Raw genomic sequence first — 121,896 nt, forward strand, 5'->3', positions numbered from 1 at the left:
ACCCTCCCTTCCGCGCCTTGGCGGATGCGTTGTATTCGTGTTTTTCGTCGCGTTTCACCGCGCTTTCTTGCTTTACTTCGGAAGCGGTAGTCCGATACATCTACTCGACGACTAAGACATCACGAGGGTTCGAAGGTCCTCATGACAACTGAGATTTGTTTACTAATAGTCGCGGAACATTCTCAGTAAGTAGCGCGTATATTTATATCGCGCATGTAGGATCGGAAGGCTTCAACAATAGTCAGCGCAAGGAGACTATCCGTATTTCCTGAAAATATCGTTCTTTGGATTCATAATATATCGAAAACAGTTTCCTATGATTATGTGAGAAAACGCGTGGAGAACATAGACAACGAACGTTTCGCTTGTATTTTATCTGAGGCTAGAAGTACGTAAACATCAGGTGATTTGTTTGTTCATAATATCACGCCTACATGTGTTTGAGGTTGTTACCCTTTTTTAGAGCGCAGCTCTTAGGCGCCCGTTTCCGACTTGAGCGGCGTCGCCGTCGCCGTCGGCGTAACCGCGCGGTGCATTATGGGTCAATTTTTCCGAAGGGACCAGAGGTCCTCCCGAAGGAACCCGAGGTCGTCCCGAAGGAACCCGAGGTCCTTCGGGAGTACCTCAGGTCCCTTCGGGAGGACCTCGGGAAGACCTCGGGTTTCTTCGATAGGACCTCGGGAGGACCTCGGGTTCCTTCGGGAGGACCTCGGGTTCCTTCCGGAGTTGCAAGCAGCTGTCATGCACCCTGGGTTGCATGCGACCTGCTGCATACAACTGGCATGTAACGAGCTGTATGCCACCTGTTGCATGCAATCCAGGTTGCATGCAACCCGGTGACGTCATCGGCATCCGCATCGTCATCGTCATCCTTACTGATGACGTCGTCAGTGACGCCACTGATGACGTCATCAAATCGTCATCGTCAAGGTCACGTGACCCCCGAGGTCACCATGACCCCCCCTTTAGTTCCCTTCCCTCCTCCTCAAGAGCTGCGCTCTAATTCGGCGTTACAGGGAGTTGTAAATGGCTTTCATTTTTTTTCGCATTTAGGGAATGGCTTTCATTTTTTTTTCGCATTCAAGTTTAGGGAATTGCATAAATTGCTTGCTCTCATTTCGACAGCCACTTAAGTTATTTATTGATTATATTTAGATAACCATTGCCATCCACTTCCTTTATTTTAAGACAATGGTTGAGTCTTCCCGCGTAAGAAACTGCCACAAACACTTAACAGTACTGAGTTTTAGAGTAGCCTGCTCAAAGAAATAACGTTTTTTTTTTCATTTGCAAATCCGAAACGCAGTTCGGGGTTCGGCGCATGCGCAATAACAACAACACTTTTTTTTGCGTACGATGTTTTAACTTTTGCTGCAGTATCTGAAGTCCGCAATATTTGACGCCCCCTCCCCCCACCCCCCAAAAAAAAGAGCCGTCTGCATGACAATTGGATTGTCATGGGCAATTGGAATGTCCAGGATTGTCGATGGCGAATAGAGGTTTACATTTGGTGGCTGGCGACGCCGAAATTTACAAAGTAAATTTCTTCAAAGTCCTAAATATTGTTTTTTCACAGGTAAGTGAAAGAGTGTCTAGCGCTAGTATTCAGCCAAACGTTCTGAGGTATTTCTCCTCCTGCGCTTTTCAATTTTATTTTTCCAATTTTACGGAAGACAAATGTCAGATTTAATTTGACGCCCCTGTCACTTTAATTATTTCTTAAGTAAGCGAACGTTCATATAGAAATAATTTACTTCCTAGGGCCAATATCGCTGAATGCTGCTTACGAGTACTTTAGCAGGGTTGATTATTTCGGAAATTTCCTAGTCGGCCTGTCAAAATATGCTCGTGTACTGAAATAAAAAAAATGAGGCCGATACAATACTACTTGTTTATATCACTTATCTACATCCTTACAGGATACGTTTTTAGTCTGCGAAGTTCACTAAAGTTTGGGTGCCCACGAAAACCAAGCAGTGAGTAGTTAACTCGCGAGGTTATCTGTTCTAGCCGATTCAGTACACTCCTAATCAAGCTAGCGATATGCTTCTTTACATTTACGTCTTAGTCTCTTCAACAGTTTGTTTTCCTGGAGATTGGTGTCTTCGGGTTCGGCCGTAGACCATGGTAATCTGCCCAGTATTTTAGCCAGGCTTTTTGAGCCTGACCGTAATCAGATGCATCGAAGGAGCTGGTAAAAAAAGCCCGCAATTTAGGGTTACACCTCGTAACCCTCAATGTGGCTTAATACCACTGTTTCATTGGTTGTGTACAACAAGCAAAATATCGTAGCACAAAGTTAAGCAAAAGCAACGTAATACAGCAACATATCAGCGTTCACGTTGAAACCGAAACCAACCAAATTGAAGCAACCTAATGGCGCCGAGTGCGTCAGCGCCGCCAATCCGCCGGTGAGGCGACTACTAAAATGAATAGGTCTATAGGCCTCCCTGCGGGAGTCAGAGTTGCGCGTTCATTCCCGGAGCGCCGTGTTTTATGCACGGCCTGTTGATGCTGCTCCTCTCGTGACTGAATTCGGCGAATAGAGGGGCCGCGAGCTCGGGGCACGCGCACGCCCAAAAGCAGGGGAACATACGCCGAGGCGTGTGCAACGTCTACTTTCCTGCACGGCCTTTGATCCGGCTCCTCACGTGATCGGATCTCGGCGAATAGCGGCGCGGTGACACGTGGAAAGCAGAGGCGCAACTCTGACTCCCGCAGGAAGCCGATACAAGAAATCCAATTCGGTCCAAATCGGCCTAACCGACCCCATAAGTGATGGCGTCACAACATAACGCTCCGCTCCAAACAAACCGTTGCTAGCGCCGTTGTTACGAACAGATACGGAGGGGCTCGACGTGCGGTTAGGAATTGTCCGACAAAAAAGTAGATTTTTTTTTCAAAGCATTGATTTTGTCAATATCTTTTCACGAAGTCATTTTCTATCGTCTCTGTGCCATAAAGCGATGACAAAATCCCGCAATAAAGATTCACAAAATATTTCGCCTTGCTAACAGACAACTGAATGGATTCGCGGGTTCAGTGGCTCTCTCTGAGGGAGTCCACGGAGTGTGCAGCAAAGACGGGGACGAAGGAGGACCGGACGCAAACGAGGCACAACTTCCAACTGATTTTTATTGAAACGCGTTGCGGTATTTGCGGTCAAACCTCGTCACAAAACAAAACAAACAACCATCGCAGAGCATGTTCAGGGTACAGCAATATCTAGCTCCCAGGTAAGCAAGTTCCTTTTCAGATAGAGATGTCGAAGGCTTAGCAATACACGTGTCGCCTAAGTAATTATTAGGGAGTTTTCGTAGATCGTTTTCACCGTCCCGCGAGGTCCTCCGCAACCCTCTACGATAGCGGGAACTCTACAGTCAAGGCTATCGGCGCGCAGGTGCAGTAGCAACTTCTTCGTTGCGGAACGCTTAGCGGAGGGGGCAGCGCGGTCTACGAAAACTGCCTATTAGCTTCTACAATTTCACGTGTTATCGTAGCCTCGCCTTTTTTAATTCAAATGAGCCGTTTCGGTGGCTCCGAGGCGAGAGTGCCGGCCTACGGATCCCCTGGTGGCGGGTTCGAATCCCGACCGAGGTGCCCGCAATATGACGGAGGCTTATTGCGGAGAAGGCGCCGTGTAACCGAGCTTTAGGTTGCAGGTCAAAAGATCCCCAGATGGTCGAAATTAATCCTCCCAAGCAGCACATAAACGTGAAGAAAACGTCGAAAGAACGTCGAAGACGTCTGTAACGTGACGTCGTAAAACGTCGAAGGTCCGGACGTTACCCTCCTTCGACGTCGATGAAACCTTTAAATGTTCGCGAGAAAAGGTGCACAGAAGGTCGAGGGGACGTTCCAAATGACGTTTGTTGCACGTCACATGCACGTCTCAGTGGGCCGTTGCGTCCTCCCTCGACGTTTATGATACGTGTGTTTACGACGGTACGAACTGTTTATTTTAGCATTTTCAGACACGAGATGCAATACGGAGCCCTGGATGTGTCAGCCTCAAAGATATAAAAGAACAAACAAATTCACGTAAATAAATGAACAAGAGACGATATCACGCGGCGCGGAATGTTCCACCGCTTACCTCGTTCTGCTTCTGATTAATGCGCTGACGCGCGTGCTTTAGCCGTCCCATTGCGCGTAGCTGGTACTCGCTGCGTGCACGGGAATGGTTTCAGAAGGGGAATCCCGTCCGCTGGGCGTTCTTGATTGGGATCGGCGGATTCGTCTGAAGGGTCTTGATCGGAGACTGGACTTGACGCGCCGTTATGTGCACTGCCACTTGTTTTCTGGGGGGGCGTCATTCATATCCTCACAGGCACCTTGATCCGAGCAGTAGGACGATTCAACGTGTGAAGCGTTATGGCCTTGAAAAAGGTCCTCGAGCCGTGACTGAATACGACGGCGGTTTTGGCGATCACCGACTTCTTCATGGGGGCGACTTGAACGACTCATCCAATCGCAGCACTTATACTGTATGCAGACTCAAAAAAAAAAAAAAAAAATAATGCGACATAGCAGCCTGCCTGGTAGACCCGTAGACGTGACTGACGGCCGGTGCTAGTGACTGGCTTTCGGAAAAAGCTGGACCGGGTCCCAGAGCTGTTCTCTTTGGGCCAATTCGAAGAACAGAACATTCAGTGAAATATTTTGGGAACGACTGGGAAAATACGTACGCCCGGGACTTAGCCTTGTCAATTGTTCGTCGTCGCTATCTTCCCCCACTTTTCTCTCTCGCCCTCTTCTTGCCAAGTTTCCCGACGCATCGCATGGGGCTCTATGGAGATGCCACTGGCACCTCCTCTGCCTACCTTTCCCCCTCTCTCTCGCGCCGTGCCGGCTGCTTTTTTTCTTCTTTTTGTCTTTCTTTTTTTTGTGTTTTTTTTTTTACGGCACGTAAGTGCGGACTGGGCTTCTTTTTGGACCGTCATCTGGGCCATTCAGGGGTCGGCATTATGGATGTCAATTTCCACAAAGCGTTGACAGTATCTACTGGATTTCGTCATTGCCGGGCATTTTTTTTTTTTGAGTCAACTTCAAAAATGCGCAAGTGTGCAGTGAAGTTGTTGTGTGCTGGCATGCGATTTTCGATTGGGTACGTCACCAGTGGCAATGAAAGTTAGATCTGTACTGACAGTCACGTGACAAGACTTTGCGCCCCGATCTACCGAAAGCGCTAAGGCGCTGGAAGTTGGTGTTATGAATGAACTGTGATGTTGATGCGAATTTTTCGGTTGTGCGCAGGTGAGCATGGGTTACAAAATACGAAGAGAAATTGACAAACCTTAAAACAATCTCGGGTGGTCGCGGAGCAGTATGGATGCTCCTAGGAAAGGATGCAGGCCTGAAATCACCGGGAGAGGGGATAGTCTGGCGGCGCCCCTCAGGCGCGTGCCAGGGCCCAGGACCCATGGAAGACGACAGCGCGCGTGAAAAATGCAAGAATGGTACAATTCGATCCGTTCTAGACGCCATGGGCTTCGCAAATTAAACCCGTAACAATATTTTAAGCAAACCAAAATTATAACAAGCACATCTAAAAGGAATGATATTCCCAACATGCTTTCGTATCATTTTTTTTTTCTTCCGTGTACATTGAGTTTTGTAAATGCCCTCTTTAGCGTCATCGATGTGCGATTAATAGAATTTTGAAATAGCAAATTAATGTATAAATAATTAAACTTCTCAACCTCTCAAAAATTAAGTTTTGTTAGCGACTCTTGAGCACGGTCACCTTGAGCACAGTTATTCTGCGGCTGGAGATTAAGCGGGAAAATCTAAAAACGTCGAACAAAACGTGAGTGGTCGACGATACCAGCACGTCTTGTATGACGTTTACGACATTTGGGTGTGAATGCGAAGTCGCTGAAACGTCACTGACGGGACAATAATGTAACGTCACCCTGTACTTTATTTCAACTTTGAAGACACGTGAGTGTTCGACGTTGCTAAAACGTCTTGTCTTGACGTCGTGGCGACGATGACGACGTTAAAGTTGAAACGTGACGTCGCCAGCACGTCACGCACAGGACGATAATGGGACGTCATTTATGAACTTCAGTTCAACGTCAAAGAAACGTGAGCGTTGGACGTTGTGAGAACGTCGTGCATCGACGTCGTGGGAACGTTGACGACGTTTGAGTTGAAATACAACGTCGTCACAACGTCACCGATTGGACTCTAATGGAACGTTATATAAGGACGTCACCTCGACATCGAAAAAACGTGATCGAAGTCATGCGGGACGTCACGGACGTCCGGGACCTTTTCTCGACGTTTCCACGACGTTTTGTGCTGCCTGGGCTCAGTCCTCCGCTGGCGCGTGCCAGATGTCGTAGGTTTGGCACGTAAAACCCCCAAATTTGATTGATTTTAATTCTAACGCATCCATCAAATAGTGGAGCATGACCGCATGCCCAGCAGTGCATGTCAAGGAACCCATAGTTGTGTTTTAGCACACTGTCACAGTGCTCGCGAAGCCCATCATTTAGGCATCCCCCCGTCTGCCCGACGTACCGCACGCCACAAGACAGCTGATTGCGATATACCATGAAATGTGTGGCAATTGAGAAATTTTATTCAGTGCTTCCTTTCGCATCCGTGTTTGGCAGGCACGTCAAGCTTTGTTAGTTTGCTCGATTTCATGAGCGCATTGGGCGCGGAAAACACTACCTTTACACTTGACTGTAAAGCGATTTTCTTCGAATTGTGCGACACTTGGTGAATATACGATATAACAGCAACTTTTTCTTTCTCTATCGCCAGCTGGCTTCCACTGTTTTTCTTTGAGACAGTGATTTCCTAGAAGGCCTGCAGCAATCATAACAAGGATGTGTTTGGAGTACCCAGCTGCGGCGAACCGCATTGCGTGCTGCTCAAAACCAGCAGAGGTTAAATGCTCAGTGGAATGTTTGAATGCATTGTTAAGACAGAGGCTAACAATACTTATTTTGATAAGCTTGCAGTTGGCTGAATGAAGAGGAAGCAGCGGCTTATGCGCACGCGGATGTGATCGTCGAGAAATAAAAACATGAAGTAAAGAAAACGCATAGTCATTTCTACGGGCATCTCATGCCTGGCCTCGAGCGTGCAGAAGCATTACTTAAAAGTGGTCCTGGTTTTCGCAGTCTCTGCTTCAAAAGCGTTGGTATCGGAAGCAGTAACAGCTATGAAATCATCTACGTATCTAAAACTTCATTTACTTTGGACCCTTGAACCCGGCTGCTAAGAGTGCTATCAAGTTGTGATAAAATATATCGCTGAGGACTGGCGCGATTCACTACCCGATAGGTATGCCCTGTTTTTAGAAGTAATGCTTGCCATCATAGTGGATAAAAGTTTCCAAAAATAACAAACTGAGGAATTCTAAAGAGCCACTTCTAGAAATCCCCGATTTATTTTGAAAGGCTACGACTCAGTGCATTGACAAGTTTGGTGTGGTAGCCTTTCAGAATATGTCGGGGATTTTTAGCAGTGGTTTTTTCAGAACTACTCAAATACATGAGTTTTTACGACTCCTTGCTCTTTTAAGCAACCGAAAAATGGTGACCCAGACGCACGGTGTAAGATACATTTAGGTGATGTCTCCCTGCCCTACACGGTGACCGCATTATGCTCGGCGCACAAAGCGTTTCACTCGCACTGGCGCCCAAGTATGGAATACCTCCCAAGCCGACCGCTCCGGTTGTTGGTTCCAGCGGTGCCCCCCCCCCCCCCCCCCCAATCCTTCGCTTACCACTTCTTGCTGCACTTGACCGCCGCCACGCCGCCACGCCGCCACCAAGTTGCCAGAGTACGTAAATCTGTGTTCTCCTTCCTCCTTCTTCTTCTTCTTCTTCGGGTTAAGGCTTACCTTTGTGCGCGATAGTGGCACCTGTATCGACACAGCACCAAAGCAAAACGCAAGTCCAGCCACTGGCAGCACACCACCACCACACAATGAAAAAGGTGAGCACTCTACGCCGCCAACACCCTGGCCCCCGAGGAGGGACTTCACACCCATGATGCTCATACCCCAGCGCCCTCCGCGGCGGCGCGGAACTAACTACTCCTGGTTCGATGCTAGCACCAAACACGGTCGGGTCACTCCCTCTTCGCGGGAAGAGCGGCGAGAGTCATCGCTTAAATGTATTTCTTCCACCGTGCCGGGACATGATTTGAACACGCCAGCTTCTTGAGATGGAACATTGTTACGTACGCTCTGGAGAATCTCTCGCAAGATTCAAGCGCAAAAACGAACTAACTTGGACGGAAACAGCCATTGCAGACTTTTCGTCCGTCAAAAAGGCACTCTCAACAGCGACGCTGTTTACTCACTCTGACATTTATCATGGCTGACGCATCCCAGACCGCGGCAGGTGAAGTTCTGCTAGAGTTAGAAGACGACCAGGGCGTCCAGTGTCGTTTTTCTAAAAACTATTTTCGCCAGCAGAAACAAGATAGAGTACATTCGGTAGAGAGCTACTTGGACTGTTTCCTGCTGTAAAACACTTCAGCCATTTCCTGGCAGGTAGACAATTTTGTTTTTGGACGAATTACAAGCTTTTTGAGATATGCGTTTCAATCTAGCAACTTCAATCATACCTCATGAGAGTTACGTCATTTTTCCTTCCTGTCCGACGTTACAACAAACATCTAATTCGTATCGGGCAAAGACAACCCCGTCGCCGATGCGTTAGCTCGAATGCACATAAACGAGATCTCTTCAACTCGACAAGTAGTAGACTTTTCAGTTGTCGCTCGAGCCAAAGAGGCGAACTGCGCATATCTAAAACGTCCCTCACCCTTTAAGACGTCAACGTTCCTGACAGCAACAGAACCATCGTTTGCGACGTTTCTACGTGCACACGGCGACCATACATCTCTACGGAAATCCCACAGCCTATGTTTAACGCTCTGCATACGCTGCCACATGCTTGTACACGCGCTACCCAGCGTTTAGTCACATTACGCTGTGTGGGGCCGGGCATCAACGCAAGTGTGAGGCGTCGATCGGAATCGTGCCCTAAGTGTAAAAAATATAAAGTTCATCAAAACACGATCACACCTCGTGGCATTTTTCATCAACCTGGCACTCTCTTGAACTATGCACATGAGGACATCGTGGGACCATAGCCATCATCGCAGGGTTTCCAGCAGTGGCGTAGCCAGGAATTTTTTAGTGGGGGAGCGTCCAGTGAGCGAAAAAGACGCCGGAGACGCCGTGCCTGTGCCCCTGCTTTTTCAACGGCGGTGGATGTTCACTCCGCCCGTTCGTGGTTTTCGCCAAGCGTGCTACTGACAGTGTGTATGTGTCCGCGGGGTGCACCCGCGGCGACGGCATCAGTGACGATATCGCGACTGTGCCCATGATTTATTCTCGACGGCGGCGGATGTTGGTGCGCGTTCGTGGTTTTCGCTAAACGTGCTACTGACAGTGTGTGTGTGTCTGTCCTTCTGGTGCACCTGCTCGGTTTTATTTGTTGAACTATACCGTATATCCAGGAATTCAAGCAGCGACATTGTGAGTACTTTGAGAGAACTTTTTTGCGGCATAGAACTCAGTTGTTCCTATTTGGTCTGATAGCTTTTGTCTGCAGCTGTGCAAATTGTTGCACTGATATCGACCCTGTGAAATAAAGACATGGATCTTTCAGGCCTTTATGAACTAGCCGCGGTTTATTTTGTTACCGAATCGTCCAGCATTTGTTAAACACACACCACCCGCAGTTCACAGGTTTCTTCCTGTATGCCTCCTGTTGACGTACGAAAAAAAAAAAAAACACTGTAAGTTCCGGTTAACTGCGGCAAATCTAGAGATTTCTGGTAAATTCTGGCTTTACTGAAAGGGAAGAAAACCCCATAATTCAGTAAAATATTTTTTTACTGGAAATAAAATTCCAGTAAAAAATCTTTTTCAATAAGGAGTTATGACACTATACAATATTTCTCAGCCAGAAAAATGCACCACTCGTAAATCATGACGAATATGAACTCGGGCCTATTCGCACAAAGCAGAAGACTAACGAGATGATAACACTGGTATTGGTAATACGGAATACGTGTCACACAAAGAGTTAAGCAAGATACACATGAGAAAGCAAGATACTTTTAACGCCGTGCTGAATCAACGTGAGACTGGGGTTGAGAAGACACATCGAAACGTAGACGAGACAGAACATTTGATACGTCGTCCTGGCTATTTTCTGTATCGTCTCCGTTTTTCTGTTTGTCCTCAACCCTGCACCTGCACCGCCTGCACCCTTACCATATTTTATCTTTTAACGCAGTTACGCAGATATGAAAGAGTGATGCCGTTGGTGACAATGTGAAATAAATATTGGTCTCAATTTTCACCGGGAATTGACCCGGATTCAAAGTGTTCGGTGAGCGTCGCGACGCCAGCCGTGGGCAGGTGAAAAAGCCTCCGTCAGCCGGATGTGGCCAGCGGACCGTGTTTTGAAAACCCTTGAATTAAACCGTTATACCAAAGAAGTCGTGAGTATATGTCAACTTTGCGTTCAAAGCAATGGTAATATATTTTCGAAACCCCTCTCACATCTCAATGCCGAAACGTTTAATTTGTGGATTAAAATAACAGAATACATTTCCAAAGGTGACTTTCGGTTGTTTAGAAGTGGGTAGTAATATCAAGATCTGAAAACAGAGTTGCGCTGCATCAAAACAACTTCATAGTTCAAATGTCATCATGCGAGCGCTTTGTATCTGAGGATGAACGGAGGAAAATCTTGCATCAGCATAAGAGTCACATTTAAGCGCATTTAACACGGACACGTAGCACTTGTGTTTTTTCCCAGTTTGGAATCAATAAACAGCCTAGGAGGTCGTTGCCGATATTGAGAGCAATGAATTCACTCTTTCTCGTCTTCGTATATACTATTGCCTTGCTATGCGGTAAGTGAGCAAAACGCCATTAATTAGTGAAGTTATATATGTTTACTAATCAAGCAGAAAGCATTGGCGACAAGACATGTATTTCTGACTCTAGACTTACCTTTGCGCCAAGTCTCTCTCAGCATGTGCGTAGAGATCACGCATGTCTTTTATTTCTTGATTACATGACCTAATGCGCAGTCACTCAGTTACAACTAAGCTTAGTATTTTTCACGTTGGTGCCTTCATTGCTTTTCGCGGGGCGTCTATTGACTTTAACTTGTTCAAACATTAAGTCGCGATTAAAGTTGTATCAAATATATATCATTGTTTCTATTCATTGTCCCTTTCCAAAAGTTGTCTTGCAACTTAGCTGAGTGATATTGATCTCTACAAGAATATATTTTGAGAAATGATCGTAAAAAAATAAAGGAATACAAGTTCATAAGCATGTGTGAGAAAACTCCTGCAAGACAACTGCATTTCGAAAAGGAGGGTCCGTGATTAAAAAGGATCATTAACTTCCCTGTCATTTTACCAATAAAAGAATCCCCCTCAGAGGCTTCGATACAAATTGACTTGACTAGGTGTATCTAGTTGCCTTTTGCCACCCTCTGGAATTACGTAGACTTGAAATAAACATATATTTTAATAGAACGTTGAACGCGCTGTAAATATCCCAGTGTTTTAAATTAAGCCTCATCAGCATATATCTTCGCTGAAGAGCGTCGGCATTTTGTACACCAAGTTAAAAACATCAGTTTTACAGTTAGCCTGGAATAATTTTTTGCACGAAACAGCAGACTATTAGTTTATGCATAAAAATATAGGCTTGATACTCTTTGTACACGTGATAACTAGTAACGGACATTTATTTAACAGAAAAGATTCTTCGTTGTTTCGCTCTTTCGTGTTCAAGTCTAGAATTCACTTTCGTGGTGTTAGGACTAAAACTTTCCTCACTCCCGTGGAGAATATGGTTTGCTAGTCAGTAAGGCTCATAGCTTTCCGTTGCTTTATCTCTGTTCGTACACATCTGCAGTGAGCATATTAAATGTATACTGAAGGTGACGCGATAATCATTCGATTCAACTGTAGGCAACATTTGAACCGTTATATTTGCTCTTAACTGTCTGCCGTTTACACTTGATAATAGTCCTTTTTACCCACATCAGTATATTCGAACCTCACCCCTTGTACCTGACGAATCAATAAAACGCGGCACGCCAGAAATTACTTCATCTTTATTTCTCGTACAGCCGTATTGTACTCATCAGAAATTCATAAATATGTGTTTGGGGAATCTGTACCTTCCGGGTACCGCCTTGACGAGTATTGCGTACTACCCAACGTCCGCAAAATACTCTGCTGCTTTTTATTATAGATTTGGCCAGATTAATTAGAGGATACTCTTAGAAAAAAGGTCATATTTTTTTACTAACTTTTAGTTAGTTACTCTTGTCGCATATTTTACTAACTTCTTACCAACTACAGCGTGTAACAATTGTGTTCTTAACAGTTAATACTTAAAAGTGTAATAAAAGTAACTAGTCTCATCAGCAAGACCATGTAGAAACCACTACATTAGTTTAGAGGTGAATGCTAACTGGTGTAAAAGATATAGTTCCCACTTAGCAGAAGAAGGTAGGAGGTGCTAGCTATAGCCCAATTCAAAGGCCACAAAATTATTTACATTGCTTGCGCGGATATAATTGCACGGTCTACACTTTATATTGCACAAACATTATGCACGCCATAAATCGGCTGAACGCACCACATACAGGGATCACGTAAACAAACGCAGCACGCAACAACATGTAGATGAACCCAAGCTACACCGATCAAGAACAAAACGAGCGTGTTGGTACCGGTAATTAGACATGAGGAAGGTACATAGAAAGGGGGGACGGACAACGAAGACTTCCAACTAGCAACAACATTTATTGACCCGAAGTTTGCATATATAGGTGAAGGAGGGGAGGGTGAAAGACGCTACACTGGAAAGTGGGAAAGCGATGGGAGAGGGTGTAGAGCCAGGGAAATGAGGGACGATCCCGTGGGGTAGACATCTAATCGCTTGGAACCGCGGAAACGAGGGACGTCAGCTCTGGCCCCAGGAAGTTTATCTCCCTCCTGGATAAGCCTATGGACGGGGATCCGAAGTTGCTGCGACTGTGGTGCATGGCGAAGGCCTCCATGATCTCTCGTCCGTATCTTGAGGCGTGACCTCCAATCCTGGTGGTCGAGGGAAGGTCGGCCGAACAGGGTTCGCTGCACTCAGAGGTGTGTTTGGCAAGCGGGTTGTAACAAATCTCCGAAGTGTCGGAGGCGGCTTTCTTGATCTCGTGTGCATGTTCCCTCACCCGATCGTTTAGGCATCGGCCCGTCTGTCCGATGTATTTAGCACCGCAGGACATGGGAATCGAATACACGCACTCTTTGCAGCAGGTTTCATAATTGGTCTGGTGCTTTTTCTGGCACGGGGGCGCTGGACCGGGGTTGTTGACCTTTCTACAAATAGAAGCTAATTTGAACTTGCAGGAAAATACAACGTTGGTGTTGAAGCCGAGCGCAATAGATTTCAGGCGATGTGAGGTGTTGTGTATGTAGGGGATGCATGCGAAGCGTGACTTAGGAGGGAGGGGTCCCCCTTTCTATGTATCTTCCTCATGTCTAATTACACCGATCACTTGCTGCGTCGTTTTCTATTCTTGCTTTTATACCCGCCTTTCTCAAAGCACGCCTTTTCTCGGTGACAACCTTACAAATAAATAATTTACAAATAACCTGTCTTTTTGTCGCTAATATCGTTTCTCGACATTGAATATTAATGGTATAAAGGATTAATCTTTTAATAAACATACCATTCACGCTGTAGATATCTGCTCCAGTTGATATTACTACCTGCTCCTCTAAGGTTCACAGCCCATGTTTCCGCCTCTATGTATATTTGTGACTACAGCGACCTATAGGGGATCCAAGTATCGGCCAAATATGGCGGTTTAAAACAGGTCGCGGAGTACCATGCGATATGCTCAACGCGCAAGGCTGCAGCATCATCAAGCAATCATTTGACTCAAAATGGCTAGCCGCGATTGTTATCTTCGACATTACGAACCTGCGGCAATGTGCTGGCGTAACCGAGTTTACAGAGGCTTGACTTTCTTCGGAAAAGCAAAGAAAGGATAAGAGATGGCCAAATTACTTAAAAAAAAATTAAAATACATTAGTAAATACGTTTCTGAAACTGCGAAATGTAAATACATTAAATCACAAATTACCCCAGACTAAAAGTAATTACATTACAATTACGTCTAAAAAGTAATGAAATTACTTTGACATTTATTTTCGATGCATCGAGTTAGTCATTTGTCATCATTTTATTTACAGTATATGTACCAAAACTCAGGTCTTCCTGTTAACACCACAAAAGCCCGATGCACCACGAACCGAACGATACTGAACAATATGAATAGCTTCTTCTTTAGACGTGACTAAAAAAGAGTCGACTGACCTGTTTCCCGGTTCATTCAGCAGGGAACGTTATTAGTTAAAAGGTGCTGTTTCGCTCTTACTCATTGAGAATGACCAAAAACCCGTGTCAGTATGTTAAGTAGGGCCATGGGAGCTCGATCTTACAGTAAATCGTTACCTGAAACATTTACCTTATGTAATCGAATCCTATTCTCACAAAAGCACCAGTTGACGTATTCCCGGTCATACCTCTCAAGGCGTATCCTTTCCAAAAACCCGAAAAGCGTAAAGCGCGAAACACATGTACGACGAAACCGTCCGATCCGACGTGCGGACTGCCGGAATGACCTTGGGGGGAGAGGGTTTTCGTAGCATCGGAGAGCGTTGGAACCCCTCGCCTCCGACCGTCGTATTGCGCGGTCGGACGTCGGATCGGACGGTTTCGTCGTACTTGTGTTTCGCGCTTAAAGCGCGAGACACATTCGCGTCCAACTGTCCGATCCGAGGTGCGAACTGCCAGAACGACGTTCGGAGGCGAGGGTTTTCGTCGCAACGGAGCGCCGGCGTCCGAGCAACTTGCCAGATATCGCCGCACCGTTGTCCGATTTTCCGAGGGCCGCAGCCAATGAGCACGGATGGCGCGAAGGTCTTGTTGTTCGGACCGATATGGCGAGGAGGCGCTACGTGCTCGGGGAAGCTGATGTGGCGGCTCGCGGTGCGTCACGCGACGCGAGTCGTGGCTGTGAAGGAAACGGACGCCATCGAGTTTTCCCGCGCGCACAAAACGAGCTACTGATTTCGCGCGTCAAAGCAAGCCGGCCTTCTGAAACCGATCGAGACCGCCGAAACCCGAATATACTCGGTTTCACCTTAGGATGGACAGCAGCGGACACTACGAGCCATTCCAATGTCATGTGTGTGTCACGTGAACTTCGGGAGAGACGCAGCAATGCGAGCGATACGTAGCCACGTGATTCATTCGCAGTGCTCGCTTCGCTGGGATGGCTCCTAAGCTCCGCTGCGGTCCATCGCGATTAAGTGATGTTGAGCTGAAAAGTAGCCTCAAAGAAAATCTTCACACACGCACACTTTAATAGGATGTAATAAAAATATTATGTTTGTTTTAAAGTCAGAAAAACCAAGAAGTGTGAGGGAAGTATTTCAGTTTGCTAGGCTAGGTGGCGCGAGCTACCACCCGTTATAAATATAGCCATTAGCATCCATCCATTCATTCGATAGAGGGATACCCGAAACTGGGCGTAGCTGAACGGAGCGACGCAACGATGCCTCGGAAACGATGTGTTGTGAACCGTCCTGTGCGGCGATTTGGAGCAGCCATCTTCCCGACCGTTCGCACGCCGGATCGGACAGTTTTGATGCTCATGTGTTTCGCGCTTAAGTTGTTGCGCGTTATCACACAAAGGGGTTGAATATTCGCTGGGCGGAAGCGTTGCTACCTAAAACAATGGATGCTGCGAGCTTACTAAAAATGTGTACTTTCCCATCAAACGGGTAGCGATATCTGCTCGTAGACTTATTTGCGTATAAAGTTCTCAAATGAAGGCAGTGAGGCATACGGCGAGTGGTAGCTGTTTCGCTCGATTCCCGTTTTTTCAGACTGATAAAATCGCCTTTACTTAACAAGGCCAGGAATACGCATGAAACGTCTGGGGCCTTGACAAGGCGTTTGTTGTTAACTATTCTTTCCGGTCGTTACTTCTTCACAATGATCGAAGCTTACGGTTTGACCTTGCTTGACACTCTAGCAAGAAGGCTGGAGATCTATTTGTCCGGTTGTCTCAGATTTTAAAATGTGTTGACCTCACTAGTGATGTGCCCTCGGAACAGTCAAGCGTCTTTTTCGCCACATAACCGAGCTCCCGTTCATACCTGCGTGCAGAGAAAGGGACGGGTCAGGCGATCAAGGGAAAATGGTTGATTGGTTCTTGTGACCTGGTACAGCTCCCACCGCAATGTCAGATTACGTATGAAGGAAGTAAAATGTCGTCGTGATGACGTAACCGGAGTGAATCTGCTTGCAGGGTTCGTGAGCCGTGGTCTTCCAGCGATGTCTTTGCACATAAGGTTTTATTATTCGCCTTTCCAGCCGCGCTTGTGCGCCTGTCGAGTTCTTCGTACCAGGTTTCGCGCTCAGATGGCCGTCGTTTATTTGCTCCGATGTCTTTTTTTACAAAATTTAGCCATAAAAAAATATTTGCTATCTTTTTTTTTTAAGCTGGCAAGCGAGCTTTCTCATTTGAGATAAAAGTGATTATAGAAGTTATGAGTAATTGTTTTTTTAAATTACTGACTAAAAGTAATTCATCGCGTTACTGAATTGACAGTCTAGAAAAGTCATTCATTACATTACTGATTAGCACAAAAATTTAATTTATTTACTGTAATTTCATTAAAATAACTTAATTACTGATATCTATGGAAAGGACAACCTAATGTCCTTCCATGATGCTGATAAACGATGATAAACGCGGAATGTCTGGTTCACGCGGTTGCGTAGGTTATGTTATGATGCTACAGTTACGATAGAGTCACCGGGACAACGGTTTCATCGTGCACACCACCGACATGTAATAACCGAAGCCGCAAGAGACAAGCAGAAATCGAGAAAAGATCTGTCCTGTCTAGTTCAGCGTGTTCCTGCTAGTGACGTACGTTTTACTGAAGTCGCGAATACGCAAGCACAACCATATGTAGCAGCATAACCAAAGCTATAGCGACGCAGTACCCGTTTCAATGCGCAGCTTAATATAGTCCAACCAAAATAACGTGTTAAACTTAACTCAGACAATTAAAGATATATATATATATATATTTTAGTCTTATTTTTACAACGTAATCATTAAATTAGTCAAAATGAGCCGAACTTATTGCACTTCTTTTCTTTAGATCTTTCGCTTTTTCTTGGTTTAAATTCGCTGCAGGTCCTCTAGTGCCCTGCAAAACAATGAGGACTCTTTTTTGTGCGCGTCATTGGGCACCACCGGTATGGTTTATCATCTGTACCTTTTTTGTGTCTGGCCCTTTGTTCGCCCCGTAGGATTTTCCGAAGTTCGGCAACACAAAGTTGTTTAAACAAACCCAGTAAGTGATGCGCAACGTGTACGCACAAGTGGGAGAGAGGGAACCGTGACTCTCCTTTGTTCCTGTACACCGGCGTAAGTTAGCAGGGGTTGGTATTGAGCTCATGATCCTTGGGTTCTGCAGCTCGAGCTTTTGCTATACGTTTTCCGAGCTGAGGCGAGCCACCGTCTCCCTCGTATCGCCGGGGGTAACTGAGCGGGATACAAACAGAACTTGACTTCACGCCGTAGCGTGTGCGTGCTCTCATTTCGGTATATCGCGCCTGCGCTATGATTTTTCAGCAACAAAAGAGTTTACGCATCAATGACCTCAGAGCACCGCAGCGCTGATAAAATTCACAGCATTGCTTAAATCGTTGTCGCATATCTGCGTCCGTCGCAAGAAAACAAAAATTGAGGCGACCTAACACGGTTTAATTTAACTTGTGATACTGTCCGTGTGCTTCAGTGAAAGCGTCGGCTGGTGTTAAAAAACTAATAAAACATTGCAAAAAGAGACGCCAATATGTATGCATGCAAAAAGAGACGCCAATATGCATGCGATCACCGACCATGCATGCATGGTCGGTGATCGCAACTCAGCACCATCCACCACGATCCTCATACGAAAAGATTAACCGTAGCATAGGCGTGTGTGTCACGCCAAAGCCCACAGTGAAACCGAAACAATGAAAGTCCAGACCTATTTGGCGCGATAACAAAAGAGGCAGTTCGCTCGCGAACCGCGTCTGTCGCCGCTTCGCAAGCGCAGCTCAACCTAAAGTGTGAATGTGCCATCAGGGCAGAGAACGTCACACTTTCTACTTCGGGTATGAACAAAGAGTTTCTCTTTTCACCCACACCTCCAGGTGAAGTAGAGCAGGCAAGAAGATGTCCAGGCATTGTGGACGGAGATGGTCGGGATCAAGCTGTTATATAAATAGTAGCTTGAAAAATATCGTCGTTCACAATCACGAGAGCCGGATTACACTGAATTGCTGTTTAAATTATGCAAATAACTTGTTTTTATAAGAACGATGTTTTTTTAAAATTATGACGGGTAATCTCTGTAATGTAGAATTAACGTAGACATGGAAACGTCGAAACCCCAGTAAAGTTGTTCAACAACTCAGGACAAGTCTTTCGGATTATACCAGAGGTCTCCCAAGTGTATAGCCAAGGGACCGGGCTGGGTGTTTGTCGCAGCCTCGAGAGCCAGAACATAAGCGAGTAAAAAATACGAAGCATTGGGTGAACGTCGCGTTGCGATTTCTTTACACACGCTTATTTTTGCGACAGTAGAAGCGGGCCTGCTAGAAACGGAACGGTGGCCCCAGGGTCAGTGAAAGGACCCCGGCAGGTCGCCGCCACGTGGGACGCCCTCCGCGAGTCGGATCCGGCCCGCGTACTGTGTTTTGGAGAACTCCGACTCAAACAGTTATCCCATAGAAGTCATGAGTTTACCTCAGCTTTACGCTCAATAGAATAATAGTAGAATTACTAAAACCTTCTGACATCTCAATGCCGAAACCTTTAATGTAAGGTAAAATTATCACGAGACGTTTTCAAAGAGTATCTTCCAGTCTTCCATTAGCACTAGACTTTTTCTCCACAACCTGAAATAGTAGAGCAGCCGGGAAGGTACATGCCGATATCGAGGAAATTAATTTACCCCTTGTAATTTTGTATATGACTTCGTATATACCACTTGTTAAGTGAGAAAACCGTAATTAATGAGCGAAGGGATAAGAATTTACAAATTTAGCCAGAAACATTAACGAACACATGAATTTTCAACTCGATGCTTACTTACCTTTGCGCTAAGTCTCACGCAACATGAGCGTAGAAATATCGAACATGTCTCTTATCATTTAATTATATAATCTAATGCGAAGTTACTCAGTCACAACTAACGTTAGTATTTCTCACGATGGTGCATTCGTTGCTTGTCGAGACATGTGTACCGAGTTTAACTGGTTTAAAAAGCGAGTCGCGACTCAAGTCCAATCAAATATATATTTCTGCTTTTATCGACTGCTCTTTTAAAACTTGTCTTGCTCACTAGTGAGTTATATTGATCTTGACAACATTGTATGTGCACAAAACGATCGTATAAAAATAAAGCACTACAGGGTAATAAGCGTGTGAGAGACAACTTCTGCACGACAACTGCATTTTGAAGAGGATAGTCAGTGATTAAAAATGATTGTAAACTTCCCTCTGTGTTTACTAATGAAAAAATCCCCCAGAGGATCCAATACAAAATTAACGTTCTTATAAATATCCAGTTGCGTTTTGCCACCTTAAGAAATTAGTTAGACTTGAAAGAATAATTTGTTTGAACAGAACTTCGAAAACATTGTCAGTATCTGTTTTCAATTAAATCTAATTAGGATAAACATTTACTTCGGTTTGACAGAATTGTTTCGCTCTTTTCATAGTATGTAGACCCCAGGAAGTTTTATTACCAATTTAAAAATGTAATATTTCTGTTAAGCCTGAAGTCAGGTTTCGCTCAAAGTAGCAGACTCATCATGGTGAATAAACATCGAGACAAGTAACAAAAAAAGGGGACAAACACAGCACCGTCTCTATTTTGGCGACGTTGTGTGGTGGTTGTCCCTTTTTTTTTTTTTTTTTTTTTTGTTTCTGGTCTTGAAGTTTTTTTCTCTATGAACTTTCAACAGCTCGCCTGCTCAGTAACACTCATTTTAGTAGACTCTTAGTTTATGCTTCAAATTCTGGCTTTATAAGCTTGACACATGTGATAACTAGGGACGGACATTTCATTAATCTTTAAGATTGTTGGTTCCTCCTTACGTTCACGTTCAGGTCTAAAAGGCCGTTTTGTAGTTTTAGGAGTACCACTTTCCGCGCTCCCGTTTAGAATGTGGTTTGCTAATCAATAAAGTGCATGGTTTTACGTTGCCTCATCTCTGTCCGTACACATCTGCAGCGAGTATGGCGAAGGTACATTGAAGGAAACGTGATAATCATTAGATTCGACTGTCGGCGCAGTTTGTACCGTTAAGCCGGAGTCACGCTTCTTATACATGATAGAAAACGCAGTCTACATTCATATTCTAGCGCAAGTCACCGAGAAATGTGTGCTTTGAATGCCGCATGGAAATGCGTTCAAGGAAAAACTTGTCACGCGGCATTCGCAGGCTTACTTTTATAAGATATATGGGCAGTCTGACTCCGGCGTTACAGTTGTTTTTAACTTTCTGCCATTGAACCTTATGAAAACCCTTTATACCAGTGTCAGTATATTAAGAACTCATCCCTTGCATGTGTAAAGCGTATAAAACACGTAACGGCACTAACTATTTTCTTTCTGTTTATCGTAAAACTGGGATGTTCTCATCAGAAATATTTACTTGGTCAATGGTTTTACCCGGGGTAAAAAGTTGACGGTTAGATATTCGTGCTGCTTAATGCGCTGCGTCAGAGAAAACGCTGGTTATGTTTGCGTTGTCCTTTTGGCCAGCGTAATTAAAATATATTTTGAGAAATAAGGATGTAGTACTTAAAGACTTTAGATTCGTAACTGGTTGTTAGATATATTACCAACCTCTTACAAACTGCATCTAGTAATAGGTGTGCTCTTAACAGTCACTAACCAAGGAAGTTAGTAAATGGAAATAGTGTAATCCGCGAGACCAAGTAGAAACCACTACATTGGCTTAAAATCGAATAGAAACTGCAGTAAATGTATAGTTGCCACTTAGCTCAAGACGCTAGGTCGTGCAAGGTATTACCTAATTCAAAGGACACAAAAATATTTGCCTTGCTCGCGCAGTTAGCATCGTATCTCCTTCACTTTATATTGCTCAACAATTGCACACGTCATCAATCGGCCGAACGCATCACACGCATGCAGGCTTGTACACGTCAGTAAAAAATACAAGGAACTACATATACAATTACCCAACGCAAATTTGTAACTATTCGCTCCAACACCTACTCTTCCATTGTCCCAAGTGACCGTCACTTCTAAGAGGAATCTATTTGTCTCGTAGAGTTACCTTAACTTTACATCCTAGGGTAAGCAAAAAATAGAATATCAATGCGATGTTCAAAACGAATGTAGCACGCGTCGGCCGTGCTACATTTGGCCGTGCTACAGCAGGAGTGGGTATTGAGCCCGAGATCCCTGGGTTCTGCTGGGCTAGCTTTCGCTATACGTGTTCCGAGCTGAGGTGCGCCGAGGCCTCCCTCGTGGGCCTAGAAATAACTGAACGCGATCCAAATAGAGTTCGCGCCGTAGCGTGTGCATGTTCATATATTTGTATACCGCTTCCACGCTATGATTTTTCAGCAATAGACGAGTTTGCCCATTCATGACCTCAAAGCAGTGCAGGGCTGATGAAATTCACGGCATTTCTTAAATTGTTGTCGCATATCTGTGTCAGTCACAAGATAAATAAAATTCGATTTGATTTTTCACGGTGTAAATTACCTTGTTTTGCTGCCCTTGCACTTCAGTCAGAGCTTTGGTTTTTATTTAGAAACAAAAGAAACGTTGGATAAGATTCGCCAATATGCTTGCATACTCGGCGATCGCGACTCAGCAACCTCAAACGCATACTCATAGGAAAAAGGAACAGTAGCAAATGCGTGTCAGTCACGCCAAAACCCGAATTGAAACCAAAACCAAGAAAGCCTGCACTATTTGGCGAATTACACAAACGTCAGTTCTTCCCACGTCCCCCTGATATCTTTCTCGTCATTACCACAGAGAGACGCTTATGAGTATAGCCCATCACATTTGTGACGTTTTAGAAGTGAAGAATTCTCGTGCGCGGCTTCGATCGGCGTTCAAGTTGCTCGAGCAACCGCGTGCTTTAAAGAAAAACAGCTTTGCAGATGCCCCATTTTCCGACCCGGACGACCCCTATCAGCCACAAATTTCTGTATCCCTTCTAAGCTGTTCAAACCTGGTGAGCGCGACTCCCAACCTGTAATGTGCATTGGGTGTTTGCCGGACTTTCTTGAAAGTTTTGATCTATTTGTCTCTTAAGGATTCTTTCCCGTTTGGTATCATCTTCCGCTTTGAGAACCATGAAATACAAGGTCTCGTAGCCCGCTCGGATTTGGCGGCAAACCAATGAAGAAAGCATGCGTCAAGCAGCTCGCTACGCGGGTCGTTCGACGTTCTTAATTATTCCCGTAGAGGCAAGTTTGAAAGTATTCCTGGCTATGTTCCCGGTCTTCTCGGAAAATAGCTGTTTGGTCCTGCGTAAAGGACGGAACACTTTAATTCCCGTTTTTTTCTTGCTTTAATACCGAAAAAAAAAAACATCTGTCTTCAAAACAATCTCTAAATAAGCCGGATTCCGTCCGATCGTCGTGAAGTGCGTGCTTTCGACAATGTATATTGTATATAGTCACGAAGGAACAGGCGACGAAACAAAGAGTATGGTGGCGCGATCTACCGCCTATTAGATAGGGTAGAGCTGGTACAGCCACTATCATCTATCTATGGCAGACAGCATTGTGGCAGTTCTGATGGCAGGCTGCCATAAAAATAGCCGTGTGTGATATTTCGTGTTCATTGAAATCGCTCAACGAAACATATTGTTGAAACCCGGTGTGAACGGTAGCCTGATCTTTGAGGACTTGAAGAAAGCTTCACGAATTCACTGCACCGGGGAAAAGCAGCACAGATCGCAACGAAAGCGGCTTTGAGCGATGGTGGGGCGCACACACGCTTTTGCGTATCTCCGGCCCCTCTTATGTCTTATGAAAATAGTGCTCCTTCAGCAAAGGGGCCCCCCTTCATCAATAGGCCGTGAACAATTCACTTCGTTTAAAGGAATTTTGCTTAGAATGTCGAAGGCGAATATATGGTATAAAAATATATAATTCACTCGCGGGCACATCGGCACACAAGTTTGTGGAGAGACCCCGGGGAATATATCAACTCGCGAATGTCCCCAAATGATGGCGAGCACATCCACGGCGTCTCTTGGTCCGTATCCAAGGGTTCAGAAGCATAAGACTTCACCACCAACGAAATCACACCACCATTTGTCAACAATGTCAAACCGCGGACGGGCCCATTCCCGGTAAGGCGTCTGCTTTCGATGCTAGCTCCGCTGCTTTCCCCCGGTGCTGCGCTTTCGTAAAACTTTCGCCGGGTCCTCAAAGATGAGGCTACCGTTGACGCTGGGTTTCAATAATCTGCTTCGTCGAATAACTTTAATCAATCACGAAATATCAACCACGGTATAGTGTACTAGACCCACGGCTATTTCTGTGGCACCCTGCTGCCAGAACGCTGTCCGCCAAATTACTATAATGTCTAGACAGAATATAACTCTATCCAAAAGATGAACGACCGTGGTCGCATTCACGTCCCTAGGCAGAGCTGGTTAAACGCCATCTAGCAAATAGACATAGAAATCAGTGGGTCGCGGCAGAGCCGTGCATAGAGAGAGTTTGGTCAATAGGAGGCGTGGGCAGAGCCAGGGCATGCTCAAGACTCGGAAGAGGGCTTGGCATGATCTCTTGACCAACCCAAAGCCGAAAAGAATTCTCTAGCGGTGGTAGCGAGAAAGAGTTCTGATCCATAGGTATATGTTCGCAAAGTGTATTATTAAGCGCGTAAGAGTGAAGTATAGTAACGCTTTGTGGTTTAAAATAGGGTGCACGTGATGTTTCGATCATGATCATGCAGAAAAATGTGAGAACCGAATGCGCCGCTCCACTCTGTTTTGCTCGGACAGAGTGTGACCGCTCGGACGGCAGATTCCCGGCCCTCGCCGCTTGGCGTAAGGATTATGTCGATCGTTCCGCTAGTCGCACTGTTCCACCATCATTTTGGATGAGCGTGATTGAAACATCACGTGTTCCACATTTTCGGTCACCGAGAATTGCTCCGATGCACTTATCAGGTTTGTTTCTTTCGACCACCGCCAGGGTATTATTTCCGGCTTCTTTTTGGTCAGATTCGAATTTCTGAAGACGCCCTTGGAACACGCCCATTTCGCTTTTGGCCAATGGCGCCTCCTCATTTGTCTCCTATACTTCCCAACGAATGGCCAAACTCTCCACATATACGGCTCTGGGTCGCGGTGACCCAGGTACAGATGATAGTGGTAGTTTGCGTTGATTGGCTCCCTGGCATCTGCTCGGGATGGGCGAATCCTGACGTCAGCGCTAGTTCGGACGTATGCCAGACGTCAAGAGCTTATAAAAAAACAGAGGCCCACTCGCGAGAGGCTTTTTAGTATATGTATAACTGAACGTAGCTCTAGCCAGAGGCTTCTCTCATTCATCGACAGCTTAGATATAATAAATTACCTGGTTTAAACGCTCGAAAACGAAAGCGGCGTGTCTTGTATGTAGGAAATATGAGCTCACGCCAACTCGGTTTCATGCGTCTTGTCAGCACATTTTTCGGTAAGTAAACATTTCCTCTCACGATCAATGACCAAAACACTCTAATTCCTCAAAAATATATCCGGAATCTGGGACTGAGAAAAAATAAAAAGATTACCCGGGGGCCTTAGTGGGTACAATTTGAGCAAAATGTAACCTTGAATAACTTTTTGACTGGTTAAACTTCCCCCAAAAGTCTGAAAGATTGAGAATGTTCCGCCAATAATTCAAGGGTATCTTTCAATAGGTCACTTGCTAATATCTACAAAATGCAAAGTACAATCGCTATCCGCTAATCCCTACGTCGCAAGACTGGTAATATTTCCTTCTGCTAAATTTTACATTTAGCCCCAACCCAGCCAACGTTACGACCCGATGGAGCCAGGCGTGCACCGCCAAATGTGCATGGTCATGGCTCTCATCGTTTTTGTGTGTTTGAAATCACCGGCTCAACCAAATCACACAAAAAAGTAAGCGCAGGACGGGTCCCATTTATCGTGCGTGATTTATTTAGACGGCGAAGATGGAAGCACTGCGTTACGGAATGAGAAATCGGCTTCGAGCAGAACGGATGTTCTGGAAGACAAGATTCCCGGTAAATGTGCCGTATTGAAAAGAAAAGAAAAACAAACAAACGTTACGCGTAGTTTTAGCACAAAGCTAACATTAAAACGAAATTGTCTAAGGTTTTGTCCTTTCATACATGTGCATGCTCTTCGACATTTGCAGTTCTCAAGAAACTTCCGTGTTGTTCAATAAATTGTTTACGCTCAAACCAGAAGTTGGCTACCTAGCAAATGCTTAGCTGCGAAATAACAGGATCCACAATGGGACCGTTGTGTATCCTGTTATGAAATGATGAAAAAAATGCTTTCGAGATTCATATACAAACGCAGAAAAACATAATTCTGAACGTATCGTTGTTATGAGTTTCCCCTTCACTTTAATTGGTATATTCTGCACGTTGCTCATTACGTGGATCTGCACTTTAAGTATTAGATGCCAAGCGTAAAAAATTCAGTGTTGAAAATCTGCGATAACGTTTTTCGATAACCATTAGCGTTAATTTTAATGCAACGTTCCTTGTCGTATACAGATACTGCGTTGAACGAAACGACTGAATTGCTACATACATGGAACATTAGTAAGGAATGTCAGATATAAAAAAAAATATATTTGTAATGTTTCCCTCATCAATACAGTTAGGCACTCAAATCCTGGACTGGTATGCAGTGTTGTTATTTCAATCATTAAATGATCTTAAATTCAAAGACCTTGCTCAAACCTGTTTTATGTTTTAAGAGGGACCAGGAATGTATTGAAATTCTAACCCGATTAATCGTTATAATTTTATCGCTAATTATATGATTACGCTGTTGCATTAACGTCCATGCATACATCTAAAAAGTATAAAAAATAATTTCTACGAAATTACTGTGAGAGGGCAGGCGAGCTTGTGTATGTTCACCATTGCCCTAGACTTCCTAAAAAACATCCGTCGCTCGGGAGGGTCACACTGCACTCTTGGGTTGTAGCCAGGCTGCCAGGAAAGTATCCCTATTGAAAAAGATTTCTTTAGCGAAATTTCACTGCCAGTAAAAAATTATTCTACTGAATTATGGGACTTTTTTCACTACCGGTGAAGCCGGAATTTACCGGAAGTCACCGAATGTTTTGCGGCATTTCATTTCCAGGAAAGACAAATATTTTACTGAATTAAGTGTCTTTTTATTCCCGGTAAAACCGGAACTTACCGGAAGTCACCGAATTTTCCTGAATTCACCAGAATTTATCAGATATCACCGGATTTTCCGGAATTGAGCGAAACGTACTTGGTTTTGTTTGGACGTCAACAGAAGGCACTTAGAAAGAAGCCTGTGAATTGTGGCTGGTACAAGTTTACCAGATACTGGACGATTCGGTAATAATAAAAACGGTTGGTTCATATAGACATGACAGTTCCCCTTCATTTCACAGGGTCGATACCAGTGAAATAATTTGAAAAGCTGTAGACAAAAGAAATCAGAACAAATAGGAAACCGAGTTAATTGTCGCAAAAAATATATTTAAATGTACTCACAATGCCGCTGGGTAAACTCCTAGATGTACGGTAGTTCAACTAATAAAGCTGAGCAGGCGAACCACACCGACACACACGCAGACACACGCTGTCAGTAGCACGTTTAGCGAAAACCAATAACGCGCAACCAACATCCGCCACTGTTGAGAAATCATCGGCACAGTCACACGTCGTCCCTGATGCTGACACAATGGCATCTCGGGCGTTTTTTTTCCTCGCTGGATGCTTCTGAAGTCGAAGGGGCGAAGAGGCGGAAATAAGGGTCACTGGAAGATTTTGTTTATCTGGACAGTCAGCTGCTCTGCACGATACAGGTCGCGCGCATGGTACCGAAGGCCGACATTGAGCGTCCGTTCGTTGCCGTTTCTCGTTGACAGACAAACAAACCGGTTCTCTTCAAAAGAGACAGCAAAAAGTCCCCCTCACATTTTTTGCACGCACCCAATGGAAGGGAGAGAGGGTGCATGGGGATACGAAGAACAGCCGGTGAAACTTCCAGCAAAGCCGGGTTGTCTGGCAAACGAAAGTGGCTGCCGGTTTAATTGCAGCAAAATGTGGTAACCGATAGCAGCTGCCGGCAATTCTTATATTAAATACTGGTAAACTGAGCTGGATTCAGGTGAAATTGGGTGACACTTCGCCAGTTTTCACCGGAAGTCACTGGAAGTTCTCGCTGAATTTTTCAATAGGGATGGGACGCGGCCCGCCGTACTCCTACTCCTCGCTAACTCTAGGCATGTCGATACTGCCCCAGTAGCTTTGTGTTTCAACAAAGCCTGTCACGAAGGTGAATGGGTGCAATAAGCGAGCGTTGAATTAATTTTCCTGCAGTGCTGAGAAGACGCGGCGATCAAAACCGAAACCACTTCATTCCTTTCCATGGCTAGGGTGTGGTACATCCTACCATGTCCTAAGGTGCCCCATAATGCCACATACGCAGTGTTGTATGCAGGAAATTTCGGAAGTAGCCTATTCATTTTACAAAATATCGCTACTGTTTTTCGTTTCTTCTTAAACCGAAACTAAACAGGAACTCACTCGGTGCACAAATAAATTCTCCTAATATCATGAAAACCTTTTTAAATGGAGATGCGCCTCGTCCACAACTGGAAGATGTGAAAGGGAACAATATGCCGGATGCGAATAGCATGATGATGATAGTTGGGAAGAATTTTGCATGTGGCCTATAGACGCAAGGCTAGGTGACTTTGTATCTACTACGGTAGTTTGTACTAACCGTTCCTACGCGAGCACAGGCTTTGGGCAGTATTTCGTCCACATTCGAAAAGTTCACTGAAATTTCCAATAATCGGCAGTTTACTTGAAAAACAAAAGCTAGAATAAAATTACATGAAATAACCAAGGAAATGAGAAGCTGCAATGTCCATCACAAACGCCAAAGTATTGCGCGTAAACACATTTTGCTTTTATGACTTTATCCGTAGTATCAAGATAAATCAAGCTTTTTTTCTTACAATAACACGCAGCTCGACTGAGCACGTAGATAATTAAAAGCCGGGGCGACCCTGGGAATAATTTGCGCGTTTCTCGGGTTATGGAAGCCACACCTCTGTGCTGTCATATCCGAACGGTTTATGAAGCGGGCCTGCCGACAGACAATAGAACAGCAGGTGCCATGCATAAATCAAGCTGAATCCCCTCTACGCCATAATTATTCTACGATCTCTTCGCCTACATTCTCCAATTCTGTTTTATAATCAAGATCCGTGTGAAGTAGATTAAACTAATGGCAACTAGGTTTCCCAGGGGAAGTCGTTTCTGATGGTGGTGAAGGGCCCCTAGAGGGATCACCGCAGTATTAGATTTTTACTGAGAAAGATATAAGTGAGGAGACTATATTTTCTTTAATATTTAAAAAAAATATAACTTCATCACTTGCTTCTCAGCTTGTCAAATATTTGCAAAAATAGCTAGTTTACATCTCGAAATTTGTTTGTGTTCTATTCAAGACCTTGCATATTCAAAGTAATTTGAGTGCTGCACAAAATGCGTTGCGAGTTTGTATCCTGTCCAACTGCGTTTTGTGACGCTCGAGTTCCACTAAGCAACAAACAGAAACAAACAGCGACAGGCCTCAATCCAGTGTCCTTCGCGATTTGACAGGCTTTGTAGAATAAAGGTGGCTATGCTCAAACACGAGCACCATACACGCGAGGGTGTATTTGGCAGGCTTGCAACCACTCGTGCTTCCTTCGCGAGCACCGAACCTAACGCCTGCCGAAAGTACCATCGTGAGCATGCTACCTGTGTTTGAGGCTTGTCGCTCTCTTTTGTTTCTGTCTGTCGCTCTAGTGGGACTGGGGCATAAGTGACATATACAACGCTCTTATGTTCATTTGAGCACAATCTCAGCTCTGAAATGGAGTGCTCATTTGTGCCACATTTATTTATTGTGGCCTTTGTTATGGGGCTTCTAAATACAAAAAGCTGAAATTAAAAAAAAAAAATGTTGACAGTGCTTAGATGGGCACGTATTACAAAAAATGTTACCACGAAGAAAATAGGGTACTTAGAAAGGTCTCAGGAATAGAATGTGGAGCCTACAACACAGTGTGACCAACCTCCTTTTGTTCATATCTACACTTCCTTAAAGGGCCTTTGAAAACAAAAAAAAATGTTTAACAGTCTGGTTGGGACACGCGTGTCGACAAATAAATTTTATGCAAAAAAATATATTTTAGAGCCATATTGACCGCGAGAGATTTATTTGAAATTCTGTGCGCAAAGTCCATGACGTCACGGGTAATTCCGGAATGACCATTTCGGTCGTGAAGGCGAAGTCGATTGATCCACCTCTCCTTCACGCGCCCGAAATGCCGAGAGAAAGAAACAAGTGGAAAGGAGGGGACCGCCGAATAAACCGCGCCTGGCGCCATCAATATTGCTCTAAGATACTTTGTTCTTTTTTTTTTTTTTTCGCGCAAAGTAATTTTTTGACCCGCGTGTCCCATCCAAACTATTAATTTTTTTCTTTCTTTTTAGGGGCTTTTTTTTAAATAATATGCTATGAGATATTCATCAATGGTGACACCACGACAGAAATATTTATCTACTGTGATGTGTTCTTCGTTTAATTCAGAAAGCTGTAGCTTGCTTAAGATTTTGCTGAAGAAAATAATCTCATTCATGGTTTATTGCTTTTATCGTTGTTTATCTGTTGTATCTCTGCAAACCTCACCAAGATACGTAAATTTTATATTATAAATAAATGTAAGAGGAAGGATTTAATCAAAATGTGACTGTAGTTCTCAAGAAAGCGATGTCAACCTTCTTAGTGAGTCACGTAATATTGTTCGGAATTATTTACTTTAGTCGATTTGGAATCATTTGATTATTCCTGCACAGCTGAATTTCTATGAAAGCAGTGTAAGTGAACTGATCCATCTCAGCCCAACAAACTTTCCCTAACTATTTTTAGGTTGTTATTAATAATAATTAAAACCTCCTAGATCTCCTCATAGAAACACGGTTATCTCCTATTTGCCATTTACAGCAGGGGTCTGCTCAAGATACGCAAACAAGGAGAAAGATGATTTAATTGACATATGTGGACGACGAGGAGTGCAGGATACCGTTTCTGAGCGAATTATTAATGGTACCGAGGCGACTCCTGGCCACTGGCCGTGGATGGTGGGGCTGTATAATGCAGAAGACCAATTCAAATGTGGTGGCGTTTTAATAAGCCGCCAGTTTGTTTTGACTGCTGCTCATTGCTATTGGTATGTATACATTTGCTCCATCTTATTTTTCTCCAAAACAAGGATTAAGTTTGGAGAGCCCCCGTTGAGTTCCGGGATTTGACATTAGTTTACGTGTATTTATAAAAGTTCAACTGTTCACGAAGCATACTATCTCAATAAAGGTTACCGGGAACATAAGTGCGCGTGTTCTCGGGTACTACCAGAACAGCCTACCAGCCCAGCTACAACTGCAGACCGTCCGAATCACTTTACTGCAGCCTTGCCATGCCGAATGCTCTGATAGCGTCTGATGCCAAGCGTTCCCCTGTTCCCGGTAAGTGCGATTACGACCGTACACAGACGAGGCAGACAAGTTTCGGGGCTGCGATTACGTAATTTTTTACGGAACACTTCTCAATTTTAATGTCTGTAAAAACTAAAAAAAAAGTAAAAAAATCACCAGTTTTCGTAACTGCACTCTTAAGCCAATACATAATTGGAGAAGTGGTCACTCTCTTTTTTTAACATTCAATTGGTAAAAATTATGCAAAGTATTAATGTCTTGTTTTCGTTTTTGCGATGTTTGCCGTTATAAATGTTTCCGTGTATGAGTCGCAACTTTATCGAAGAAGCACCCCCTTCAAACGGTCGTTTTCAGAGACTCACGTGCGAAAACAGCCTCAGTGTGGTTTTCACTAGTTGCTTTAAGCCAAACTCCGAATACTAAAAACAATAACAGTTTAAATATGTGATGTGACCGCGACTTTTATCAGTGGCAATGATTGCCGTTTTGTCGGAAGTTGCTGTATTAATCTCTATTGATTAATTATTCCTCCGAGAGTAACTGGCCCCAAAAAATGCATTATCTACGTGTGAGGATTTTAGTTGCTATCAACGTACTGCCGCAGTTTTTTCCTCTGTCTTAGAAGGAACGCTCGGTATATTGCTATAGTACATGTTTCTTCTATTCTGTCGTTACCAGAACTGAAATATATGTCGTCGTGAAGTCACTACCAATTTTTTTTATACATCATTTGAAATGGTGGAGTCATTTTGTGTTTTGACATTGACTTCAGCATTGCAACATCCAATACATATTCTTGCAATTCTTCTTTCATTCCCCTAATGCTTCAAGGACCAAAAACACTACAGGTTATCTTTCAGTTCGCCTGGGAAGTACGAAAAAAACCTATTATACCGTACATTGTCAACGAAATAAAGGCAAAAATGTCCATCTAGAAAGGAGTGACACAACAGTCATCCATGAGGATCTGGAAGATCAAATCATTTGCCTGGAAGTGGATTACGCCTGTGTACCCCTTCAGGACAACTGTACCCTTAATGTGGTATGTATTCTTGTTAAAAAAAAACTGATTTGTATTTGTTAGAATTAACCTTTTTATTTTACAGAAAAACCTTGCACTATTGAAATTAAAAGAACCGGTCAATTTTACAACGTATATTCGCCCAATCTGCCTTCCTGAACATTGCGAAGAACCGCCTTCAAATGCCAGCATCTACGGTTTGGGCTGGGGCATAGCTTATGGTAAATGGTATTCTCGCCTGATTTTGTTCTACATGTCAATTATCGTAAACAAATCAGAAAGAAAAACACGTATTTATGAAAATATAAAAGCAAAGCCTCTCAATAAAACTGTTTCCCGCAGTACGCGTGAGATTCCTGTCATTGAGAGGCCTCGGATTCTTAAATGCTAACACAATCAAACCAAATGTGGGCGCTTCTATATGTTTCCTTAATCTATTTCTTTGGAACGGCGTGCAGGCACACGCTAGTTTTTGAAATATCTGATACAAGGCCGATGTTTTTTACATGTTAGCGTTTATTGATCGGGGATGTGGATAGATCCACTTTGAAAAATAGGAAGTAGCAATAAAACAAAGAATGTCCTTATTGACACAGTCACTATATTAGTTCTTTCATGGATGTATGTAATATAGAGAGAATATTTTTTATTGTGTATATTCCGAACCAATATTATGAAATGGCTCTATACTCACACAATATTTCAAGAGACACGGCAGCACACTGGTACATATCATAGTAAAGGCTATGAATGTCGTCGACTAACATAACTTTTAACACAAACGTCGCCGACAAAGTTTTTAAACTGATAATTGACCAAAATTTAGCCCCTTTGTATGCAATTTACATGCATGGTCATATAGTCAGCACGAAAATCACCATCAAGAACGTTAACATTGACCCAACATTGCCATAGTAGAAATTGAAGATAATTGAACGGAACGACGATTGTTTTATGTATTCGTGCTTCCCTGGAACAATATTTTAGATGGGAAATCTCTGCATCCAGAAATAGTGAACAATGTCAACACAGGCGTGTTTGAAAAGTGATTGAGTCAATCGTAGATTGAAAGTTAACTATACCTCCCATTGTGATTTATTCATTTGTGTGTACTGGCAATCGCCCTGTAGACGATATTTTACGCTTAGAGTTCAAGTTTCGTACGTCATCCATATATAGCACGTGTTTCTTAATTATTTTTGTGTAAATTTACTACAGTTGTTTTTATACTGACGTGTGCTTTGAGTGCAGTTTGTCGTTTTTATTATTGTGCGACGCGTAAGAATTTTTTTTTTCATGTGTACATCTAAACTCCTCCAACAGCCCCGAAAAGCTAACACTATCAATAAACAAATAGATAAATGATAAATAGAGCTTACCTAGTTCCAGTCCAAGTGCGACAAGCAGGAGTTCAAAGAAAAAAATGCAGGACAGAGGTTTCTTAATCATAACCTGAATCTATTGTCAGCACGTGAGCAGTTTGTTTACCGCCGTGCAGATGTTTTTATGTGGGAACCTTACACGCCTGCGATTATAGATAAAACTGCCCTGCGACTAGTGATATGGTGTCCTTTATATGAAGCAATCGCTAGAGCGTCATAAGTCGTTTTATCGTGCGACATTGCGTGTGTCGCTATCAGACAGAAATCGGGTGTTTTATCTGCCCTTGTAGCTTTTATAGCAATGTGTGTGAAGAATGAATCCCGCCGATAAGTTTATGCAGTTAGATCTGTTTATTTTATTTTCTTTTGTTCGTGGCACTTGTTGAGAGAAGTGTCACTTTGAGACGTTATTTATTAAAAGATATAGCTCAAGTTGCAAGCTAAGCGCCTTTTCACACGAGCCCATTTCGTTGCTGATTGAACAAGTATGAATTGTCTGACAAACATGGGTTGATAACTTTCTGGAATCGGCGCTTCTTTTCCAACAAAAAAACGTAGGACCTTTATTACTTTTATAGTTGGCGATAAGGTTCTGCAATAAATTTCGGACATGCTCACCTCATTCAGTACCAGTGCGACGCGCATGTTATAAAAAAATAGCCTCAAGGCAGAATCACTGCCACACAACGACTTCTAACATACTGATGTACATTAGCAATAATTAAGTTGTGCTTGTTCTGAAATGCGCTAACTTTTTATTTATTTAGAAATATGGTTTTCCAGTACGCAAATTTACTAATCTTTTGCAGAAAAGTTAGTAACGAAATTACGTAGCCACGGCATGTGCCCATGACATAGACTGGTACTCCATAGACACTAACACTGGATCACAGTTATTAAAGTATTTTTCCTACAGAAGCGACAAAAGTACAAAAATACATTTAAATACCTTCGTTAATTAATATTAGATCAGCTAAAACAATTAAAAGGATTCACTTCAGCCCAATAAAGTGAGGCTTTAATGAATCAACTATGTTGCCACGAGAAAAGAATGGTGCGTTGATAGCTACGACGTAAAGCAATGGGATAGCCGTTTTTAACATTGACATGAAGTAACCTAGTGCCATAATCCTCGGCCTCCAGTATGCAGATATACTGAAACAGAGCAAGGCTTTTCACTGTGTTGACGTAGGTTAATACGAGGTGAAATCGGCAAAATGTACGTGATGTAGTGTATTAGTACTTAGATCTATCCTACTTGCGTGGAAGCCGAGTTCCTAACCCTAGAGGGCTCCGAAAACGTATTTATGGATACAGAATCTAAGGAGGACATAGACACGTGCCGGAAGATCAGGGCAAGACCGACGACCTTCAAATCCAGAGGAATCAGAGTAACCATTTTTTGGGGTTTTGGGTCATACCTGAATTGAGAGGAACGAGAGAGCGCAGCACACTGCTCGGAAGCTCATTTCTTGTCCCTACACCTCCAACAGGCCAAAGAGCAAATCGCGACCACACTCCGTAAGAAAAAACCCTAGAGCACTACAATTACGAGGGGTCCTGTGTGATCTTGTGCAGAAATACGTTAACCCACTACGGAACGGATACGGTTGGAGAGCTACTGTGCATCTCCGGAGATTCCGAACCGTAACGGCCGCCTTCCCAGCAGTCCGAGTCGAATTTGAGAACCAGGTACTGAAGAACGCTGACGAAAAAAAAGTCGACGTTGGCGGGTCCTGCAGTCGATGCGCAATTGGGAAACAGTACACAAGCGCAAATATTTTATTGTATTGCACGGAACAGAACCGGATTTTAGAAGTGATCAGAAGACTGCCGTCAAAGCTACGTCCAAGTTCCCTTGGTGAGTGTACATGCCCGAGGTGCCCGTCGCAGCACCGCCTTCGACGCGAATCTTTATGAAGAAGGAAGTTTTCAATCTCTTTCTAATATAAGTAGAACATAGATTAGAAAGAAACTTGTAAATAAAGACATTTTTCAAAATAATAATAATACAGCATCAGCACTTCAGCATTTCAATGCCGGTCGATTTGCGCAATGTCGTATGTGCGGCGATTCTCTCCCCTTGTGAAGTTATATGGCATTGGTTACTTCGATGAACCGCACACTGCATGATGACGCTTGTTGGAGACTCAGTGGATGAGGCAGTTTGGCAACAGAGACAAAGCTATATTTGTATGGCCGCTATTTCTGGGTGACTTTAAGCTTGACTTACGAGCTACATGCGTCATCCGATACACCTGTTGTTGTGCACTTCAATCCCGGTTGGCACGTGCGGATCATCACCGACAATCTTTTCTTATAAGAACTCTGCAGCTATTGCGTTCACCACAAAACACGCAAACGACCATCGTCCTGGCAGGGGAGACAAACCCCAAGGAATATAGTAGGGACGCTAGACACTTCCTTCGCATTCTCTGAACCGCTCCCTCATCACCTTTCATACTCCACCCTTCTAAGCGCGTGTGCCTACTATTCTTTCTTGTGTGTGTGTATGTGTGTGTGTGCATCTCCCATTGCCACAGGTTTTATTGTTAGGTGTATTAGGACTTTTGGTATGGGCCTCGGGCCTTGCTATTAGACGCCAATTATCCTGGGTTTATTAAAGAAATCAAGATCAATAGAGGAAGGAAGCAGGTAATAATACAGCAACACGCATCTGCGACGTCACGCAGCTGCCGTGGCGCTGCTGTTAAGGCGGCCCATGCGTAGACGTATCACTTGACGCGGGTCTTGTTTCTGCGCACGCGCATTGCCGACACGTGGTGTGGGCAAATGCGGACTCGTTTGTCGACACTGTGTCAGTCTACACAGCACCTTCGAAGAAAAACCCTCAATCGTGCTCGAAAGTATCACAATTCAATCTAACAATGTATTATTATTTTGACCCGAAACCTCGGTGACCACACTCTGAGTGTAATCACAGTTTGTGGTTGGCCGCAATGGCCGCATCGGAGCCAATTACGAGGAAAACGAACGACCATATAAAGTGTATGATGTATGTATGTACAAGTGTCCTATTTATTTCGACATTTATTGCCATTCAGTCGAGCAACATATAATATTAGAAAGGTCCCCTTTCCGTCACCAATTCACACTCATCGCATCGCCTCGTCATAAAAGTGAACATAGAAGTGCCTTTTCTTTCCGCGTTTCTGCTGTCATTAACGGATAGATGAACTCCTCCAGAAAACTTGACACTTCGGTGAAGAGCATGGGGTACTTCTTGTCGCCGCAGACATGGGGACCTCCCGACAGCACACCTTGCAGAAGCCAACGATCGTCCTTTTTCTGCACCACAGGTCCACCGCTGTCACCCTGTCGGGTGCAATTGAGCGCTGCTTTACATTTGAGAATCATCGCGCTCCCCAAGAAATCAAGGGTGTCTACGTACTTGCAATGCACATGAGGGAACCAGTCGCTACATTCTACGGCAAATGACAAAGGTCAACACGCGCTAAGACCTCAAGACCCGGTCTGCGCTGTAATTGTAATAGTTATTAACATTCTAACTGTAATTGAGCATGAAATTTCTTATCCAATGTCATTGCCCAGACTATGTTGCTTTGCTTAAACTGATTTGCAACATCGTCATTCGTTGAGCTGCTTCCGTAGATATCAGAAATCAGCTCTTCAAAGTGCTTTGCGGAAAAGCAGACGCTTCAAATTTCTTAGAGTGTGTGAAATCCATTTTGAATGCACATCCCTCCTGTATTTCACACACAAAAAAGAGATTGCTTTGCATAAGGGAGTCAAGCGGATGGTAAACTGATCGACAACACAACGTGTTGCACACGTGTGAGTGTCTGCATATTTAACGTAAAAAATTGACACGGGAAACTCGGCTAATATTAATGTGGCCACTGGGATTCACGACGTGAGGCACTTACAATAAAATGTGTCTGTATTGACACCAGAACATTTTAGGCATTTATAATATAAACATACACGCACACACAAGAGAGTGCTGTAAGACGTTCTAGAGCACGTCATTTAAATAACGTGATGGAAACACTCGAGTACAAAATTGTGTGTAAAAAATAATAGCTATGAACGTGCGTATTAGGGAAGAGAAAAATAGAGTCTAAACTTCAGCGATTTGGTGAGCGCATGTTAGAAGCGGTTATGACACGCTGGCAACAGAAGTTTACTCGGGCCCAGGCTCCGCCCAAGGAACTTGGGTTTTTTGAGAGTTGACAAAGCAATCTCGAATGTATCAGTTGCCCAGTGCATAGTATGGTTTAAAACAACAACGGACGACCCGTTGAGCTTTCCACTAACACATTTGCTTTATCTAGGACTTTCTGCGCGCTGGTAGATCTACAATACTAAATTTCACGCCGAAAAGGGTTCAGAATGAAATGGAGTTCACTTAAAAAGTCGCTTGTTCATCTCTCTACACAATACGCGTTGGACCGATAAAGTTGGGCCTTGTCCAGCGACCGACAAGGCGTCGAAACGGGTTGACTCAAAATCGCAATCTGCAGTGTGACGAGGCGCAAATATGATTTGTTGTACTCATTCCTAAAGCACTAAATAATCAGATTTACCAAAGTACCAACATCCTTTTATCATGAAATTGGTGCTACTACCGTATGTGAGCAAAGCCTGGCCATTCTTTGGCTTATTTTGCCTTTCACGTGGGAACACGAGCACCCCGATTTGTCTATCACATTCGTAGGGGCCACACTCACTGCGCGACACTCAAAGACGACATCGGCACTTTTCTGCGTTTTACTTGGACAGAGTATTGGCGAGAATAAAAGTTTGTCAACGAGGTTACCGCCCTGAACGAGGACTTTTAACTCCTCTAATAGTGTTTATAGCATCTGTTCAATTTTAAGAGGAAGAAGGAAAAAAAACTAGCAGTTTGTCTGCTTTAAGAGTGCCGCGCTGTGTACCAACTTGACAGTACTTGTATGGTCAACAAAATTAATCCGGCGCTTTAGTATTCTCAGGCCAAATTGCCTTTTTGGGCTCGATGTTTGTTTCATAGGCGATTTTTCTAAATCGCAGTAATTGACCTAACGTGTGTTTTGCTGAGAGGTTAGTGTGCGCGCATATTTAGATCCTTTACCTCACAGGTGGAACCGTACTCGTGCGTGCCGCAGATTGTGGTGCCTGGAATGGTCAGGTTGAAGTCGACGGAACACTTTTGTGGCTTCAGGAACCGCGTCTTTACTTGCTTCAATGTCGGTGAGGCGTGCACCCCTTTAGCTGGAACAGAAAACGATGAAATTGGAAAACACGTTAGCAGGTCACGTCATAACGCCTGCAGAACTAACCTTGTGACATCTATAAGCCGCAGCTCAAATAACCTAAGCACAATCTTCCAAAATGAAAAACCCTAAAATTATTTTACAACCATATGCTTTCCGTGATAAGCCGACGTTTACTAGGAAAAAATAAGGAACAATTAACGTGTTGCATTAGAAAGTGATATAACACTGCCCTGATATGCGCCACATGTTCAGCAGCGTAGGATGTTTCAAGACCATGCATTTAGCTGTCAGATGTATTAAAGCACTTACGATCATTAATTCCCCATCCGGTGATATAGCCCACTGTGCCGCTTTCTACTGCTTCGCCGCTCGTCGGCAAGCACGCTGGTAGGATGTGGTCCGTAAAGTTAACGGGCCGTTTAAGCGTGATGATGGCAATGTCGTTCTGCATGGAAAAAATACGTTTTTCAGTGGTATATTAGGACTGCCTATAAAGGCATCGCTTAGAACCGTAAACAAAAAATGTAGTCTTTACAAATAAAAGCGGGGAGGGGGTATTAGCTTTATTTTAAATGCATATGCTTCTGTTGTAACGCTGGCTCGAATTATAGGTCATCCTATACGTCATCCTTTACGCCAAGAAATTGCTGAGACCCTGGTTGGAATGTATTCAGTGTGGTTGTATCGGTATCAAAATTGAAACCCCATAAAAAGTGTGCTTGTATCAATAATAGAGAGTAATTAAGCCCTAGGGCGTATAATTGGTTTTCTTTATATCATTAGCTCCATGCGTACAAGGACGAGCTCAGCCCTTGAACTGGCTGCACCAGAGCCTTGCATGGCAAGACAAGGTAGTCGCGAGATCTATGTTACGTTGACCTCCACATTCCAAAACACAGGTGTCTGAAACTCCAAGGCCTTGGCTAATTACAAGATCCAAGTATCGTTCTAAGGTGATCTGCGTTTCCTCTCTTGCCATGACGTTTTATTTGCGCGTGTACATTTACACAACGCAAGCCAGTTTTAATTTAAGAATCGTATCTGTCTTGCATGTGGCGGAATGATTACTGACACATTTTATGAACAACCATCTCTTCTTGGTATCAAGCATGCCTTGTTTTGGGAGTTTCCAGATCGCGACAACCGCAACTTGATTGTTAGTGGTATAGTACCTGTACTACTTTCAGAACATTCTCATATTTCCTAATGAACGGAACAAATTGAAAAACGAGCGTAGTGAATGAAATATCGTATTCTAAAACAAACATCAATTGATTTAACGGTGGGTTTGCTCCGGCCAAAATAAGATGACAATTTTTTTAGTTAAAGTACGAGCAAATAAGTTAATCTTGCCTTGCGAGAAATTTCCTGATGTAGTAATCTTGAAGGAAAAACAACTTTATTCTGTATCTTGTTTCGAGGTAACACGATTTCACGGAGTGTTAAACATGCAATCTCCAGAAGAGGGAAATGCATTTGCGCCGAATTATTTCAAATAAAAAGTATTCGAGCAGAACTGTTTTAATTGTGATATGTTAAATTTTGAATTGGTATTCTACAATATTGAGACAGTTAGGTTACAAAGGTGTAATACATTAGGCTCTGCGATAAACTAGTTTTGATAAAATGTTGCGCTCTATATTACATTTTACCATTAAAAAAAGACTCACCCTTGATACTCAAATACAAGTTAACAGATACGGTTTCCTGGAGATGCTTTGTGGCCGCTAGGGCAAAACGCTTTGAGTATGCATCAGGCATGTCACCACAATTAGCTTTAGACAGTTATCTGCACCCTGAAGAGTGTTTTTTTTTAACAAACTTTGCTGCTTCTAGTATTATTAACCCCATTTTAAAGAACAGTGTAATATTGAATTCCGTGGCACTTCTTTTGTAGACTATAGTTTTAGAAAAAAATTGAAGTAGAAGGGCACGTTTCGCAAATGAGATATGTGGCGTATATGAACTAAAACTAGGTGATTGCTCCCTGAACACCAAAATCAGGAGGCAGTAACGTCACATTACTTAGTAGTATTCATCTGGATATACTCAATAATGTTATTGTAGGAACCTTGAAGGACTTTAAAAAAAAAGAGCGCATTACTTCCAAAACCTTCCAATGTCTTGCCCACTCGTGAAAACCGAGAACAGTTGATGTATCGTGCGGCCTTCAACACTGTAACATTGTTTGTGTACATCACTTGCACTTGTGTTTTTCATATGCGCACACATTTTTTTACTCAAGAACGGTCTGGCAAAAGTGTGACTTACGTGGCCCGTGTAATTTTTGTGAAGGCAGACTTCTTGAACGTCAGCAGCTACTTCTCGGCTGTCGAGGAAGGTCCTCTTGTAGGAACCGAGGTGAACTCGGATTGTCTGTGAGGGTCGTGCCCTGTAAAAAAGGCAATGAAAGAAATATTTTTGGTCAGACTTTGGTTGTTAAGTTTTGTCTATTTTTTTTAATATCACACACAAAGAAACTGTCATAAAAATGTTCGATATAAATCCTGCAGTATATCACATAACACTTTCGAGCTTGTCGGATGTAGGTTATTGCAAGGAATCCACTACTATTTTCTGGCTTATTTTCTTTGTTTAATATTCAGTATAGCTCAAACCCGGTTAACTTGTTCACTCTAAATGGTACATTAAAGCAACTCGACTCTCGGGTTCGTTAAGCACTGTGGTTGATCACACGATATTTTTGTATATTAAAGCTTTTCGCACTGAGAAACAACTATTAATATTTGGGCAGTTACATTTCTTAATTAATTTTTGCTTACTATCCAAAAGATCAAACGCAACAACCGACTGCTGTAGGTCGTACAAAAATGGCTTCAATCTTAGTAAATAATGGTTTGCCGTAGTTAAGGACTAGATGGTTTATATTAGTCGACAATTCATGTTTGCATATTGAGTACTTGAATACAGCATTACGAATGGTTGCGATCATTTAAATAACTAGAAAATCCACTTCTGTTAAGTGTTGTTTTCTTTTTATTAAGACGCATCGGGAATTATATACTACACCCATAGGACGTAGGTCTTAATATGTTTACAAAAAAGTTGTTTGCACTCTTACTATATACATCAAGTAATCTAAAAAAACAAGACACCCAATATAGTATACTTCGCATACCAATGAATTGCGTGGTGCTATGCAGTAGTTGAAGTTCCTCAAAATATTACGCGGAATTAACGATAGAGTGTAGCGTGTGAGTGAGTCAAATCTAGAACAATTATTGACAGGTGTCATCTACTCTACATATGTATCAGTTATTTTCTAAAGAAACATGCACTTAAACCCTAAATGCATATTTCTCCATGATACACTCGAAGCACATAGAATCGTTAGTGTATTATTCAGTTCAACTAATGAGTAGGAATATCGAAATCATTCTCCACTAGCAATGCACTATAGTCAATTGCAGCGTACTGAGGAGCCTAAGAGTCCGTACCACTTCGACTACGGTAACTGGGACACGGCTTGGATTGATGTTTTTATCGCCTTTTATTCCCATCCATCGAAATCGGTTCTGAAGTGGGAAGAAATTACGTCCCAGGAGCCTGCATGTCGTGCTGTCGATCGTAGGGATCTGAACCCTGCCGAAGGACCTGCCCGGTACATATAAGCCCAACGCCTCCGCGTGCTTGTCAGTCGGTCCGGTTTTTCGGCAGAGGTCAGAGAATTATCAAAAGTTGTGGAAATACTGTCGGAAAAGAAGGGTGGACGCAAGGGTCGCTGTTTTTTGCGATGGCCAGTCTCGTGTCTGCTCTGCTTCGGTCGACTGTCGGGCGTAAATGGCGGCAGCTGAGGAGCTGTGCGTCTGCTGCCTGCACCTAAGCTGCCGTGCCACCGCTAGGATTGCGGCAGGCCACAGCGTGGGGCTTCTATGACGCCATCAGGCAGAAAACGAGGCACCAAGAAATAAGGACTTGGTAAAAGACGCCCATCAGAGACTCGATTCAAGCACCATAGTTTAGCTAATGGTTTATAGTCGATCTCTCTGCTCGCAACCGAGTAAGGTGACAATAAGCTCGGCCTTGTAAGACATACCTGACGCAGTGCGCGGCTGTGATGATGTGTCGATCCGAGACCAAAGCTCCGCCGCAAAACTGCTCAGGCCTGAAGTTGGACTTGGTGTGGATGGCCGCGTTCCAGGGCCAGCTGCCTGGGACGGCTGTGTCTCCTCCTAAGATGCGGTCCTCGTACTCGAGTTGAGGCTCCACTTTGGGAACACCGCAGGAAGGAACTAGAAGGGTAGCCGGAAAAAAAATTGAATATCGTTAAAAAAGATTTAAAAAAAATTTGACTTCTAAGAAATAGAAAAAATAATTTTTTCTTGGACGTTCTGATTAACTCTAAAAATGCTCGTTCGTTTACTTTCTCGACATACTATCAAAGAATCAATATCTTCAATGCTCAAAGTTAGTTTACGAATTAGTAGCACAAAATGTGTTTTATGAACTGAATCTTACGAGAAGACCGTCGCTAAGAACCGCCTTGGCAAACCATCACGAGGAACCACCAAGAGCCGTCACAAACGACGATGACGTGACGTGGCACCGTGACGTCAACATGACGTCATAACGTCTTTAAAAGATGATGACGACATTATCATAACGTCATTATGATGTAAACGTGACGTCAGGACGTAATTAAGACGTCACCGTAACGTCGGGAGTTCATATGAGGTATTTTGGACGTGACAGTGTCGTCACTATAACGCCTCAGTGACGTCCTAGTGACGTTGTGACATTACGTTGCACCATGACGTCATGTCGTGTCACAATCATATGACCTCATGAGGTCACAAAGCGTCACACGTACATAGCCGTCTCTAGCTCATTCACAACACAATCCGTGTTTCCACGTTTTTTTTTCAGCATCATCAAGCTAATGTAAATTATTATTGATTTATTTGCAAATACTGATGATGTCATCTCAGGTATTCTTGCAGGTAAGAAAGTATATAAATAAAAAGCATAAAAATGTTAAAGGGTTATTTGTATTCGGAACACATCGCGTAAATTAATGCATTTACAGAATCTTGATTCGAAATATTCCAAGTAAACTCGTTTCCGTACTCTACAATTGTCCGAAGGAAAAAGGATAATTTGAAACAATTGATGGGCGGTTGGAAATATAAAATGGTAAAAGAATGTGCTCCTCGGGTAGCAGAAACAGTAAAATTGTATGTACTTACCGGCGTTTGTTTTAGACTGCCCAAATATGGTGTCGAAATAAAACTCGTAGCCGGGAAATTCGGTTTCTATTTGACACTGAGGCAACTTAAGCCCATTGACAAACCTGTAACTATCTTTAGACATAATCATAAAGTTTTAGATCTGAAACGGAGCCTTACTTTAGCATTTTAAAACGTCAAGTTCACTGTTACATTGCAAACTGAATTTTATTTTTATGTATATAAACATTTCCTTGACTCCGTCATTCACTGAGCCGACTTCGCAGAGCGCAGCAATCGACTCTCCAAAATGTATTGCCCGAAATATACCAACTTGATTTGTTACAGGCATTTTTTTTAACTGCTCAAAATAGTCTAAACTGACTTCACTTTAATATTAAAATAGGACGACCAACCAGTCCCTAAATCAGGGGCCACCCATTTTAAAACCTGTTCGGCTTCTTCGTCAGGCGCGACTATGGATTAAAGGATAACTTCACTTTGTCTAAATAATTCAGGGCGTTTTCTTACACTGATTTGGTGTAACGTTGTTCTTTGTACTTTCAAATATCGGATAAGTTATTTAAAATTGTAGGTCAACGATTTTACAATATACAGCACGTGTAAGGGGAGAGTAGTTTTCCGAGGAGTGCAGAACAAGGCCAATGATTGGCCTATCCGTAGCAAGTCATACGATTGACAAGGCATCGCTGGCCATCAAAAATGTAATCCGCGCTGAAATTCTAAATATGTGAAAGACGTCCTGAGAGTATTATTATATTTTGTGAACCGAAACGCAATCATTAGATCGTCATGTGATGACCCTCATTTCCCCTTCTTGAAGGACTACCCAAACAGTAGGACACTTGAATGTTTATTGGCTCATTCAAATATGCCGAGAAACCTAACATTACAACCCGGAAAGTTTCTAAACTAACTAAATATTTACACATTGAGGTCCAATCTAAACGTTGATTGCTATCCCGTTTTACCGATGCGGAACTTTAGTTTGCCTTTCAATGGCCGCAATAATAAATGCCGTCCGAGAGGCAAGCCGGGCTGTACGCGGATGCGACGGTGAGGAAAACTTGCCAGGCGACGTTTCCATGTAGTTGGCTGGTTTCAACGCACTGTTATGTGCACTATTTCTACTTCACGCCGTCCGGCGCGGAATTCATGTTTTCAGTGTTAATTTAAGGTCAACAGAAATACTGAGCTTTCACGTTGTAGTTATTTTCATTAATTTGATTTATTCAACCATCAAAGGCCCAGTGGGCAATGAGGGGCTGTTACTTAGTGCCTACCCTTTTCTTAGGTTTCGATAGTGACCATTAATATTGATATCCGTCGTCGACGCTGGTACTACAAGGTAATATACACAAGGCGACACAAAATAATACGGAAATTATGGAAAAAAAGAGCCACATACATGTATCTTAACACTCTGGTGACTACTTTCGCCACCTTCGTGCGCATCCGGCATTCTTCCATCTTATGGAATAACAAACTAAGCTAAAGCTATCTTCAAAATAGATCCTCAGTTGGTTTACAAAGTCAATCATTTAAAGCGTAAAATTACCTGAGAATGAAAAGTGATCTCGCTGGTGTTCACGTCCAAACAGCGAGAATCCGAATGTTCATGTTTATCTTACAGACCTAAAACCTTCAATATGAAATTTCACAGGCTACACGAATTGTCTATTGTGTAGAAAACTCACTCACCATTTTGAGTCAGTGCGCAAGACGTGGATAACATCAGGAACAGCAGCGCTGAGGGGATTGCCATCTCGCGGATTACGATCTCTTCAGTTCATTACCAGCGGAGCCGTATTTAAGGCGTCCAGTTTCTGAGACACTTGAGAACGCTTTGGGAGACCTCGCACATGGTGCGGTCCCCAGGGCCAGCTACCATATCTTTCCTTCTCTTTTTTTTCTTGGCTGTAGGCCTCATCTCGCAGAATCAGTGATCTTTTTTTATATCTGTTAAAGACTTCGCCCACTCTTTCCTTTTTGTTCTCTATCGCGCTCCTGAAAAGCCTGGTCGCCGAACGGGTTTCACCACAACCATGTGTTTGTGCGTTAGAGCTGGGCTCAGGTGGACGCTCACAAACAAGAAGTAATTTGCTATATGTTTGTTTGCTGTTTTTGAGCTTGAACAGCACTTGCTTGACCTGGCGCAACGCAGGAAAACGCGCGTGTACAAGAACACGTGGGGCGCCCAAGTAATTAATCAGGGCTAGGAAGAGGAGGGGCTCCTTAAGTACCTAAAGCAGCGGCAATGAGTCCTCGATTCTGGCCGTTCCTTCGCGATCGGATGTTGCGAAACACGTTTTTGCAAGCATATTGAGAATCATTTTGAAGCCTTGTGTGTAGGACGCTTTTTTTACAAGTACTGTCTGTAATGGTTACAGGTGGTTACCAACACCACACCTCGCAATTCCGCATCCCGCTTTGACGTCTGCCCATTGCTGAAGTTGGTTAATTGCGTACGCAATCTAGTAAGCGTGTTTCGGTCGCTTTAGTCGCTGACAGCCTAAGAAATACAGGGCGTCCCCATTCACAATATTTTTATTATCATTCCGCCAGCAAATATGATGCGGCATTAGCAGCTCAATAGAGGGCGTGCAAAAAAAAAAATGTACATGGTTTTATTCAGCGAGAAAATTAACTAGACATCGGCGAACCCCCATTTTTAGCTCAACTGAGCGCGAGCAGTCCAAACCAGATCCAAATTTTCAGCGCTTACTGTTATTTTATTCACACGTTATACGAGATTTTCTTAAATTTGCAATGGGAAAGTGGCGGCCGACAGTGCACACGAATACACGGAGCTCTATGGCGCCAGTCACTGAAAATCGGGCAAAAACGAACACCATTTTCCAAATGGACTTATTAAAAGATGAGTTTTAACGGTTTAATAATATAACGGTTGGTGTTGAAAGTTTGTCACCTGGTTCGGACTGATAGCGTTACATTTGGGGGGAAACTGAGCGTTCGGCGAAGCGTAATTTGTATTTGCGATGAAACGAACTGTGAAGTTTTTGGGGGCACGTTAGAGCCCAAGGATCACTACAAAGTAAAAATTGCGAACATAAAAAGCTACGTCTTGCGTTTCTATTTATCTATCTGTGATTATACCAAATCAGTCTTGACTGAGGCAATCATCACAATTATTGACAAGATGTTGATTTGTTAATCCGTAAACATATAACTAATCATCATTTATTTTGTTGTTTTACGTTTTAGAGAAGAAGATTGTGAGAGAGAAAAAAGATTACCTCGTATTTTAGGAAGATTAAAATAATCATACTTGTTTACTGAATGGAAGTACCTTCGCCTTCAAAGGTCACCGAAAACTTCAGAAACGCGGAACATTGCCTAATATGTTGACAATTTTTCGCTGGGCGGTTCGTTCTTCGGCGTTCTCATCGGCTATGCCCCAATCTCATTTGGACTTGAAGCGATCATAACAAAAAAAAAAAAAAAGAGCTTTCTCGTAGGTACAAGAAACTAGCGTAGGTCTTTTGAGTTGTCCTGAGTGCGGTTCTGGAGTCTCCTCACTTCGTACGCATTAAAAAATCTGGCGCTCCTATTTTTTCCCGCAAAGCACTCGAGTGATCCAATTGAAGAGTCCAGTGCGTGAAGAGGCTGAACACATGTCTTGAACTAAACAAAAAACGTCTTGGCAGTAACGCCGAGCGTGGCATAAAAGCAGCTCAAATATCAAGCTCAGTGTCGCAGCGCAGAGTGTTTGTTCAGTTCAAAACACATTTTCAGCCATGCCACTCAACGCGAGCTTCATTTCTTATATTGCAAGGATTGCCTCGCCCAAGAGCTTGGCGAGAAAAAGTCAGCGACAGTTTTAGGACCCGCATGATGTGGCTTATGATGGTCACGCTCCTTTCTAAGAACTCGAATCTTTCATGTTCATTCTGAAAATTTTGTCTGCCATTGCGTAATACTCCACCTTTGCTTATTTCCATGATTAAACTTTTTTTGACGTGGGAAGTGAGAATTTGGCAAGCTAAAGAACACATGTTAACATTAAGGTGCATATTGATGCTACTTGTTGTGAAACTTGCTGCAGTTTTGTAAGTTGGACATTTTTGTGTTTAACATATACCGAGGCCAGAGTCTTGATTCACTGATTTTCCGCGTTAGTCACTGCCTCGAAGGTGACTATATCTCCCTGGGGTATTTTTCTTAGCAAGGCTGGCCTCGGACTTAGCGTCATTAAGTGTCTTAGAAACCTTGACCACGTAACATCTGCAGGGAAAGTTGCTCACTTCCTGAGGCTTCGGTTCTCTACGCAGGCATACACAGAAAGCGAACTAGGATGGTCCATTAATGGAATTCACATGCTTTAGAAAGATTTTAAAAGAGATAATGTAATAATATATCGTAAAAATTATTGTTTATATTGTTTCGTTCGCCAGTGTGCCTCACTGGGACAGCTGCTCTAATCGCAGAAGCGAAATTTCAGTCGTTCACTTTCTCTTGCAGTGTTTACGCAAAAAAAAAAGAGGTGAGCTCACCCATCTGTTTATTATATTTTATTTAACGTGAGAAAGGGGGACGTCGATGACTAGCATGAGGGGCTTTGGTGCCTCACTGCTATTGTGTGGGTGTTTATTTTGTGTTCACACAATTGCTTCCCATAATACTACTACTGAGGTGAGGTGGCGTTAGTACCGCAACGGTTCTGACCGTTGCGGTATGAGCCCCACTTCAGGTCTAGGCCGAAAGGATCTGGGCCTTACCCCCATACAGCCTCTAATGACCATCCTTCAGCATCTCTCGCCGCTCCGCATCACCTGCTGTGGGAGTGCTCTACAAGGCAGCAGGAATGGGAGGCTACACTAGTCAAGCTCAGCCCTGCGAGCCGACCCAAGACGCTAGAGGCTTTTGGAGGGCACCAACAGGCCCAACGAAGCAAGGAAGCTTGTCTTCGACTCGCTATTGGCTGACATCAGAACGGCTTGTGTAGCCGGCCTCATATAGTTCTCCCTCCCCCCTCCCCTCCCTCATATTCCTCTCCTCTTCCCCTTCGCGGCAAGGCCTGCAACCAGCCGCGACGTACCCTCCTATACCTAATTTAAACGTTTTGAACAACAAAAACTCTTCTAGAATGTCTATCAAGTAGCCATTAAACACCACTGAACATTATGATGAGTTGAATTTAGAATGGGGGGGGGGGGGCGGGGGGACCGTATTAGTGTTCCTCAAACATGGGCTACAATCTCTTGAAATCATCGCCCACATTTAGTGCACACTTCACTAGTATTGAGGCGTGATTACTTCAATTTGAGTTTTACAGCCTCATAGACGCCTCAGGAACCAGCTCAAACCTTCAGACATGTAGTGTATCACCTGAACGTGAACATTCGACTGAAATCAGGCTAGTTGCATAAAATAATATATAAAAAAAAGAAGAAAAAAAAACAAATTGGCGACGTCAATCAGAATTGAGAACCCTATATTTTCATGCCTACTCAGCTTTTCTTCAGAGGTTACTCTGGCGATAGCCGTTGAGGGGCAGTGTTTTTGTTTTCGGCTTCTTTTACGGTGGTACCATTATTTTTTATGTTAACGCTGCTCCTCAAGTGCTATCACCACAGTCACCCCTCAAGAAGAGCCGAGTAGGCATCGAAACGTAGGGTTCCCAAATAGGGCTTGGCTGGAAAAGGGTGGCGATGTGGGTTAGTTGGTTCACACTGACGAAAAGGCAAACAGCGCACAGTAAACGGGGACTAAAGAAAGTGCAAACAGTAAGTCACTCATTTTGTTTTTAATTAACTGCATCACCTGCCGTGAGATTCGGCATGATATGAAGTAGGCCTGGATGTACCCAGAAACATATGAAGGCCTATCCACCGGAAAGAACGTTGAACTCAGCTTACATTCGTTCGGAATATAACACGTTACCAGAGGTCCAGCGACGAGGTGCAAAGTTGTCTTTCAGGCACAAGAAAAATTATTACACGCTCATAATTTCTGAATTCGGCTCGGCCTGTCTAACACAGACACTCGACATCATAACATCAACTATTCAATCAGGAACAGTGGTGCGCCGCAGCAAGTTCTAAGCCTCTTATTATCACTCAATGGACAACGAGATTTCGGTGTTAGCTGGTGAGAAAGCCACAAGATCAAACCGCGTAGAAAGAAACGTAAACATTGTAAGTCTCCCGCGGGATTTGTTTTTTTTAAAGTTTGTACAACATATCCATTTACGCAAGAGGACGCAGGTGCATCCGCCATTTTCAGCGATAGTCGCTCTCAGCTTAAGAAACACAGGACACGGCATATATTATCGCTTCCTGCTTCGCGACTCAATGTTTCGCGCTCTCATTGTCTGATACTACAATCTCACCGGCTAGACATCAATATTATTAAGCACGGAACTCGACACGCCGGGTGTTTCTTAAACTGTCAGCGACAATAAAAGAAGCGTAGTGCTGATAATAACAAAATGCTGGAACTGAACAAGTTGCTTTCTCATACATTGACCTAAAACACACAGCTTTTGTTACCCTCGGGTATTTCTCTTATGCTACGCACTGTGCCCCAAAATACCGTCACTCGCCGATTACTCTTTTGCTCAAGTCCAAATACACAATACAGAAATTACAGCACGCCATTATGTTTATTGCAAAATCACAGCTTGCAAAAATAAACACCTTAGGTGAGCCTGCAGATCTTCCTAATATCCCTCCGAGGCGTACGCGGGTCCATGTACGGCTGGATGAAGTGGTCCACGTAGTAAGATGTCTTGGCGAAGAACAGCGGGTCCGCGTTTGAACCGCAGACGATAGGACCGCCAGTAACGATGCCGTGCAGGGTCCAGGTACCGTTGGCTTTGTGGACCACGGGTCCTCCGCTGTCACCCTACGTGGACATCGGTTACGGATGGGGTAAGATTGATGAATCAGGTAACGGGCTTAAAGGTACAGTCGACGAAGTATTTATGCTTGCCGAGGTTTTTATGTGAATAGGACCTATCAGAGCCCAACTCCGCTTAACACAATTTGCCGCTCGAAATTCTTTTTTTTTCCGCCCAAAAAAACAGCCGGTCGAGAAGTGGCCGGTTTCAGACGCTATAGCTCTTTTTTATGGACACGTGGTGTTCAAACCATGTGTAGCAACTATATTCAATGTCCTGGGTTGCCTAAGGAACACATCTAATATTAAGGATGGAAAAGAATATTAACTTTATTTTTGTGGCCTCCAAAAACTGCACATAAGTTAATAAAAAAAATGTTGCACAGATCCCAGGTGGTACGTGTACACGCCATTATGAATATGGCGACGTGCAGCGGGCTGGACGACGCGATGGCGGTGCACGACGGACGAACGTTACGACGGACGTAGGACCGCTACTTAGGAACTGGCGTTCCTGGCACCGTCCAATCGATCTTCGAGCACAGAACATCGAGCGGAAGGGACACTAGAGCGAAACAATCGCACGATAAACGGTACACGCAAATGCGTCGTCGTCGTGCTCGCCGTCGTCTGCTTCCCAAACCGGAGAAGCGGAGGAATAAAAGAACGCGGTCGGGTTCAGCCACGTGATTTCCGGCCATGAGCTTCCGTGCTCGTGTTTCGGTTTCGGTTTCGAGCAGGCGAGTTTTTTGGCTTTATTAAAAGATGTACGTGACTCTGTATCAAGATATTTATTGGGTAGTCTCCTAACAGTATAATAAATCTCCTAGCAAAAAAAAAATATCATTTTCGAGGTTTCTAGTGTCCCCTTAAGAAGAGATCTTCGTCACGCGGGTCTTTACGCCGTTTCGCATTAGGTCGTACCGCAGCCTACGCAACGATTTGATGGAGCCAATCAAGCAAGACCAAATGTGTATCTTCACAGCGCTCGCCGTTTCTGGGTGTTCGCAATCATCGACTAAACTAATTATCACGCATAAAAAATCACGGCGCATTCACTGCGCGTGATTGGCTTCGTCGGTGATAGCAAAAACACAAAGAGGACGAGCACCATGACGATGCACATTTGATGCTGCTTGATCTGGGTTCATCTGATCTCAGCGTCGGCTCCGGTCGGACTTGGAGCAAAACGGAGCAGAGATACAGTAAAAATTGGTAGATATAGAAACGGTTTTAGGAAACAACAGTTTTCACAAAGATTTTTAAACCTGTGATTGACCACGCCTCCTGGACGATGCATTTAACAAAAAAAAGTGGAAAGTAAAAGAATAAAAGGCTTTAATTAAGTTATTTATATACTTACTTAATCCACGCATTTTTGTTTATATAGGGTGCACATAATAGCTCGATGCAATGGTTCTCCGCGCAATCAAAAAAAAATATATATAATATCTTTTAATTTGCAGTTGCGGTTGGCGGTCGCCATGTCACGTATTCTGGGACAGAAGTTTCTGGTACGCCATCTACCCGAACTCAACGAAACCATTTTATTTCCCCTGGCTACCCTACCCATTGACCCGGGTCATTTTCTCTTTTGTCTGGACTATGGCCTTCCGCCGCGACCTTTGGCGGTGTTAGGCGCGGTGCTTTGTGCATGAAGCATGCCTCGATATGTCGACACCCGTAGATTAGGGGTTCTGAAGACGAGTTTGGAGAATCCATTTTCATCTCAATGAAGCATTCCTTCCTCAGTTTTCATTCCATCGGAAAATAATAAAATTACAGGCTGTTCGCCGTGGTAGGTGTTGTATTCGGGTGAAGCGCTAGATATGCTATTTCATTTTCCAGTGCTTTAGTGCTAAGGTAGAGAATAGTCAACCACCATCCCGGCACTTCGTCGCCCCAGCAAAGTAAGCGTTTGATCAGCCCGACCACGCGCCGCGTACTCATGCCGGAATAAAATGCAATATACCAGAAATATCACTCCTCAAATAAAAATAGCTCGTGAAGTAGATTTTCCCCCTTTACCAAACGACGGCTGAATCAAACTGGAGAGCTTAGGTATCTGTACAGCCTGCTCGGTCTCTCCTACCCCTACGCCGCATGAGATGATGATGACAGCTGCTGAAGAGTCCTCTGTAGTTCGCGCCCCTCACAAAGTGTTGACATTGACTGATTTTCCCAATTAATTGCCCAAATTTCAAAAACGCTGCGCTACACCTTCAAGCGGTCTTTTTTTTTTTTTTTTATGCGAAAGCATTACATGTCCCATTACGCGAAAATCAGGCGTCCTAGGCGGCGTGCACGAGCGTTGGCACCAAAAATGGCCGACATGGTCAAAAGTAAAAACACGTAAAAAAATGCTCAGATTGACGTCTAATTTCTAAGGGAGGTTCCTGTAAACAAAGCAGATTATTGCCTTTGAAAAGAAAATTGTATACATTCCGGTCTAAGTGGGAATCGAACCCGGGCCTCCGGGGTGCGCGACGAGCACTCTCCCCCGACGCCTCGGCGGCTCCACGCTATTGGCTGACTAAAGCTGTGTCTAGTGCGTGAGTCATGTCCTTTATGCCCGTGTCGCACTAGAACGACAGACAGAAACAAAAGACAACGACAAGCCTCAAACCCATGCAGCACGCTCGGTGCTCATAAAGTATGCACGAGCGTTTGCAAGCCTGCTAAAGATAACCTCGCGTGCATAATGCTCGTGTTTGAGTATTGCCTTCTTTATTTCAGAAAGTCTCTCAAATCGCGAAAGACTTTAGTTTGAGGCTTGTCGCTGTCGTTTGTTTCTGTCTGTCGCTCTAGTGGCACACGGGCATTAGCATTTCCACACGTAAAAAGTCTTAAATGTCTCTGCCGATTTTGTTTTTACTTCCAGATGTAGTTACTTGAATTTACTATTTTGATCGTTTGGTGGACCCAGGAGACTTCAGTACTATAATACAGAGTGTGCACGCACTCAAAGCGTGACAGTGAGTGACTTGCTGATATAATCACTAGGTCGAAGGTAAGCCCTGGATTCAAACAGGTGGCTGATTCTTACTGCAGGTTATCAAGTGGAATGTAGAAATCATAGATTATTCTTTTTTTTTACGCAACTGCAAATGCAACAAGATAAAGAAAACTCACATGGGAAGCAAAATGTGATCTCTGAGCCCGTACCTCGAGGTATTACGTTTCACAGCTCGGGGATATTGAGATACATATCAGGCAGCCGGTATTCTTCCGAGGCAAAAAGTTGTGCCGTTCTTGCAACACACCCTTGGCCGTTAATGAAAATGTGGGTGTAGAGCTGTGCGTTCATAACAATGCCAAGAAAAGATGCCCTTTGGGATGGACCATCAATCGATAATTAGAGAAACGAGAATAGGTTCTGTCACAGAACCAATCGATTTTGGAAGATGAGTCTAACAAAGAGGGTTGCCTCACTTTGCGGTGATCGAGATGGTCCCAAACGCGATTGGGTCGCAAAAAATGTAGCCTGTGTGAATAGAGAGAAAAAGAAACAAAAACACTAAAACAAGATCATCTACCCTGGAATTATAAAAAAAAAAATATCGCCAATAATAAAAAGTGAAACGAAGGGTTTCGAACAAATGGCGATTGGTATTATTCTTGTTAAAGGTATTGCATTGTACATAACACAAAAAAGGGTGAAAAAAATAAAATAAAGTTTATAATCAAGAATACGAGCATTTAAGTTCGGATTCTGCTCCAATTCTGTTTTTATTTTGTATATGGTTGTATCCTGCTTGTATTTGTGCCCGTACCAGCAGAAATACCAAGCAAAAGACGAAGCGAAATATGCTAACTTACCGTTTTTTGCAAAGGGAATATTTGGAGATGATTATTTTCTGTTGACTATAAAAGCAGAAATAATTTCAGGGAACTATTTAATGAGCAGCACTTAAGCTGGAAATATGTAAAAAAAAATATTTCCTAAACGTTTTTTTATGTGTACTTAAAAGCTTAGAAAATGTTTACATCCTCACTCGTACTAAGGGTTTTTCTTTAAACAGTTTCAACTTCCGTTGAAATTGTACAAAGTAAAAATATCTAAATAAAGAGCTATTTCTGATTGCTTCCGTTTATTTTCTACATATTCTGTCTCTTTTTGAAGCATATAATTTAGGCGCCCATTTCGAAGATTTCGTTCTTTCGCGTAAATAGCCTGCAAAGAGTCCGGCGAACGGGCCTACCAGGAGGCCCCGAGGAAAGTGACTCACGTAGCAGGATGAACCGGAACGGTGCGTGCCGCAGAAGCGACTTGGGGGTGCTGGTACACCATCCCTGTCCGAACATTCCTTGGTTGGAATGGCTGTGGTCAGAAGCTGCTTGAGTTCCAGTGACTTCGACTTCATATTTTTCGCTAAAAGAAAACAGTGAAAACCGCCAAAAAGATTAAACAATTTAGACCGACTTTTCTCAACGTTCTACTTTTTTTCTTTTCTTCAATTGGATAAGGTGGGGAATAAAAAAAAATCAGGCCCATGCCTTACCATATCAAGATAATATACAGGCACTGACATCTTAAGAAACTCAGCGCGTGGTAAGTCCCGAGCATGTGGCTATTGCTCCGCCTCCAACGATATTTGGGCAATACTTGGAAAGGACGTCGAAGAACAAATCAGGAAGCAAGACGCGTTAACATAATGATCCACGCCCTGGCCTCCGCAAGCTCCCAGTGAATATAATATTCTGCACTCCTCACATTCAGCAAGAGGTTAAAACTTTATACACCAAACGGTGTTACCCACACGAGCAGAATTCAAACAAATGAGTATGAGCAGATTCAAACAAATTCAAACAAAAACGGTAAACAAAAAAACAACGTATAAAACAAATGAGAAAAAACACAAAATCCCATACTCTAAAATGGTCTCATATAAAAGGCACATATTTATTACGTACAAATATTAAAAAAATCCGATGTTGGCTTCGCTCGTGCTTACAACTGGCCAGATCTGGGATTTGGCTTTAAACCATTTGAATGTGCACACGAAAAATAAAACATCCTACTTTCGTGTCACTGAAAATAATCTGTTTTCGTACCCACTGTTTTTGCTCTCTTTTTTGTTCAGTGTAATTAGCAATACATATATCACCTAGTTGTGCAAAGTCCGGAATTTATTATAACAAAGATAGTTTGATTACAGGGTACATAGCATGTCTATGAGTAAAGCATGTACTCTGCGTTAGCCTATCTTAGATGGCACTTCTAAAATAAGAATTAAAGGTGCACATAAAAATGGCAAGCTCCTTCGTATTTACAAATCGATGATACACCACGAAATAATCAAGGACAGAGAGTTAAAACGGCGATTTGAGCTAGTTGGGTGTTAATCCATAAAGTTAGACACCAAAAACAACGTGGACACAAGAAAATAGGCCTTCATCATTAAACTCTCAGCTCAGCAGATTGGCAGCGGCGGGTTTCCGTCCCAGTGTGCTTTGCGATGTGTCAGAAACATTTTTTTAAAGGAGGCTAAAAAGCAGAACAGATAAGTTTGTGAGCTGAGCATAAGGAGGGCGGTCAGTCCTGCGGTATTACCCTACACACATAGACTATCCCACAACTTGAAGAAGCTAGCTAATCGGTAAGGCATTTCTGTTTTCTTTCTGCTCTAAATAAACTACCTGCATTGTGCAAAATAAATTCATAGAAGCCCAGATGACTCCGTTGTGATAGGAGAGGCTTGCAAAAAAAAGCACGTCGCAAAGTACCGCGGGTGTGTCACTGCCGTCATTCACGAGATTCCCCTGTCATACGGGGAGGGTGTATGTTGACCAGACGAGGGGATGCATTAACTATGGAATCAGAAAACACTATGCGCCAACTAGGCAATCTCCGTCTCGTCACTTGGCCGTACATTGTGATCACTGTGAGTGTAACCCAAATATTAATGAGACAAAAATATTGGAAAGAGGAGGAATAAAATTTAGCCCGAAATTCTGGAAGCATTTAAGGTTAGATCCCATGGAACCAATGTCTGTATCAGTGCTCCCTCGTTAACTTTGACAGATAAGGAATATTCGTATCTTAGAAACGAGCGTATCACATTGAAATACGTGCTAATTTTTGCCACTTTATTATCTGCGTGGTGAATGCAAAATATTTTCCATGCGCGTGCGTACTTCAACTTGTGTTCGCGTTCGTGTTTTTTTTTTTTCAATATAAAGTTTATTTGAAAGTACACCTCGTCCAGTCAGCCTCTCTTCTTGCGTCCTAGTTATTTCGGTGTCTAACTTTATGAACTGACAAGGAGCTGCTTCACCAAGCTCTGAGATTAAACTAGCTCGCCTGCATTGCCCCTTTGATTCCTCTTCGCATATAATCGATGCAAATGCGCTATCGGCGTTATCCACTCAAACCTGTTCTAAGAAGCTTTTGCATTCGAGGTCAAGCACTCAAATATATATATATATATATATATATATATATATATATATATATATATATATATATATATATATATATATATATATATATACATCGGGAGATTGACAACACGAGAAGAACTTTAGGCGTTTTTCACATTGTTATGAAATGTTTTGAAAAGCAAACCCAAAATTTGAGAACATAACTAGGTGTCCCGAATGAGCAAATTTTTTCACCATAACAATTTTGATGACAGCTATTCAGTTGTTAGAGAAACACGCAAAAACTGTAAACTGCTTGCTCATGGTACATTCTAAAAATACCTGATTTAAATCTCCTGCAGAACAGTACACAGCGAATCACAGCAAACAATACCGATATCCCAGAAAGTTACAAAACTCCAAATAAGATTTTAGAAAAAAAAAAGCGATGAACGCAGAGACGTTAACTTTTTGGAAAATGAACGTTACATTTCGCTTGCTCATGGTCCCAGAGCACATTACCTTATTCAAATAATCATAATATAATCATAATCATAATCATAATATCATATATCATAATATTCACAATCTTAGCTTCGTCATTCGCTGCCATCCTTTCATTGATTGTCATGACTGACTGTCTGTATTCTACAGGACAGTGAACTTACTGACCTTCCTCAGAGTTAGCAGTGTTGCGCGTTTCACACAAGGTTTTGCAAAAAGCTGGAGGTGTGAATTTGTAAGCTGTTTCTCCGGAGGCTCTCGAGAAGTCATTGCATTTCACAATGCGAAATGAACCGTCTTAAATCTTGACGAGAACTTTTAAAATGCTCAAATCTAACGAGGGCTTCGTACTGAAATAATAGTTTAAAGAAGAAATATGCCACACCGTTTTTTCGGACAAAGCTCAATAAACGGGCATGCGGTTAAATGCGTTGGTCCAAAGCTATTTTACAGCGAACTATTGTGCTTAAATTTGTAAAATTGTTCATCAGTCAAAATTCGTGTTTGTAATTTTTCGCCGCTTAAGACGCCTGCCCGCCTTCATCGCTGCTATCGCGGAAACCACACATTTCAAGAAAGTTGGTTCAGAAATCAAGACAAACAATTTACGTCTTAATTAAACCACGTGCACCTTGTGATGTCTTCGGTAGTTAATGATATCAGAAAAGCATAACATAAAACAAGAACTAGTTGCTTCAGTCTTGCATGTAAGAAGGCTACTTTGCCACTGAAAGCTTAAAAACAGAGCAAGGGGTGTGGCGAACCCCTGGCAACTTAGTGTTGTTCCACAGCCAATTATATTTGCGGGAAGATAAAAAAAAACTCAGAAGAACGCATTGCAACGTGGAAAACGTGAGTATAAAAAGCCACGTCCTGCTTTCTCTCGAGCTCTTTCTGAATATAGTGAATTTCACACTATACGTCGGAGTGCAGCGGACTCTACCATCCGATGGGGGTCCATGCTGAAGTCCCTCGATATCTCTTTTACAAGCAACGATAACCAATACGAATGACAAAGCACATTACGCAGGAGCAAGATGGCGGCATTCAGTTGAAACCTCTGCTTTGTGCCGCCATTCGCTCTCTAAAACCTGAAGCATCACGTAGTCGGCGCTGCAAAGAATGCCACTACTTGTAAGAAGCTCTAATCTCGGGACTTCAGGCCATGCAAGATGCGCCACCAAATGTGCTTCGAGACGGAACTGATTGCCTTTGCACGTCTGCTATCAACGGCTAAAATAATCGCGCACTGGAAAGAAGTGCGGGATCACGGCGTAATTTTTTGTGCGTGATTGGTTTAAGCCTTGACGCAGCTTGATCGGTCCCAACGGAGCGTAGTGTGGGCTGCGCTCGGGCTTAATGCGGAACGGAGTATGCAAAGTAACCGATAATTACAAAGGGCGTGGCGAGGCCCTAGCTACCTAGTTATTATCGCCCAACAACGCGTGGAACTGTGGCGTGAGTCGGTAAGGAACACCGAAAGGAAAATCGGTAGGTAAGGAAGGTGAAGATAATAAGCTTCCGCGTTCTTGAAGTCGTCCATGGCTGTCGCAGTGACCGCAGCATATTCGTCATGCCGTGGGTGTGATATCTCACCTTTCGTGGCACCCCAGCCCGTGATGTAGAGCTCCGATCCACTGGCCAGTTCTTGGCCGCTCGCTGGCAAGCAGACGGGCTGCACCGTTGCGCTGGTGTTTACACGGCGGCTCAGCTTTAGGATGGCAATGTCCTCGAAGCCTGCCTGCGGGGATCAATCGCAGGATTGCACTACGTCGAAACCATGTTAGGGTATATTTATAAAAAAGGAGAAGGATGATTTGTCACTCTATGATCGTGCCATATTTTACTGCGAATGCGGCCGCATTTCTAAGCATCCTATACGCGCTTTTGCGTCCGAGCCCCGGTTTGTTAACCACGAAGCAGGTGGCACGGATCAGTTATAAGCCTACTTCAGGTATGCGTATAGGAGATAATACGCGGCACAAGTATGATATTAGGCAAGTACACATTAAAACATTCCTGCGCATCTACTTACCCGCAAAACACTCGAAGAGTCAATCTCTGCGATCTGCGAAATCACTCTGCGAATAATGAAGCGGAACATCTGTTTAGACCTAAAAATAAAGTCGCGCTGTGAAATTAAGCAAATGCAAAGCGTCATGCTTGCATTGCGTAATCACACAGCGCAGACTTAATATGTAGGTCTAAACAGATGTTCCACCTCATCATTGGCTGAGTTGATTTCGTAGATCGCAGCGATTGGTTCTTTGAGAGTTCTTCGAATAAATAGATGCGCAGGCATTTTTTAGGGTGTATACGGTCGTAAACTGGGCCAGTTGACAGCGCCCAATTCATTATGAAATACAGCCTCAGTAAACGCGGACGACGAACAAGAAACGAACACGACAAGACAACTGCTGACTGGCAACTGAAGTGTGTTCTATGAAAAAGAAACAAGGGAAACTTCTGAAACATGATTACACACACACAGATTAAAACGCACGCTTAGCAAGAAGCTAGAGGCCGCAGAAATACTGCCTTAAAGATTAGCACTTACGTTAGACCGAAGCTACGTAATATCATTCTCGGATTACGCCACCGATGGTTCACTAACACATATGGAAACAAAGGATGCTTCAATTATTTATCAAGTCATTTCGTCTCGGTGTCTGCCCACAACAACTGTGTCTTTAAAAAAAGCGAGACATGAACAATCCCTGGCATGGTAGTGGTAAGTCCCCCGACCGTAGCCCGTAAGGAGTAAGCATGCTCTCTCAACCTTTCATTTAAACACCTTCCGGTATGGCTTACTTAAGATCTTCCACACGATATGGGTATCCGGTAGACGACATCCGATGTACAAATCATAAACGATTGTTGATGTTTTTCGTGCACTTAGCTTGCGGACGTTTGTCAGCGCTAGCGCTGAATCGCGCGCATACCTGGTTCATCTTTTGTGGAACTTGTAACACAACAAGGATCCCGTATCGACCTCCCACCTGATTTAGGTTGTGGTAAACCCGATGAACGTATGAGAATACCATCGTTTGACGGCTTTCCGCACCTGTCTTTCTCTTTTCTATGCATTGTGCTTGTTTCAAAAGAGAACCCGTAACCTCAATCAATTGGCCCAACGGAAACCCCAACATCCTAAGGCAACTGCCACTTGAAACTCTTTTATCGAGTGAACGCGCAACTTCTTGAGGGCCGATCGAAGGCATGAAATGGCAATAGCCCTCTTTACTATTTTTGAGTGGGTCGAATATTGCCTTCCTTGAAAGCTGACGAAAGTAAAGTAAACATGTTTTCCTTTTCTTGGCAGACAGTGACTAATAGACCCCCCCCCCCCCCCCCCCCCAAACTGGGTAACCCCCTCATTACGTTCTCTGTGTGTGTAATCTTTTTAGGAAGTTTCCTTTTCACAGAATAAACTTCGGTTGTGAGTCAGCCGTTGTCTTGTCGTGTTTGTTTCTTGCTCATCGTCCGTGTTTACTGCGGCAGTATTTAATCATGTTTAAACGATATCATCTCTAGAATGGCAATTGCGCTGACCAAGTATTTTGCTATGTCTTTATACATATTATCTTATGTAGATAGAGTAAGGTGGATACATTTGAAATTGAGTAATGCTATAAAAGAAGTCGAAGGTTCGCTGCCAAAATCCCGTCCGCGGGTCACCCGCTCAAAGATTGAAACTTAAGTTTTTTTTTCCTTTTATCCCAATTTTCAGTTACTTTATGACGCATACGTATCTGCCATAGTATTTTCCGTCAAGACATCACCATTTCTGGATAGGTTCTCAGGAAAGCCTAACTTTCAAATTTGGTTTTATGTGCGTTAAAATCTTATCTCACAGTGGTTTGAAATCTGATAATAAGCTTAAAAAACACATAATAGACTTGATTTTTTTTTAATCTGTTAAATAATGCTACACTCGTAACAGTTATGTGCTACTCAACGAGGTGTTACCCAAGTCACTTGCATCTTTCTTAAGTGCGTCCGAATGTGGCTTCTCTCCACGAAAATATTGAATTCGTTTGCCAAGGTTTCACTTTCTTTTCTCATGTTTACCCCCTTACAAAGGCATGCAATTCATACTTATCCTTAGGGGCGTAGATTATATAGATTTTTCATTCATTGTTTTATACATCAAGAATTCCGAAGGTAAATACGAGTTATAAGCACCATTAACAGAACACAAGAACGCAAACATATTGAAGGGTGTAGGACAGCCATTTCCAGTAATAATTATGTCACTATTTTCAACAAAAAGCCGTTGTAGAGACAATCTAAACATATTCTTACGAGTTGGCATCACATTACTTGACAATGCTGCTTCCGTTTCACCTATCCTCAAGGGAAATTGTTGTTTGTATGTTTATACAGCTTGAAGTTAGTCTGTCTTAGAGGGCGTCTGGTGTTTTAGATATAGACGAGCAATTAAGTCAGTGCGGTACAACAGCTAACCTGGCGTCTTTTGACGTGCACCACGCTGAAGGGATACACGACAACAAGCAGGTACGATGTTCATCCAGATCAAAGCGGGCAGGGGTGGGGATGGAACCCAGGATCGCTGGGTTCTGCAGCGCGAGCTTTCGCTCCACGTGCTCCGAGCTGGTGTGCTCCGAGCTCCACGTACTCCGAGCCTCCTTTTCGCTCCTCTTCCCAATCTTGCTTCTTTTTTTTTTCTTTTTTTTTCTGTCAAACCGAGATTATTTGTAAGCATTCGAGTTATGGCCATGTTTTCTGGAGGTTGGGAAATCCGACGCCCGCGTCCTGTTTTCCTTGACATTAGATTCGATAAATACCGAGCTTTCGCCCGACACCAAAAATTATTACCCAAAAGTACGAAACCATAAATATAATATGTGTGCCTAAACTAAATGTTAAGATCCTTTATATTAACCCCTGGTATTTCGGTCTAACTTAAACGATCAATCTCTACCTCCTAAAAACTGCTAGAGGGCGGATTGGCTCTACAACAAGTGTTTTTTGTGGCATCGCAACATGGGACCGCCAAAGACTTAGGTGTGAATTCTCAACACCTATCAGAGTTCAGGCTCTCAGAACCCCGGCCAAAAAGTGCTTAGCATTAAAAAAAAAATCCCGTCATCTGAATAGGGGGATCGGTGTCCGAGTGGGCTAGCGCTCAACTAACCTCAGTATACACAATATAATTTTTTTTAAGTTGTTTCAACTTACGATATGTTAAGTTAATATGATTAGGGTTCTATTTTTTCGCTATATACTGATACAAGTATAATATTAATTTTTAAGTCGGCTTGATAAAACTCGGGGATAACCGAAAAACCCCAAATTCAAGATTTTTTTTTTTTTTTGATGAGGCAAGCCCATGCTTCACGAAAAGAAAATTTTAGCCCCAGCTTTATTTGGTGGTTACCCGGGAAACGGACCGCACTGAACTTCCATCAAGGCTACGTATTTTCTCTTGCTCCCTCCTCGTCCAAATCTTGTTTCTGTTTTTCTTATCGCACCGATTTGATTTGTAAGTATTCTGGTCATGCCCATTTTACCTGGAGGTGTGCCCTGTTTTCCTTGCCATTAGATTAGATCAGTAGTCGGCAACCTTTTAGCGAAGCGGGCCGAGCCGCCGCTAAGCCAAGGCGGAACGGGGCGGACGGCAAGCAGCGGGGGGGGGGGGGGGGGGGGGGGTAAAAATTGAAAAAAAAACCACTTGCACGAATTTACATTGACGTGCATAAATCGAAAATGAACAGTTTCTTTAATTCACGACAAACAACATGAGATACGACATTTACACGAAAACCTAGAGACTCCTCTCAGTGAAACTTTTGGTGTTGAACTGCGCTCGCCAAACTACGAACATCCACATTCAAGCTGCTAACTGCGAGTCGCAAAACATTGCGGAGGTTCTCGTCAGTCATTCGTGAGCGGAAGTTGGATTTTATGCGCTTCATTCGTGGAAAAGTCTGCTCGCAGACGTGCAGCGGATTAGTCAACCTTATTTTTTTTTTAGCTGACTGCGTAGGGGGGAGCGGGGGTTACCGGGAGGCTGAGGGCCGTATGATACTACCTCGCGGGCCGGATCCGGCCCGCGGGCCGCTGGTTGCCGACCACTGGATTAGATAAGCACCGAGCTGTCGTCCGACACCAGAATTTCGCATTCGAAAGCATGAACCCATAAATATAATGTGTGCTGAAACGGAATGTTAAGATCCTTTATATAAACCCCTGGTATTTAGGTCTAACTTAAAAGATCTAGCTTAACTTATTAAGAACCGCTAGAGGGCGGGTTCGCTTTGCAACCAGTACTTTTTGTGCCATCGCAACATCAGATCGCCGAAGACTTAGGTGTGAAATCTCAACGCCTATTAGAATTTAGGCTATCGCAATCCCGGCCAACAATTGCTTAGCATTAAAAAAAAAGATCCGTCATCTGAATTCCAATCGGAAGCGTCCGGAACAAAGTGCATCCTTTGAGTCACGCGAGTGAAGGAAGTTTTTGTTAATGCGCCTTCACTCCTGCGGACAACTGTAGAATATTTCCAAATGTTTTTTTTCCAGGAAAACGTAACCTACGCTCTTTCCAGTAGTGCGAAAATTGGGAGTCACGCAGACATCATCCACTCCGACCAACACTTCGGTGCTGTCCATGGCTAGGCGTTGGTGCGAGCCAAGGTGAACATTGATATCAGTCGCCATCCTTTCCCTGAAACAAAAAGATGCTCACGTTTTCAGAGGTGAAATAAACCGAAATATGTTTTTTTTGTCAAAAACATTTTGAGGCACTTAAAATTTCGAAAAACCGGAGTGGAACCAAATCCGATATCCTCTGGGTAGAGACCGAAACATTTGGTACGCGATCGCCAAAAAGCTCCAGGGGAAGGCTTCACTGTTCGCATTTTCAGTTGATACATAGCTTTTTTGGGGTGTTGCCTCAATCTCCTAGTAAACACCTTATTTAGGCTTCACGGCATGGTACTTCGGTTGTGACTGACATAGTCTTCTCATGAATTGCACTTTGGAACTCCTGTAGCAAATCAAAGAAAATAAAAATGTGTGTTTTTATTGCTTGTTAGTACGAATGCAAATCACTGTCGCAATTACAAGCGTGTTGGAGGAATCCCCTATTAGACCCCAGTTTGGCGCCATGAATTAACAAATTTGAATAAGTTAGTCTCTTTTTTTTTTCTTTGGCGTGTTGTCTGATCTTGTCATAAAGTCAAGTATGGGTCAAAAAGAGCACAGCAAAAAAGTGTTTTAAAATATATGCTAAAAAGTCCTGAATGAACTTTTATAATTACATTTAGTCTAATTTTAATTCATGGTTTTGTGAAAATGTAATAAAGAACTTGTTTGGGTTTGGGATATGACAAATATTTACTGAACAAATCTGCGCTCGCATAAAAAAAAGTGTGAAAATGTGTTCGTATGTGTGCATGTGTTTGTGCAAGCGACCCTGAAAAAAAAGGGGGGGGGGGGTGAGGCCGTAGGAATAAATGCATGAACGTCAGCATGAAGCAGACACGTCTCCGCGAGAGATCTTTTCATCTTTTTCTCTCAGTTTCTTCCACTTGCGTTTTCTGGAAGCGACTTCTCTGGCAATGCGCTAGGCCGTCTACGGACGTATTGACTGAGTAACTAAGTTTGAAGTCATGATAGTGTGTTTTTAGAGCGCAGCTCTTAGGGGCCCGTTTCCAGCCTGAGCGGCGTCGGCGTCGCCGTTGGCGTCGCCGTCGGCGTCGCCGTCGCCGTCGGCGTCGGCGTAACCGCGCCCCTCCCTCTCCTCCTCCCCCTCCTCCTCCCCTCCTCCTCCCCCTCCTCCTCCCCTCCTCCTCCTCCCCTCCTCCCCTCATTGTCCGGCTTGAGCGGCAAGGAGGAAAGCAGTACGAAGGTGGAGGAGGGTGGGAGGAGAGACGAGGAGGCGGAGGCGAGGGGAGGGGAGGAGCTTGAAGGACGAGGAGGTGGTAAAGGAGAGGGAGGGGGAGCAGGAGGGGAGGAGGACTAGCAGGCATGATCACGAGGGAGGAGGAGGAATATACCCTCCACTCCTCCTCCTCAAGAGCTGCGCTCCGATTCGGCGTTACAGGAAGTTGTAAACGGCTTTCACTTTTTTTTCTCAGTGTTTGTCTAACTCAACTTGCATATAAATATATCTCATAAAAAAAAACGTCAGTCGCGCAAAAGGTGTTTTTTTTTCGTTCTATTATTTATAATTCAGACTTAGTGCTCTTAAAGCTCACGATTATTATGCTGGGAATATTTCTGAATCCTTTTGTTTTTCTCCCGCGATTGTTAAATCTTTTTTATGCGCACCGCATTATATGTGAATGACGAGAGCTGTGAGTTTATATAGTGTATCGAAGCTACAGAATTAAGAACCCCCGAATGCAACGGAAATAACAACGAACAAGCGCATTAAGAGTACTTAAAGAGCACTGATCTGCGATTGCAGCTGTTAACAAAATGCAGGATGTATAATCTTGTCACACTAATGAAATCGCAAGCATCTACGTGACATTAGATAGTTTTTTTTAATGGTAACTTTTCTACTAAACTTATAAAAGAAAATATTTACAAGTCACATAGTTGTATTTAACAGCGATGTTGGCGATCCTCTTACGCAGTTCACTGGTCTACTAAACCACCGATCCCAATACTAAAACATCATGCAAAGGCAGTCTGCAACTATGTCAGGGGCATGTTTCTTTCTGGTACTACAACTCAGTTATATTGGTGATAAAAAGACTGCCTGCAGACACGTTCGAAGTATGCATAGTTATGAAGAAAACATGCCTCGGTCATGCGTAAGATGTGACCGCACAGAATTATACCACCGTGTGTGCAACGATCATCCTGTTTTTTGTACGACGTGTGAGAGGTCTGATTGCGGCTTAAAGGCACCATGCAAGAGAAAGTATCGGAACCTTTCTCACCAGACGCAATGGGCCGCTGTCAACACGTGCTGGTCACTGATGAGCGCGCCGCCGCAGAAGTGTGAGTACTTGGTCGTGTAGATGCCGACCTGCCATGGCCAACTTCCGCCTACTGCAGTGCGACCGCCGATGATCCTGTCTCCCTCGTCGGTGTCAGGCGGAATTTCAGGCTTTCCGCACTTTCCTTTTCCAGCGAAAGGCAAACAATTTGAGCACAGGTATGCGCCTTTCCTTCCCATAAAAAAAAAAATAGAAGAAACATTCCGAGACTCTCGTCTACAAAGATATGGCAAAGAAATACATTTATTGAATTCGTTGCGTGCAATTTGCACCGATGTTTAGGGATATCCGTAGGTACATGACCTAAGTTCAGAAAAAAAAAAATACAAAGAACAAAAATAAAAATAAACATTTCTGAGGCGTCCTGAACGAAAAAAAATATATTAAGTTTGCCAGAGGATTAAATTTTACAGTAATTTTAAAAAACACAACTGATAATTGTTTAACTTGAATAATATGCCAACAATTTGGTCTACGACAAGTTTATACAGCATAAGGTTAATTCTCGAGAGAAGTTAACTGAAGCGCCGTGATGATCTTCCAAGGGACACACCTTGTTTGTTATTGTTATGGCAAAATGCAGGGTTAAAGCGAAATGAATTCTACATACGTTAGTTGATTTGCTGGGGTTAGTAAATAAAAAAAATGATTATACCGGTTTGTTAGGTAGGTCAAAAATTCCCCATATTGGCAAGGTGAGGGAGCAAACATTAAATTGATGTCTGTCTACCCCTATCTAGTCGTTGCAGACAAAAACTTTATGGAACGAAACGTCAACCCGCGCTGGACATCTGTTTCTCCCTTGCGAAGATAAATAGTCGAGGCCAGCCGACCTTCACGAAAGGGATCTGATTATGATAATGAACACCAGAAGCGAATATAAAAAACCCTCAAGCAAATTAGTTTTTAACTTTACACTGGTGCAGCTGTCCTTGTCCACCTATTTTTTCTTTCGACATCTACATTATTCCGGTCCGGCCTGAGTAGACTCAACTCGCGAAGGCATGTATCCACATCCTCGTTACGTACCTGTCTACGTCATTTCTATTATTTCTTGTCATAAACAATAATTCACGGGCAGTGAAAATATCTGTGTTTCCTTTATTCATTAGGGACAATTTGTATTTATATGAAGGTAAGTTATTTCAATTAAAACGCATAAAAAAAATAAAAAGGACCCTAGAAAAACCTTTAGTTTCATTGATTTTTCAGTAACTAATGCAACATATATGCTTCCTCTCTGTTACATTTAATCACGAAATCTGTTCTTGATGCGAGTTTGTAATAGTTGCGTTTTCTGGTTCCAGTTGGAGGCAAGCTGGTGAATAATTGAGGGAAGCTGTTACGTTCGAGTTAATTTTTGTATCAAGGAAAGAGTGTTCTTTTTGCCATAAACATAACGAGTAATAAAAAAAATTCACCACCCTATGTGGGAGATTTCTTACCAACGAGTTAGTGCATAACTCAATTAAACTTTGAACGTTAAGCCACGTCTTCCATTACACGGATTAAGCCCTAACTTAAAACATTCATAACCTTTATACAATATTGTGTACGACTTATCCATATGTTGCATCATATGAAAGACGAATGCAGCGTTGTCGGGTGCTGGCATTGGAATATCATTAGCTATATTGCATATTTACGTAAATAGTTCTTAGGCATGAGGGCGCAACTATTTATTTATTTATTTATTTATTTATTTATTTATTTACTTATTTATGTATTTATTTATTTATTCCAATTACCTTTGAACCCTATAGAAGGCGCATCATGACTTAGTTCTTAAGCACACACTTTAATCATCTGCAAAGCATGCATTAAGATATGACTTCTTTTTTGCCTTTCCTGATCGGCAACGCAAGAAAACCATTTTGGCACACTCAAAGAACTCCTAAACTGCGGTAGTCCTAAACAAAAATAGCTGCTAAATTTGATTTCATGAGATGTTACCAATCGTCGTTACTGGCGATGTAAAATCTGGACACCCTTAGCGTTTAACTAGACAAATAAGCAGGAACGCCATATCGCGTTCTAATATTAAAAGTATGTGATTTTAGTATTTTAAAAATCAAATTAAATTAATTGCGTTTACTAGCATATTACGAATGGGTGATGGAGGCAGCAAAGAAGTTGCAGAAGTGCAGCATGACGAATCCCATTTCCCCTTTCTAACAGGTCGGCCGACAGGAAAAATACCAACTTATAAGGCAGTAACCAATATCAGTGATATATAGTCAAACCTTTATCCGCAAGAGGATACTATTGTTGCGTATTGCTCTGGTATTTATTGCATCAACACAAGAAACTTATTTTAAAACATCATTGCAGAAGTTAGTGCAGGCTGAACAACCTGTAACCCCTAATTAGTTCGAAGACGCGGCGCTCTCAAGGATCCGGCGCTGCGCACTCCTTATAGAATATTACTTAAAGTTGGTTTATAAATTCTTTTGATGAATGATTAAGAATTTCACGGGATGCAGCGTACACTGTCGCCAGCTATATGCATGAAATATAATTTTTTTTGCGTGACTTCATTTGTAAAAAAGTGGTTCAGCATATGCGTTATACAAGGCATTAGCTATGATCGGAATTACTTTCTTCTGCAACGCAAATAATTTATTCGGGTTGGTATTTGTCGTTGTTCCCCAGACTAGGTGACAATAGGATGAGCGAGAATTGAATCAAGCTTTATATATCAGAAGTTTTAGACTAGTCGGCAAGATACGACGATACGTGTGTAGAACACCTATGATATTTACTAGCTAGGTGTAAGGTTTTAAATATAAAATTCCCATTACATATGTTGGAGGAAAAACACGCCTAAAGTAGTTACAAATTCAACCTCAAAGTAGTTCACGATTTTGTGGTGGCATAGCATACTGTAGCTTTTAGATAAAAAAGTATCGTTTTTTTTTTACTTTTCTTTTCTTATTAAAGAATTTAAGGCACTTAACGTACTGAGCTTTTGCTAGGCAGGTGTTTTGATATGAAATTAGCCTGTCTGTATTATTCCTTAAACAAATAAACTAGTATCACCAGCATAATTTAAAAATTGGGTATTCTTTCCATACTGACTAGATCATTAATAAGCAGGTTAAAAGGCAATAACCCTAAAACGCTACCTTGAGGTGCCCCTATCCGAAATGGTTGTCATTAAAGCGGCCCCTCCCTTAGCAAAAAGAGGCCGTACTTCAAACGAAGTTGAAATGTATTTAGTACGAATATTCATTTTGTATTTATTCTGTATTATTTTGGCCGCATTCGAAATACGCGCGTAATGTATTCAAAATACATTATAAATATGAATCAAAAAATATTTTAGATATACCAAAAATATTATTCCTTCACACTCAAGATGCCATTTGTGGATTAAAAACCGGTTACACAATTTTTTTTTTTATTTTCGATTTTGTCAGCAAATGGTGTCCCGGTGGTATTTGAAGGCACTACTAAATACATCTCACAAAGCCACATTAGAAACGAACACAAACACAAACACCATGACGCACTGAAGAGCTCATTCACAGTCCCGTTGACTGCTCTAGAGCCTTATATAGCCTACATATTGAAGGTAATAATTTTTTCGGTGACCACCTCTGCGCTTATTAAGGTTACAAGTATTCGATCTTCTCCTCGGGAGTCTGTCAAGGGGGAAACAGTGTTTTGAAGTTCGTGGACGATATCTCTTACTAAAAGGCATTGGTACAACTAATAACAATTCCGCACAGTCCCTAAAAGAATATCCACACAAACGGCTCATAAAATACATGTTATTGCTTCTCTGCGTAGCACCACTCAGGGCGAAGCGAATCAAGGCAGTTTCTTCACTTTAAAATACTGTAAACGACTTTATTTTCGTGAGGACCTAATTCTCGCAAAGTTGGCGAATCGCCTACAATTCCGAAAAATAGGTCCCGTGAACAATTCCGGCAAAATGTAAAAACATTAAAATCTATATTGCGATCCCAGCGCGTCGCGAAAATTAGAATTTGCGAATTATTCCAAAACTCCAACTTTGACCTAAATCGCAAAATATTGAGCCCGCGAAAAATAAATATTTTACAGTAGTTGTTTTGCCTTTCCTTTTTAGTAGTTGACTATTTAATATGGTAGTTAATGTCACTGTATTAAAGTTACTATTCACATCACGTACAATGGTGAGTATACACGTTCAGTGAACTAACATTGTGCTAACAAAACCACTCCAAACGTATCTGGTCACAGCACCTGCTGAAGCTTTCCAGCATCAGCAAATGTTGTGGTTGTAGTTCCCGAACCCCGTTTGTGATTGGTGTGCAAGGAACTGATCAGGTGTGTTCTTGATAGAAAAAAGGAAACAATAATATAAACTGGGCTGATTTATCAGTGCGATGCTGCGCAATTCAATTGCCAAACTAATCAAATGTATTTAGGCGCTTCAGTGTACTCCATATCTGCTTGAAGTGAACTTCAGAAGGGGAGCTTTTAAATATTTTGGTAGTTTAAGTCAAACTACCAAAGTATTGCAGTCAAAAGGTACTTAGAGTATAACACAACAGTATTTACGATTTCCAGGTATTTTAAGAGTATTCTGCACGTATTCTTGATTGCTCCATTTTTTTAGGGTTGGAGTATATTTTGCATGAATTAAATATATATTTCAAGAAATATATGTGAAAGGTATTTTGTGCCTATTAATTTAGTATTTACATATTTCAAAACGCATGAAGGGAACTTCAAATGTAGTTTAAGTAAAGGTATTTTAAAATGGTTTTTGGAAGTATATTTTAGTACTAAGTAACAAAAAAAGAAGTTTATATTTTCGGTATATTTTTCGTGTACTTACAATTATGAATTGTATTTCAAATGCACTCAAATTAGAATGTGGTATATTTCAAACGTATTAGTTTTCGCTAAGGGCTGGACTGTGTAGCCCTTGAATGATCCTTTTTTAGCGATGAAGCTTATACTATAGGTAACTTTTTTATCAACCAGGACAAGGATTTGATTATTCTATATCGTCACAGCGTTCCTCTTCATACCTTTTTCCTGAATTTCTTTTAGCAGAATGAGCGCCACGTTATACAATATAACTTGGGTATAAATTCAGGAATTTTCGGAGCCAAGGACTTGAAACCATGGTGCGCTCACGCAGTGTTGGGAGGTAATTTGAACGCAAGCAAAGCTTATAAACGCCAAATTAAAATCATAGGTAAAGAAATAACTACAACTAAAAAATGAAACGCATAAAACTGTTCAAGCTGGAAATTACAAAATATGTCCAAATAATTATTTTGCAAAACTTACCTTTGTATTTTGACAGGGTGGGCACCAGCAAGAGGGATAAAACAATGAATCGCTTCATGGCGACTGGTTTCCAAAAATGCGGCGTCCTCCTGCCCGAGTGTTAGTAAAAGTCCTAAGAGAAAATGAAACCTGTTCAAATAGACCTCTTGTCTCAAGATACCGTTCCTAGGAACACGTGGGGCAACTGCAGTGCCTAGAGATAAATCGATAATATTCCTCTCATGGGAAAAAAGATGCCTTCTCACAAGGTCTGGTTGCCAGATGTTACTGCTTTCGTTGAATCAGCGTCCGGGTTATTAGACGGAATGGGAGCGGCATGTACTCACTACATGTGTCTTTTTCCCTCAAGCGTTATCTGAACCATTTGATGAATTTGTCGTTATATTTCTTATATTTCTATCTACGGTTCAGTGCGTGCTCACATATTATTGTTCAATTGGAGAGTTTGGTGAGTTTAAAGCATTAGACGGAGGTGAGTCTGGTGTTAGAATCTAAAAAAAAAATTATTAATTTTTTTCCAATGGGTGGGGTCAATGAATTTCTTTTCCGAGTGGTGACTAAATTAGTATTCAATACTTTAGCCTGCGGGTGTCTCTCAATATACTGTACGTTTGTTTCAGGCCTTTCTTAACTAAGAAGATCCAGATTTTATGCAGATACAAGGTGAATGACTCGCAGAACTTAGATGGGCGTTCTCTAAAACAACGCCCTCCTGAAGTACTTTAATAAGCAAGTCCTATATAAAGGAACGTTTCAAGGTGTGTTTTCAGCAGTACTTTACTAATTATCTTTTTAAAATACACAACGTAGCAGGTAAGTGTTAGCAACATCTTTACAGTCAATAAAACTATCCGGCTTATATTTCTGCGTAGCACAAAGGGGCAATTTTCAAGATGTTTTATTCCAACTTAACAAGAAAACAAAAAGGCCGTTTTTTTATTTATACCGGTGGCGTCTTCTGTTCAATTTTTGTAATGAGGTACAACTCTTATAAAAATACATTCAGAATTGTTGAATTTGGTATTGTTTTATTGGCACTGACCCCAAAATTTCACCGACATGCCATAATACAGTTACTTAAACACAGTTATGACACCAAAAAATTTACCAAATGCATCGGCTATAAATATTAAGCTAGATCGCAGATTTTCTTTTTCTCGGACTTTCCTTGTGAGTTTAGGTAAGTACTAATGAAATCGGTAATAAAATGAGAAACTTTTGTATTAATCAGGGGAAGGTGCTCAAAGCCTCCAAGGTGTGGGCCATCTGAGACGATGCCGTAGAGTGTCCAGGTCGTTCCGTTTCTGAGCCCCACAACCGGACCTCCGCTGTCTCCCTGCATCGGAAGATGAATGTTGTTTTAAAAACACAATTTAAACAATGAGCTGAACTGGTACATTACAAAACGCGTTACACTTTAGGTGTTCCGTTCGACACACATTACAGATTATTGAGGAACCTAAATTCACAGATTTGCGTGAATGAATAAAGTCACCAGCTCGAACTTAGAAATTATCAACGTTTCGACATCAACATTCCTGTCCGTAGTGTCCGCACCTTAAAAAAAAGAGGACCAATCACTCCCGAATCACATACACTGAATAGAATATAGAGAGCATTATAGCTGTGATTAGAATGCATTTTGGTAATTGGAGTAATACAATTTAATACTGGTCCTGTGCAATAAACTGACCGATTAAACATCAGCTGTATAAAAACTTAAAACCTACTGAGGAACTTAATTTATTCGTTCAGCCCTTCAGAGTGGAAACCAGAGTGCATTCATTCATTTATAAAATGTTCCGGGTGACATGTGATATATAAACTTACAATATATTATTTTGCAAAAACAGTTAAGACAAATCCAGCAGCAAACTTGATTATTGCGCGTATTCAGACGCAGCGCTACAAGAAAGCTAGGGAACCGATATCGCCCTTTTCATATTTTGTGAAATTTGTTTTTCACAAGTGTTTATAAAATGACATCAAAGATAAATAGTAGCTTCGCTTTAATTTTCCTCGGAATACAAGTTTTCAGCCTCGTTGAATGTACGATTAAAGGAGTGTAGTCGCAGGAGAGAGAAATTATTCAATTCATTAAAGCGGAAAAAAACAAGAACCACGGAAAGAATTAGAAAAAATTCTTCCCGTTGTTCTTGACTTTTTAGGCGCTTTTCAAATTTAAGAGATGCCAACTTGCCCAACTACAAATTCTTCGACAATTCTGCTTTACACGAATGAATAATTAGCAATATTTGCCTGATTTTATCCTTCTCAGTTATATATGAAAACCAATGAAGACTTCTAAAAATAAAGCACCAGTTGTTTGCCCTAAGGAACAAGCAAATTGGGGAAAAAACATATCCTGTCGAGTATGTGCTTTTACGCTTTGAATAAGGTAACATAAATTGAGGTAAAATGAGACGCGGGGCAAAATGCAACAGTTTGTGTTTAGCGACTGTTATTCCCTGGACAAAGCGTTGGAGCACCTTGAAACTTCACACAGAGGTACCGTCACCTGTACACTTCGCATGTGTAAAAATTGAAAGCTATCGGCAAGAATGTTCCAGAGAAAATAAATGCAGAAGTAAGGTTGACGTGCTTACCCCCCGCCAAACTTCGCGCAAAATTCAGCGCCAGTTTCGCTTCGAGACGTACACCCCAGTTGGCACCGACTACTATGTCAAGGTAAGCTCTAATTTATTGGTACACTTTATTAGTCCCATGCGAGCCGAATTATAGCAATCTGTGGTTGCGTTTTTTAACAAAATAATTATTTACGTGACGTGACACGCGAGACAGAAAACACGAGAATCTGGCATTCTATGACGCTCATATCAATAACGGACAAGTATTCTGGTTGCTTCTGAGGCATACTATTTTACTACCGGTGTCTTGGATAGTCCAAACGTATAAAAAAAAAAAGAAAAACGTTTCGAGGACACATAAGCACTTCTTATGAGTTGTGACTGCGAAAGCATGAATGTCGTTCTTCCGCTTCATTAGTTCGTCTGCGGCGTAGTGACGTGGACGGCCACGTTTCGCTACTGCCGAGGTAGCAGCCGACGGCTGAGCGCGCGCTCTCGCGAAGTGGCCGCGCCGCGCTGAGCTCGGCCGTGCAGCCTCTCCGTAGTTCGCCCATGCGGGCTCTGGGACCAGGACATCACATGTTACCGGCGGCCGGGCCGCTGCGTGCGCTGCACCGCCATGGGGAGGGCTTCTCTGGTGGCGTTTCTTGGAACCACGCCACGCGAGAGGCAATGGGAGCCTCAATCCTTGAAACCATAGTCGTGCTTTCAAGGAACCATGACTTGGTTCTTTGATACCAGGGATGGGCAGTATTTCAAATACAAGTATTTGAACTACGTATTTCAGATACTTTGTGTATTTTGCATTTGTATTTAATTACAAATTGGGTGATGTATTTGACGTGTGTATTTAAATACTAAAATGTAGGTATTTGAAATACAATTGTAGTTAAATACAATTTTGTGGGCGAAAATACATCCCTCAAATTTATTGTCACTGTCCAGAGCAGGAACAAAACTGCGTTCTGCACCGGATGCAGTGTCTCTCAATCAAGCACAAGCGTTTAGTGACTTTGTGATTACGGTGCTAGTCCAGGTCAAGAATAGTGACGAAATCGACGTTTACTGGCAGACTGGCTGAATAAGTGCCAGTACAACTTGTGCTGCTTTCCAGCCTGATTTCTATCCATATTTTTGCCTGGGCCATTCTAAATGCGCGAGTGTCCAGATTTTTGTAACTGATGCGAGTTGCAACAATAAAAATTCTCTAGCTAGTGCTCCGCGTCTTGGTCGTCTCGGTTCTTTGTTGGTTTATACCAAAATGTATTACCTATTACGTCCAAGCTGATTGCATTTTCTTGTGAATATATATCTATTACTTTACTAGAGCCTCGCACACCAACTCCCGAGTGTGCGATAAAAAATTAAAATGAGATACCCAGAAACCCGTTGCAGGTGCCCTGAAGTCGCTGACGCAAATTTTGAGGAATGTATTTTAAAAAGTATTTGGAGGAGACCAAATACATTTGGTTGTATTTCTATCTTGTGCTTAAATGATTTTTTGGAAATGTAATTAGATTTGTAATTAAATACATTTTGACGAAGTATTTTGTATTTGTATTTCGACACATATTTGCATTTATTTTGCCCATTCCGGCTTGATACCTTCGTAAAAGCTATTGTAAAAGTATGATACTATCTGACGTAGCATTTTTGGCATTTCGCCGAACGCTTCGACTTGAATCATTGTTTACTACTAGACACGAGAAAGAAGTCTTGACAATGGAAATACACTGGACCAAAATGTTACCATTCTTGAATTTCTAAGGGCCATCTTCGTTGCTTCATTCTCTTCAGAATTGAGAACGTATCAAAGCAAAAACCAGAAATAAATTGGAAGGATGAAAAATATATTAAAAATAAACAGCACGAAGGACAAACAAGTACACAAGAATCATGCTTAACCCACTGTACGTTGTTCATTATAAGTGCAGATGCAGCCGACGCTACCAGCTAGGTAATGGGACAAATCAAGGAGCGTCAAAAGTGCGAATCACTAGGCCTTTTCAGTTTATAATTTTGTTCAACGATGATAGTAAATGCACTGAAATATGAAGAACGCAAAGATTGTGCACTTTTGACATTGTTAGTTGGTCCCATTAGCTCGTAGAGTCGGTTGCGTATGGACTTAAATTAAAACTAAAAACATTGGGTTCAGCAGTGACTTAAGCTGAAAGAAGTATAGCTCACCTTAACATTTGAAAAGGAAAAAAAAAGAGATTTGATAAGATTAGAGGGAAAGAAACGAAGAAGCAAAAAAGAAAACTTAGGTGAAGTGCGAGAAAATTATAGTTAGTACTATTCAGTGTAATATCCGTTCTATCCAACAACTTTTATGAAAGAGTTACACAGTTTATTAACTAAGATACTCCTTCCCGAGGGATTGAAGAGGGAACTCCGGCGTGAAATGATTCACCTGCTTACTTAAGTGTGCGTCGAATCTGTAAATGTTTAATACATTCTTGAGCATACAATGATAGAATAGTTGAAGCGTCATCGACTTTCAGTTGTATAACGAACGCTTTACGTATTTATTATTATGGGAAGGTTCTAGGCTGGTACGGTACGTATTGAATAGAAATACGTACGTGGGAAGTAGAGGCTACATCGGTTGAAGTACAGAGGATTCTTGGGTCAGCCGTCTTGTTGAAATAATCTAAGCAACGATTGTTCGCAATTGACTTTGTTGACATCTGCTTCATGTACACAGGCTTCTTTGAAACAGCGTCTGAAATATAAAGTCGGTTAGAGCACTACCTCGAATCGTCCAAGAAAGATACGGCTTTATATAATAACTATTTGGCTCCAAAGTTATTGGTGTAAGAAGGCATTATGACTGTTCTCATCTCATTTTTAGGAAACTCAGATAGCGCTTTAACGATTCGCCGTTGATTGTCTTGGGCTGTCTTTAAAAGAGTGATACTTCAACATTTTTTTTTTGTTGACGTCCTATGCGCGAAAAAACACCGGCTCAAATATTGTCCACCCGGCCACAGGTGTCCTTTAAGGCTTAAGTTTGAATACACGGAAGCTGTTACATGTTAACTTCGGAGATCCAACATTCAATTGACTGATTAAGACAGAAAAGGCAATAATCGTGTCTGTGTTGCTCATTCGTAGAGTAAGCTTTCCTTGGTCTCCAACATGAAGGAGTATTTTGAGCTTTAACTATTCCGTATCCGGTTGTAAGCTACTGCTTTTAAAATCAGTGCAGACCAAATAACACTTCATGGCGTCCCTTGAGGATAGTTTGCTCACCATACTCTACTTTCAACTGACGTTAATAGCACATATAATATATTTATATACTCTGTTTTATGCTCATTGTTATCTAGTAAATTTTGACATTTATACACTCTTACAAACATTGTTTGTTTTTTTTTGTTTAGGCATAACATAACAAAATCAGGGGAGCAGATTTGGTGTCACTCACGATCCGCTCGTCCCCACCCCATGGCAAAAAGTTCGGTATTATCGGGAAGCTCCTCTCCGCTCCTTGGGAGGCAAACTGGCTTGACGGTGGCGCTCATCTTTACCGGTTTCTTAAGACGAATAATGGCGATGTCGTTCTGAAAAAAAAAGAATATATTTATAATTCCAGTATCTTAATAAATGAAGAGGAAGAATTACTGAGGTTATAATTTCTAAGGACGTGCAAGCTACCTCTTTTTTTTTAAGTGGCTGGCATAGTCGAGGAAACAAATAAAAAAAAACAGAGCGCACAAAAAATACAACTGGGACCAAAGGAAGAAATGGACGACCAACCTGCGTTCCTATGGCGGACGTGTCGTCTTTTGGTCTTAGCTTTTTGTGCTCCCTGTTTTTATGATAGGTGCAATACTGACATGCATCAAACCAAGCTTTTCTTTGTTCTACCAACCGATAATTAGTATTACCTACGTTGAATTCACATTCTAAACGGTGAATGTCGTTTTCATTTTAATAGACGGCGATGAATCAATCTCAGGGAGTTTAGTGGAGAAAAATCATGAACGTCACCTATGTCTGGTCTGGTGAAAAATAACGTCAAGGGTAAAAAGCTGGGCCAATTTTCTGTTCACACTTTATTCCCAGGAAAACCCCAACTGCCAGTATCTGTCGTTACTTCGCGACAACTTGTTTTAGCAAGCGCGAGAAACGTGATCGGTAAAAACAAGGAGAAGGATGAAGAAGCAGAGAAAATATACTTATATCTATCGAAAAAAAAAGAACCCAAATCCCGCAAGGACGTGCTTTCGGGTACCGTGTATTTCTGACTATAGTCCTCACCATGTGCCTAGTCCATTGGGGACAATTTTAATTGAAAAAAAAGCTTTTTTAGATAATCAGTACATGGTGCATATACCGCACGTAACATAATTCTCACACACAGCCGACATTTAGATGTGCCTGTTTGATGATCTCAAAAAGAAACTTACTTCACATATAAATGATAATTAACACACTCTGTCCTTCAAAAGAAACGTCACGGTTCGTAAGAATGAACAATATATTATAAATCATTGTATATTTCGAATCGGCAGATAGTACGCTCCCTGTAAAATTTCAACTTTTAAACATGTGTAGTTTGCGAACTATAGTCCGGAAAACCCTGTATGTAAAAGGGAAGCGAATATAGATATAAAAAAATATATCTCATGTGATTTAATTGGCAGCAATAAACATAAGTTTATTGTTGTGAGCGATGTGTCGTGACATAAAATATGTAATTTGAAAAACGAACAACACAACTAAGATTTGTGGTCAATAGCGACTGGCATCCTTTAAGCTCCTACCTCATCCTCTCCATGATAGCCTTTGCTGGCACAAATCTCTTCAGCTTCAATGGCTTGTTCTCCTTTGTCCATCCGGTTGCGAGCGTGGGATCCTAGGTGTACGCGCACTTCAGAAGAGATTTTGGTTCTGTGTGGGACAGACATTATTTTTATTTTTATTACATAAACTTATAGCGGATGAGCGGAAAAATCACGAAATGGCAACAATGCACTACAAAAATAGCGGGTCAGGCAAAACAATCATGAGCCATTCCACTCTGTGAGGGTTGATGACCAGCGAAGCTGTTTAACACACGAAACAGGCGTGACACAAAATTTTGAACAAAGGCACGAACACATGTAATGTCCTGATCGGTGGTCATAGTGACGGAAGGCACGCACATAAATGTATTATTCTCTTGGTCGGCCGCCCCGATTACATGAAGGAAACAACACACTCGCGACGGGACCGCCACCCCTGGGAGAGCGGAAGGCAAGGAAACTAGGCACGCAAGCGCATGGAACGACGACAAAGAAAGAACGGTGCGAGCGTAGACATGTCCGACGCGGGTCGCACAGCGGCAAATCTTCGAGAATCTTCTATTATCTATTTGAGAGTCTACTGATCTTTAAAAAAATGTGCCTATTGATAGCTAATCTACTGAATAGACCTACTGCTGAATTACCCAAGCATCAAGAAGAATTCATGGAATGTAAAGCTCCTTGATAAAAATGTGTTACACATCGAGTGGCTTTAATGGAATGGTGTTCCACGCGCTCAAGTGCCTGCGGCTGCGGAAGTAACTGTTCTAAAACAAAAGCCTAAACCAAATGGCATCTTCCGCGCGCGTTCGTCAACGCTTTAATTTGGTTATTTACACCGGATCTTTATGCGCGGAAGGCGTGCGCGTGCGGCACACGCGGTGGTGCGAGCGTGGAGTTTTTGACGCTCATGAAAATTCCACGGAACCCTAGCCATAAATAGCTTCGCTCTAAAATAACAGCGATATTAAATAAACAGGAAAGTTTCATATTGATAAGAGTTATGGAAAATAGACTGAACTTCTCCGACTATATTGCTTTTGAACCAGAATGTAGTTATTTACTTCCTCTGTCCGATATGGAACAGTACTTTAAAATTGTTGAGGTGTGCACCCTTTACTGGGAAGCTGAACAACTTGGTAGGACATGCAGCCTATAAAATCACACCTGCATCACCTCCTGAGATGTCTCAAATGCTAATGTGTGGAGAAAGTGCTGAAGACAACCGACCGGTACGAATCCCTGGTGTTCTCTGTCTCGAGGCGCCCGAGAATCATTCGCCCCCTGAGCATCTGCTTTCATTTCTTTTATCTGATGTGGGGCGCGCTACGTGCGACTGAGCCACTACAGATACACCCCTTTCCACCTCCCGCTTCTTTAGGGGGCATAAGGGCGATTTTGATTATTCCTTCCTTCAAATTTTTCTTCTTTGATAGATTTCATTTAGGGATCCGTGTTTGAGGTGTGCTGGTTTGAGGCGTTGTATGCACACTGCGTCCTCTTCTTCGTTTATATGAAGGATGAAGGTGTCCATTCTGTCTGTATCACTCTGAATGATCGTTTGTATTGTGGACGTAGAGACTTCCTCAGTCTTTATAGTACGAAAACGTATGTAGCATTTTCGAAATCCTCTCACGTATGGTGATTTTGTTGGACAGGCCCGAGTTGGACTGTTGTGAAGGTTTTCGAAGATTTGTCGCAGTCTCTCAATTTAATCTTCAGGTCTTGTTGAAGTTCTTTTGTCCGCTTTGAGGAAGTCCGATATTAACATGCGTGGTGTTTTATAAACTATCTCGGCGGTCGAACATCCAAGGTTTTCTTTAAGAGCTTGCGGATTTCAAGAAGCAAAAGGGGTAGTTGAAGAACCCATTCGTTTGGATTTCCGTGTGCTATGACTCGCAGACTTGTACATAACGCGTTACAAGTAATGGATTACTTATAATCGATACATTTTACTGTAATTTTGTGACGCTTCAATTACTTACTTTAAGGGAAAACGATCCTTGTACTTGAATTACCTTTTTGCTGTAATCGATCACAACATTTCCCATTACAATTTTTCTCGTGTTCTTTTCTTTTGAGGGGGGAGAGGGGTTAGATGGTGCTAGACTCACTCAACTGTGCGCAAAGGTCAATTTTTTTCCGCTATGCTTCGTTTCTTGTGTACATTTCCTTTGGTACACTGAAGAGTACGTTCGAGTATGGAAAATGGCGTTTTATCCAGCCTCCAGTGAGTAATGCATTCAAACTGCGCTCTTTTTATTTTATTATTTTTGACGCGAGAAATTGGGTGTGTTGGCGCCACTCAGCTCTAAGCAAAAACGGTCAGGGCTCTTTTTTTCTTTTCGGAACAATTGAGCACGAAAATCCAAGGAATATGTTACCATAATAAAAAAAGAAAGTGGAATGAAAAGTAACGTGGGAAGTAATCCATTACTTTAGACTAATTTTTCTATTATTATTTCATGCTGTAATTGTAATTGTAATCGCTTACTTTTATAGTGAAGAAATTGTAATTGTAATCGGTTACTTTTTTCAGTAACGTGTAGAAGTCTTGCTATGAGTACCGATGTTAGATGGCGATGAAAACATGCCAAAAGACCATTGGATTGCGGATGGTAAGGAGTAGTTCCCAGTCTGGTCTTCTAAGAATACGGTTAAGCTCTGGAAAAAGCGACGACTCGAATTACCGTCCACGGTCTGTGACGATCTCGGAAGGCCATCCCAATCTGGATACCCACATGGAGATGAAGGCGGTGGTGACAGTGGACGCAGCGATGTCCCTGCGACGATGGAAAAGGCCCGACCAGGTTCACATGAACTTTGTCAAAGCTGGCATCGGGTTGATAAGTCCCGGTCAGAGGCACGGGGTTCCGATGTACCTTGGCCTGCTGACAGGAAATGCAGGATCGTGCCCAGGTACGGACGTCTGCTTCATGAGAGGCCACACCTAACAGCACGTCATCAGCTTCTGTGTTGTCCGAATGCCCGGGCGTGACATGCTGTGAGTGGCGTCGAAGAGTTTTCGACGTAGAGGGGCAGGTACAAATGGTCGCGGCTTTCCAGCTTTCATATTGCAATTGACAATGATGTTTTCTAGAAAGGTGACGTCCTGAAGCTCCAGAGAGGATGGCGCGAGCAACGTTTCGAGCTCATAAAATTGACTTGCAGACGAGCGAGTTCTGCAGGGTCCGAGAGCGGTGGTAGCGAAACGGCGTCAATGCAGCTTGGGATATCGGCAGGGACGTTGTCCACACCTCTCACGTGTCAAATGAAAGTTGTAAATTTTGACAAAAAAACTAACTGACGTTTGCTTTTTTTTTTGTTTTGTAGTGAGTAGTGAGATCCGGCTCTGGAAATGGCTTTGGGTCAGAGGCTTATGATCTCGCCAGATGGTGAATGGTCTTCCTTGAACAAAGTGTCGAAGGGGGCGAACAGTCAAGTATGAAGCCAGCAACTCACGGTAGAACACGGTGTAGCGCGTTTGTACGGGCTTCATCTTCTTTGAAAAAAGGCGACTGGTTGCCACTGGTCATCGATGCGTTGCTGAAGTACCGCACCGACGGCGGTAGCCGAAGCATCACTCATAATCGAAGTCGGAGCGTTGTGCATCGAATGCTGCAGAAGAGTGGTCTACTCCCATGCTCGCTTCCCTTCACGAAACGCTTGCTCAGTTGCTTTATTCCAGGAAAGAGGAGAAGCAGACCGTCCACCCTTGCAGAGGAGGTCAATTGGTTGAAGCAGCTTGGCAGAGTGCGGCATACAGAATTTGTAAATTTTGATGAGACCAATGAACTGGCGGAGCCTGGTGAGTGGCGTTGGCCGCGGGAACTCTTGAATAATGCAAACTTTAGTAGGCAGAGGTGGAATGCCTGAGCTATCAACACGGTGACCAAGAATGTCCAGTTCGGGCGCTCCCAACATGCTCTTCATGGCGTTGATAATGATGCCATGTTCGGCGAGCCGTTCGAAGAGAAGATGGAGGTGGGCAGCGTGCTATTCCAAAGAATGAGCTCGCGACTAACAAGTCGTCGAAGGTATGCGAAGGCAAAGGGTAAACCCAGCGTCAGTCAAGCGTCGTGTTGCAATAGAACATAAGGTGTTGAGGTGCACAGGGCTTGTTCCGCCCTCCCCGAGGGGGCGATGGGCTTAGCCGGAGCCCTGGGGTGTGCAGACGAGAATGGAAGAATAGATGATAAGTGCGTCTTAATAATAAAGAGGAAATTGGAAGTCTGGTGGGAATTATCTATGGAGAATTGAATGACTTACAATTAACTGACACAGCTGGGGACAGGCAGCACAGAGGAAAATTGGGACTGCTTTCAGCATGGCTCCGCCCAAAGTCTCCAACTCGTTTTCCATTGGACCCAATGCCGGGGTAATTTCGACTAGGTTAGGTAAGAGGAAACTTGGCGACTCCCTCACCCGAAGAGAAGAGGTGGGGGTGATGTTTTTAGTTTCTTTTGCGCGGTTTCCCGATTGTCGTCTTGGTAATATCCCACACCGCCTCGTGATAGTCACGAAATCGCACAAGGGAAGAAACTGGCGAAAGAAAGAAATCATTTTTTTTAATTTCTAGGCTAGGTGGCGCGAGCTACCGCCCGTTATAAGGAGTACATCCTTTAGCACTTAACCTGCATCCACCCATTCATCCCCTCTCGCTCTTGTTCACGCTGCAGGTTATGCAAACGAATATTGAACTCGATCATTTCCGTCAAGGGTATTCATTGTCAATCTCATCGTTTGCGAGCACAGTTCGAGTGACACGCTACTCGTATCCAATACGGAAGCTAAATTCAACTGACGTGCTCAGAAAAGATAGAAAAAGGCTCCGACACTGTTTCTAGGTGTCACAAGCTACCGCCCATTACAAAAAGTTTCGCCACAACTCATTTATTAATCCACTCATTCATACATACAGCTTTGCTGCAAATGTTCGAGAGAGGAGAGAAGGAAAGGCTAAGACGATACGCCCTGTGTGCTAAGCCTCAACGCCAGACCCTCAACGCCGCCCAGGATCGAAGCGAGCGAAACACAAACTAAGTAATTAGGGCCAGGTGCCTCGCAGAAGCCGGCACTCGGGTCCCGTTCAAATGCGAATCCCAGCCGGAAATCGGTGACAACCTTCGCGCCTCATCCTGACCCCATGCTAGCCTTACTCGAAGCGACGCAGAAACCGTGGCACAAAAGCTCCACAAGCAGTGTATGATGTTAGGTGAAATTTTAGTGCTGCTGTTGGCGCGAAAATTCACGACACAGAGGCTGATTGAGTCAAATTTTGAGACAGAGGAGTTCAGATAGAGAACCCTTCTATCCGGAGTCGTGTGCAGTTTTTTTGCTGAAAGAAAGTCATATTTGATGATGCTTTGAGCTTAAAATGAACTTACGTGACGCAGTGTGCAGCTGTCAACACGTGCCTGTCACTGATGAGAGCGCCCCCACAGAAATGACTGAGTATGGGAGCGTTGAGGTTAATGGATGCTGCCCAAGGCCAGCTCCCTGCGACGGCTTCTTGACCGCCCACAATGCGGTCCGTGTTTGACAAAATGGGCTTGATGTCGGCTTGTCCACAGCTTCCTGGAGGAAAGCGCAAAAGAATCTTTTGCTTGGAATCACTCTCACGAAGAGTGACGTGTGGGAAGTGCTCGTTTGGTCAAAGAAAATTTTCACACACTAAAAAAATATTTCGACTGGAAAAAAAAAAAGGTTAGCCTGTCTCTTTTCGGAAACATTTATAATGACAACATTGAGTAATATAGTACGTTGTATTTTTATCCTGCTTTAACATCAATTCAATCAATTGCAAATGTGAAGCTTTTTTTATAATATATTTTTGCGTATACATCCGGAACGCGCAGGCAAGAAAATTAATCGTGCGGAGAGTGCTGCACTCTCTACCTTAGCACCACAAATTTAAATGATTACTTCCTAACAAGAGGTATCAAATCACATCAAGAAAACCTAGAACGCCTACTTTCCCGAAAAACACTTTGGAGAGCAAATCTCAGCTATCTACGGAAAGAGCCCGGCAAAAGAATAGGCGGAATTTAAGTGTGGACTTTAAAAGACGGCCAGCGCCGTGGCTATCAGAGCGACGTGGCTATCAGAGCGACGTTCCTCCGTGTGCCAAACCCCAGAAACTTCACTCTTTCATTTTGAGCCTCCTCATTTCCCGAGTTCCCTCCGTAGAATGCAGCGACGGGTTGTACCATGTGTGCTGCGGGAAAGTAGATGTCTCGGAGGCGACATATGCCCTGGGTTTCTAAAAAAGAAAAATGTAGATGTTTCTTTTTTTTTTTTTAATGCAGACAACAACTATAAAAGTTTGGATGCAGGAACCTTAAAAATTATGTGTCCAAAGTTTTTTTTTTCGGTTTTATCGGCAGGAGCGACGTAATCTCCAATTAAAATTCAGCCGCAGCGCCACCCGCTGCTGCATGCCGAGCGCTGGAGACCGCGACAGCGGAGGGTGAAGCTAACGAAGGTGGCGTCATTCGAGGGTTGAGATGACCCTTGCTCGCCGCTAGGCTGGCGCTGAGATATAGACGATGACGTCATGACAACTTTGACCAATAGCAGTTGGCATAGAGGCTCGCTGCATGCCGTGCGGGAACCGCTGGACGTTGTTTGTCTGTTTTTTTGTGTTTTTTCACAAGAAAACCACTTTAAGTTTACGTCACGCCAATTCAAGAAGGATAATCGAATTCACGGGAAAGAAGACTGTGGAATTCTGCTCCAAACTATGTTGTCACCAAAACTGCTTCAGCTTCCGTTTAAGCTGTCCGTGACTTTTTGAACGCTCTATTTTTCATCCTGACCTAACATAGACTGACATGTTAAAAAAATTCGTCGAGTCTTATTTATTTTTACAGTATTTTCGCGTACATTACTCGAACGGGCAGCCAAGAAAAACTAATCTCCTCTCGACAAGAATCCCACTGTCTGTTCTTTAATAAAACATTTATAAATAGTTGCTCTTTTACAAGTGGTGTTCAGGGCACATGGAACATGTAATTAGCTGCTGGAAGAAGACGAGCATCGGTAGTATTATTCTTATCGATGTTAATGTCTTTCAAGCACAGACACAGGCATTAAAAAATTTAGAGCTTACGAGACATCCGCGCAAAATATAAAAAGATACAGTTTATTTTAAGAGTCTGTCTCTTACTGTGAATTAACACGGCATCATCAAACACGAAGAAAATTCACATCACGCCTGCGCACACCATGAACTTACTGGGAACATTGAGGTCAAATTGGTCCGAAATTTCAAAATTGTCCTCATCTCGAATTTCAGTTTCTAAATATATTTATATACAGAAATATCCTACGAATACAAAAGGAATGCATAAACGTCATCTCACCATCGTATTGAGCTGTGGCCCGTAGAACTTGCAAAGACGCCGTGAGAACATACACAAAATACATATTTAACATTTATTTGCGTCACCACCACTACAAAATTACGCGCTGTTGAGCCAGATACTTGTTCTCTAAGGGGTGGCAGACTGCAGTATGATAGAAATGGGAATGAATGAGGTCAATCCGGTGAAGCTTCGACGCGGGCGTGATATCCCTTCCAAGGACAGCGGATATCAAGGAAATTACGTCGCCAACGAGGGCTCCGGAAACTGCTGCTCTTGTCACGTATCTTATCGCGCACAACACAAAGCATCTGCTGCGCCAAAGAACCGCTTTTGTGAATAGAAAAAAAAATTACAATTACTTGATCAAGCTGACTAAGGCTGGGCAACGCACAGTGTGCTCAGCGTAGACTACCACCCCGCCGAACCACATCGCAGATATTGATATCACGTGACTTCGGGTCACATGACGTGGTCACGTGACGTTCATTTCCACGTTAAATATAGGGGGCAATTGAAGTGACGCGTCTTCGTGGCAGTTTTCCGTGACAATTTCTTAACGAAATAGAAATAATAAAACACATATAGTGTTAAAAAAGGAACTTATCTTTCCCTTGCCGCATGTATATACTGGAAATAAACTGCGGCGACTAAATAACCAGTAAAACATGTAAACAAAATAAACCACGCGCTGCGTTTCTTAAGATGTCAGTGACCAAACAGGATGTTCTCGCCACTTACGGCCGCCATAACGGGGTGCGATAGATATTTCCGGTTCTCCAATGTTTACCTTGCGTTTGCGTGGGTGCGCGACGACTCTTGGTTTACCAGCGAGCAATTGCACGAAAGCTATAAGCTCTAAAAATGCCACTATCTTGTGTTTTTTTTGTGTTTTTTTTTTAGTTACCGTTGCGCACCGGCACGGCCAAAATGTTTTAAGCGAAGTTATTTCGATTATCTGGAGACGAGCGACGCCACCGACGCCGGGGGGCTTCGGTGATCGCAGCTACGCAGACGGTGCTCGCCTACTTCAATCTGCTGCCGACAGATGGCGCAACGCGACAAACGGGAATATGCGGCGCCAGCGGACCCTCGACCGAGCGTCCCCCTAGAACGATAGTTGCCCATCCGGGTCATTACTGCATGTATAAATGCATGCTGACAGGGTGCTCTGTGGAAAAAAATATCAATACCAATTGCAAGTCAAAACATTAGGACATTGTGTATTAGTGATACTCGCGTCAAGCTGAAGTAATAGTGATACTCGCGTCACGCTGAAGAAAGCCTAATAAAAGCTTTATGCAGATTGTCTGATAAAACCAATACCCAACTCACGTACCCCTGCGGGGAAACTCTGCGCGTATCTTCGGAGTCTATGGGTGGCAGGTGCCCATCGTCAATACCCTGCCGTTCACGAAGTAGTTGCACGGGTTTAAGGACTTACAGGTTTTAAGTCGTTCTCAGGTATGTAGACCAGGTGGCTCGAATAGATATTTGTGAAAACGCGAACGTGATATTTTTTGCATATACGTCGTTTCCTTGAGGAACCAGTGCCTTTCATTTTCACACATGGGACCAGAAAGGCATGCCAGGTTCGTATAAGAAAATTTTAGAAAGTACCGTAGTTAGTCCTCGGCGGTGACACTTTTTAACTACGCGCTACTCACTGCGCGCTCACAAGCAAACAAAAACAACGGCAAATCGAAAGCGGCATACTCGTTCCGAAACTTCGGTCAGGCTTGTTTTTGTTTACCTCCACACACCCTGTAAGTGCCTTGACAGAAAAAGGCACTGTCCTTACATAGCAATGCGTGATCCACGATCTGAGAAAAAACCTACATTACGAACAAAGCATGGCGCTCGTTTTTTTTATGACGGAATTCGGTAACTTTATTATTGATCTAGGAAGACTTGCAGATCTTCTGGAGGGTTTGCCTGCTAGACTTTGGGTTTATGTAGGGTAAGATGAATTTCGTCATGTAATAGGACACCTTCGTGAAGTACATGGGGTCATCATCTTGTCCACAGACCTCTGGTCCCCCGACCACCACTCCGTGGATGGTCCAAGTTTCGTTCGAAATGCGCACCACGGGTCCGCCGCTGTCACCCTGAAAGGACACGTTAAAACAGGTCCAATGCATATTCAGTAATTATGGAAGTATAAGGCAAGAAGCAGGACTCCGGTGAACCAGTGAAGGCGAGCACTTAAATGCGTTTTTTTTTTTCCTCTGGTACAGGTCGGCATTATTAAACTGAAGGCACAGTTTTTGCAGTGGAATTCGAAATTGCGTGTCGAAATGAAAAAAAAATGCTGCTCCCATTTGTGTAAGTCGTCAGGTTCTTATTCACCAATTTGCTCAGCTTAAAGGAGCTGTGCAACAATTTCAGGGCTTTGCTTAAATAATTGTGGAAGTTGATGCCTGACACTTCTGCAGTGAACTACAGAAAACAGATTTTGCCTGGATACCCTAGTTTTTACTTAAAAAAATGAAAAAGATCCAGGTTTTTGCCGCCTCTCAACTCGTGCATCGTCTTCCGGGTCACGTGCACAGTGACGTCACTAGAGTAGGCGCGGAGTTCCGGAAAAGTTCTCTCTTTAGAGCCATCAGCGAGCAGCGAGAACTCATCCGCTGCCGACCGCGTGACCACCCGTCCTTGCCAGTGTGGCGCTGTCCCCCTCCCCCTCCGGCTTCTGGCGGCTGTTCGCGGTTTTGTGGACCTAGGATAGATGGCGCCACTAAAACTCCGTATAATAAAAGTTTTGTCGATGATACCAGGGTGTTGACGCATTTATATATATGTTGGAACGACAAGATTTGTAAAAAGAGTTACCTTTTATCGAGCAGGTATTCGCACAACTTGCTATCTTTCTTACAACGACCCAAGTGACGTCACGCCGCTTGTTTCTCATGGCCGCCGCTCGTGGCTGCAGGTCGGGAAATATTCCAAGTTTTGCCTCGCTATTACGCGGCGGAATCGCAACATTGCGATGAAAAGAGGTGTGTTTTCTGCCATTTGTGACACAGTGAACAATATCAAAAGCAGAAAATGCCAATTCCTTCAACGTTAAAATCGTTGCACAGCTCCTTTAAGCACGTACCAATTTACGTGCTTAAGCTGACCACTACTATCAAGTCTTTACAAATCAAGTAATTACAAACGAACACATTCTTACCCGAATTCTGCATTTCGGGGATAAAATTTATGCATTAAATTTTGAACGTAAAGGTTTACAAAATACAAGTTACTCAACGCTGGGAGAATGAAACCGCAGCTTTTCAAGTTGATGGATTGGTTTGTTTCAATGCTAACCATGTTATTAGATGATTGGTGTATTTTCGGCACATATAAGTATTTTATACTTTGCATCCTAACCGATTCGGAGCACAGTAGCTGTCGTACCGTTAGACATTACTCCACTGCAATGCCCTACTTTCGGAAAATAATGCGAAAATTGACATTTTACTGTTGCATTTCCGTCATTTCGCTATTTATAACCATGTAAAAGCGTACAGTTATTGCGCTAAATATTAACTACTCCTCTATAGAATCTTTGCCACGAAAACAATATATTTTTAGCCTCTATAAAGAAAGGAGGAGGAGCGAACGACAAAAGTGAACTAGAGAACCTGAATTATTGAGAGTTGCCAACTGCTCGATCGGAGTCATGTGGTCTATGGGCCGCATTTGCTATACGAGCTGCGAGGTGGTGACGAAAGCGTTGGTCGTTTGGAAGTGTCTCTGCCTTTCTTCCTGCTTTCCTCCTCGCCACGCTAAAACACAGCGCATGCGCACTTCCGACCAATCGGCGTATGAGGTGTCCGCCAATAAATTGCAAACACTACTCCATGGTTTGAGGTGGACCCTCTCTTCTATCTAGGCTCCCTAAGGGGAACCTCCGATACCATACGAGGACCGCGGTCATTCTTTGAAACACATATTGTCATCTGGAGACATGTATCAAACGGCGTTATGAAAACTGACCACAGTCGTGGCATGACGCTAATTTTAGAAATTGTTTGGTTCGCTTCACTCCCCCGATCTTTGTTACGGCAGTAACCCCTTTTGTTAATGTTGCAGGCTATACTCTTTAGAATATACTCTTTAGAGTATAATATTTGCGACGCATGTTTGCATACATAGTATATAGTCGAATTAAGGAACTTTAAAATTTCGCTTAATTGATTTCATAGAACGGAATGGTTGTACTGCCTTCTTGTTAACGTAAAATACCCTATTTTTATGTGACAATAAGAGTAAAAATGAACGCACAGCAATAGAACGGTTTATTAAACCTCCCCTTGTAATGTTCGATGCGCTGAGGCCAATGAAAATGATTTTTTAAGGGTGGACCGGAAAATGTTCACTAAATTATTACTTCCATACGATGAAACCTTTTAGTTTTATTGCTACTTATCCCAACGTTAGATAATTTTGTTCCATGTCAAAACTACAAGAAGGGATAAAGCTTAATTGATATAGATTAGACGTGAAATCACATCTATTTAGAAAAGCTAAACATTCTAAGCATTCATGTATGCCTATGTCAGCTTTTTAAACGTATGTATTCTAAAGGTATGTAAAGGTATGCTGAACGTTATAAACGTCCATGTACATGTACGTTAGTTTTCTGAACGTAAAAGAACGATTTTTTGTTTGTGTACAAACAGAGTTATTAAAGTAGACAACTAAAGGATAACCGATTTTTAAGATTTTCTTACTTCACACGAAGATCCATAGTCATGTATTCCGCAAAGTATACTTGGTGGCACCATTCTTCCGCTGTGACCTCGGCAGGCTTCGGTGCTTATCACTCTCGTCATGGTTTGCTTCAAGTGATTCGATTCACTTTTGACCCTAGCTGTCTTGAAATAAATGTGCACTGTATTAGTTGCAATCAAAACATAACCACATCCAGGGGCGGACGCAAGTATTTCTAGAGTAGGGAGTCAGGTGTTGATCAGCGTATCATATGACTAAGCCCCTCCCCCCTCGGTTTCCACGAACTAAATTTTTACACATGCAGAATTCAGGAGGGGGGTCAGGACATACGGAACACCCCCCCCCCCCATTTTTTTTTCTGAACCCGCCCCTAATCATATCTTTCTTTTTTTTATGGTGAGAAAAAATTCCATTAAAGTGCGACTATTTTTCCTTAGTACAGCCGACATTACCACAATAGAATTCTGATCATATTATTTCTAAAACAATATCGTTTGATCACAAGGACGAGCGGGCTTATTTTGACGTTGAGGCGAGAAAAGTTAGTTACAATTACGGGCAGGTGATATTGCTCTATCACCTCTTTTCACATAAAAAATGTTATAATTAGACATATATATTGATGGTGAGAAGTGGTTTATCAATGAAGGCACAGCATGTTTTCTACGAGCGAAAAGAAAAATACGAATGTACGTAACTTCTACCACCGCTATATTTCTATATATCATCCCCTATATAACATCCCAGACAAGGTTAGCTTCCAAAATTGTTCTATTGTCTAAAGTCCTATTATTGTTTCCTGCTGTGCATTGCGGCCTGTGGGTAGCTTTTTCCCTCGGTCCCAGCCATCAATGAATTGAAATAAAAGGATGTATTAATCTTAATATTATGTTCTCCATAATATTCAGTTTTAAGCAAAGCAAGTCACCCGGTATTGATGGGATTCGTCTCTCTGACCTGCAAAGAGACTATGGCAGTCTGAAAACGGTCCTTCTTTTTATGTTGAACAGCTTTATTGAAGCTAAATTCATCCCCGACAACCTCAAAACGTCAATAGTGCGTCCTTTATACAAAGTTGGTGCCAAAAATAATATCGAAAATTATCGACCTATTTCTATACTGCCGATCATTGCGCAGGTACTTGAAAAGCATATATATCGTATAATGACATCGTTGATAGACAAATTCAACGTACTGTCACCTACACAATTTGGATTTGTGCAGGGGAAGGGCACACAACTACTGCTTGAAGATTTCGCTGACAAACTTTACTCTGCTTTCGATCATAACCTGTCACCTAAACATTGTTCTTAGACCTGTTCAAAGCATTTCACACTGTCCGTCACACGTTACTTTTGAAAAAATTGTACAGTATAGGCTTCCGGGGCTCTTTTTTTTCTTTTTTGAAAATTATCTTGGTAATCGCTCTCAGGTGGTGTCTGCCGGTGGTATCCAAAGCTCTCGAACTACACTAAAAGCAGGTGTGCCGCAGGGTTCAATTCTATCACCCCTTTTGTTCAATATTTTTGTCAACGACATCAACGAATCTTTACCAGGATGTAAAATATACCAGTATGCAGACGACACACTAATCATGTCGCAACACATTAATTACTTAGACTCTATCCGCCGATTGCAACGTCACGCGACTGCGCTAATGAACGGGTTTGAGAGAAACCTTATCTCGGTAAATGTAAAAAAAAGCTAGACTGGTATGCTTCCACAACCCACTCAAAACAGCCAGGCTTAATTTTCTATTAGTTTTGCACTCATCAGCTTGCACTGAGTGCAACTGCGTTCCTTTAGAATATGCTGATAATGTTAAGTACCTTGGAATATTTTTTGATAGTAGCTTGAAATGGCATGTTCATATACCTTATATATGCAAAAAAACTGAGAAGCGCCAGCTGTCTCTTGTATAGGTCTAAATGCTTTATGCCACTTTCCATTCGAAAATCAATAGCACATGCCCTTGCGTATAGTGTCCTCCGCTACGGCATCACTGTTTTTGGGAATTGTTCAGCTTTCTCGAAAATGAGAATAGACTCCCTCCTGAAAGCAATTCTTAAGAGCGTTTCTTACAAGCTACAAGTGCCTGCCGACACCACCCATTTTCGATCTTCTTGAACTTCCTAACTGTCAAACGCTATACGTTCATACTGTTGCATTGCGGCATTTCTGGAGCAACGAATTTAAAATAGTTAGTACTCCCTCTCGTGTCCTGCGTCATGTGCAGCCTTATGAAATTCCCCGTGTTCATACTCGCTATGGCGAAAGTACGCGCGCATCTTATGTTCCGCAAATTTTTTCTCAACTGCCGCCTGAGCTTCTGTCTATTACTTCACTGCGAGCAGTCAAAAAGGCTCTCAAAAGTATCTTTCTGTGAAGATCTTCGACTGAGCATCGATGCATGGCCTGCGTATTTTATTTTTTTTTTTTTTTTTTATGTTTTCTTTTATTTCGTTTATATGTATTCTTTTTGTACGTTACACATATGCGTATGCGATTATTTCTATTCAGGTTTCCTTATCATTATTCAAGTTTAAAGCTAGCGGTAACATATACCGCAGCTTCTACACATATTACATGTTTAAACAGAGCTATTTTTAAGATATCTAAATTAGTAATATTTTCTTACAATTCAAGAATGTCCAGAAGTAAGTCGTTATTATCGGTCTTATAGTTTGATATTGGAAAGTGACATAATAGGCATAACAGCCCTGAATATAATGCACGAGCGGTTACACTTGACGGCGAAACGCGCTAAGGAGCGTGAAGGAAAAGCGGCGTACTTCTGCCAGGTAACGCTGGTGATTGTGCGAGTGGTTTTACTGCCTGCTATTCAAAAGTTATATTAAATAATTTCTACAATTGTACTTGCTTCAATTAATGAACGGGGGTAGTGAAAGCATTCCGAAAGTGGTGGCAAGTGACAGCTCGCAGCGCTTACCATCGGTGTGCCCCCAGCCTGTGACGTAAACTTCAGAATCTTCGGCAAGTTCTTCGTAATTCCGAGGCAAGCACACTGGTTGTATTCTGCTGGACATGAGTACGGGCTGCTTGAGTTTGATAATTGCGATGTCGGCCTTGAGACTCTAAAACAGCAGGCGAAACGTCAGTATTAATTATTTTTTGTATTTTACAATTGTCAACATGACAAATTGTAATAAATCAACCTAGAGTCGTCTATTCTTCTCATATTGAATTGCGTTTTTATACAACTCAGATATATAGGAGACCATCTTACAAAGAACACACAAAAAACAGCATAATGCAGGGATCAGCTCAAAATCCCGAAACATTTTAATGGCGGCAAGAAACAATTGATTTGGTTTCCAAGGTAAAATTATTGTACAAAAACACAAGCTGAGCATTGATTATAACGCAATTAAATGCAAAGGTGCAAGTGAGCTGGACAAGAATGACGAAAATAATCCCTGGAGAAGGGGAAGAAGAGGGGCAAAAGACAAACACAAATCTCCAAACACAGCTAGGTGACTGGTGCGCGATTGAAAAAATCCGCCTGGTCCGGGTATCGAACCTGGGACCTCTCCACATGGAGAGGTCCCGGGTTCGATACCCGGACCAGGCGGATTTTTTCGGTCGCGCACCAGTTACCGAGCCGTGTTTCGAGATTTGTGTCTGTCCTTTGTCCCTCTTCTTCCCCTTCTCCAGGGATTATTTCCGTCACAAGATGAGCACTTTTCATAGACCTCACTTTTCAGTTCAAATGAAGTAAAACCCTCATCATCATTATTATTTATTTTCTTTGAGGGCCCTTGGGCATTATACAAGGGGATGGCAATAAAACGAAAAAGTGCTGAGAACACAAATATAACACCGTAAGCTAGTTAGCTAAGTAGCTAGAAAGAGGGTAATGCATTCAGCGAATTTATTAGAGTCCTTTGTAGAAACGATGTTGTGTGGTAGTGAATTCCAATCCTTGATATCCAGAGATGGTGTGAAAGTCTGGTAAGAAACAGTCAACGATCAAATTCAACGTTATTTACACGGGTGACCCAAACGAGGGAAAATACTACAGGAGCTCAGAGTAATGATTCCATAAGGTGGGTATTGTGATAGAAAATTTGATGAAGGAGAAAGAGGCGTGACACTCGGCCGCGAAGGGAAATTAAATAAAGGTTTGTTGATTGGCGTAATTTTGATGATCTGGTATATGTTGAGTAGTTATTGTGAATGTAAAGAAGGGCTCAGTGTTCAGCGGATTCTATATGATTTGTGAGGTATCACTGCAATGGAGACCATATAGATTAGGCATATTCGAACTTGGAACTTATAAGAGTAGACTACGCTAGTCGTTTTAGGGAGGGTGTAGCAAGTTTGAGGTTAAAGCGCAAATACCCGAGAGTACGGTTAGTATGAGCAATAACAGATGTTCTTTGAGAAGTCAATGGTAGGCCAGAAGTGAGATAAACACTCAGGTATTTAGAAGATCAGAAGACTGTTGCTTGTGTGTTAGCAGGAAAGTACGAAACTGAACTGTTATGCAAAATGTTAAGCAGAATGTTTGAATTAAATAGAGAAGATAGAAATATTATTCAATGGTAAGGACTATAAATAAATTAAAACACTCAGATGAATGAGCATAACTGTTTGAACACAAGACACTAAACACTGCTTAAAGAATATAGCGATGCGTGAAAACGGCAGCCCATTGAAACAAATGAACGAACAACTGGCGAAAAAAATAAAGGATAACAAATATTTTAGCTTGAAAAAGGTGAGGTCCAACTAGCAGATGCGTCAAATAAGGTTTTCTATTCAAGAAAATAAATCAGAGAAGATGTTGAGTCAACTGGAGTAGTAAGTTTGCTGAGATATTGCTGTTTTTCACATATACGACAGGAGGAAATGATACAACTCCTCGAACAGGGTAATACATTTTATTTCTGAAAAAAAAAATTAAACAAGCAGTTTTTACTGGGAAGTTCGAGCAGATAAATTAATACACTGGTTCAAAAATATTTTTTTGTGTGTCCATGAAACAAGGGATGGGGGTGGGTGAAGCCACACAGAAATGACGCGAAAGCAACGACTTAATTAATATTTTCGACATTTTTAAACTGTAGCCAAACTAATACGCTTCGCAAGTTGTCTCATTTTCTTCTTCTGCGCATGAGAAAGGAAGTAGTGGTGACGTCAGAACGCCGAGCCCTGATTGGCTGATCGCGACCCCCTATCTGAGCGTCGTCTGCTCCTTTGCAACGTCGTCTGCTCGCAAAGTCGTCTGCGTCTGTCTTACCTTTCCTGCGACTTTCGGAAGTGCAGGTCTTTACGAGCGAGCTCGACTTCGCCTTTCAGAGAGGGCAGACGAAATAACTCGAGCGGCACGTTGTTTTTGTCTAACAACTAGCAGACGCGCATCAAGGAGGGAAGTCAAAGGACTCACTGGCGAGGTGTCCCGAGGCGCCGAGGTTTATTTGCTAGGAACCGAGAGTAAGCGTGTTAGTGCCCGCAAGTTCCTTCCCAAATACTTTTTCCCTCCTTTCGTGTGTGGCGAGACCCCTCATTCTTTAACGGCGTCGGCGGGTTAGCGCAGTTAACGTCGTCTGCTTTACGTCTGCTAGTCAAAGCGATGGCTGCTTACCTTTCCTGCGTCTGTCGGAGATTCACCGCTTTTTCACCGGCGAGTCACCGCTGCCTCGGGAAACAAGGAGATAACAAGAGGAAGGAATTGACCTCTTAATCTAAAATTGATATCAGCGATCAAAGTATAATGCGGGAAGGGTTCACAAGAGGTCGCGCGGGCATATTCCAATCAGCACGCCAGCCGGTCGTGGGCAGACGGTCGCCGAGTCGCGGAGTGCCTGCTAGGCCTAACTGCCGTACTCGCTTGGTCGTGTTCGGTGGAATCGTGGCCGTCGGAGCTTTTCCCGGGTGTTTGTGGATCCAGCGTTCTTGTTCGTCGTGGTCTGTTTCAAACACTTTTTACTTTTTTCCTGCTGCTTGAAGTCGAGACGCGTGAAAACCGCCCGTAGAAAAATAAACGTCCGTGGGTCGTCGCGACCGCGACGCTGTCGGCCATGCTCATTTGATCGTAAGAAGTGCGTAAGACAGCTTTGGAGCTGTCGTAGGATTTCGTCGTAACCTGCGCAAAACTTACGAAAATTTCGTTTCGTGAATACGAATTTATTGTTAAGTTTTGCCTTACGCACATTTTTCGCGTAAGATCATTTCGTGAATCTGCCTCTGCACTTCCGAAAGTCGCAGGAAAGGTAAGACAGACGCAGACGACGTTGCGAGCAGACGACGTTGCAAAGGAGCAGACGACGCTCAGATAGGGGGGCGCGATCAGCCAATCAGGGCTCGGCGTTCTGACGTCACCGCTACCCCCTGCGCAAGAAGCAGACGAACTTGCCCTCCGCATAAATTGATTATCGTCTCACCGTTTTTCGGCGCTCGTTGTAGTCTGCATGAACGCAAATCTCATCCACTTCCGCCCAAACCTCGTCGTGTTCATCAACGTCGTTTCTGTGGTTTCCCAGCTGTACCTTCATTAAGCGCTGGGCTTCTAACGGCATCTTAGCAGAAGAAAGAAGCATCAAAAGAAGTTATGTATATTTTAACTCAATAATTATGACCTATATGTCAGGAAGATAATAACCTAATTGTACGTCACGCCGTTAATTTCTTATTTTAGTGAATGCCGATGTCAGAGCAAATCGCTTCTTTCACCTCCATCGATCAATTTCTACTGTTACATTACTGCTCATCTTTCTATGAGTAGCAAATTGCTTTGAGTTAGCCACGCGCAATTTTTGCCGAATTAAACAAAATATGTATTCCGGTCATTATTGACAAAGTTTTATAATGCACAGGAGGCGGTATACTAGAAGGGTTCGTTTAAATTCGCTCGAGATATTTAAGGTCTTGTAAGGTTGCAAGTTCACGCCTTTGGACCACGTAACACAATGACGCCACGTCACCTGACGTCGTTCTACGTGGTTAGGCGACACCGCAACGCCACGCGTCATGGAGTATGCGCGGAAAGCACGGACGGACCGATGGACACATCCCTGGTGCAGTCATGGACTACGTAAGGAAGCAGGGCGTGGTGGATCCGGGAGATCTAGTTATCTCTGCGCAGTCAGATTCCGGTATTAGCCGATAAGAATACCAAAGAGAAAATCACAAACTGACTGCTTAAAAAAATCCCCGCATTTCTACAGCTGTCACTGACTCTAGTAGGGGCTTCCGTTATAAAAGCAGAAACTTTGCTTCCTTTCCCACTTTTGAAGATGATCTTTCTGTTTTTGTTGTTTAAAACTTGCCAAACATGCGCCTCGCCAATGAATTAGAAATTTCCGCAGTATCTCACGTACCACACGCAGTGCGCGGCTGTGATGACGTGCCTGGCGCTGATCAAAGCACCGCCGCAACTCAGGCCCTTGCGTGACTTGTGCAGCGCTGCCTGCCAGGGCCAGCTGCCGGGCACCGCCTCTTGACCTCCGATGATCCTGTCATCCACTTCGAGCGACGCTTTTATCTCGGGCTTGCCGCAAATTGCTGCAAACATTAAGTTAATTTCCTATTTAAATGAGTCTCCTAGAGTACGGTCCGCCAACTCGAATAAAATAGAAGCTTGACGTGTACTTATTTTGGTCTTCCTTGAACTGACTTACGCCCCCAGGGGACCTGCAGGTTTTTCTAGTGAGTAAAGTCGTCCACAACTTGAGAAGCGCTGGACGTTTCTAGTTTCAATCATGCTATGATCTCTTCGCAGCAACTGATATTGCCGCATTGACAGATAAGGACACCAAAGAACAAATCAGTAAGCAAGATAATCATAGTAAGCCAGGCCCTGTGCTTGTTAAGCTTTCATTACCTATCGCATTTTCGCAGTATATTCTTTTTTTTTTCTTTGCTCCTCCGGGGGCTTTATGCCAAAAAATTAGAATTGCTGTCGCTAAATTCGTATACAAAACGCACATCCTCAGCTCAAAGTAAAGCAGCCCTTGAATATATTGCTTCTTATATTGTAGTACGAATTTATGATGTCTCGGGTGGGAGACCAGACCAAAACAAATTTCGACCCAAGAGAAGGTCTATCTCTTGAGTCATATGAACTGACGATGCTATTTGTCTAATCGCCAAATGTTCACCCTGTTTTTTCCTTTTTTTTTTCTTTTTTTTCTTTTTTTTTTCTTTCTTATTCCACAGCCTGCTTCTATTTCTCGCAGAGTGCGTCCTTTCTTCGAGGTTTCCGTAATAGGAAAGGCGCAGACATTATTTGAGGTGTCAGGTAGGCTTCTTGCACCTGACGTCGCTTCCGGTTTGACTCGAAATTGAAACAAATATTGTCGCCTGCTATCTGTGCCTTGGCTCGATATTGGACGAATTCGGCGTCTTATGGCAGCAGCAGTTGTGTCGCAGAATCATAGAGCCATATTTGTATAACCATATCAGAATTTTTTCTTGTCCTAGTCAATCGCAAAAGAGACTCCTCGCATGACACGAAATGCAGCCCATAATTCCTTAGTTGGGAAACGAAGCTTTCTTCTACCGAAATCATAAAGTTAATATAAATATTCCGAGGATACCAAGGCGCTTCTTTTGAGTTGTGAACGCAAAGGCATGAATGCCGTCCTTCCGCTTCCCTATAGTTCGTCCGCGGTGTACTGGCGTGGGCGGCGACGTTTTGCTACTGCCGAGGTTGCGGCCGCCGACAATTTAGGTGTCTCAGGCGCCGCCATGTTCCTCAGCGCCGAGGTGCAAAAGCGGCCTCCCCCCCCCCCCCCCCTGGTACAACTCGTGACACGAAAGCGGCGGCTAAACGCGCGCTCTAATAAAGCCCCGAAGCCCCCCCCTCCTCCCTCAACCTCCCCCCAACACGGATTCCGGCGGGTTCCGGCGAGATTTACGAACCGGTAGTAGCGTTGCATTATGGTCTCCTGCAACAACCCTATGTGGAGCGCAAGATCGTCTGCTTTTTTCGCAGGGGTTGTGGTGACGTCAAAAAAATGCTGAGCTCTGATTGGCTCTGATTGGATAGTGGGTAGACCTCAAAGCAAGCTGTCATGAGGTGTACCTACTATCCCTCCAATCGAGCCAATCAGAGCTCGGCGTTCTGACGTCACGACAACCCCGGCGAAAGAACCAGACGAACTTGAGCTCCGCATAGGATAAAGCTGGCAGGATTATTGGAAAAAAACACTGCCGCATAATACGCGGCACAATTCGATAGGGTATACCGTAGTTACTTAAACCTGTTAGATAACATTTAGCGTGTGATACGTTGGACTTCATTAGGCATGCCTAGGATAATATCATCCGCACGACATGTACTGCTCATTAAGATATTTTTGCCGGATTCCAGGCTCGCCTCGAGCTCCAAACAAGCTGACACTTCAGTCAAATACAATGCAACACCTCCGACAGGCGCCGGTATCTTGCGGCTGCGCGGCAATATTGCGCACGTCGTGGAATGCCACTAACGGGTTTGGAACTGGCTCGTGGCTACGCAAGAGCGAGCTGTAACCTTTCCAGCGTTTTTCATCGGGCAAAACGTGCCCAGACCCTGGGATATGGTGATACCACCTTAAAGACGAGGCCTGCGCACGACGTCACCGTTAGTTATCCCGGACACGCCCCAAGTGGAGAACACTCTGAAGGATGATGAGAGTCGCCCCCGAAGCGGGCGACGCGTCCGTCATGGCGTCCCCGCGCGCCAGCGTCACACGAGCGCTCGGCTAAAACGCGGCTATACGCCACAACAGACGCGTCTGGCGGTTTGCTTCCATGTCGTCAAGCTTCAGTATGCTGGCCGCTTAGGACTGGTCGGTAGCCCTCTAACGATGACGTGATCCACAGGCCTTGTGTTTTAAGCGGTGTTGGCTTGGGACGCCCGCGCGGAGCCTGATATTGTCATGGATGGAAAGTGTGCAAAGTAAAGTAAGGCAGGCCGCAAATAAGCGTTTAATGAGGGGACCTCGCGCCTACAAACTGAAGGGCTAAACATGGAACATACAACGCATCTTTGTTAGACGGTGGCGGAAAGGCGACTTTCACCAAAGATCCGTTACTGCAGCTACTATACACGCATACCTCGGCAAACCTCACTCATGAGGGCCCTCACTCACCCTCACTCACCCTCATCTTCACAGGTGAGGTGAGGGTGAGTGAGTTTCTGAACCAGGAAAATTCATGAGTGTGAGGGTGAGTGAGGGCCGTTAGGGCTGTGAGGGCGGTGAGGGCGGTGAGGGCCGTGAGGGCCGTGAGGGCGGTGAGGGCCGTGAGGGCGGTGAGGGCTATGAGGGCCGTGAGGGCCGTGAGGGCGGTGAGGGCCATGAGTGCGTGAGGGGCGTAAGGGCCGCAAGGGCGGTGAGGGGCGTGAGGGCGGTGAGTGGCGTGAGGGCGGTGAGTGGCGTGAGGGCGGTGAGTGGCGTGAGGGCGGTGAGTGGCGTGAGGGCGGTGAGTGGCGTGAGGGCAGTGAGTGGCGTGAGGGCCGTGAGGGCGGTGAGGGCTACGAGTACGTGAGGGCGGTGAGGGCCATGAGGGCGGTGAGGGCCGTGAGGGCTGTGAGTGCGTGAGGCCACCTTCAGATCGAGCATCTTTCTCAGCAATTTTGATGTTAATGGCGGGTTGTTCTCTAGGTTTCCCTAGATCGACACGAATTACTGAGATCGGGTCCGGCTCGAAATAAGCAAGCAACTCGGAGCAATTCGAATACGTTTGAAGCGGCTGCATCCAATCAGGGATGCAAAATTTTCACGTGATACCTCGTGCCGGTGATGATGACACCGAAAGACTTGGTTCTGGTTTCAAATCGATCGTTTTTGGGAAATAAACTGTTTCAGAAAGGTGCATTAGTATTCTTAACGAGGTTTAAATGCATAAAAACACGTTTATAAAGCGTAATTGTGTCTAAATAGTGCAAGAAAAATAAAATTTTATGATGACGATGGCAAATTGCAGCAATTGTTTGCTGCGTGTGACCGCGGGCGGCCCGTGTTGCTGGTGTTGCGACGTAAAGTTTCTGGGCGAAATCGCCCCATCTGAAGCTGGCCTGAGTGGCGCGAGGGCCATGAGTGCGTGAGGGGCGTGAGGGGTGTGAGGGCCGCAAGGGCGGTGAGGGGCGTGAGGGCGGTGAGTGGCATGAGGGCGGTGAGGGCCGTGAGGGCGGTGAGAGCGGTGAGTGGCGTGAGGGCTCTGAGTGCGTGAGGGCCGTGAGGGCCGTGAGGCCGGTGAGTGGCGTGAGGGCGGTGAGGGCGGTGAGGGCGGTGAGGGCCGTGAGGGCGGTGAGGGCCGTGAGGGCGGTGAGGGCGGTGAGGGCCGTGAGGGCGGTGAGGGCCGTGAGGGCGGTGAGGGCCGTGAGGGCTGTGAGTGGCGTGAGGGCGGTGAGTGGCGTGAGGGCCATGAGTGAGTGAGGGGCGTGAGGGCCGTGAGGGCGGTGAGTGCGTGAGGGCCGTGAGGTTCAGTGAGGGTGAGTGAAGGGCTGAAGGTGAGTGTGACTGTGAGGGTGAGGGTGAGTGAGGGGTTGAAGGTGAGTGTGACTGTAAGGGTGAGTGAGGGGATGAAGGTGAGTGTAGCTGTGAGGGTGAGGGTGAGTGAGGGGCTTGGGTCAGTGTGGCTGTGAGGGTGAGGGTGAGTGAGGGCGACCTAAAATGCCGACCTCTGTATACACGCGGCAAGTTGTAGAATGTTTCGAACCAGAACTCACGATAACAGCCGTGAATGTGCTAAAATTTTCTTGAACAATACATAATTAGAAAAAAAATCTGGCCGAGCGTGGTAGGAACCCTGTACCTATGCGTGCCAGGCTCGCGCTCTTCTAACTCCCCCACGCAAGCAGCAATATTACGCAGAGGAGAGTCACTGCGCATGCTCGGAAATTGTACCATAGCACAACAGAGAGAAAGGCGGCAAGCAAATAAGATATTATGAGAACTGTCTCTAATTACCGACCGAATAAGACACAACGGGTGTGGCTTTCTATGTTTATTGTTCTTGCTTCGTGATAGGTTTTTGGACGTCGCCCCTTGCGGCAATATGTTGCTAAGAGATACTAAGGTGCCAGGAGATCGCCACTCCCTGAATCTCTTAAGTTATCAGTATTAGTGGCTATAGGCGTCTCTGCGCGGATATACTTGTGAATATAACAAAAGAGGAAATGGGCTGACCTTGTGCTCATATTGCTTCACACTAAGCACGATTACGTTCATTTACGCACATTGACCACGTGGAGAAGAGATACGCAAATTACTCGATAGTTCATAATTGTTACGCATTTGAATCACAGGTTTTTAATTCCTTCTTCGGTAGTAAAGCTCTCTTGGAAAGTTCTCACACAAAAAAAGCTTTCAGTGACAGCTGTACTGTCTGCTACACGTACACGATAAATTTACATATAGACGGTACAACGTCGTGAGACTAAATCTTCTGGTATCACGGTGTTCTATTCAGACACTTCTTAATAAAGTTACCGACATGTCAATTTCAGGTCTATGCGGAACATTCTTCGTTTTAATGGGAATAAACTGAACATCATCACTCACCCGTCCTGTTACTTCCCTCTACGACGCGAAACAATACAGCAAGCATCAACACCCACGCACTCATAACGAAACGTCGGAGAAACATCTCGGTTACGTTGTTCAGCCTAATGACAGCAGCCTACAAACACTCGCTGAGAACGGAAACCTCTGCTGCCGGTCCGATATTTATTTACTTTTCTCTTGGCGCAACGCGATATGCCCGTGGTTTCACTTCAAAGGAAGAGAAGATAAGTTAACGCTATTTGGAAAGACATCGAGGGTTTCTTGGAATTATGCGAGTTATCTAAGTTTCCAGAGCAACCATTATGCTTGAGAAACCGTGGACCCTAAAATGTGGAATGAAGAGTGTTGGAACACAAAATGAAAACGCTACCAAGCGGAATGGCGTGTGACGATAATGGAATATGTCGGACATGTACACTGGCTGCATTCTGAAGAGGAGTAACATTCAGGAGAGAGTGAGAGTTTGAGTAAATAGTTTATGCGATGCACGTGTACCGTAGGTGAAGGCGTTAAAGGAGGCCCACAACATTTTTCGGAACAATTTGTACTATCCTTTCATCGTCTTTTCAAGTATCTAGTGCATATGACGCCCCCATGCACTTGCGCTAAAACGGCTGTACTTACTTGATTCAAAAAAGAAAGAGTGTTTTTAATTGAAACGTCTTTAAAATTCAAAGAGCAGAGAGAGATCAGGTTGTTTTGGTCCCGGTCCTCCATAGACACCTTAAAGGGTATCTATTCCGTCGTGGTTCGGGGGTGATCGTGGAAGATGCATCTGTGTGCTGGGTGGAGTTGAATACTTCTTGTGGCCGACGGCGGAGAGTTAATCGACGTGGACGCCTACAGTGTATTGAACACAAGAAGCCAAAAAAAAATTTACTGTTGCGTCAACAATTACAGGAATATAGTACAACCATTAAAAACTTTAACCAACTGCCGCGCACGGCTTATGTAGTTAAACACTTACAAAATCAGACACCTCGGCGTCAAGCGTTCTCGGCGCATGGTTAGGACGGCGGCTAAGTCGCAGAGCAGGAACTGTCCCGCATGACAAAAGTAACGCGACGAACCGCGGGAAAGAACTACTTGTCCACACGGGCCAGTTAAAACAGAACGGTCATTCATTCGTGCATAACCTCGTTTGGTCAAGGGATGAGGCAGTGCGCCGAAACATGTCCCATTCTATCAAGGTCGAGTTAGAATTCCATTTGGTAGGGATCCCGATGCACGGACGACAAATCAGACGGAAACCACCACCGTCTGCTAGGGTCAACACAAGAAGGTCGACTCCAGCTTAAATATTAAAAGTAACAAGCTCTGGTTTGTTTATGAACCGTAAAATATATGCCGCTTCAAGACCGTCTCGGCGAGAATCCTCAACGGGTGCCTAACGAGAAAAACGTGCCTCTCAGCAGAAAGCGCGAGCATTAGGTACTTCAAAAGAGTCAGACGGAGGAGATGCCATTCGGAGCACAGGTGTGTCTCGTAAACGCGAGCGTAGCAAAGGACCTGCGACATTCACCCTCGGCGTTCAGGGAATCGGAAAGCCACTTCACAGGGGTTCTAACGGTGCCTTGTTCATGCCGGCGTATAAACCTCAGTTGCCCTTAGAGCCAGCGTCTCGTACCACCAAAACATGATCCGACGTTACCGTAAACCAAAGATGATGAATGTGATCCAACATCTTGAGAACGGACTGTCTGGCAGACCTATAAACAAAGCAGCCATAGTCTAGTCGGGAGCGTACCAAAGAGCGATAGATACGCAGGAGGCACAATCGATCTGAGCCCTAAGACCGGTGCGAGAGAACTTTAAGGATATCGAGAGATTTGTGAGCTCTCAATTTCAGGCTTTTTAAATGATCAATAAAATTCGGTTTACTATCAAACGTAAGACCCCAAAATTTTTGCTGAGGTTGGGCACTAACATTACTATTGTAGATTGTTAGGGATGGTTCAAGAAGGATTTCACGTTTGCGGGTGAAGCAAACACATGCAGTCTTTTCAGGAGAGAACGTATACCCATTACTGTCAGCCCACTTAGTAAAAGAGACAGCTGGTAAGAGCAAGGGGCCTATAACTGGAAACACAAGAAGCATCCTTACCAGCCTTAAAAAGTGGTAGGACATGTGCTACCTTCCAAGATGCTGGAAAATGGCTCTCCTTCCATATGCGGTTATAAAGATATAAAACGACATCGAGTGTGGAAGGATGAAGATGCTGTAGCATTGAATAATGTAAACCATCTGGTCCAGGGGCTGAGGGTTTTGCGTTATGAAGAACAGCGAGGAGCTTGTGCAAGCTGAATGTAGCATTATATCCCTCCTGTTCACCTCCTGAAGTTTTCAAGTGATTGCTCTCAGCCGTCAGTTTGTATTGATGAAAAGTAGATGAGTAATGATGTGTACTGGATACATACTCAAAATGTTCTTAAAAAATATCAGCGTGTTCCTCCAGTGTGTCTGGACATGTTCCATTCCTAGAAAGCAGGGTGATCTTAAATGCATGATAGGAACCGTTGATCTTGTGTATTCGATCCCACACCTCCTTAGCTGAGGTACTGCTATTTATTGTAGAAACATAGCCTTGCCAACTTTCTCGTTTGGCTTTTCTTCGGACGTAGCGTGCACGGGCCTTCATTTTCCGAAAGGATATGAGGTTGTCTCTAGTGGGGTGTCGTCTCAGAATACCCCACGTCCGATTTTGTTTCTTGCGTGCCTCTTCACATTCCGAATTCCACCAAGGCTTGGGCCTCCTAGGGAGAAATTGAGTTGTCTGCGGGATGGACAGCTTGGCTGCTGCTATTTTGTGCTTGGTTAAAAGATGATTGAGTTCGTCAATTTTGAGACTATTCAGACGAGAATATGCTAAAAGGAATGCCTGCTTAAAAAGGCCCCAATCAGCATTGTCAAGCTTCCAACGAGAAGAGCGTGTATGAATTAAAAGAGGGGCTACGCTACAGGTTAAAAGAGTAGGAAAATGATATTTTCCACCTGGATTGGGATCCACACTCCAGGAAAAATCTGGAAGTAAAGTAGCGGAACCAATTGAAAGGTCGATGGAAGTTGATGTCAAAGAGGATGGGCTAAAATAGGTTGGCTGGCCTGCATTAAAAAGACAAAGACTTCGTGTGGTTAAAACTGACTCAACTATTTTTCCTCTGACATCCTGACGTGTGCTCCCTCATAAAGGGTTGTGACAATTAAAATCGCCCATCAAAAAAAAAAAAGGGTCAGGAAGCTGGTCTAACAGTGAGTAAAAATTTGAACATTTCAAAGTAAAATAAGGTGGCAAATATAAAGAACATACTGTAAGAGCTTTACGGTGCATGAACCGAACAGCCACTGCTTCATGTGGTGTGGACAGTGGAACCTCTGTGTAGGGAACTTCTCTCGAGAGAACCACCGCAACTCCCCCAGAGGAACTGACGGAGCTCGGACGATCCCTCCGGAAAACCTCGTAACGTCTGAGGAAATTGGTACGGCTGGGACTCAAATGAGTCTCTTGCAGGCGCAGCGCTCGTAGCTTGTACTCCTCCAGAAGACGCTCTACATCATCCAGGTTTCTTATAAAGCCACGACAGTTCCATTGTATGAGTACTGAAGCCATTTTGTGTACAAAAACCGGAGCACATAAGAAAGTGCATCAGTTACTTTACTTTGGAGGAGTTACGTTTTTTTTTAGATTTTTGCTTCTTTGTGGTCTGCCACTCCATCTCGTCCTGGTCAGAACGCGGAGTCGATGGCGGGGCAGACAAGGCAGTGCCAGTGTTCTCCTAAGACCCGCAGGCAGACTTTCCTGCAGGCCCGGGAGGGTCTGTGCCGCGGGGCCCCAATCCGTGGCCAGGACCAGAACCAGGCGGAAAGGTGGTTGATGTACTGGGGAGGGGTTCTACCCCGTCCATCTGATCCACCTCTTTTCCCGGCAGAAAGGCTGCATGACACCCACGCATCTCCTTGGTTGCTGGTCCAGGGACTGAGGCCAAGGGCCTCGCTTCTTCTCCTCCTTAGGAGAGCGGGCAGTGTTGACAGGTGCAGCCGGTGCTGGCCTGTCCTGAGCAGAGGAAGCAGTGAAGGCGCCCTCCCCGCGAGAACGGGGAGCCTGCTGACCCTGCTCCATAGTCTTGAAGGAAAGGGCGGGCACGGCTATTGCTGGCCTGTCCTTGCCCAGAGGAGCAGCATGCCGCTCCTGTTGATGGGGTGGGGCCCTTAGGTCAGCCGCCACGATCTCAGGAGAGACCTGAGTGGCCCTAGTCTCCGAGCGTGGTCCAGGACCCCTGCGCACCACCTCGGCGCCACCCCCCTTTGAGGGGAACGACAGCTTCTTCTTAGCTTCCAAGTAGGGGATATTCTCCTTTGCCTTTAAGGAAAGAATTTATTTTCCTTGACGCCAAAGGGGACAGGTGCGGGAGTAAGCTGGGTGGGGCCAACTGCAGTTGCTACAGCGGGCCGCTGCCTCGCAGATGTCAGGAACATGTTCCTGGCTTCCACATTTCGCATAAGTTTCTTTTCCTCGGCAACTGCCTGACCCATGCCCAAAGCGCTGGCAGCGGAAGCACCGTTGCGGGTTGGGAACATAGGGACGGATGCGATACTGGAGATAACCCGCCTTCACAGTTTCATGGAGGGTGTATCTCGTAAAGGTCAAGATCACATGCTTTGATGGGGTTTCCTTGCCATCCTTCCGGAACATAATACGTTTGACAGCGACAACACCAGCATCTTTGAGTCCTTCCAGAATTTCTTCCTCGCTAGCATCGAGGAAGTCTTCTCCACGGATCGTGTTGAGCGTCCGGTGAGGACTCGCGGACACTTCGACGTCCACTATGCTGGTCATCTTGGAGAGCGCCTCACCTTAAAATTCGAATTTACTTCAACGAGAAGGTCGCCAGAGTGGAGTTTTTTCCGCTTTGTATGAGAACCCGATGAGGTTTTCTAGCACCTAGGCTACCTTGTGGGGGACAATTTCGACACTGGTTTGTCTTCGAGGTTCGAGTGGATGAAAAAAACTTTGCAAATGTTCCTATTTCAGGGTCTTTTTCAGTGACTCGGGGTTCAGGGCGAGGCCTCTTGGAAGCCTGCCTTGAACCGGATTTAGAGAGGAGGGGCGCCATATGAAGGGCGAGAACTTCGGCGTCTGTAGCGCGCCACCCACTAAGGAGTCCAAAGAGGGAATAGGTAACATCTCATAACAGGGCTGGCTCGTCTGAGTATGTTGCTCTACCAGTGCTACTATGATGCCATAACCAAGTGTGGGTAAAAAGAGAGTTCTATCGCCATGGGCGTATCACCCGGGGGGGCAAGGGGGGCGCTTGCCCCCGCAGTTCTCAGAGTGGGGGGGGCAAGGCATGTGTTTTGCCCCCCTGAAACGGCCGCCACTGGGCAGGGCGAAAACTGGCCGGCGGCGCCCAAGGAATACCAAGGGCGCCTCCCGCCGAGCCGCGCGGGTATTTTTTTTTAAGCGCAGGCGATACAAACTCTAGCAACGGCGCTCACTCCGGATTGCCTGGCTCGTCGGGATAGGCGCTGCCGCCGTCAACATAGGCAGCGGATACAATGCGAGTTTACGAAGAGGTAGCGTAACTTAGTGGTAATATGTCTGCCTCATACGTATCAGACCCGGGTTCTATTTATGGTGCGGGTTACTTATTTTTTTTCTCTCGAACATTTTGTTTTGTCGAGGCATTTGGCGATATTTACGACATTTCTTTTTTACGATTAGCACTGAAAAAAACGAATGTTGTTGACCAAACATCGCTGAACTAAGTCATATGGGACTCTATTTACGGAAGTGAATGGGGGACAGCGGGGCTTGGGTTGCCAAGTGGACGCCGCAAAGCGGAGTGTACCGGGGGGGGGGGGGGGGGGGGGGGCGGCTAAGTGGATTAAAAGATTTGTAATTAGCAGCCGCACACTGTCGCCGCGAAGCGGCGTGAACGCAGGTGTGGGCCTTTGTTAACGCGCTTCGAGTGATATAGACCTTTGTCCGGGCTCTTTTTAGCCTCGACCGCAAGGAGCAAAAGCGAACAATAATCTCGAACCCAGACGCTCACGGGGAGGGGGGGCTACGTCGGCCTGCGCCGCCGCTTCCCGTTGAGGGCTTCTTCGCTGGTGTGCCGACTGCCGTTTCGCCGGCATCGGTCCTGTTTACCGCGGTATGTGAGTATAGTGCCCTTAATGGTGAGAGCCGTGTGTCCATACGCCACTTTGCCGCTGTTGGTTTCCATCTAGCCGAGCCAGAAAACATCTCGCGACGAGTTGACCGCGCCGCGAGTGACGAAGAAGAACCAAACCTGGCGACAGTTTGTACGATTGCTTTGGTGGCTCCGGTGTTGAGTGTCTTCAACGTCCTCGTGAGAAGGTTCCCCTGCCCTTCGAAGTTATTGCAAGCACCACGAAAGATGTGGAATCATCGTCTCAACTACAAATAAGCAGGCCTTCACGAGCAACAACGGTGCCGAGCAGGCGCTCGGCACAGTTGTTGCTCGTGATGCACAGTGCACAGGCACAGACTACGACGGACGAGCCTGCGTGATGTGAATTTCACTGCCTAAGATCCTTGGTGTGCTGTAACGAGGGCTAATAAAATATCACCGCGAACTTCTGAACAAACGAGTCGAAGTTTCGTCTGCTATTATAACTGATCGCCTGTCACAATATTAATCAGTAGCGTTCCTAGACTCCGCCCCCACAGGCACCGTGCTTCGTTGCCCGATAGTAAGTGTCTCCTGGTACCTCGTAGAATTCCAACTCCCACTTCAAGTAAGTACCATCCTTCAGAACTGGCAAATAATAGTTTCGAACCCAGACGCTCGCAGTGTGTGTTTGTGTGTGTGGGGGGGACGCGTGCTAACATACTCGGAGCCCTCGTTTACGCCGCTTCGCAGCGGCAGACAAGGCGCCACATTACAAAAGAAAGCTACTCCGAGCTGTCTATGTAATTAGACCCATTCGCTAGTCATTCGATGAAACGTCGTGGTCTCGTTTTCATTCGCTAAAACGGCGTTCGATCAAGTGAACGCCTCCCACTTATTTTGGCTCGACAGAGCCGCGCTGCCGCAGAAAGGCAAGCAGATCGCGAAAATCGGTCTCAAACGTGCCACGAATGTAATGTGGTATACTAGAAGCCAACAATCAAGCATTTGAAAGCTACAACAAAGCGGTAGCGAAATATTTACTACGCAATGAACCCGGACTGAAACGCGGATGTCAAGAGTCAGCAGACACCGAGAACATTTAAGACAAGAAAGGTTTTCTCTTGGTTTCTTGATCGAGATGGGTTCTCGAATGTTCACGACATCTTATCTGTTGAAGATCGGGTCGCGGAGGCTTCTGGTGAAGACATCGTTCACGACGTGCCGGTGCATTCGGACAGCCTGCCGCATCCAGCTCCCCAAAGCAACGCCGCCAACGCAGCCCCCCCCCCCCCCTCCTGCCTGCCAGTTCTCTCCGCGTGGTGGCGCGAGCGTAGATAAACATGGCGGCGCCCTGGAATTGGCGCGGACACTGGTCTATACGCGCCGTCCGAATCCGAAATTTAAGTTGCCGCGCGCTGCCGAGCAGCCAATCCGGCGTGAGCGTCGTTGCTAGGGGGTCTATCGCCTGCGCCGTAAAAGGAGCCAGTGACCAAGGCGCCCAGTGCGCACACGCAGTTGGCCCTCTCCTCCACCTCCTCCGCCCCCCCCCCCCCCCCACACACACACACACTTTCTTTTACAACGCCTACACACACAGGCCGTAAAAGTTGGTGATGGACCGAATCTGCCGAACTTCAGATTCGGCAAAGTTCCGCACATGCCGATATTTTGAAAGAAAGTTTGGCAAAGATTCGGCGAAAATTTGGCAAATGTCTACGCACGCGCACGAACGCGACGGGGCCATGGATCGCAGTCGCGCGGTCACCATCGCACAGCGGTTACGGCGAAGTCTGGAGTAGGCTGCACGGTAACTGTGCGTTTGTGAGCTTTTGCGAGTGTGGTTCTCTTCAATGTTTTCTGCTTCAAAAACAGAAGATCAACCAGTAATTTACATAGTTCACTGCGCAAGTGACAAATGATGCGGTGCATTCTGGATAACGTGATTTTCATTTGACCTGTCCATTGATGCAACGAGTTAGTTGAAACATTGACCGACAACTGACAATTACGCTCAGTGTGCGCAGCCCACTGCCGACAAACGGGGCAGAGTCACTAGAGCTTGCCAGAACGCATGGGATGCAGCTGGCATCCTCGTCATACTGTGATACATGTTTTCTCCGTTCCTTTCTTTCCTTTTTACATACTTTCTGTACTGTGTATATTCTGTGCATTTATTTGTCAGTTTTGTTCTTTCATATTTAGTGGCGGGCTGGCAGCACACATGTACAAGCTACCCAAGAAAAGTAATTAAGTTAAGTTACTGAGTATTAGCCTCGAAAGTGATTTGAGTAGAGTAGAAATTACTCAAATAGAAAGTAATTCAGTAAATTACTAATTACCGTAAAAAAGTAGCGAATTACTTTTACAGTTACTTTTATTTTTTTCATGCTAACAAGAAAGTACTTACATACACTTACATTTATGCGTTAGCGAAATTCTGTTAGCCGAATATAAAGCGGCTTGTGTTTTCACAGAAATGCTTTAATAGCTGGTTCTGCTTCTGCGTGCCTAATTTTGTGTACTCCTTTTTGGTCAAGGATGTACTGCGGATGTATCATTTCACCTTTGAGGTTTAGCACCGCCTCAGCTTCATTTTGCAGACAGTGTTTGATTGCTTCCAGTGCTGCGTAAAGTACATCTAAAAACTACTTGGGAGTTCAAATTAAATGAGAGGTTATGTACTTCAAATAAAGTAGTAAGTACGCCGGGAGCAACGTACTTTAAGGGACATACTACAAATACAATGAACTTCCAAAGTAAAGTAGAAGTGCTTTTTAACACACTCTTTCAGAATGCCGTTTCAATCCCTATACAGCGGTTGTTGTTGTTGTTGTTGTTTTTTTGTTTTTTTCTGGCCGGTGTGCATTGTTTTAGGGGAAATCGGTGGTGCATCTGTTTATTTCGGGAAGGGCGGCAAACTCGGAGGTGCATAAGTTTTTCTTTTTTTTTTTTAAATGGCGTCAACTAATACGCTTTAGAGTAATTGCTTTATTCTCGCTGAGGAACCATTTAACACAATCAACTTAGAAGGCACTCATTTGTGTCGGTTTTACAGCCGCAATTTCTTCACTCAGAGGAATGACCAGATGACGTCTCAAAAAACAGCACACGCTATACAGGAGCACCAGATGAACTTCAGAGCGGCTGCTACCTTTTGTTACTTTTTTTGAGCGAGGATGTAGTGTGTATACCTCCTGTAGAGGGCAACAATTCCTACATTGGGAAGAAGCAGGGACAAGCGCTTTCTTCAAATGGGTCGTCTCCTTGAGCTTCGGGATACAAAGGAACGCCAGTCTTCGGCGATAATCCCACAGTTACTCGGCCTCTCTTGCGTCGTGTCTGTTCGCTTCCCACGCCTCGTAGCAGTGTTGTGGCAGTGGGGGCTCGTTGAATTTTTGGGGGGTTTTGGACTATCCATATCACTTTCTTCCCCCCACCCCCTTTTCAACGCCACATGCTTCCCCCTCTGCAAATATCAGCTGATCTTCCAACATTTTATCTCTGTTGACGGGCAAAATAACCACTAAAATTCGAAAGTACTTCGTAATTTGAGTGGAAGTCACTCGGAAAAGTAGTTGAAAAAAACTACTAATTACCAAAATAGAAATGTAATTGACAGTTACTAAACTATTCAGAAGAGTAGTTAAACTACAGCAACTTGAGTAAAGTAGTTGAACTACATACAAGTCTGGCTGGCAGGCGCTCTGCGTAAGGGTTCTCACCTATCTGCCTAGCCCCGCGCACCACCACGTGGGCCCCTTCCAGTATGTGCAAATAAAATTATTATTATTATTATTATTATTATTATTATTATTATTATTATTATTATTCTCTTCAATGTTAATTGAAGAGAAAAAAAAGTTAATAGAGGAAGAAGAAGTTCCCGAGAGCGGTCGGTCTTTTTGAATGCTCTTCGCATTTTAAGCAGAAACCAAATTATTTAATGCCCGTCTACAACCATCAGCCAGTCATGAAGAAGCCATGGGAACTTGACGGGAGCGGTCCTCAAGCCAAATCAGGTCACCAGCATTTTTGTTCGCTCTAGTTTCCCGGTAGCCTTCCGCAGCATCTAAATTCTCGGCTTTCGCTACCGCTTCAGTCGCGCAGCTCTAGCTCACCTAGCGCAATATATTTCGCGGTGAACTGAAAGACGTTTCTCATCTGCACGAATCCTCTCGAAACATCATGACAGCGGCAATCGACTGGTGACCACCGAAGCTCAATCTTCGTTTCATCAAGCCCATGCTAGAGCCGGCTGATCGTTGTTGGCGGTCACGTGCACCACAATAACAGTACTCTGATTTTGCGGGTGAGCTTGGAAGTGTCTCTCTTGCTTGCTTTTGATCATTTTTTTCCGCTTCTATCTTCACCTTCTTCGTCGTTGAGTAAACACTATGGCAAGACCTGAGATTTGTGCTCGATGCCCCGATTCGGTGCCAAAGGACGGTCGCTTCATGAAATGTGCAGACTGCGCGCTTGCCTACCATTTAGGAAAAAAATGTTCCGGTGTCTCGGAAAGCACGTTCAAAGGGATGTGCGCCGCAAAACATGAGAAATGACGCTGTCCCGGATGCCGGGGAGGACTGTCTAAATCAAATCTTGACGGCGATCTCACTCTGTCATCTTAAGCGGATCCCATTGCCTTTTTGGGCAGAGCTATCGACGGTGAACAAAAAACTTGACCTTCTGCTTGCGTGGAAGGACACCGTTGATGCCCTTCACGAACTACACCCAAAGGTCGACGCTTTATTATCAATGAAAGAGGCGGTCGACACAATGCGCGACTCGGTCAATGCGATGCAGGAATCACTTAGCTTTGTCTCGTCGCAGGATGACTCCCTTGTGACCTCAGTTAAATCTCAGACCCCATTAATCAAAGGGCTACAAGCTGAAACATTATCCTTGCAATCCAACGTGTCTGAGCAGGCACGTGAAATCCAACAGCTAAAAATAAATCAGAATGACATGGAGCAATATAATCGTCTCTCCAATTTAGAGGTGCATGGCATCCCATTTTCACCCCAGGAGAACATTATGGATCATCTAACAGGGCTCGCACATCAAATCAACATTGAGGGTTTTCATCCTTCACATATCGTTTCTGCACATCGCCTGCCGGTGAAGTCTGGTGCAGTACCACCCGTGCTAATACGATTCTCGTCTGTCTCCATTAAGGAGCACTGGATGGGCTACCGAGGACGCCTGGGTTACTTACCTCGTGATGATTCTCATCCCCGAGTATATTTTAACGAAAACCTCACGGATTCAAATAGGAAGCTATTTTGGATGGCGCGGACCAGAGGGAAGGAAAATAATTTCAAATTTGTATGGGTCCGACATGGCAAAGTCTACGCTAAACAGAGCCAGAACTCTCCCCTCCTCCGCATCACTGACACTGGTGCACTGGATCAAATCACATAAACATCGATGAATAGCTCTTCTACATCTTGTCACTCCATTCCAGATTGTAATTCATTTAATCATATTTTAGGTCCAATTTCTAATCATTCATTAACAATTATCCATGTAAATATTAGAAGCTTAAGAAAGCATTGGGAGGAGTTCCGAATAGTCGTAAACAACTTAGATCCAGCTGTAGATATATTTGTTCTAACCGAGGTAAATGTGAAAGCTTCTCAATGTAATCAGTTCGTCTTAAATGGGTATGATGAACTTTTTTACACGCGTAATATTCGTAGGGGCGGTGGTATCGCCATCTATATTAAGGACAAATGGCTGCCAACGAGTTCAAGTGTGTCTTTTCAACATGCAGAATCAATCGCCATCAAAGTTACGTACTGCACATTTTCTTTATTCTTGCTGGCAGTGTACAGGCCACCTTCGGAGAACCCCTCGCTTTTTCTAGCAGAACTGGACATTATCCTCAAAGAGTTGCGGTCAGAAGGGCAATTTTGTTTAATAGGAGACATGAATATTGACACTTTAAAGCCTAACAAATCTACAGTTTGTGACTACTTAAGTTTACTGTCGGACTATGGAATTGAAAGTACCATTAACATCCCAACAAGAGAAGAAGTTCTATCTGGTAGACTAGTAGTTTCTTGCATCGATCACATAAATATCAGAGCCCCAGATGCACTTGTGAAAACCGCTGTCATTCATCAAAAGCTTTCCGATCACTACTTGGTAGGTTGTCACTTGGAGCACCAAGCTACCCAACAGAAACATAGTAGAAGAAACCAAACGTGCGTAATTATAACAGATACTATTAAATTCGATGCTTTAGTCGCTGCCTTCAACTGGAATGACTTCCTGCAATCTACAGAACCTTGTAATGTATACCCTGCTTTTGTTGCAATTTTTCAGTCTTTTTATGAGGCCTCCCAGAAAGTAGTCAATATCAAACAACGATCAGATAAGCCCTGGCTTGACATCAATATCATGAGAGCCATTAAAGATAAAGAGGCGTTATGGATACGCTCTCGTCGCGCTCCTAGTAACTTGGAGCTAAGAGCAGAATTCTGTTGCGCGAGAAACAAATTGAATGCGATGATCCGATCCTCAAAGCGCCGTTACTTCCAAAAAAGTTTTTTGAGATGAGGTAGAATCCACGAGAAACCTGGGACTTAATAAACGCATTTCGAGGGCGGGCATCTAGGCAACCCATAATAGCATCCCTAGAGAAGCATTTCGGTTCGGACTTGCAGTCAACTGTGAATGACTTCAACAAGCAATTTGCGACATCATCGGGAATTTCCAGGGATTCCAGAGTGACATTCATCACTCCTAGTCATGTTGACAGAATATCTCCATCTGCTTTTCTGCCCCCAATAGGTGAGCACACATTGCGATCAATTGTATTCGGTATAAAGCGGAAAAAGTCTCCAGGTATCGATGGCATACAAATTGGAGACCTCTGCCGAAATTTTGAAACTATCAAAAACGTCATTCTTATCATGATAAATGGTATCCTGTCGTCTTGCAACATTCCTGCTGAATTAAAAACCGCACTCGTAAAACCACTCTTCAAAGGGGGAACACCAAGTCGGATGGACTGCTATCGACCCATCTCAATCTTACCGTGCATTGGCGAGATATTGGAAAAACACATGTCCAATATAATGACTAGTTTTGTTGACACCTCTGAAATTTTATCAGAGAACCAATACGGTTTCGTAGCTGGACGAGGCACTCAGTCCTTACTTAAGGATTTCAGCGATCTCATACACACTGCATTTGATAATAACCTATTTACGTGCGCCCTTTTCCTAGATGTTGCTAAAGCATTCGACACGGTCAGCCATAAGTTACTTCTTCAGAAACTTTATAACTTCGGCTTCCGCGGTCCATTTTTTGCATTGATAGAAAACTTCTTTTCTGATCGATCGCAAATTGTAAGTGTTGGAAATTTTCAAAGTTCGCGCGTAATGATAAAAGCGGGAGTTCCGCAGGGATCAGTTCTGTCACCCTTACTTTTTAATTTGTATGTGAACGACATCTCAGCCAGAGTATCCAACTGCAGAATATTTCACTATGCAGACGATACTGTTCTCATATCTCGTCATCTGAATTATGACGAAGCAATACATCTATTGACAGAGGACGCGACGCAGCTAATGAACTGGTTTGACGAAAATCTAATTAGAATTAACATGTCCAAGACACAATTTGTCTGCTTTAGAAATCCACTAAAGAAATTGAATCTGCGCTCGTCGGTTGTCTTACACAAATCAAACTGTCGCAACTGCAAATGTCTGCCATTAGAATGTGTTAATAATGTGAAGTATTTGGGCATACATTTCGACTCGGATATGTCCTGGAACACGCATCTCTCACAAATATGTAACAAACTTCGGAGTGTTAGTTGTTTACTCTTTAATCAAAAAGTGTTTATGCCATTTACTATTAGAAAGTCAATCGCGCATGCTCTAGGCTACAGTATACTCAGGTACGGCGTCACTCTGTTCGCTAATTGCTCAGAACTATGGCATGACAAGATCAATCGTATTCTAAAAGGCTTATTGAAAAGCGTTGGATACCAAATGAATTTCACATCTGACATAGAACTCTTTGAAACTCTGCAATTACCAACTTTTTATTCTTTATTTCTACAAAGCGTTGTGCTTCGCCGCTTCTGGAGCGATGACTTTAAGCGTCCCTTCATCTTTCAAAGGAATTTTCGCCACGTAACTCGCTTTGAAACCCCGCGATGCTTCACGCGTTACGGTAAGAGAGTTCGCTCATATTACGTTCCTCTCATTTTCAATAAGCTTCCAGAGCGTATTCTCAAGGCTACGACGAGAAGAAATTTGAAGAAAATGTTAACTAATTTCAACATTGCATAATTTAGTATACTTCTCATTGTAATCAATATTTGTTTTTTGCATATCATTTTACGGAAATGTGATTGCCCCCGCTCAAGAAGAGTTATATACTCTACGACATTTCTTCCGGTCTACTTCAGCCCATTTGTGCCTGTGCGTGTGTGTGTGTGTGTGTCTGTGTGGGCGTCTCCCGGCCTGTCTTCAAACTGCAATCACTCCCGAGGCAACGACCTGGCACTGCTTCACTGTGGTTTAGCGGTGCAACAAGAATGACATTTGTGCGTATATATATGTGTGCAGATACGTATGTGGAAGCAATAATGTATTGCAACCAAATGATAATCTAAACATTTTAATAGACAACTTAGCATACTGGGTCTGGGCCCATAAGCCCATGCAGGCTTTGTCCAGTCCCGCTAATTGAACTTCTTTAATCTTCTCCCCATCGCCAATAAAATTATTATTATTATTATTATTATTATTATTATTATAATGTGGGGACTCTTTCAAGCATGAATTGTAGGGTGCTGTCCCACAAGCCGCTTCTGGCTTTGACAGGCCCGTGTATCTGCCTTGTTAAATGCGTGTTCCAATAAAAAATTATTATTATTATTATTATTATTATTATTATTATTATTTATCATAATAATAATTATGATTACTAGGCGGGACGTCCCTCCGCCTATACTGATTAGATTTTCTTCGATGACAGTCAAAGAGCAATGGCTCACCGCAACAGGAAAGCTGCGGACTCTTGCAGCCAACGGGTCACTGCCAAAACTGTTCGTCAACGAAAACCTAACCCGAAAGAACAAGGAACTGTTTTGGAGGGTACGTGAGAGAGCAAAGGCAAGGCTATACAAGTTCACATGTGTCAAGAACGGTAAGCTGTTCACAAAGAAGACCGAATCCTCTCCAGTTGTCCGTATCCATCGGCTGGACGACCTAGAGAAGATTGTTTAATCTTTCTCTTTATTAAACGGTTCTGCGAACATGAAAACGACTTAGAATAATGGAAGTACAATTTTATCGGTGCTCGGATTTCTCGTCCCATCAAGACTTCTTGCACCCATTGAGTGATAGCGCTTTTGGTGTTTTACATGTGAACATTAGGAGTATACGCAAATATTGGGATCAGTTTATAGCAACTGTGAATGATACAATAGAATTGTTCGATGTTTTTGTACTGACAGAAATCAATGTTAAAGACGACTTCTCTAATGAATTCCAGATACCGGGTTATAAGCCGTTCTTTTTAACACGTATAATTGGACGAGGGGGAGGGATTGCTATATTTGTTAAAGATATCTGGCGTGTTGAAAAACTTGATGTAAATTTTCTTAGTTGCGAGTTACTATCACTGAATGTATCGAATTCTAAGTGGTCGTTAATGTTCCTAGCTTTTTACAGGCCTCCGTCAGGTAATCCTTCAACATTTTTGAACGAACTCCGAGCTACGCTTAACAATTTTCAGTCTATTGATGATATTTGTTTAATAGGCGACTTTAACATTGACACGCTTAAACCCGCCAAGTCTATTGTTTGTGATTATCTTAACCTATTGGAACTATTTGGTATTGAGGGTTTAATTCTTGCTCCTACCCGAGAAGAACTTTTAGAGGATCACCTTGTGGCGTCATGCCTTGATCATATTAATGTATGCGCACCGAATATAGTTGCAAAATCAGCAGTAATTGAGCAAAAACTCTCCGACCATTACTTGGTGGCATCTCAACTTATGCCACAACTCAATGTTAAACCACCAAAAGAGACAACAAAAATAATTGAAATAATTGATCGAACGAAGTTTGATAACTTGGTTAGGACGAATGATTGGAACATTTTGTTATCTAGTGATAACTTTGACGACGTTTACAGTAGGTTTAGAGATCAATTTTGTGCCTTCAGGATACAAGCAAAAAAGGTCATCACGGTGAGGAGACGTCGGAACCAACACGACTGGCTAACTGATGAGATTCTGTTAGCAATTAGGTCTAAAGATGTCCTTTGGGCACGATGCCGACGTTCTCCAAAAAATTCTCAGTTGAAGACAGAATTCCGCAGTACACGAAATCGTTTAAACGCGCTGATACGTTCGGCAAAAAGAAAATATTTTCGAGATCAATTTTTTAAAGCAAGGTCAAGTATATCACATACCTGGTGTTTGGTGAATCAACTACGAGGCAAGGGGATTAATAAATCAATTGATCACGCACTCGAGAAAGCATTCGGTCACAATACAACGCAACTGGTTGAGGACTTTAATACGTTATTCGCTAAATTCTCCTGAGTAGCCCGTGATGACGCTCTGTTTTCGGCAGGGACTGTAGATTCAAATGCTTCTTCGGCTTTCCTTCCTCAGATGACGGAGCTTGATGTTAGAACTGCACTTTTCAGTTTTAAATCAAACAAGTCCCCTGGTATAGATGGAATCAATGCAGAAGACCTACGGAGAAATTATGATTTTATAAAGCAGGTACTCCTTTATATGTTAAATGGTTTCATTTCCAATGGGAAAATTCCGGATGATTTGAAGAGTGCCTTAGTAAAGCCTTTATTCAAAGGTGGAGAGCGTAAAAAACTTAACAATTACCGTCCAATTTCAATTTTACCTTGCATAGTCCAAATTTTGGAAAAACATATCCTTAATACTATGACGTCGTATCTAGATAGCTTTGATATTCTATCATCTAGACAATATGGTTTCGTTAGTGGCCGGGGTACCCAACCACTTCTGGAAGATTTTCCTGATGAACTGCATCTTGCTTTTGAAAGGCGTCAAGTCGCGTGTGCACTTTTTATTGATGTGGCGAAGGCATTCGACACGGTCAGCCATAGCATTCTACTTAAAAAATTGCATAAAATTGGATTCCGCGGTCCATTCTTTTCTCTACTTCAAAACTTTTTGAGCCGCCGTACACAAGTAGTCTCTATAAACAATACACGAAGCTCCAAGGTAAATTTAAAAGCTGGAGTCCCCCAGGGATCTATTTTGTCACCTCTTCTTTTCAACGTGTTTGTCAACGATTTGTCCAACGCTGTCTCCACATGTAGACTATTCCAATACGCTGACGACACGGTGTTGCTCTCGCTCCATCTTGATTATGCTACAGCAATGACGCTACTTCAAAAAGACACGTGCTGCTTACTTGACTGGTTTAAAAGAAATTGTCTTGAGGTAAATATATCAAAAACTAAACTTACATGCTTTCATAATCCCCTAAGAATTATAACATTTGATCATCCACTTTACATGCATACGTCTGACTGTGCAGACAGCAACTGCTGCCCAGTGCCTTATGCAGATCAGGTTAAGTACTTAGGAATTGAGTTTGATAGTGCTTTGTCATGGAATTTTCACATGTCTTATATCTGTAAAAAACTGAGAAAGGTGTCCTGCTTACTCTATAATACAAGATCATTAATTCCTATATCAACCAAAAAGATGATAGCTCAAGCGTTAGCGTACAGTGTTTTAAGGTACGGCATAACAATTTTCGGGCATGGGTCTGTGATATGGTGCCAAAAAATTGATTCAATTTTGAAAGGAATGTTTAAGAGCATTGTCTACTGTTCATCGTCACAAACTGAAGAAGAAAAAATAACAACTTTAGGTTTGCCACTATTCCATGCTTTATTCATTCAGACTGTTGTATTGAAATATTTTTGGAACGATAACTATAAAGAGCCTCACACAGTGTCTAGATCACTTCGTCGGACCGAACGCTATAAAG

At 43.5% G+C, this 121,896-nt stretch overlaps 5 protein-coding genes across 5 annotated transcripts; 1 reads left to right on the forward strand and 4 right to left on the reverse strand.

Moving 5' to 3' along the window:
* The first annotated feature begins 24,796 nt into the window (after window positions 1–24,796).
* Window positions 24,797–32,406, forward strand: LOC115318281 (serine protease 48-like). Its single transcript, XM_040215400.1, has 5 exons — window positions 24,797–24,845; window positions 30,419–30,644; window positions 31,741–31,951; window positions 32,016–32,151; window positions 32,273–32,406. Exons 1-5 carry the CDS (start codon window positions 24,797–24,799, stop codon window positions 32,404–32,406), a joined length of 756 nt encoding a protein of 251 aa, XP_040071334.1.
* A 3,987-nt stretch (window positions 32,407–36,393) lies between these two features.
* On the reverse strand, window positions 36,394–45,584 carry LOC121834264 (chymotrypsin-like protease CTRL-1). The gene is made up of 6 exons (XM_042288015.1): window positions 45,461–45,584; window positions 42,610–42,805; window positions 40,824–40,944; window positions 38,862–38,997; window positions 38,408–38,547; window positions 36,394–36,648 (listed from the first exon to the last, which is right to left on the reverse strand). The coding sequence occupies exons 1-6, from the start codon at window positions 45,522–45,524 to the stop codon at window positions 36,445–36,447; spliced, it is 861 nt and encodes a 286-aa protein (XP_042143949.1). The 5' UTR covers window positions 45,525–45,584; the 3' UTR covers window positions 36,394–36,444.
* A 4,781-nt stretch (window positions 45,585–50,365) lies between these two features.
* Window positions 50,366–72,125, reverse strand: LOC121834263 (chymotrypsinogen B-like). The gene is made up of 6 exons (XM_042288014.1): window positions 71,755–72,125; window positions 66,406–66,589; window positions 64,049–64,178; window positions 59,084–59,228; window positions 54,850–54,992; window positions 50,366–50,626 (listed from the first exon to the last, which is right to left on the reverse strand). Exons 1-6 carry the CDS (start codon window positions 71,810–71,812, stop codon window positions 50,420–50,422), a joined length of 867 nt encoding a protein of 288 aa, XP_042143948.1. The 5' UTR covers window positions 71,813–72,125; the 3' UTR covers window positions 50,366–50,419.
* A 510-nt stretch (window positions 72,126–72,635) lies between these two features.
* Window positions 72,636–86,915, reverse strand: LOC115309195 (chymotrypsinogen B). Its single transcript, XM_040215393.2, has 6 exons — window positions 86,503–86,915; window positions 84,526–84,715; window positions 79,118–79,244; window positions 77,776–77,911; window positions 76,931–77,070; window positions 72,636–73,090 (listed from the first exon to the last, which is right to left on the reverse strand). Exons 1-6 carry the CDS (start codon window positions 86,573–86,575, stop codon window positions 72,884–72,886), a joined length of 873 nt encoding a protein of 290 aa, XP_040071327.1. The 5' UTR covers window positions 86,576–86,915; the 3' UTR covers window positions 72,636–72,883.
* A 1,488-nt stretch (window positions 86,916–88,403) lies between these two features.
* On the reverse strand, window positions 88,404–97,766 carry LOC120843924 (vitamin K-dependent protein C). Its single transcript, XM_040215405.1, has 4 exons — window positions 97,632–97,766; window positions 94,175–94,319; window positions 91,224–91,363; window positions 88,404–88,610 (listed from the first exon to the last, which is right to left on the reverse strand). Exons 1-4 carry the CDS (start codon window positions 97,764–97,766, stop codon window positions 88,404–88,406), a joined length of 627 nt encoding a protein of 208 aa, XP_040071339.1.
* Between the last annotated feature and the right edge of the window lie 24,130 nt (window positions 97,767–121,896).

This window comes from Ixodes scapularis, unplaced genomic scaffold (assembly GCF_016920785.2).
Source record: "Ixodes scapularis isolate PalLabHiFi unplaced genomic scaffold, ASM1692078v2 ptg000890l_1___fragment_3__unscaffolded, whole genome shotgun sequence".
Classification (NCBI taxonomy): Eukaryota; Metazoa; Arthropoda; class Arachnida; order Ixodida; family Ixodidae; genus Ixodes; species Ixodes scapularis.

What these genes read in the sequence shown, in the direction of transcription:
- LOC120843924 (XM_040215405.1), bottom strand. Translation starts at nt 97,766, where the DNA reads ATGCCGTTAGAAGCCCAGCGCTTAATGAAGGTACAGCTGGGAAACCAC. An exon ending in ACAACGAGCGCCGAAAAACG is followed by an intron (nt 94,320 to 97,631) that starts GTGAGACGATAA and finishes CTGCTGTTTTAG; the next exon opens with AGTCTCAAGGCCGACATCGC. An exon ending in ACTATGGATCTTCGTGTGAA is followed by an intron (nt 88,611 to 91,223) that starts GTAAGAAAATCT and finishes GTGTCCTTTCAG; the next exon opens with GGTGACAGCGGCGGACCCGT.
- LOC115309195 (XM_040215393.2), bottom strand. Translation starts at nt 86,575, where the DNA reads ATGTTAAATATGTATTTTGTGTATGTTCTCACGGCGTCTTTGCAAGTT. An exon ending in GCTATCATGGAGAGGATGAG is followed by an intron (nt 77,912 to 79,117) that starts GTAGGAGCTTAA and finishes TTTTTTTTTCAG; the next exon opens with AACGACATCGCCATTATTCG. An exon ending in GGGGTGGGGACGAGCGGATC is followed by an intron (nt 77,071 to 77,775) that starts GTGAGTGACACC and finishes TTTATATTTCAG; the next exon opens with ACGCTGTTTCAAAGAAGCCT.
- LOC121834264 (XM_042288015.1), bottom strand. Translation starts at nt 45,524, where the DNA reads ATGGCAATCCCCTCAGCGCTGCTGTTCCTGATGTTATCCACGTCTTGC. An exon ending in ACAAAAATTACACGGGCCAC is followed by an intron (nt 38,998 to 40,823) that starts GTAAGTCACACT and finishes TTTTCCATGCAG; the next exon opens with AACGACATTGCCATCATCAC. An exon ending in AGTACGGTTCCACCTGTGAG is followed by an intron (nt 36,649 to 38,407) that starts GTAAAGGATCTA and finishes TGCACCCGACAG; the next exon opens with GGTGACAGCGGTGGACCTGT.
- LOC121834263 (XM_042288014.1), bottom strand. Translation starts at nt 71,812, where the DNA reads ATGAAGCGATTCATTGTTTTATCCCTCTTGCTGGTGCCCACCCTGTCA. An exon ending in ACAGCGGCCCATTGCGTCTG is followed by an intron (nt 64,179 to 66,405) that starts GTGAGAAAGGTT and finishes TTTTTGTTTCAG; the next exon opens with GGAAAGGATGGCGACTGATA. An exon ending in GGGCTGGGGTGCCACGAAAG is followed by an intron (nt 54,993 to 59,083) that starts GTGAGATATCAC and finishes GTTTTCTTTTAG; the next exon opens with CGAAAAATATGAAGTCGAAG.
- LOC115318281 (XM_040215400.1), top strand. Translation starts at nt 24,797, where the DNA reads ATGAGCTCACGCCAACTCGGTTTCATGCGTCTTGTCAGCACATTTTTC. An exon ending in ACTGCTGCTCATTGCTATTG is followed by an intron (nt 30,645 to 31,740) that starts GTATGTATACAT and finishes TAATGCTTCAAG; the next exon opens with GACCAAAAACACTACAGGTT. An exon ending in GGGCTGGGGCATAGCTTATG is followed by an intron (nt 32,152 to 32,272) that starts GTAAATGGTATT and finishes TGTTTCCCGCAG; the next exon opens with TACGCGTGAGATTCCTGTCA.